We start from the raw sequence: 144,179 nt of genomic DNA on the forward strand, positions 1-144,179 counted from the left end.
CAGTGTCTAGTTCGTAGTTCTCCACTTTAGACAAACCCTCTCTACAGCTCTTGCCATTAGTGCTACATCAATTATGAAAGTCTAGCCAGAATCGTAGTTTAAGTCAAAGCGACAAACTATTTAAATAATAATTGTTTTACATATTTTTTTTTATAGAATAACTTTGCAAAGGAAAAACCTTTCATATACCGTACGTGACAGGATGTACAGAGTGGAAAATATCTAGATTTGATCAAGCTTCTATCTCATCAACTAACAAATAAAAATGTTTTGTGTGCGCCACCCAGACAACTAAATAATCTAGTATGATGTCAGAGTGATGTGTAAGGAATGCATTTATCAAGGCATCCTTTGTCTCCCAGCTAAAGTAGGTCACATCTTAAGAAGGGTTTTCCTGTTACCATATGAGTTATGGTTCTAATCTGTAGTCTAACTACTGTTCCAAATTAAACCTTCAATCAAATGGAGTCTTATACTTAATTTAGGTCCATCATATTGTAATACCAATACATTTACTTTTTAAAGCATAAATTCACAGTTAAAATTCAGATTGGCAATCTACTGCCAATTTAAAAGTATATAAGTTAGCACTAAATGTTTGTTTAAAATATTGACCTATGGTACAGGCAAAGTTTACGTTCAACACGTTTCAGAATTAGCTGGAAGCACTGGAACCCATTTCCATTTTTAGACAACATTTCCTCAGGCTGAGAAGGAGTGAAAATCTTGCTCTGTATGGTTCGTCTTCACAGATGTGCGAGGTTAACACTTCCTGGCATCTCTGTATGAACATGCCTGTGTGGAGGAGGCAGGGATGCCATGCTGCCAGGAATCACAATCATGTGTGTGGCTCAGCTCAATGCTTTAGGAATGCTTAAAAGGTTTACTGTTTTAATGCAGGACAATTTGCAGACACTCTCACGTGATCCACGTATGTGTGTGCCTGCTTGGTGATTTGTCTCCTTACCCATTTAAAATAGTAATATGATAAACAACCTCATCAATCATTTCTCAATTAAACCTTCTGGATCCGGAGGAGCAGAACTCAATCAATGAATTTTCTGTACAACTCAAGCAGAAATAATGATGCGTCTTTTAATAATATATTTTTGATTCATTAGGAATTGAACTCTGAAATGGAAGATTATTATTCTACCTGTCAAGACCACAGGCATATCATCACATGCCTAGAATTAATGAACAGCGGCACTATGCTGTTCATTAAAGCACACACATACTGTATACTGTATGCCTTTATCTCAACCCACAATACGTTCATGGCTACTAGCCAGTTAGGAAAAGAAGAAGAGAGAAGGTCTCATTCAAAAAATGGGTACTCAGTCAGGGTCTCAACTTACTGTTGAGAGTTAAAATAGTAGAAAACACAAGGTGCAATTTCGAAATTTGCTTGTGCATCAGCAGTCACTCAATTAGCCCATGTCAGCAAACTTTTTTTAGATTGGTAGATTAGTCTAGCGGCTAGCTATCTAAAATTGCAGTAAGCATGGTTGAATTACCGACCGGGGTGGGGCCCATTGATCATAAGTTATCATATAAAGAACTTCAAACATTTGCCTCCACCCTATGGCAAAATGTGTAGAATTGCAGGAAATTTGCTCTAAAACTGCTACTTTTTCTCTCCTCCCCATGGCAAAATGAGTAGAATTGCATGAAATGAGTTATAAAATTGCAAAATCTTCTCTCCGCCCCATAGCAAAATGTGTAGAATTGCATCAAACTTGCTTTAAAATGGCCACATTTTCTCTCCTCCCCATGGCAAAATGTGCAAAATTGCAAGGTGTATGGATGTGGGTATGCAGACCCATGAGCCACTGTGGCCCCTCATGATGAGTTCCGTTTTTTTGTGGCCCCCACCCCCATCAAAGTTGCCAATTCCTGATCTAAGACAAAACCACGACCCAGAATGGCGTTAGATCAGTGAAAGTACTCACGTGGTCCTCTGTAGCTCAATTGGTAGAGCATGGCGCTTGTAACGCCAGGGTAGTGGGTTCGATCCCCAGGACCACCCATACGTAAACATGTGTGCGCACATGACTGTAAGTCGCTTTGGATAAAAGCGTCTGCTAAATGGCATATTATTATTATTATTACGTGAAACTGCACATCATTCAACCACCACTACAGCTCATATTGGGAAAATGATGTAGAAGTTACAACCTGAATGCAATTTTCTTATTACTCACCATATTCGTTGCTTGATATGTTCTCGTTTTACAAGTAGCATGCAAGTCATTTTCACACCAGAATCAACCCACCCAATTCCCCAACCAATGCAAGCTACAATATAGGCAAGACCATCTGACATGCCCTTCCTTCCTAAGAGAGGTCATCGTCACCCCTGCCCACTGTGACTTAATGGGTGAGCCTTGTGTGCCATATGAGCTGTGGTTGTCCTGGTTTCATCACATGCAGTACTGGCAATAAGCTATCAGGTTCCAGGAGAGCAGGTGTTAAGTGTTCTGCCACCCAAACCCTGCTCTGCCTGGGAGACTGGTTGCCAGATCATTCCCCTCTTCTCTTATCTCATGTAGAGGGCCACAGGCGCCAGGACGACAGGGGGCACAGACCTGCCAACCTCGGGTGCTGTGGAGGTGAAAAAATCACTCATACCTGAGATATGACTTGTCAAGCTTCTGATGAAGCTAATTAAAACCGTTATGTAGAAAAGATTTGGATGATATGACAACCAGGTTATGTTTGGTCAACATTGGATAAACTGAGATTAGCTTGTTGTTATAAATGTGAAGCTGATTGTACGTATGAGACTCATTAAAGTTATTAATATCTTGACATTGGTATTCAGTGTGATTCATAGCTAACTCCCATATGTTTACATAAATTATTCATCTCAGGTTATATGAATAGATTTCTATGAAATATTATATTTTTCTCAGTTCCACCTTACAGGGAAGCGGGAGATCAAGTGAAAATAATATGTTCTGATTAGTTACAGAAACCCAAATGCAAAGTGTTGACTCCCTGGGCAGGGCAAGTCATACTACTGCAGCATACTGCAACCCAATAGCCTTGTGATTACAGTTCTGCTGGCATGTTTAGACATGGTGGCACCTCGACTACTCTGCAGTACTGGCAGGTTTACACAATCTAATGCCAGATCAATGACAGCTCAACTCACGACCTCTCATGGTAGTGGTAGGTGTGGTGCAAGTTCTGTACGATAGTGTTCAAACAGGACAATATCAACACAATAAAATCACACGAGTGCATTCAAAATTATGTGAGATTTGTGTAATTATAGGCTGTGTCTGTTTTTAGTGTTCATACTGTGCTGTAAACTTGAAAACTGACATTGTGGCATAACGTAGGGGAATAATGTTTTGTATGACATGTTGTTTCTGCAGAGAGAATAATGGGTTGTGTTAGCGAATGTGATGAAGCTGTCACAGTCTTGTACTTAGCAAGAAAATGGGCATCTAAATTTGGGTTGAGTGGTACTGAAGAAAAATATCAGTAAAGATAGCAAGGTCTGCTGGGAACAAACAAATTCAAAAAACAAGATTTGAAAAAAATGGAACACTCTCTAACAACACTTTATCTCTTGAATAATGTCTCCCCCTTCTCCCTCTCTCTCAATTTCCTCTCCCTATCCCTCAATCTCTTACTAATATTTTTGTTTGTCCCCATTTTTCCTCAGCTGGGACCACGTATATCTTTGGGAGAGGAGGGGCCCTCATCACGTACACCTGGGCCCCCAACGAGCGGCCGAGCACCAGAGCAGACCGGCTAGCTGTGGGCTTCAGTACTCAGCAGAAAGACGCCATCTTGGTCCGAGTGGAGAGCACCAATGGACTGGGAGACTACCTGCAGCTACACATAGTGAGAACAGGAGGGGGGGGCGGGGGGCTAAGAGCATGGTCTGTAGTACTGTGGGGATAGGGTTAAGGTAGAGGATGAGGGTCCCCTTTTTTATGAGTGTTTAGAAGAGGGATGGGTAACTGGCGACCCACGGGCGGCATCAATTTCCATAAACAGAATCATGTTTTTTTGTTTTTTTTATGTGGGAACTCAGTCGGGGTCTCAACTTACTGTTGAGATTTGGAATAGTAGAATGCACAGATGCAATTTCTAAATGTGGTTGTGCATCAACAGTTTTTCTCTTATTATGTCAGACAATCAATTAGCCCCTGTCAGAAAAAAGATTTTTTTTATTGGTATTTTATTCTAGCCAGCTATCTGAACTTGTAGTAATCATGGTCAAATTACCGACCGGGGGCCCCCATTGATTTTGTTATTCAGTCTCACTCAGATATCATATTAAAAACATTTCTCTCCACCCTATGGCAAAATGTGTAGAATTGCAGGAAATGTGTTATAAAATTGCAAAATCTTCTCTCCGCCCCATGGCAAAATGTGTAGAATTGCAGCAAACTTGCTTTAAAACTGCAACATTTTCTCTACGCCCCATGGCAAAATGTGTAGAATTGCAGAAAATTAACTCTAAAACTTCAATTTCTTCTCTCCACTGTCAAATTTCACTTAGTGCCCCCAAAAGGCTAGGGTCAACTCTGACTGTGTGGGGAATGGATGTGGGTACACAGACCCGCGAGCCACTGCGGCCCATCATGATGAGTTCAGATTTTTTGTGGCCCTCACCCCATCAAAGTTTCCCATCCATGGTTTAGAACCAAGGCTTGGAATGATCTGATATGATAGGAGCTGATATCCTGAGGCTGACCGTGTAGAAACAGAATCCTGAAAATGCTCTTGCTGGAGATTTGGAGGACTAATTAAGGTGCTTAGAAAGACTGCGTTAATTTAGAAATTATCTTTAATTTCCATAGAAAATGGTATATGGCAACTATTTCTCATGATATCTATGATTTGTGACAAAAAAGTATTTACCATGCATCTGGATTGACAGGGGAGAAACAACACCCTCAGGGGTGAGTGCTCAGTCCCCTCCTGTACTCCCTGTTCACCCATGACTGCATGGCCAGGCACGACTCCAACACCATCATTAAGTTTGCCGACGACACAACAGTGGTAGGCCTGATCACCGACAATGATGAGACAGCCTATAGGGATGAGGTCAGAGACCTGGCCATGTGGTGCCAGGATAACCTCTCCCCCAACGTGATCAAGACAAAGGAGATGATTGTGGACTACAGGAAAAAAAAAAAAGAGGACTGAGCACACCCCCATTCTCATCGACGGGGCTGTAATGGAACAGGTTGAGAGCTTCAAGTTCCTTGGTGTCCACATCACCAACAAACTATCATGGTCCAAACACACCAAGACAGTTGTGAAGAGGGCACGACAAAGCCTATTCCCCCTCAGGAGACTGAAAAGATTTGGCATGGATCCTCAGACCTTAAAAAGTTATACAGCTGCACCATCGAGAGCATCCTGACTGGTTGCATCACCGCCTGGTATGGCAACTGCTCGGCCTCCGACTACAGAGGGGAGTGCGTACGGCCTAGTACATCACTGGGGCCAAGCTTCCTGCCATCCAGGACCTCTATACCAGGCGGTGTCAGAGGAAGGCCCTAAAAATTGAGCTCCGTTCGAGACTATCCTACTAAAAATTGCCATAGACTCCAGCCACCCTAGTCATAGACTGTTCTCTCTGCTACCACACGGAAAGTGGTACCGGAGCGCCAAGTCTAGGTCCAAAAGGCTTCTTAACAGCTTCTACCCCCAAGCCATAAGACTCCTGAACAGCTAATCATGACAAAGCTGTCATCAAGGCAAAGAGAATCTCAAATATAAAATATATTTTGATTTGTTTAACACTTTTTTGGTTACTACATGATTCCATATGTGTTATTTCATAGTTTTGATGACTTCACTATTATTCTACAATGTAAATAATAGTAAAAAATAAAGAAAAACCCTTGAATGAGTAGGTGTGTCCAAACTTTTGACTGGTAGTGTACATATTACCCACTGGCTATAGGGTGAATGCACCAATTTGTAAGTCGCTCTGGATAAGAGCGACTGCTAAATGACGTAAATGTAAATGTAATATTACCTCAATTACCTCGACTAACCGGTGCCCCTGCACATTGACTCTGTACCGGTACCCCCTGTATATAGCGCCCTTTACTATTATTTTATTTTACTGTTGCTCTTTAATTATTTGTTATTTCTATTTTTTACTTATCTATTTTTTACTTAACACTTTTTTTCTTAAAACTGCATTGTTGGTTAAGGGCTTGTAAGTAAGCATTTCACTGTTGTATTCGGCGCATGTGGCAAATAACATTTGATTTGATTTGAACACCGGTGTTTGTAAGAGATTGTAACGGCAATACATCACGCTGGGAAATGCCTCATTGACCTCTGGCACATTACTTAGACTTCCAGACAAAAAGATGCAGTTAAACTATTTCATCTAAATGAATTATTAATTCCATTTGAACCATTGACTTTCACAGTGCATGTTTGCAATGTCACCCTAGCTGTTCAACACTAGGATACCAGATGCTTGGCCAAACAATAGCGTAGTGTGTGCTATGTTCCAAAGAAGCCTTTAAAGTCAGGTGTAATATGTCCCTGTTTGAGTCCAAGCCCAAACACAGCTGACCCAGATGATTGTTAAAGGGTAAGAGTAGCTTGTTCCCCCAGGGGGAGTGCATGTTTGTTTCCACAACACTGCTGTTTACAATTATACTGTTTAAGGAACACGAGAAGCTACCTGGTGAGCTGACAACAAGGGAATCTACGGTTGGTTTTAGAGTCAACGCCAGCATTGTCACTGTAGACTATAAACAGTATGTGTTAAGGAATCTGCATTAGATGAATGAAATTCAGACTATTTGAAACAGAATTTGTATAGATCCTTTTTTTGTTAATTGCTTATTGCCTGTATTGTTTATGTGTTACCTATAAAGAGCCAAAGATGGTAGACGATTGAGCTTGAGAGAGATCGTAAACTGCCTTATAGATTACATGCCCAGGTTATTCTACAAAACAGGTTAAAAAAAATCTTTATAACTTCATTCTGAGGAAGAGGGGAATCATGTCAAATAATGATTAGTGCTAGATCAAAGCTGTGTCTAATATAGTAGGATGGCATCTATTGCCTCCATAACAATTTAGCTTGGTTGTCCCTCATGGAGAGGGTTTCTGCAGTAACTAAATTACCATCAACAACATCTAATCCAATTGGTCATGAATGTGACAGCGTTCAGGAAGTGCAGAAGCAGCTAAGCTACTGGCTACAAGTTATCCCCCTCTCAGAGAGAGAGAGAGCACTGGATGATAGGATGATTGCAAGTACAGAATGTATGATATGCAGCATGTCTCGTCTTTCCTCCTGCACTCAACTTGCTGCAGTTTAGTCGCCACAGGCGGGTTTCCCCATTGTAAGCCATTAGTCACACAGCCACAAAGTCTAAGGTTGGATCCACAAGTGTCTGCAGGCAGAAACTGCTGACTGATGGAGGGCTGTGTGTGTGTTTGTGTGTGTGTGTGTGTGTGTGTGTGTGTGTGTGTGTGTGTGTGTGTGTGTGTGTGTGTGTGTGTGTGTGTGTGTGTGTGTGTGTGTGTGTGTGTGTGTGTGTGTGTGTGTGTGTGTGTGTGTGTGTGTGTGTGTGTGTGTGCCAGTGGTCTGAGTGGAGGCCTCGTCTGTAAGGAGTGTATTGATTATTCCTAGCGAAGGGTTGGGTGATTAATTTGCTGACATACAGTAGGCTGTGGTTAGTCACAGAGCAAAGAGTTGCCACCTGGTATCCCCTGGGCTGATGAACGAGCAGTTGGGCTCAGAGCCCTCTCTGTCAAGATGAATAAAAGGAGTTTGATGGCCATTTGGATGTGATTGGAACTTCATGCTGAAAAGCTGGCAAGTACCTGTTCAGTACCTGTCAAATATACTATGGCAAGCATCCCAAAAACATTGCATATAGGATATATTGTATTACGTAGACCTGATGTAGGCATAATACTATTGCATGGAAGAAAAAAACGGACTTTATGCTACTGAATATCCATCTAGTGTGTAATGGAGCTGTTTAGCCCTTAGGGAGCAGGGGAGTCGGGACAGAGATAAATGTTGGGATTATTGGACATAGTGACATGTTCAAACAATCCCTCTTTGCCAAGAGATTTGAGAAACAAATGTTAAGTGTCAAGCTAATGGAGGTTTTGATTTGATCATTTGAGGACAGACAAAGAAGCTTGGCTGATGAGAAAGTAAAGCGCTGGAACCCTTCCTAGAGTAAATTAGCTGAATCCAACCAACTGCTAGATTAATAATCACATGAAATTAGCCTCCCCCCAGCTGTGGCCCATTATGGTACTTAGTTAGCATGCAGTGCTAAAGGCTAGCAATTTGGATTGTTGGAAGGTTATGTCCATTCGCTGTTGTATACATAGAAATGACATGTTTTTTTGTTGATTATTTAGTTTAGCAGCATGTGTAAGGGTGTTGCTTAACTTAATTATCCAACAGGATCATTTGGTGCATGAGAGATGGAGAGCCCTGGAGTTGGGGCATCAAGTGTCATGCACACAAGTTGGTCCACCATGTTGCACTAACCTTGGCCAGCTGCCCACCTTCCCCACGTCCAGTGGTGTAAAGTAACCAAGTAAAAATACTTAAGTACTACTTAAGTAGTTTTTGGGGTATCTGTACTTTACTATTTATATTTTTGACAGCTTTTACTTTTACTCCACTACATTCTTAAAGAAAATATGTACTTTCTACTCCCATACATTTTCCCTGACACCCAAAAGTACTTGTTACATGTCTAATGCTCAGGCAGGACAGCAATATGGTCCAATTCACTCACCTATCAATATCACGCGTTGTCATCCCTACTGCCTCTGATCTGACAGACTCACTAAACAGAAATACTGGTTTTGTCAATTATGTCTGAGTGTAGGAGTATGCCCCTGGCTGTCCGTACATTTTGAAAACAAGAAAATCACGCCGTGTGGTTTGCTTGATGTAAGGAATTTGACTTTTAACTTTAACTCAAGTATGACAATTGACAATTTTTTCCACCACTGTACTTAAGTACATTTAAAACCAGTTACCTTTTTACTTTTACTCAAGTAGTATTTTACTGGGTGACTTTTGCTTGAGCCATTTTCTTTTAAGGTATCTTTACTTTTACTCGTATGACAACTGAGTACTTTATCCACCACTGCCCACGCCTTAATGAGCCTGGCCTCTCTACAGGTGCTTCCTTATGCACAGGCAGCTGCCAGCGCTCTCTGTACTCTCTCTCTCTCAAAGTCATCTGCCCTGTCCATGGGGCTTACTTGGCTACACTGGCTGAGTTGCGTTAGCACTGTCCATGGTGCTGAATGGACGAGTTCCTGTACGATTAGATGCGCAGGCGTTGCATTGCATCAACCAATGGTTTCGTGACACGTTATCAACTATGCAGTCGGGCATCAGATGTCTATATCATGTGGTTAGCTGATGTGTTAAATACCTATCCCGGCATTGTAAGATCTGGCAGGCATCTGCAATGTAGTCGGGCAGGAACTCAACCATAGACTGGCTGAGCCCTATGAGTGCTGTCCTTGGTGCTGAAAGTAACACTATTGTTGTTAAAGAATCTTAGCGGTGTGTGTCTTGGCTCTTTTTGAGTTGTCAGTTGTTGGGGCGGCAGGTAGCCTAGCGGTTAGAGCGTTGGGCCAGTAACCGAAAGGTCGCTGGTTCAAATACCTGAGCTCTCAAAGTGAAAAATCTGTCTGTGCCCTTGAGCAAGGCACTTAACCATAATTTGCTCCAAGAGCGCTGTACTACTATGGCTGACCCTGTAAAACAACACATTTCACTGCACCTATCCAGTGTATGTTAGAATAAAACATGGTCTTTTATTTTGTATGTGGTCAACACTATTTCCCTGATAAGAGGATTAGTAGAAATGGATACAACCCTCATGGCCCAGTGCGAGTTCCAACCATTCAATAACTTGTTAGTGAGGCAGATTGGTGAATGCAGGGTGCTGCTCCAACACTGAGCCTCCTGACTGCATCCGAATATGTGTGCTACTGTGTCTGTGACTGGTGAGCAGCTGCCAGAGCCAGTGTCCCTCCTCGGGGAAATCAGATTTTTAGCATTGTGTTGCCCTGGGACAGATGTGGCAGATGATTAAATGCAGAGGGAGGATCTATGACAAGGTGTAATAATTAACAACCACCCCTATTCCTGAAAGATGGGATTCCAGCCATTAGGGAGGCTTACTCTTTGAATCTGTTACAAGTTTTGGGATGTTTCAATTATTGATTCTCCAGTGATGCTACCTTTACTGAGTGCAGCTTGAATGTGTTATCCAGGTGTGACAGGGATTTTTGCCTGTTGCTATTCAATAGATTTGAGTTGCATGGATCTCCACCATTTAAATGTCTCAGCTTTCATTAACGTTTTCCTTGCTTAATTCAAATTTTTAAATCCCATTATATTATTTTCTAACCTCTAAAATTGGTCGAAACTAGACTGCTTGTGTTGCTAAAATGCACGTTACAGTAGAAGCTGTAAATGTCTCACTAAGACACACAACACCACCAAAATAGATCCATTACCTGAAGTTGAAATTGGCCTTTTAGCTTTTTCACACCTTGTCTGCTGCTCTCTCCTGATTCCTTTCTGGAGGGAGGTTAGTCTTGCCACCCATCACTTTCCATTTTAAACCGCACCACTGAATGGCTCTGTCTTTCTTTACACACTTCATAGGATGATGTGTTAGTTGTTTATGCTTTGTGGTGGTTTCTAGAAGAGATGGAGACCTGCACACTGTCAGATTTATTTTTATTTTTATTTTTTTATGTAGGCTTCAAAAAAAAAAGAGAGCTGATTTATTGGGACGTCATAATGCCCAAATCATGCATTGTGCAGAAAAGTGCATAAATATGGTATGTTTTTGTGTGTTTGTTAGCTGGCTTTAAAGTGCACCCTGCATGCCCTCGTGTCGTCAGAGCTCATGAAAATAAGATAGAATGTAGGTCTTCACACGTGGAAGGTGGAAATAGCAACCATGTGCAGATATTTCTTCTTTCATATATTGATATCACCGATCTCAGATATCTCAGTATTTTTATTTACATGGGCATCTATTTCCTGGTTCACAGTGCACAGATGCAGTCCCTTTAGAGTGGGTGACCGAGAGTGATGAGGAGAAAAGGGAAATACCGGACTGTATTGGTCTCTAGGAACGGAAACCCGGTTCCCTGCAGTCCCATCACAGCAGCCCTGATGTCACGTGTGGTTCTGAGGAGCAGGTTGTAACAGGACAGGGCCTTGGGGTGACCTGGCAGAGCCCTGGCAGAGAAGCACTATATGGGGTGGCATTCGACCGTCACATGGATCTTTGTCTCTCAGTGGGATCTCAGCAGGGACCTTGTAACCAAATCACGATTCATTCATTACTGTCCAACTCCTTTATTAATTGGGAAGAATAATAACGTTTGTGACTCACCGTCTCTTTTCATTCTTATGTTCCTACATTTGAAATTGTCTTTTTTACATTGGATAAAAGTACAGACTCAGAGCTTCAAAATGGCATATCATACACTCTAGTTACAGGAAACATGGGAAAGTAATGCTGCTTTAAAAGTTGATCAACGTGTAATGGGCTTTCAAATATTTTGCTGCTATTTTCAGACTTGCTCTACAATAATCCTTGGGAAACATATTTAGAAAAGGAATACTTTCACCAAATTGCCTAAATAGATTCTCAGAACATTATCTCACCAAGTTCCCCATTAGGCAAACCATTGACAGTATTAAATAGCCTGTTGTTGTAATAAACAGAGAACCTTTCACATTGAACAGCTACAATGCTGCTCTTTGTTTCCGCCCCTTTTAGCATTGTTCACACCCTCTAAAGCCTTAGACCCACCCATCTCTTAAAGGATTCACATTGAAACGTGACTGTGGCCATGTGCTAAAGCAGTGAGGCAGTTTTTAAAAAACAAACAAGATTTCAACATTAAAATACTTTATTAACTTCAAGTGCTAAAGGTAGTAGTAGCCTACAATTAGGAAAAACCTAAAACACACAAACGCATAAAGGCATAGGTATCTAGACCTACAGTGCCTTCGGAAAGTACTTTGTTGAAGCACCTTTGGCAGTGATTACAGCATCGAGTCTTCTTGGGTATGACGCTACAAGCTTGGCACACCTGTATTTGGGGAGTTTCTCCCATTCTTCTCTGCAGATCCTCTCAAGCTCTGTCAGGTTGGATTGGGTATGTTGCTGCACAGCTATTTTCAGGTCTCTCCAGAGATGTTAGATCGGGTTCAAGTCCGGGCTCTGGCTGGGCCACTCAAGGACATTCAGAGACTTGACCAGAAGCCGTTGTCCTGTTGGAAGGTGAACCTTCGCCCCAGTCTGAGGTCCTGAGCACTCTGGAGCAGGTTTTCATCAAGGATCTCTCTGTACTTTGCTCCGTTCATCTTTGCCTCGATCCTGACTAGTCTCCCAGTCCCTGCCGCTGAAAACATCCCCACAGCATGATGCTGCCACCACCATGCTTCACCGTAGGGATGGTGCCAGGTTTCCTCCAGACGTGATGATTGGCATTCAGGCCAAAGAGTTCAATCTTGGTTTCATCAGACCAGAGAATCTTGTTTCCCATGGCTGTCATGTGCCTTTTACTGAGGAGTGGATTCTGTCTGGCCGCTCTACCATAAAGGCCTGATTGGTGGAGTGCTGCAGAGATGGTTGTCCTTCTGGAAGTTTCTTCCATCTCCACAGAGGAACTCTTGAGCTCTGTTAAAGTGACCATCAGGTTCTTGGTCACCACCCTGACCAAGGCCCTTCTCCTCCGATTGCTCAGCGGCCAGCTCTAGGAAGAGTCTTGGTGGTTCCAAACTTCTTCCATTTAAGAATGATGGAGGCCACTGTGTTCTTGGGGACCTTCAATGCTGCAGACATTTTTTGGTAGCCTTCCCCAGATCCTCGACACAATCCTGTCTCGGAGCACTACGGACAATTCCTTCGACCTCATGGCTGGGTATTTGCTCTGACATGCACTGTCAACTGTGGGACCTTATATAGACTGGTATGTGCCATTCCAAGTCCACCTGTGGTAAATGATCAATGGAAGGATGATCATTGGAAACAGGATGCACCTGAGCTCAATTTCGAGTCTCATAGCAAAGGGGCTGAATATTTATGTAATTTGTATTTCTTTTTTTTTATATATACATTTTCTAAAATGTCTAAAAACCTGTTTTCACATTGTCATTATGGGGTATTGTGTGTAGATTGCTGAGGAATTCTTTGTATTTAATCCATTTTAGAATAAGACTGTAACGTAACAAAATGTGGAAAAAGTCAAGGTTGTCTGAATACTTTCCGAAGGCACTGCATATCATAAGATCCTTTGAGTAACTTTGGTTCAGGTCATGTTACGATATGAACAAAGGAATCTAGCCTGAGAGCATATTTCTGTCCTACCCTTTGGAGCAAGACGTGTAATGTCCATGGCCTTTTCATTGCAAAAGTCCTGATCTTCTCAAAAATATATGTTTGCTGGGATGCTTTCACATCAGGAAGGGCGTCAACAATACACAGCAGCTGAAACCTGGTTCCATCTGAGTGAAAGCTCCTTGGCCACAAAAACACCAGGCTCCATACAATTGAAGCTATATTTTTACATTTTACATTTTAGTCATTTAGCAGACGCTCTTATCCAGAGCGACTTACAGTTAGTGAATACATATTTTTTTATACTGGCCCCCCATGGGAATCGAACCCACAACCCTGGCGTTGCAAACGCCATGCTCTATCAACTGAGCTACATCCCTGCCGGCCATTCCCTCCCCTACCCTGGACGACGCTGGGCCAATTGTGCACCGCCCATGAGTCTCCCGGTCGCGGCCGGCTGCGACAGAGCCTGGATTCGAACCAGGATCTCTAGTGGCACAGTTAGCACTGAGATGCAGTGCCTTAGACCACTGCGCCACTCAGGAGGAAAGCAGACAAAAATAGACAAGACATAAAACCTTGCATACCAGCAATAACATTTATTGACCAGCAAGTCCAAGCAATAAGTAAACATACAAAGACAAAATATCTGACGTACTGCTTGTTCACCCTCGATCATCTCCTTGTACTTGTGGCGGAGAGCAGGTTTATGCTGAAAGACAAATTCCAGAAAAATACATTAAAACATGAATTAATTCATGTCCTATAGCTTGTTATTGCCTGTACACTAAAATGCCCTGTACACACTCAACCTGCTTCCAGCACAACAATGGCAATGCAGACACTACAAGATTGACGATAACTAGCTAGATTTAGCAAACATGAAGCTTTGTCAAAGTTTTTTTGAAATTGCGTTGTTTAGAACAGAGGTGGGCAAAGCTTTTGTCTCAAATCAAATTTCAAATGTTATTTGTCACATGCACCGAATACAACAGGTGTAGACCTTACAGTGAAACGCTTACTTACAAGCCCTTAACCAACAATGCAATTTTAAGAAGGAATACCAACAAAAAAATACCAACAAAAACATTAAATAAAAAAAAGAAAGAAAAGTAACAAATAATTAAAGAGCAGCAGTAAAATAACAATAGCGAGGCTATATACAGGGGATACCGGTACCGAGTCAATGTGCGGGGGCACCGGTTAGTCAAGGTAATTGAGGTAATATGTACAGTTGAAGTCAGAAGTTTACATACACTTAGGTTGGAGTCATTAAAACTCGTTTTTCAACCACTCCACAAATTACTTGTTAACAAACTATAGTTTTGGCAAGTCGGTTAGGACATCTACTTTGTCCATGACACAAGTAATTTTTCCAACAATTGTTTACAGACAGATTGATTCCAGTGGGTCAGAAGTTTACATACACTAAGTTGACTGTGCCTTTAAACAGCTTGGAAAATTCCAGAAAATGATGTCATGGCTTTAGAAGCTTCTGATAGGCTAATTGACATAATTTGAGTCAATTGGATGTGTACCTGTGGATATATTTTAAGGCCTACCTTCAATGTCAGTGCCTCTTTGCTTGACATCATGGGGATATCAAAAGAAATCAGCCAAGACCTGAGAAAAAAAATTGTACACTTCCACAAGTCTGGTTCATCCTTGGGAGCAATTTCCAAACGCCTGAAGGTACCACGTTCATCTTTACAAACACTAGTACGCAAGTATAAACACCATGGGACCACGCAGCCATCATACCGCTCAGGAAGGAGACGTGTTCTGTCTCCTAGAGATGAACGTACTTTGGTGCGAAAAGTGCAAATCAATCCCAGAACAACAGCAAAGGACCTTGTGAAGATGCTGGAGGAAACAGGTACAAAAATATCTATATCCACAGTAAAACGAGTCCTATTTAACATAACCTGAAAGGCCGCTCAGCAAGTAAGAAGCCACTGCTCCAAAACCGCCATAAAAAAGCCAGACTACGGTTTGCAACTGCACATGGGGACAAAGATCGTACTTTTTGGAGAAATGTCCTGTCTGATTAAACAAAAATAGAACTGTTTGGCCATATTGACCATCGTTATGTTTGGAGGAAAAAGGTGGAGCTTGCAAGCCGAAGAACACCATCCCAACCGTGAAGCACGGGGGTAGCAGCATCATGCTGTGGGGGTGCTTTGCTGCAGGAGGGACTGGTGCACTATCCAATTATGTGGATACATTGAAGCAACATCTCAAGACATCAGTCAGGATGTTAAAGCTTGGTCGCAAATGGGTCTTCCAAAAATGGACTATGACCCCAAGCATACTTCCAAAATTGTGGCAAAATGCCTTAAGGACAACAAAGTCAAGGTATTGGAGTGGCCATCGCAAAGCCCTGACCTCAATCCTATAGAACATTTGAGGGCAGAACTGAAAAAGCGTGTGCGAGCAAGGAGGCCTACAAACCTGACTGAGTTACACCAGCTCGGTCAGGAGGAATGGGCCAAAATTCACCCAACTTGTTGTGGGAAGCTTGTGGAAGGCTGCCCGAAACGTTTGACCCAAGTTCAACAATTTAAAAGGCAATGCTACCAAATACTAATTGAGTGTATGTAAACTTCTGACCCACTGGGGAATGTGATGAAAGTAATAAAAGCTTAAATAAATCATTCTCTCTACTATTATTCTGACATTTCACATTCTTAAAATAAAGTGGTGATCCTAACTGACCTAAAACAGGGAATTTTTACTAGGATTAAATGTCAGGAATTGTGAAAAACTGAGTTTAAATGTATTTGGCTAAGGTGTATGTAAACTTCCGACTTCAACTGTAGGTAGCGTTATTAAAGTGATTATGCATAGATAATAAACAGAGAGTAGCAGCCTGGTATAGAGGTCCTGGATGGCAGGAAGCTTGGCCCCAGTGATGTACTGGGCCGTACGCACTACCCTCTGTAGTGCCTTGCGGTCGGAGGCAGAGCAGTTGCCATACCAGGCAGTGATGCAACCAGTCAGGATGCTCTCGATGGTGCAGCTGTAGAACCTTTTCAGGACCCATGCCAAATCTTTTCAGTCTCCTTAGAGGGAATAGGTTTTGTCGTGTCCTCTTCACGACTGTCTTGGTGTGCTTGGACCATGTTAGTTTGTTGGTGATGTGGACACCAAGGAACTTGAAGCTCTCAACCTGCTCCACTACAGCCCCGCCGATGAGAATGGGGGCGTGCTCGGTCCTCTTCTTTTTCCTGTAGTCCACAATCATCTCCTTTGTCTTGATCACGTTGAGGGAGAGGTTGTTGGAACCACACGGCCAGGTCTCTGACCTCCTCCCTATAGGCTGTCTCGTCGTTGTCGGTGATCAGGCCTACCACTGTTGTATCATCAGCAAACTTAATGATGGTCTTGGAGTCGTGCCTGGCCATGCAGTCATGAGTGAACAGGAAGTACAGGAGGCGACAGAGCACGCACCCCAGAGGGGCCCCCATGTTGAGGATCAGTGTGGCGGATGTGTTGTTACCTACCCTTACCACCTGGGGTGGCCCGTCAGGAAATCCAGGATCCAGTTGCAGAGGGAGGTGTTTAGTCCCAGGGTCCTTAGCTTAGTGATGAGCTTTGAGGGCACTATGGTGTTGAACGCTGAGCTGTGGTCAATGAATAGCATTCTCACATAGATGTTCCTTTTGTCCAGGTGTGAAAGGGCAGTATGGAGCGCAATAGAGATTGCATCATCTGTGGATCTGTTGGGGCGGTATGCAAATTGGAGTGGGTCTAGGGTTTCTGGGATAATGATGTTGATGTGAGCCATGACCAGCCTTTCAAAGCACTTCATGGCTACAGACGTAAGTGTTACGGGTCGGTAGTCATTTAGGCAGGTTACCTTAGTGTTCTTGGGCACAGAACAAGGGCCACATTGAGTTTTTGAAACCAAGTGAAGGGCCACATACTATATGCATGACAAAACATGTGAAGCCTTTATTCATTTTCACATGACATGCAACCACTAGTGTACTGTAGGTGTACATATGCTTGCAGAACAATTCTACCCTTGTACCATCTCTACCCCACAAATATTTCACACATTTTTCACAGAATTGATATAATTTATAACATCACAGGCACAGTCAAACACACACACAGATCCTGCATCTCTACCCTTGTAAAGTACAATCAAACTTACAGTCACAATATGCAAACTTAAAAATATATATATATTATATGACTGGAGACATCCAAAATGTAACAGCAGATGTATAGAAAAATAAATAACGATTCTAAAATTTGAGTGAAACATATGGTAAGAGCATCCGTTTCATTTGGAATGGGCTGTTTTTGAAAGCATATTAAGGAACAATTCTCATCTCCATTGTGAGCCATATTTACATTATCCAATCACCTCAGGCCAAATTTGACTGATTAGTTATTACCTGTATCCAAGTGCATTGCTGGATAATTCTCACTGCATAACCATCACAATGAAAAAGCATAATCCTTCCCTACCCCAGTCAGTTATTCGAGTCTTAATGTGAACAATGGGTTTGGTCACCTCTCTTGGCAAGGGCATCAAAGTATGGTGTCATCTTTGATGTAGAGATTCTCAGAACAGCTGACAAGTGGTCATTTGTTAAATTTGACCTGTGATGGAATTTGTGGTAATTCATGACTGAGAACGTTTGTTCACACACATATGTGGACCCGAATAAAACAAGCATCCTTTGGGCGTTCTTTTTAATGTTTGGAAACTTTGTTTCACTCAGTGAGCCATAGAACTGGTCTGTTGTTGCTGTTTTGTACTTCTCCTTCAAAGAACTGTCACATTGGATGTCGATGAGCTTCAATTGTGTGGCTGGTGGTGCTTTCTCACTGTCGAAAGACAGGGGGCATGATACAAGCTCCAGCTCAGTCTCAATCTTGGTGAAGTCTGAGAAGCGGCAGGAAAACTCAGCATGCAGGTCGATCAAAGTGCTACTGTATGTCTCAGTGCAGCACTGCGATGTGGACGCGTATTTATTCGGGTCCACATATGTGCGGCCAGTGTTTGAAAATGAGCGAGAGACCGGCTGCTCATTTGTCTGGAGAACAACATAAGTTTGGCCTTGAATGCTTTCACGTTGGAATACAGTTCATGCACAAAAACACAATTTCCCTGCAGTTTCACATTTAGATCATTCAGATGCCCCAATATGTCCACACCGAAAGCAAAGTCACCCAGCCAGTCTGTATCTTTCAGCTCGGAGAAGTCGTCAGCTTTACCAACCGTATCAAGGATGGTTAAGCCCCATTGCCCGTATAAAGTTGATACGTTTTACAACCACTTTGACAACATTTTCCAGCTTTAACACACTTTTACACAGGGCTTCCTGATGAATAATACAGTGAAGAAATATCAATTCCTCAGAGTTAGGGCTTTCTTCTTTTACTTTGTCTTGTAATCTTTTTAGTAGGCCAATGTATTTACCGGTTAGATTTGGTGATCCATCTGCTGTGACGTTTTTCAGTTTGCTCCACGGTAGATTTATTTTTTCCAAGCAGGCAGACACCCTGTCATATAAATCAGAGCCCCTGGTTGTTCCCATCATTGATTCCATCGCAAGAAGTTCCTCTGTTATTTCAAAGTTCTCATTTATTCCTCTGACAAAAATTAAAAGTTTAGCGGTGTCTCTGATTTCAGCACTCTCATCCAGTGCTATAGAAAAAAGATCGAAGCCATCTGCTTTTTTCTTCAACTCTGAGATTAGCTCCTCACCTATCAGGACAAAGTATACCAGCAGTCTCCACCATACACTCTTTCACAAACTCCCCTTCAGCAAAAGGCTTGCTATGCTTTGCGATTTTATGTGCCACTACGTAGCTTGCCTTAGTGACGGAGTCTTGAGTAGGGCACCGTTTAGTAAACGTATTTTGTTGGGCTTTTAAGTTTGTGGCAAGTTTTGAGGCCTACCTTGCCTTTTCCTGAGAGGACAGATTATGTCCAATATTAGTAAAAAAAAGTATTTTGCTGTCCATTCTTCTTTAAACACAAGACATTCAGAGTCCACTTTTCTCATTTCCGCAGCACTCATTTTTCACGTCAAAAGTCGTCAAGCAATGAAGTGGCTATGATGACTGAGTGCATTCTGAATCTGACTGTAGGCTCAAATACAGAGCGTGCTACCAGGCTACAGCGCCATCTATTGGAGGTTGTTTGTATATCATGGAATGAGTAATTTTAGGCCAAAAATCGTAACTGAAATATAATAAAATTTAATAAATGTTTAAAAATTCTCGCAGGCCGGATTGAAGTGCCCGGGAGGCCCAGATTTTGCCCCCCTTTGGTTTAGAAGGAGTGCAAGGTCGAATTAAGTTTGTGCACACGCGGACTTCACAGAGGATGCGTTCCCTAATGGAAATATGCAAATACGTGCTACAACGTGCCAATAGGATCACGCTAGCTCGTGCTTGGCTTTGCCCACCTCCTTGCTTATTCTGCCCACTATGCTTCATTTGCTCCCACTGTAGACGACACAGATTAACTATAGCTTGCTAGCTATATAGCTAACAAAAGATAGCAATGAAAACGACTTTTTGATACAGTTGAGCTATGTACATGTAGCTATCTTGGCATTTTAACTGTAGATGCTTACCGATGTATGGATTAGGATGATTCATGGCAGACTGAAACACTTTTAGAATAATCCTTCCCACTCAGCTTCAACCAGTCCAGACTGCTTTAGCCACAGAAGACAGAGCTGTGTCAATATTAGCAGCTATATTCAGGACACCACTGGTATTGAAAGCTGTAGCTACACTTTGCATGTAGTCCATGATGAAAATATAGTAATACCAATGGATCTTTCAAATATCCGCACAGCAGAGAGCAGGATGTGCCATTTGACAGAGAAGCTTTGAGTGACAGAATGGACCCTCTTTCTCGTGAATGTCCCGCCCCCTCATTATCTCAACCAATCAAGGCTAGGCAAGATTCTGTATTTTCTCTGTGTATATACACCTTCGTGATTTCACATTTTATTTATATTTACAGATTGCAGATTCGTTTGTTATTAAGGCACATGAAAGTTCACATGTTCAAGAAGGCTTTTCTGCAAAAAAAAAAGCATTTTGATGAGAAAAAAAAACGTTTCACATTTTAGACATGCCTCCCCTTCAGGCTCGCATTATGACTACTCTACTTTATCCTTTGAAACTGGCCCAAATGTTACGATCAGGACATTGGCCATCTGTGCTGTGTGTGCCATGGAGCAGAAGACTAGCTGCAGGTAGAAACATGAAGCTGCACCCAGACAGAGTGGTTGGTCAGTGGGTCTTTGTGTTCCAGACGCTGGGAAAATCTCCCACAAGCGCCAATGTCCTTGTCACAACAGCAGGGTGGGAGGCTAACAATGGCCTCTCCTGCCAGAACCTGCCAGACCATGTTAACAATGTTTGGAAAAAAGAGACCCTGGAAGGCCTTTATTTACCAGAACAGAGAAAGATGCTGCCCTAAGTTAGCTGTCAAGCAGGTGTTGTAGAGCATGTTGACTGTGTTGTGCTATTGAGTCAGCAGAGCGAGAGAGCGAACAGGCCTGGATGTGATCAGGAAGGACAAATGGACTTGCTCAGCTCCTCTTCTCTGGCCCGGCCCTGGAGCCTCAGCCACTCAATAATTTATGGCTGTCCTGTCCGGAGATGGGGGCTGGCTGGGGCTGACTTAGGTCCAGAGAGCCCCATGGCCGCTATATGAATTCTACATGGCATGCCTCAAGGGCAATGAGAATTTAGCCTTGGGCGAGACTGCAAAATAGCACTGCTATGCACGGGGGAATGTCAAAGAGAAATAAGCAAAGGTGACTTTCAAGCTCCTCAATAAACAAAAAAGGCAATATTGCTGGGGATTAAAAAAATTCTGCTAATCTACCCAAATCCTATCTGATGTTTAACGTCTCTTTTTGGTGCATGTATACTGTACTATTCCAAGTTATCAGGGAATCATCACTGCTGTATATTCGTTATGTCTCAGCATAGTTGTTTCTATAATGTAGAATGAGTCCTTTGGAACGGAAGCTAGTTAATTGGTTTTCATTTATATTCATTTCCAATATGCAAGCAGACTTTCATTTAGGAATTTACCCAATTTTCAGGTGACGATTGCATTCCTTTGTGGAATAAGTGTACTGTAGCTCCATTTATATCTATCGCAATACATGTTTTCTGAAAACAGATGCTTCACAGTGGCACTTTTAACATAGTATAATGTATTTGGGCTTCTAATATGGTGTTTGTTGGCATTTGCATTTGGGTGGGAGGAGGGTTGATGTGAAGACTGAAATCTAAGATATTCATCTCTGTTCACTCATCTGAATGTGATTAGCTTCATGGACAATAAGTGAGGAGCAGTTGTGTCCTGAGCTTGCTGCAGCCCTAGCCCTGAGGCCATGGGAGACTCAAGTCACTGCAATATTCACAAAGACCACAATTTGAAGGGATCGCAGGCCTTTCTTTGCCTTGCGGCAGCCCGCCAATGTGCAGGGACTGGTAGGAAGACTCTCTACCTCCAGGTGGTTCCTCTGGCTCTTAGATGGATTTGTCAGATATTACAGTCCTACAGCACTGATGGTCCTGCTCTCTCTAATATTACTACTGCTGATAACAACAGCCAGCAGTTGTCTGGCTTCAACATGGAGTCTCAATCAGTGAGAATAAAGGACATGGAGGATTAAAAGGGGTTAGAGCTGACACTAGTTGTCCAGATTCTGGTTTATAAAGACCAGGAGAACCATCAGAGGGACAGAGAGAAGTCTGGAGTGGACCTGCTTTGCCTGGGACTGAACCACTGCCGGCAAGACAGGAGCAGACTGGATTGAAACCCTCACTTTTTCTAAGAACATGAAATGGTCCACTCTACACTATGCAACAAACAGAGAAACATGATGTTCATATTAAGATGTACTATGGTCCCTCCTACGCACACACAAACACACTAAAGTGGGCCTACGCTCTCATAGCTATGCTCTTAATGTACTCCACCCACACACCCCTGGCCTCGCTCAGCAACATTCAGTAGCGGAGTTGCGGTGTGGAGTGAGTGTCACTGTCACTGTTATTCTTAGCTATGTTTAATCTTCCCCAGTCACAGTGATAAATAACAGAGTGCCTTCATTTAAAATAGTTGCAAAGTTGCATCCATCCAGTCCCCCCTGCAATGTGAACTAAAGTGCGCTGGGAGCAGGCTGAACACACAGGTGTTGGCAACAGCATGGCACATTAGAAGAACATAACCCAGGTGGTGGCGAGGGGACAGTAGCTCACACTGAGCAGCTGGGCCAGTGACCGTGACCATGGCCTAAGAGTGGGAGACACCCTGAGCCTGCACTTTATTCACGGCTTACACGGGCATGCCTTTGACTGGTACAGGCAGCCGCTCATCGGGCAAGCTATTTTAAGGCGCCGCGGGGTGAACCGGAGGGCAGTAAATAGTGGAGAAGAACATGTCCTTTCCCTCACCTTTCCTAATAGCCAAGTGCTCTGCCTTTCCATGTACACACCCCAGCCCCCACCCTGCTCCCCAGCCCAGGTCCCTGCTGCACCAGGAGAAATGTCACCCTGTATTTCCATGAAATAACTGATGGGGTCAGTGAACATCACACTTGGTGATTGGAAAATGGGATCTTTCAGCATGAGAAATGTAGGGTGCACAGTAGGGGCTCGTCTTATCTGGAAACACTGGGCTCAGATACATTTCCCCTACTGCACTGTGGATTCAGGAAAAATCACAGGGCTTAATGTGAGGAATGCAGACTGAAGGAGTTTGCTCTTGACCCCAAACTGAACTGCTATCTCCAAGGAAATGGAGGAGTTAGCTACTGCACCAACTGTTGGTGGCAGGTAACCTAGTGGTTAAGAGTTTTGGGCGAGTAACCGAAAGGTCGCTGGTTCGAATCCCCAAGCCGACTAGGTGAAACATCTGTCGATGTGCCTTTGAGCAAGGCACTTAACCCTATTTGCTCCTGTAAGTCGCTCTGGATAAGACTGTCTGCTAAATGACTAAAATGTAAACGCAACATGCAACAATTTCAACAATTTTACTGTGTTACAGTTCATATAAGGAAATCAGTCAATTGAAATAAATAAATTAGTCCCTAATCTATGGATTTCACATGACTGGGAAGGGGTGCAGCCATGGGTGGGCCTGGGAGGGCATAGGCCCACCCACTGGGGAGCCAGGCCAAGCCAATTAGACTGAGTTTCTCCCCACAAAAGGGCTTTATTACAGACATAAATACTCCTCACTTTCATCAGCTGTCCGGTTGGCTGGTCTAAGATGATCCTACAGGTGAAGAAGCCGGATGTGGAGGTCCTGGGCTGGCGTGGTTACACGTGGTCAGCAGTTGTGAGGCCGGTTGGACACACTGCCACATTTACATTTACATCATTTAGCAGACGCTCTTATCCAGAGCGACTTACAGTTAGTGAGTGCATACATTTTCATACTGGCCCCCCATGGGAATCGAACCCACACCCCTGGCATTGCAAACGCCATGCTCTACCAACTGAGCTACAAATTCTCTAAAATGACATTGGAGGCAGCTTATTGTTGAGAAATGAACATTAAATTATCTGGCAACAGCTCTGGTGGACATTCCTGCAGTCAGCATGCCAATTGCACGCTCCCTTAAAACTTGAGACATCTGTGGCATTGTGTTGTGTGACAAAACTGCACGTTTCAGAGTGGCCTTTCATTGTCCCAAGTACAAGGTGCACCTGTGTAATGATCATGCTGTTTAATCAGCTTCTTGATATGCCACATCTGTCAGGTGGATGGATTATCTTGGCAAAGGAGAAATGCTCACTAACAGGGATGTAAACCAATTTGTGCACAAAATTTGAGACAATTAAGCTTTTTGTGCGTGTGGAACATTTCTGCCATATTTTATTTCAGTTCATGAAACACGGGACCAACACTTTACATATTTTTGTTCAGTATAATATTTAACTACGGGGAGAAGGCAGAGGAGGAGGACACACTGACTGGTTGTACTGTTTGGGTGGTAGCAGTCGTGGGGTCACTCCAAGGTTCTGTCAGTTCAGAACACTGATATGATGGATTGGTGCTACCTCTGTGCAAATCCCATATGTGTTAATAAAAAAGATAAGTAATCAAATAACTAGACAAGATCTTAACTAGATAACTGATAACAGATTACCATCATCACACTACAGTATATGGATGGACAGGATATTAGTATAATTTCCTGGTGGCTGTAATGCTCCTCTAGCTTTGTCCTAATTACTCCTGAGAAAGTGACTGAAGTGGTTAAGGTGACCCAGAGAGGTGAGAGGACCCATATTCTCTCATCATCGGTGACAACCTCTTGGCAGTTTGCCCTTTCAGATGTCTACACTGATGGATCAACTCCTTATCACGCCTCATGATTTTGGTTCTGCTCATCAAATGGCTGTGTGGGAATCAATTTCCAAGCTACCTGCTATGAACCTGGCAGATGCTTGTCGTCTTCATTAAGACACAATACCACTACCCAAATTACTGACAGTACCAAATGATGTGTGAAGTAAGCTTGGGTGTCACCCTACAAACTGGGATGGAATATTGTTGAAGCTGTCAGACCACTGATATGGTCTTCAGGGAAGTGAGTCTGCTCTCACACTGCCACATTAGCACTGTGACCTTGTAGTCCCATCACAGGGGCTGCAGACGTGCAAAGCCTGGTCGGCACAGAGGGCCCACACACACGGTAGTGTACGGCTCCCCAGCCCAGTTTCCTAGCAGAGGCAGACTGAGGAAGTGACTTTGACCTGTCATGGAGATTCCAGGTGTGAGAGAAGATGCAGTGAGAGGTGTGGGTAAGGTCAGGTCAGGTAGAAGAGAAGCAGCAGGGTCGTGTCAACAGTGAGCCACATCAGGGAGCCTGAGCTGGGATGCAGACCGCAGAGGGAAGCATGTGGTGAATGGAACAGATAGAGACGCACTAGTCTAACTTACTGCCCATGTCACAGAGGATAACTCTGGGCTGCTCAACCAAGGTTACTTCCACCCCTGCAGCTCTGTAACAACAAAAACAATGGCAATGTCTTATTCACCAGTGGTATAGCAGCTGCCACTACTGTCAAAGTATTGTGAATTTCTCGCTTGTATTTTCCCTTCAGACACCCCAAGTCAAACATCTCTTCTCTTTCTTCCATCTCCAGGAACAAGGAAAGATTGGTGTGATCTTCAACGTGGGGACAGATGACATCACCATTGACGAGCCGGCTGTCATAGTTAGCGATGGCAAGTACCATGTTGTGCGCTTCACACGCAGTGGTGGCAACGCCACCCTCCAGGTGGACAACCAGCCGGTCGAGCGGTACCCGCCAGGTAAGGCATGAGACAGGACACTTTGAAATGGAGGGGATGGGTGGGAGTGGGAGTGCCAGATAAGTAGACATTAAAAGAAAGAGGGAGGGAGGGAGGATGAGGAGGAGGGAGAGAGATATCCAGGCTGTATTTTGACAACACAGACATGGAAGAAGGTGCATGGTGATTCCAGCTCAAGCCATCAAACAAAATATCACATAAATTAAGGGACAGTTTTTGAATGCTCTTGGCAAGCAAGTCCAAATGGAATTGGAAATGTGCCTTCTGTCACAGAGTAAATTGATTTGTTTTCTTCAGCACGCCCCAGCTTTCGGTTTTGATATGTGCCATTTCACTATTATATGTATTCAGAGCACTTTATGGAGTCGCCACATGGCGGGCCCAGATAACTACTGCATAAACAATCTAATAACAATCTGAAATGGACACATTTCCCTCAAGCTGCCTTGCCGAGTACATCCAGCAGAGGATGGATTTGGATTCTTCACAGTAATTGTAGCAGCCAGCTTGGCCTCGGAGCCTCGGAGCAATGAAGGACCCCTCAGCCAAATCTCAGCTCTCATTTTATTTTCCCCCTGCCTGTAAAATTAGCTTTTATATGAGAGCACTGAGGATGTGTGTGTGTGTGGTGTGAAAGGGGGAGGAGGAAGAGGTGTGTAGCTCTCAGAACATTCTGGCGTCTGCTCCTCGTCGCTAAGTCTTCTATCTCTCCTCCATGCTAGCTAACAAATCAAATCCAAAATAATTTTTACATTGCATCCTTATGATTCATGTAGTATCTAATTATCTGTTTCTTCTCCACTCACACTGACCAAACAAACAATAAAGAATTATCCAAAATTGCTCATTTTATTTTCTAGATTGTAGTTGATAGTGGCGGTTCAGCTATTCTCTACCTACTTTAGTAAAGGTATTGTTCTCAATGACAGAGAACTCTCTCCCTCTCCACTTTCTTCATATTCAATACATAATCTGACTATAATAAGTATTGTCTAGTCACACAATCAGTTGTATGCCCCTATTTGGCACAGGCATTTTGTTGTACTGTATCTTTATGGTAAGTGTAGAGGACCAGGGTAGGATTAGCTGTACGTTACTATGCTACAGCAGTGGTTTGGTTCCAGTACAGTCAAGCTTTCTATCAAGTGGAGTGGTTATTTTAATTTTATAATGGCTGCATCATCCACTCTAGCACTCCACCAATGGGGCACTAACCCAGTCAGTAATTGGCCCAATCACAACATTACTGGAACAGTATGTGAAAGAAGGAGAGGAGTGGAAATGAGTGCTGTGAGCTAGATGAGAATTGTCACAGAGAAAGTTCAGATGCCATTGTGGTCCTTCTCTTGGTTCGTTAGTTCATTTTGAGTCTGATACAAGGCATGTCATCCACAGTCACACAGACAAGGGAGAAAATGAATTATCTCATTAAAGCAATGCCTAGCAGTAGATAGAGTCGTATCCTTAACCTTGGGAGCCTTTGATTTGTTCACAATAGAATGTCCTCAATAAATAAATAAAAATCTACTTCAGGTCTGTATAATTTACATCACTAAAGTAATCATTTATCACGCTTAATAGACTGTTTATACTGTACGTATACAGTATATCTGTTCAGAGTAAATAACAACAATTGATTGAAATGTCTGTGTATAACATTTTCATGATATCATTAATCACTTTCGTCAAGAATAACGAACCCTGCTAGGCTACTTCCCGTAGCAGTCATCATCACCATAGTAATGTCCTTCCATTGAGATGATAACAACCAGAAAATGTCTTCCTGGTATTTACTCATGCTGTGTTCATGCTTCTAAATTGATGTTATCTTTCAAATGCATGCATTGTTGATTCCTTGCTGTTTTCTACCAATTATAGTTAAATCTCTTCTTCTATTTTGTTTGCATTTAAGCCCTGATGCTTTGATTACACCATTCCCCCTAAATGAACCAGCTCAGTACTTTATAAATAGAACTAAACACCATTCTAACTAATGTACCATTTGTTACTGTCCCTTAACTAAATACCACTAAGTAAAGCACAAGTTTCTTTTAACCTGAAGCTGGGTTAAAATTGATAACTTGCTAAACGTGTTAGCCATGATGCCCTGTCTCTAACCTTGTGATCTTTCAACTTCCAGACTTTAACCTCTAATCTGTCTCTCCAAATTCTTTGAAGGGAACTTTGATAATGAGCGCCTGGCTATTGCTAGACAAAGAATCCCATACCGACTTGGTCGGGTAGTTGACGAGTGGCTACTCGACAAAGGTAAACCAAAAAATGAATAAATCCATTAAACAGTTACTAAATCCAGTTAAATCCCTGTAAGAGGTGCAGTGCCAAGAGACAAAGGATCAAATGCTGTTACCTATGTATGGTGTAGAGCTACATGTTGGGTGACTAGGATGGGAACATAGATATATACTCAAACAGCCATCTCAGCCATTTCGAGCAACGTACCTCGTCTCATTTAGTACCATTCTAAAAAATATACCAAATGGGTAACAGTACATCTACCAGGTATCCTTTGCAATCCCCAGACCATCTGGGGATGCTGCACCTCTTCAGAGATTTTAAAACCAATTAACTAAACATAACCCCTGACTAACCCTCCAACAACGTCCCTCCAATTGCTGTGTTTAATTAGATGCTGCTGATTTTCTTTACTTGTTGTTATCTGTTTATTCTTCTTGTGACATAAACATATTTAAAGTGATAACTAACCTGTTAAACAACTGGAATAATTTGCTGGTAATGGAACATAGAGCATTTCATCTAATGTTTGTGGTTCTTGCAACAAGGTGTTAGTATCTCACAATAAACCTTCCGTTTGAATTCACATCCTGGTCTCTCTAAATTCTCTAATCATGTATAGTCCACGCTGTTGTTTATTGGCCATGCTAAAAACACCACACTAATGTGACCCCACTAAACACCACTATACTAGGCAACCATGTTCAGGGACAAAGGGGGTCAGACCCTGACAGACTAGTAGATTACTGTCACTGCAACACTCAGCTACATAGTTAAGTAGAATATTCCTGAGATTGGCATATTACATTACCCTCTCTCAACATGCTGAACTCACTGGGTGATGTAACAGTAACAGTGCTTGTCAGTGCTGCTTCTGCTGCTGTCAGTGGTGGAGTTCGATAACCCCAGGGAGGGAGGGAGGGAGGGAGGGAGAAAACACTTCCCTTCCACCAGAGGAAGTCAGTCCACACAGTACAGTTGGTCCCAGAGGAGCAATGCTGATTGTTCCGCCAGCTTCTGACTGAGAGGATGAAGGGGAAATGCCCTGTCCCTAGTTGTCCATCAATTCAGAGAAACGACTTCCTGTGCTTAATGGAGGAAAGTAATGTGCTTACAATTTCCCATGACACTATTTTCTCCCATTACTCTATGTAAACACACTGATAGCGAAATGTAAGTAAAATGATACGCATTATTGTGCCATCATCCCCTCTCGCAAAGACTTAACCGATTTGAAAAGCAATTTTTTTGACCCTATGACCAAGATTGAGCCAATTCCCTAACTCTGATTTTAAACACTAACCAATTGAAAATACTTTACCAATACAACATTCAAACTAACCACATCTTACCCTCAGAAAATATTGGGCCAATATATATGTGACCAGTACGATGACTAAATATAAATATACGAACATTCCAGACAAGCTCTTAACATATACTTCCATCATTTAACTTGTTGTGCTAAGTTCCATATCTGTTGCCAAGGACCTTCTGGGTATCTAGCATGGTATAACTCATACTGTAATTTGATGTCTGCCTGTTTGTGTCTCTCTCTTTCTCTCTATGTCTATCTCTCTTCCTCCTCTTCCTTTACCTCACTACAGGACGACAGCTGACCATCTTCAACAGCCAGGCAGCGATAAAGATTGGGGGTCAGGATAAGGGCCGGCCGTTTCAGGGCCAGATCTCTGGCTTCTACTATAACGGCCTGCAGGTGCTGACACTGGCGGCAGAGAGTGACCCCAGTGTCCAGGCCGAGGGGAACCTGAGGCTGGTGGGAGACTCCATGTCTGTCTTGACCACTGAGACCATCTCCACCACCCCACTGGCGGCCTCCGACATGTCCACCACCATCATGGAGACCACCACCACCATGGCCACCACCACCACCCGCAGGCAACGCTCCCCCAGCATGAGGGAGAGCATCTCCCAGGTCAGAGGGAGGGCCGGGTGGGGGCATGTGGGGCAGGGTACTAGGGCCACGTTCAACGTTATTAGTGACCAATGGTGCAAGAGGTGATGTAATGATGACTGATAACTAAGACTAGCCATTTTATCAGTATGTTAACTGTCCCTCATTCAGTAATCCTGGTTTTAACATTGTACTATAAGGAGCTGTACGTATGGTATTGGACTGTGGGTGAGCTAGTGTTAGGGCTGAAGGCATTAGACAGACAGCATAAGTAACCGTTTAGATGGCAAGGTTTTGGGAAAGCACTCTGCCAGACAGACAGTGTGTCCATTATCAGGAGGTTGGCTGCATGAGACTGACACTCCATCTACATTATTGCTCGTTTAGCCACTCATCAGGCAGACAAATTAAAACAGCCCTTAAAGAGCACTTTCTCAGGAACAATCTCCCTCTCTCTCTCAATTCCTTTGCACATTTTCAACATAACCATGCTGCATGCCTCTGCCAATAAGAGGCAGTAATTACTCATTAAAACCAAGAGGTTTTCAATAAGGGAACACAGACAAAGCACTGGTCCTAGACACGTATTTGAACATAAGTTAGCTCTCTATTGAAAGTGTTTTTCTGGTTTATTAAGCTCTCATTCAAACCTAAAAGATTGTCTCTCTCGTTGGGGAAATTAATTCAGTTCCATTTGTGTTTGTACGATGCCTTTTCAATGTCATGGTCACAGTGCACACCAGCTAAAAAAACAGCAGTCATTGTGCTGTTTTTAAAACTCCCTCAGCGGCGTGATGCACTCTTTAATTTGTTTCAGCTACAAAGCAGGAAATCCCACAAAAGCTAGATTTACAGGGTTTTTAGCAGCTAGAGCTACATTTCTTTTTCTACACTGACTTGCATATGTATTAGGCTGCCTGTGGGCATATAGATCCACTCAAAAGGCCCCACCACATTCAGTGTAAGTTGTCAAGGGACCATCCTTTAATACGCCCCCCATTTCTTGGATTAAACCTTTTTTCTCAGCCTTCGACTTTGTTGATCAAGAGATGAAGGAAGGTCACACTCAATAACAATTTATGCCAGTCATGGCTAAACTGCCTATTTCCATATCCAGCGATCCGTTAGTAATTTGCATGAATGTTGATGAACCTCAATTCAACCCCACGTAGAACCTTGGACTGGCTTTAATCCAGTCTACTGAATATAAATAGCCCTAGGGAGACCAGCAGAGTGATAGGGGGGGTTACGGAGAGACCACCTCAGAGCTGCTCTTATTAGGCTCCCAGCAGAATGTGGCTAACTACCAAGCTTGCCCTTTCAACAAATGAAAACATAATTTATGCTCATGGGCTGTCTAAATATTTAAAACAACATTAGTCACTTGGAGATAAAGGTTATCGAAATATTAAACAGTACAAGTTTCAGTTATATTCAAAGTAATTTTTTGTCTAACACTCTGATTAGGAGAGACAAACACCTGTGTATTCACTTGGCAATCCTCTCTCTTCTGTTGTGATTATGATTTATCCTCCTCTACTTTCTAGGTTCCTCATAAGATAGCATGGCTCCTCCTTTGAACATGTGCTACTGAACAACACAAGCTCAATCATTCTCACAGTCAGCTAACTCCCTCCATTAGACAACAGTAGTGGGATATAAGATACTGTAATCACTTTTTCAGGCAGTGGTTTTCATTGAAAGTGTTTTGTGTATCTGAGCTGAACATTTGTCATGGTGTCATGTCATAAATTACGAAACAAACCAAATTAATAATACCTACAGTTCCACCATAAACAATAAACTTGCTTATGAAACTACAGGCGCTGTATACACAAACACAGGAAGGGAGGGAGTAATTGCTTTATGAATGCAGTCAGGCAGATCTAATATGCAGTAATACGGCATATTTTAATTAGAGAATCAAAACGCCACAACAATGCTGTTATTTGTTATGTGTGGATTAGAGAGCAAGACATAAGCGCCAGACAAGACAACTCTTTTATCGTCCTACGGTTTTCAAACGGCCAAGCAATTGTTCTGATCACATTTGCTAAAGCTTTATTGTGAAAAAACAAAGCTTTGATACCTTTTCATACACTAACCATGCCTCCAAATGTCTTAAAGCATATTTGATGGATGACAGTACTCTGTAATAGCCATGGCCCAGTAAGCATGTCAAGTTCCGAACACTGTAAATACATTGATACAGTATGGTGGGCCAAAGGCTCCTTCCTCCAGCTAAATAAGTTGATTAGGCTTGTCCATACGATAATGAAGGAGATAAATTGATGTCAATCATGGCCTAACTGCTTACTTCCAATGTCAAACTTCCCTGTCTATGTAAATCTAGGTCATTAGCATAGATTTACATAGACTAGATTTCTCAAGCCCTTGTTGAATTTCAATGATCTTTCTGAAGGTCATAATGGCAGACAGCTTTAGGGTTGGCTACACCTGCTTGTAGTAACTACATTTCTTTCTACATTTACTGACACTGCCTTTCTCTTGAAAATATTTCAGTATGTCTATTGTTTTGATATTTTATATAGATAAATAATACACTGTGACAGTTGAATACACGTTTGAATTGAAAACATTGCCTTAGAAACTGTGATGACAGTTTGATGGAATATTCTTTGAGAAGAGCTCAGGGCAGGCCAATGATTAATGTACTGTATGTGAGAGCTGTCAAATAGTGGTGTCTCATATCAAACATGTGCAGATATGATTTATCATGAGGTTTCTGTGCCTTGACATGTGAGGACAAACTGATGCATTCGCGTAATCTCTGGATCAAACTACAGTGAGCTCCAAAAGTATTGGGAGAGTGACAAATGTTTTGTTGTTTTGGCTCTGTATTCCAGCCCTTTGGATTTGAAATGATACAATGAGTATGAGGTTAAAGTGCATACTGTCAGCTTAAACGTTTTACTACTTGAATACACATATAAGTGCATTTGTCCCAATACTTTTGGTCCCATAAAATGGGGGGACTGTGTACAAAAAGAGTTGTAATTTCTAAACCGTTGACCCGATGTAAATGGAAATACCCTTATAAAAGCTGACAGTCTGCACTTTAATAATAATAATAATATGCCATTTAGCAGACGCTTTTATCCAAAGCGACTTACAGTCATGCGTGCATACATTTTTTTGTGTATGGGTGGTCCCAGGGATCGAACCCCCTACCTTGGCGTTACAAGCGCCGTGCTCTACCAGCTGAGCTACAGAGGACCACACTTTAACCTCATAGTCATTGAATCATTTCAAAACAGCAACAAAAAATGTCACTGTCCCAATACTTTTGGAGCTCACTGTATATGATATTTATATAGCTTCTGTATATGTGTATGGGTGGTCATCTGTAGCTCAGCTGGTAGAGCACGGCGCTTGTAACGCCAAGATAGTGGGTTCGATCCCCGGGACCACCCATACACAAAAATGTATGCATGCTTGACTGTAAGTCGCTTTGGATAAAAGTGTCTGCTAAATGGCATATTATTATTATTATGTCTGGGGTATTAATTTATGTATAGGTACAGGAGGTATTAGGAAAGAAAAAAGAGATGCTTCTGTTTGAGCACAATCATTGCATCATGAAACTAGCACTGTGAAATTGAATCCTGGCCCATTAGGAATTTGTTGTCTACTATTGATCTGGTGGAAACAGCAAGGAGTCCAATATTCCAGCCTTCGTTTTTCTGAATTATTCTCAAATAATGAAGTTTCACTTACAAGGCTTTTTGGGGGGAATAACTTTGTATTACTGTTTTATTAATGTTCGACATCGACAACTAAGACTTTTAAAGATTTAATAATGTATAGATTACAAAGCACCAACGTTGTGTCCTCTTCCTCTCAGTCTCAGAACTCAGATGACATCTTGGTGGCTTCTGCAGAGTGTCCCAGTGATGACGAGGACCTGGAGGAGTGTGAGCCTGGAACAGGTGAGTCTGTCTGTCAGCCCTGGCCTGAGGTTCAGTGTCATAGCAAGGCCCTAGGAGGGAGCAGGACCTCCTATGATCACCTACTGTCTTCCTACACTAGGGACTAATAGGTTCGTTTTAATGAGCTCATGGATAAAATCTTATGGGCCTTGATCTAGCCTTATCGCTACTTTCAAAGTTGTAATTTTGTCTGTCCTTAATGCTTGTCTTGTCATCAGCTACTACCTCTGCTTTGAACTCGCTGTTAGGGGAGATTTCATTACTGCCACTAGCTAGCAAGATCTTATATCCAGATTAGAAGATCTCATACTATCCTGTGCACTACCCTAAACAAAATAAAAAACAAATGGGGGAAACAGCTGGGATCTTCATGTAGGCCTGCAGTTGGTTGTCGGAGGCAGTGCTCATAATATCAAGTTCATAGAAGCCTCTGGCCTGGGTGTGTGTGGATGACTGATCTTAATATTCCTACAGCTATCACTGATCTGACCTTTTCAGAAAGGCTCCATATTTCACTACTGCCTGCCTGGCCCTGCCAGTGTGAGCTGTCAAAGTAAGGCTGAAAAGACACAAATGTCTGAAAGCCCATTATAGTGAAGGTCAGGAGTAGGGTTGGACAGATCTGTGGCACACCTGGCTCTGAGATAGGCAGAGGAACATTTCCTCTTCTACTTTCTAGTCTTTAGCTCACCAAATCATGCAATGCAGTAGGGCTTCATAGTAGAGTCACATTCATGACTAGGGTTACTCATGAAATGTATTACATGTACAACACAGGAGGCTGCTGAGGGGAGGACAGCTCATAATAATGGCTGTAAAGGAGCAAATGGAATGGCATCAAACACCTGGAAACCATGCGTTTGATGCATTTGATACCATTCCACTCATTCCGCTCCAGCCATTACCACGAGTCCGTCCTCCCCAATTAAGGTGCCACCAACCTCCTGTGATGTACGAAGGAGTCGTTTTCTCTTACTTGTCTGTGTGATAAAAGGCTTGTTTTCATGCAAATGTTTCAAGAGTTTCAGAAGCGACATTAGATCATGATAGATGATTGGCCTTACTTGTCGCCAATTTGTCCTGTAAGATGTCACAGTTTATCCAGATAAACGGTCATTGTCATGATCCTTCTCTCTCCACCTCTCCTCTTGCCCCTCCCTGACACTCCCTTTTATCAATAACACTGTCAGTAGAATTAGGTGAATGGCGCCCTTGGCTTGTTTTCATTGTCTTCTAACCTTGATATTTAGTCTGTTTATTGAGGTGGCTTGAGGATGGTTAGAAGACTTGTGGTTATGTTTCTATGAACATTAAAGATGTTCAACCTTAGTAAACTAACAAATCTTGTTACTGGCATGCACACAACCGCCTACAACTGCAAATTAAAATAATGAAGGATTTATATCAATGTTATGCAGCTGTTTTGAATTTGTTTTTCTCTTCATGCAAAAATCATGTGGCAATATGTTGATGTACGTAAGTGACCTTATCCCATGGTTTGCTGTCTTTTTTGATAAAGAGAAGTCCAGAAATGTGAACTTGTAAGCAAATCCATATTATTGATAATAATGTATAGTTAAATATCTTCCATATTAATTATCTTACCCCTACAGGGCGTAATATTAGGTTATTTGGAACATTCTAGCTACATAATGAGCACATTGTGTTTGTAATGTAATGAGCACAATTGTTCATTATTCGTGTCTGGGGTCTCCTAATGCTCCTCTAATGTGTGTTTCTCCTACCCTCTTTTTCTTTTCTAGGAGGTGAATTAGTGTTGCCTATAATAACAGTGGATTCCCTTGAGCCCCCATCCATCGCCACCCGTTACCCTGCTATCCCCCCTCCTCCCACCTCCCTGTCCCCACTTGAGACCACCAAAGAGTCCCTGATGCTGTCCAACCCTCACCCTCCCTGCCCCCCGGATCAGGAGGACTGCGGTGACCCTGTGGAGGTCTCGGCCTTCGGTTCTGGGGAGATGACGGAATCAGATGATGAGGACTTTTACAAAAACTCCCCTCTGGTCACTGACAGGACAGTCCTGCCTCCTCCTCCTCCCCCCGCCGTCGGTGAGGGCGGGGCACAGAAACCCCACAATCCCCGCCCCCCTCCTTCTACTCCCACCACCAACCCTGACCAGCTCCACATCCCCGCGGGCAAAATGAACACCCGTGACCAGGTGCTTCTGCCCCCTGCCCCTCCGTCATCCCGGTATACACCAGGACTAACTTACCCCCCCAATTTCCCCCATGTGCCCACAGCCGACCCTACAGCCCCCGGTGAGAAGGTCATGCACCCCGGCCTGGTGGATAGGATCGGAGAGTCCAGTAGCACCACAGGGATGGTGGTTGGTATTGTGGCAGCTGCAGCCCTCTGCATTCTCATCCTCCTCTACGCCATGTACAAGTACCGCAACCGTGACGAGGGCGCCTACCAGACGGACCAGGGACACAACTTCATCAGCAACCCAGTTGCCGAGGGCAACGGGGCCGTGGTCAAACTAGAGAAGACACCAAGCACAACAACGGCTGCAGTAGCGAAGACAGTAACCAAGGGCAAGAAGAACAAAGACAAAGAGTATTACGTCTAAGAGAGGGGATAGAGAAGGAGAGAACGAGAGAGATAGGCTAGAGCAGGGTTTCCCAACTCCTCGAGTACCCCGGACAACCACACCTGATTCAACTTGTCAACTAATCTTCAAGCCCTCAATCAGTTGAATCAGGTGAGTTTGTTCGGGGCAACAACAAAGATGTGTGCTGTTGGGGGTACTCGAGGACTGTTGGGATACACTGGGATAGAGGAAAATCATGGAAAGGAGGTTCTCCCAATGAACTTCACTTCCACATGATCCTCTAGATAAATATCCAAAATGTAGGGTGTAATTGTTACATTTGTGGCACAAAAAAATTACAAAAAATCCAACTTGCCATCAGTATTCCTGTTAAATTATGCTTTCAGAATTTTTATCGCATACCAAATATTGTATTGGTTAACATACCATTTCATACAGGATAAGAAGCATATCCATTTTGCTGTCTTTGTATATAGCACCACTATCTATCAACTGTATGGTTATGGTTCACAGTAAAAACTGAGCTTAGACCATTGTACTATAGAAACAGGTTTGCATGAATGTCAGTTCATCATGCTCTATCTCAAGTCCCTATGTCTTTGTAATGACATCAGCGGTATCAGTGTGTACTGAAAGGTCATTATGGTCGTTAAGGACAGAGCAACCCAGTAGAGCTTACTAGATTAAACTGAAGCCATACCCATACCTGGAGATTGGGTGACCCACCTTCTCTACAGACTAGCCTACCACATTTTGTGTTATCCCACATAAAACTACTTTCCACTCAGTCTATCTCTCTGGTTGTCCATGGTGCTATGTTAATGGTCCAATATCATTGAACCATGTTTCAAGCATGATGTATTTCTTTCCTTTTGGAAAATACAGTTTTTCAAAGGGAATACACCAATTTACGGCCGAATTTAGCCAACAAACCCTCTATCTGGATGGATGAGATGAGCTGGATTCTCTCATCTCTGTGTGAGGAGAGAGCAACAAATCTACAAATTCATTCCATCCAGGAACAAGTTCCTCAAACTTAACTTAGCAAAACGCTACTGTAGCAAAGACAGTGCTCTGTAAACATATTTGTATGTATAGATGTCTTGGGATTGAAAAAGCATTGCTTCTGTGTTTGTTGGAGTACACGGGGAACAGACTATACTTCATGTGAGAGATGTTCTGCCCCCACGGTTACCACTGTCAACACTCCAGCCAGTTCCCCTATGAGGAAAGTAGAGACAGTGAATATGAAAGGGAGCTGCAGGACACAGTCACATTTGAGTAACTTTTTCTGGAGGTTCCTGTGGGAGGGGGATCATGCCCAACCTTGTGTCAAGAGGCTGTTTTTCTCTTTCCTTCTTCAAAATTGGCACACAAAAAAACTGGAAAGGCACAACCAGTAGAAACATCTCTTTGAGAGATAAATACTGTGTTTCCTTTGAAAGCTAACCAAACATGTATTCTGGTTTTTCTACCCATGAATAAAATACTATTCTGTGAGATGAATTATTGAAGGTTTGTGAATTGTATAGCTATTTCTCAGATACTTCTGTGTTTCTCTTGTTACCATTCCTGCAGTTCAGTTTTTTATGTTGCCTTTTAATCCGATCCAGATGAAAGGGAGCATTTTGTCTATGATGAGACACCATTTTCTGACTAGAGACCCATTGTAAGTATTTTCTTTTTTTAATGTTGAATAACATTACATTTCCATTAAGGCCAGGTTAGTGATTGTATGTAAATGTATCAAGAGAAAACACAAAGGATGATGTGCACTCTTTTTTTGTTTCATTTCTTCATTTTATGTAAAATGAAAAACATTTTGTTGTTGCCATTCTGTCTGTTGTATTATGTTAACATTTTCCATTTCTGTGATTTCATCTTATTTTTTTATGAAGTGCCATTTAACATAAACTGCTCCGAGTATATTCCTGTCCTAACTCAATTATATTGTAAAGTGTTCCTGTGAAATGAATCTTAATATGTGTACAGTACATTGACAGAGGGGAAATACACTTGGTTATATACTTCGTATACTCCTGTGTTGTGTGGCTTTTTTATGAGTACAAATGCCTTATCAAATGAATGGGTTGCACTTTAACTACTACACACAGCCATTGGCGTCGATGTTTTTGGTCCAGCCCCAAATCTTTTTATGGTCCAAAATTGTTATTTTATTATTTGTTACATTTCAGTCTGATATGAGTTTGCATAACCACACATCACTTAGCGTGGAACCCCGTATTATCGGAAATATTCAACAGCCTTTAAGAAATATATTACCTTCAACATTGTTATCTTGTGATCAAGCCATCAATGTTATGTGATTATTGGTGTCGTAAAAATGTTAGCTAACGGGTTAGCAATTAGCATGTTTGACATTTCAGTGGAAATACTACTATTATCAGCTATTTGATAAGCGGTTTAGCAAAAAGATATGTCCCGTATTATCGGCATACAGTCCCCAGTTATTGGCCACCTTACTATTTTGTTCAATTACAAGATATATACGTTTAATTTTGTTCAAAAAAAGAGACACCAACCTCGTATCCAAAGTGTTTACTAAATAGTTGACTAGCCTTATTTATTTGCCTGTCAACTTTTCATTGCGTAGCCCGGTGCGCCCTCCTGTGGACTCTTAAAAAATGGTTATTCATTAACATATTCAGTGTTGTAACCAAATAGTGTCTTCTAATTTGTTTTACAGGTTAATCTTATGTTTTGAGAAAGTAGATAACAGTTTAATACTAAAATATAAATGAGTATAAATAATTTACATTAAATAAAACTAATTTCAGTCATGTGCATTGACATAAACAATGAAAACACTGTTGTAGTTTGTGTTGCAGAGATGCACTTGGAAAGTAAAGGAAGAAATACACAAGATGGGTTGAATAATTTTAGACATGCTTTTGTTTTTTTTTACAAATAAATAATTTCATATGAAAACAAACAAAACAAACAATTAAATCTCGACCCCCATCCCTATGTTGTCACAAAAATCACAATAGAAATCCAGCTCCACCGCTACCTCTGGATCCCACTGCACACACCTGCAGTGGAACCAGTGCTGGCAGAAGTCACAGCACACCCATGGCACCACGGACTCACTCCTGAGGGGAGCTTGCAGGCGGATCACGCTCCCCTCAGCGAGCACAGCAGGGGATGTCTTCTTTTATTTAAAAGAATCATCATCACCAAATTGATTAACATGGTTTTGCAAAATGTAGAAGTTCTTCAACAACAATAGTCATTTATACAACAGAGAGAGAAAAACAGATTATGAAGTACCTGAGAGTGGTGCCATGGGTGGCGTGACAGAAGTGGCCGGTGGAGCTTTTCGCTTCCTTTTCTGTGCTGCAGTTTGAGAAGAAATAGTGTTAGGCAGAGCATGTTTCATGAAAACCCTTTTCAACTTTTTTACATCAATACCTTTGGAGGAAGCTGCAGAAGTTTTGGCTGGTGCTATGGACTGTAGATATATAAAGAGAGAAAAAAATGTTTAAACATTACAGTTTTATAAAACAGATAAAACTGTCATTTTTTCGTAATTTAACATGTGTTTACCTGTGGAGGTGGCTGTATTCAAATTGCAGGGGGCACGGACACCAGACGAGGCTGCTATGGAGGTGTGACCAGGGGAGACGGAGGAGGCAGTTGGTCCAGAGGAGGCCGCGTTGGTGGTGACAGACAGGGGTGGTGGTGTGCATCGTGGTGGTGGTGGACGAAACCGCCGACAATGGCTTGGAGGAGCTGGTGTTTGTAATGGTGGGGTTGAGGGGCTGATGATGGTGTGGCCGGGACATGGGTGCAGTGTTGTGGAAGTGTTGTGGAAGTGCAAAGTATAACCCCTTCCATTAGTGCCGCCGCGAGCACCTCCGGGTCCATGTGGCTCTTGTGCCCATCGAAGAGGAGAAGGCGCTCCTTCACTGCATGCTTAATGAAGTGCTGAAACCACTAGCTGAACAGGTCCCCTTCAATGTAGCCACTGTTTGTAGCCACTGTTTGACCATCCATACAAGGCTTGGGGGCGGGGGGCTCCCAGTGGGTAGTGGCAACCGGAGAAACACTTGGGGTAGATGATAAACAGGGGGACTTCCTCCCCAGCTGCGTTGAAGCAGGCCAGCACTGTGATGTGCTCCTTGGTCCCTGGAGCCTGCTGGTACACGTGTTTTGCACCCCGGGGAGCCAGCACTTTGTGCCTGCTCTGGTCGCTACGAAACCCAGACTCGTCACAGTTATAGATTTGTCTGGGTTTCTCCCTCAACCCACTCTCCTCAAGTGCTTCTCATAAGAAGTGAAGAAGGTGTCCATCATCGGAGGTGTCCATCGTGCCACACTCAGCTCTCCCCCTGTCCAGGGTGTCCGGCCTCCTCATGCTCAGGTTCTTGTGCCTCCTCCTGAATATTTCCCACCACCTCTTCCCCAGTGGTGGGATTGTTTCCCCTGCGTGCCGAAACCTACAATAGAATAGAATATATAATTGTCCATCCAGGATGAAAATGTTTGTTTTGGCATCACCTTACACATCCACATTTACATCACACACATTGAGAACAGTCAGTCCAGCATTCTACATACATAAACACATAGAACACCAAATACCTGGGTATTTTGTCGGCGTATTTCATCAGCCTCTGTCTAGTGAAGGCGAGCCCATGGCTGGCGCAGTAGATACAGTACTGCACCAGAGAATTTTCAAGCAATGTGGGTGGTCCACTGCAACAACCATTGGTCACCCGGCCGCTCAGCCTGTCCGCCAGGGTCTGCCGAGATACACCATGCACCTTGGTAGATAAGAAAAGAAAACTTCACGTGATAATCTCCTAAAAACAAAAGATGCCGAACCTTGGCATCCTGGCGGATAGCCATCCCTGCCCCGCAGTCCTCCATGGCATGGAACATGTCCACCTCACTCCACTACTTCCTCTTGACTTTCTTCATGCTGTGGTGGTAAATACATTTCGCTAAATAACTTGGCATACTATACACATCTTAGAAAGATAGTTCAATCTGAATATGTATAAACATTTACATTTCAAAGCTAAGGCATTGAAAGGTGATGATGAAAGTTTTCACAATAACTGAAAGTGTACTCACGTTTTTTGTTTGATATCTGTAATGAAAATTAGTGTCCCAATTAGTTTAATATTGATGCGTACATTGTAACGTTTGACTAAATACTGCCTCTATGTAGCTGTTGTAAGATGAAACATAGCCAACAGTGATAGGGTGTCAAAAAGTGAATGGTTCGAAGTTCAAAATTAATTTGTGCAGATTGTGTAAAACGCTCCCGTCAGAGGACTCCAATTTTGATACCATAAAGCTTGACAACATTCAGCTGTTTTCGTGATATGAATTATCTAACGCTTACAATTTATTTCATTTTTGCTTACTTAGCAGTTCTAGAAACATTTAGCAACTAAGCTAGCAACATTAGAAAATCCGTTAGCTATATTTCAGAGGTAAAAAGTTGGATATTAAATTGTGTGGTCTGTCGCGCAGTCGAATTTTACAATATACAGCGTGTCCCACAAAATGTGTATGTATATAACTGTTTTTGAAAACTCTCAAAACCTAACTTAACTTACATAAATTGCAATGAAAATCGGTGGTCAGTTAGCTAGAAGGGTGTCTTTAGTCGCAAAATGTACCATTATTTTCCAGTCCATTTAAATGTTGAACTCGAGGTGATTTAGTCCTCCAACCGCTAGAGACTGTCCGCAGTTAGGGGGTGTTCTATGTTGGGGGAAAATTAGCTACCACCAACCCTGCACAAACCTGTGGCTAACTCTGCTGCTGCACTTCGACTTTCTAGCTGTTCTGCTCTTTCCACCTCATTCACTGCTGCCTCAACCTGCTCGCTTTTTTTTTGCCTCTTTCGGAAGAAGATATGAATATCAATATTTGCTCTGAGCTACGGTGCAGAGGATCTGACTGAGTAACAGGCGTTTTTCTGACTGAAGCACATATCTTCTGACAGTATCACAGCGCCCCCCTGTGGACTGAAGCTGAACTTTACTACATCATTAATTTAACCCTGTTTAAAATTAGCAATGTTGAGGTGGTAGAACTGACTAAATGTATATCATGTTTATATGACAAATAAACTAACTTGAACTTGTTGAAGCCAGAAGCTTTGTGGTTAGATTGAAGGTGAACAAAACATTGAAAATACATAGGCCCTTAAGCTATGTGTTCTCAAATGTTATATAATCTAAAAAGCTCACATTAGATGGTAGAACTGATTAAATTAAATGAATCATAGAGGTCTTATAACTTCTTCCATTCTACAGGTATTTTATATTCATATGGCCTAGGGGCTATGTACTGTAGCTTCTTATCTGTCATGTTTGGAGCGGTGTTGCGCTGTTATGTGGCACTTGAATTTTTCTTTACAGTTGAGTTGCCCTGGTCGTGTCAGTTTACAGTAACTTTAAAGAATAATTGCCCCTAAAAACCAACTTCTCATTTAGAAAAGAGACTATGTGGCATCGATATGAGTCAGAAATATTTATTCTACTGTCAAAATTGACTACAAAGTGTAAATATGATAATTTTGACTATAAAGTTAGTCTCGTACAGAACTCAGTTTTGTGAGACTTGTGGTCATAACTGCATCACAACGTAAATGAAGGTTGGGTTTGTTTCAATCCTGCCCACAGCTGGCAGCACACGAGTAATCATACATTCAGAGTGCAGCTGCACGCAACCCAATCGTAATGCATGTGTTAAATATGGGTTGACTTTGGATATCTCTATGGGGCTAGTTAGGGACCATTGGTAAATTACACAATGTACATGGGACAAAATGTTAAAATTCCAATAGCTTAAAACCTCAAACCAACTATAAACTGTAGAAATTAATATACAAATATTGAATGCATTTAATGAGAAAACTAAAAGGTGTGCAACATGAAAATATTGCCTCATTTACATTGTGTAATTTATTTATGGTCCATAACTAGCCCTGGAGATAGGCTATCCAAAGTCAAAGTCAGGTCGCACACACCAGCCGACTGAAGCTAATTGGCCAAATAATTTGGCAAACGTTTCCTAGTGGTGTAAAGTACTGAAGTAAAAATATTTGAAAGTACTACTTAAGTAGTTTTTTGGGGTATCTGTACTTTACTTTACTATTTATATTTTTGACTACTTTTACTTTTACTTCACTACATTCCTAAAGAAAATAATGTACTTTTTACTCCATACATTTTCCCTGACACCCAAAAAGTACTTGTTACATTTTAAATGCTTAGCAGGACAGAAAATGGTCCAATTCACACACTTATCAAGAGATCATCCCTGGTCATCCCTAATGCCTCTGATCTGGCGGACTCACTAAACACAAATGCTTTGTTTGTCAATTATGTCTGAGTGTTGCAGTGTGCCCCTGGCTATCCATACATTTAAAAAACAAGACAATTGTGCCGTCTGTGTCATGACTTCCGCCGAGGCTGCCTCTCCTCCTTGTTCGGGCAGGCTTCAGCATTCGTCGTCACCGGCCTTCTAGCCACTGCTGCTCCATATATCATCATTCCTTTTGTCTTGTCTTGTCAATTACACACACCTGGTTCTTATCCCCTCATTAGTCCGTGTATAAGTGTTCCCTCTGCCCCCTTGTCCTTGTGGGTGATTGTTTTATGTGAGTTGAGTGTAGCTCGGTGGAGCTACTTGTACCTTGTATTGCCGGGGTAGATTATTCCCCTGTGCCTGTATTTTGTTGGAGCTACCCATACCTTGTATTGCTGGGGTAGATTGTTTCCCTGTGCCTGTATTTTGTTGTCGATATCCAGCGCAACTGTGTACGATGGAATAAACTCTGTATTCGGTGATTGACCCTCCTGCGCCTGACTCCTTCTAATCACACTCATCACAGTCTGGTTTGCTTAATATAAGGAATTTTTTATTATTCATACTTTTGATACTTACAAATATTTTAGCAATTACATTTAGTTTTGATACTTAAGTATATTTAAAACCAAATACTTTTAGACTTTAACTCAAGTAGTATTTTACTGGATGACTTTCACTTTTACTTGAGTCATTTTCTATTAAGGTATCTTTATTTTTACTCAAGTATGACAATTGGGTAATTTTTCCACCACTGACTCTTCCCACCTGCGAACACACACGAGACACCCACATCAAACCACACCCTGAAACCAATTCACGTTTGAATTCAGTCATGGCCCCTAGCATTTCTTAATGAACCAAGTGCAGTCACCCTTTAAAACTAACGACATGTTGCACCTCTACCTTGCTACCTTTCAGATGATCCAAGAAGGAGGACAGATGAGAAAAGCAGGCCAGTGGAGCACTTGGAACAGCAGCAGCCAGGGGCAAATGGCAGGGAAGAGGATAATTTAGATGACTCAGACACAGGCCCAAAACAAGTTAAGCTACCCCAGTATCCCCTTGACTGTTTTGGATTGCAAAACTAAAGAGACAGTCCAGACAAGACACCGAGACAGCAACAGAATAGTATATAATGGAGAGAGACATGAGACAAGACACCGAGACAGCAACAGAATAGTATATAATGGAGAGAGACATGAGACAAGACACAGAGACAGCACCAGAAGAATAGATGATGGAGAGCGACACCAGACAAGACACAGAGGCTGCAACAGAAGAATAGATGATGGAGAGAGACACCAGACAAGATACAGAGACGGCAACAGAAGAATAGATGATGGAGAGAGACACCAGACAAGACACAGAGGCTGCAACAGAAGAATAAATGATGGAGAGAGACACCAGACAAGACACAGAGGCTGCAACAGAAGAATAGGATATGATGGAGAGAGACACCAGAATGCAGAGGAGGGGTGAGCCCACAAACTGTATAACTTAAAGCGGCGTGTGGTTGTGTGTGTGTGTGTGTTGTTTTAGTTTTACTATCCTTGTGGGGACCAAATGGGGACATTTCTCCAGTCCCCACAAGGAAAAAGGCTATTTTAGGGTTACAATTAGGGTTAGGGTTAAGGTTAGATTAAGGGTTAGGGTTAGGGAAAATAGGATTTTGAATGGGAATCAATTGTTTGGTCCCCACAGAAATATGTGTGTGTGTGTGTGTGTGTGTGAGAGAGAGAGAGAGAGAGAGAGAGAGAGAGAGAGAGAGAGAGAGAGAGAGAGAGAGAGAGAGAGAGAGAGAGAGAGAGAGAGAGAGAGTGTTGGTGTTTGGGTACTGTGGGATTCTATAATCAGTTTGGCTCATTGGACAGGTCAGAGTCTATGTTTGAAGTTGTTGAGTGGTTTTTGGCAATACACTGTAGATGTACTGTATGTGTTCCAGGGTCCCCTGTAGCTCAGTTGGTAGAGCATGGCGCTTGCAACGCCAGGGTTGTGGGTTCTTTTCCCACGGGGGGGGCAGTATGAAAAATGTATGCACTCACTAACTGTAAGTCTCCTGAGTGGCGCAGTGGTCTAAGGCACTGCATCGCAGTGCTAGCTGTGCCACTAGAGATCCTGGTTCGAATCCAGGCTCTGTCGTAGCCGGCCGTGACCGGGAGACCCATGGGGCGGCGCGCAATTGGCCCAGCGTCGTCCAGGGTAGGGGAGGGAATGGCCGGCAGGGATGTAGCTCAGTTGATAGAGCATGGCGTTTGCAACGCCAGGGTTGTGGGTTCGATTCCCCACAGGGGGTATGAAATAATAATAATGTAAGTCGCTCTGGATAAGAGCATCTGCTAAATGACTAAAATGTCAAATGTAAAGAGAGTAGAGAGTGTTCCAGAGTAGAGAGACCCACAGTAGCAACTGTAATTGAGTACTGGCAGTGTCTGCTGTGGGAAGGTGCAAGTTACCTGAAAAATATCTCTCAATGATCATCTCAAAGTCCCAAATTCATGCTGTTAAATAATAAAACAAATTGCAAGGGGGAAATGCCCCCGGACCCCCCTACTGGCTTTGGGCTAAGCCCCCAGTGTCTTCAAATCCTAGAAACACCCCTGCACACAGCCACCATAATTACATTTACATTTACATTTTCGTCATTTAGCAGACACTCTTATCCAGAGCGACTTACAAATTGGTGCATTCACCTTATGATAGCCAGTGGGACAACCACTTTACAATATATATATATATATATATATTTTTTTTTATTATTATTATTTTGTTTATTTTTTGGGGGGTGGGGTAAGGGGGGGTAGAAGGATTACATTTACATTTACATTTTAGTCATTTAGCAGACGCTCTTATCCAGAGCGACTTACAGGAGCAATTAGGGTTAAGTGCCTTGCTCAAGGGCACATTTACGTCATTTAGCAGACGCTCTTATCCAGAGCGACTACAAATTGGTGCATTCACCCTATAGCCAGTGGGATAACCACTTTACAATTATACTTTTTTTTTTTTTGGGGGGGGGGGGGGGGGGGGGGGGGGGTAGAAGGATTACTTTATCCTATCCCAGGTGTTCCTTAAAGAGGTGGGGTTTCAAATGTCTCCGGAAGGTGGTGAGTGACTCCACTGTCCTGGCGTCGTGAGGGAGCTTGTTCCACCATTGGGGTGCCAGAGCAGCGAACAGCTTTGACTGGGCTGAGCGGGAACTATGCTTCCGCAGAGGAAGGGGAGCCAGCAGGCCAGAGGTGGATGAACGCAATGCCCTCGCCTGGGTGTAGGGACTGATCAGAGCCTGAAGGTACGGAGGTGCCGTTCCCCTCACTGCTCCATAGGCAAGCACCATGGTCTTGTAACGGATGCGAGCTTCAACTGGAAGCCAGTGGAGTGTGCGGAGGAGGGGGGTGACGTGAGAGAACTTGGGAAGGTTGAACACCAGACGGGCTGCGGCATTCTGGATGAGTTGTAGGGGTTTAATGGCACAGGCAGGGAGCCCAGCCAACAGCGAGTTGCAGTAATCCAGACGGGAGATGACAAGTGCCTGGATTAGGACCTGTGCCGCTTCCTGTGTAAGGCAGGGTCGTACTCTCCGAATGTTGTAGAGCATGAACCTGCAGGATCGGGTCACCGCCTTGATGTTGGCGGAGAACGACAGGGTGTTGTCCAGGGTCACGCCAAGGCTCTTCGCACTCTGGGAGGAGGACACAACGGAGTTGTCAACCGTGATGGCGAGATCATGGAACGGGCAGTCCTTCCCCGGGAGGAATTACTTTATCCTATCCCAGGTATTCCTTAAAGAGGTGGGGTTTCAAGTGTCTCCGGAAGGTGGTGAGTGACTCCGCTGTCCTGGCGTCGTGAGGGAGCTTGTTCCACCATTGGGGTGCCAGAGCAACGAACAGTTTTGACTGGGCTGAGCGGGAAATGTGCTTCCGCAGAGGTAGGGGGGCCAGCAGGCCAGAGGTGGATGAACGCAATGCCCTCGTTTGGGTGTAGGGACTGATCAGAGCCTGAAGGTACGGAGGTGCCGTTCACCTCACAGCTCCGTAGGCAAGCACCATGGTCTTGTAGCAGATGCGAGCTTCAACTGGAAGCCAGTGGAGTGTGCGGAGGAGCGGGGTGACGTGAGAGAACTTAGGAAGGTTGAACACCAGACGGGCTGCGGCGTTCTGGATGAGTTGTAGGGGTTTAATGGCACAGGCAGGGAGCCCAGCCAACAGCGAGTTGCAGTAATCCAGACGGGAGATGACAAGTGCCTGGATTAGGACCTGTGCTGCTTCCTGTGTAAGGCAGGGTCGTACTCTGCGAATGTTGTAGAGCATGAACCTACAGGATCGGGTCACCGCCTTGATGTTAGCGGAGAACGACAGGGTGTTGTCCAGGGTCACGCCAAGGCTCTTTGCAATCTGGGAGGAGGACACAACGGAGTTGTCAACCGTGATGGCGAGATCATGGAACGGGCAGTCCTTCCCCGGGAGGAAGAGCAGCTCTGTCTTGCTGAGGTTCAGCTTGAGGTGGTGATCCGTCATCCACACTGATATGTCAGCCAGACATGCAGAGATGCGATTCGCCACCTGGTTATCAGAAGGGGGAAAGGAGAAGATTAATTGTGTGTCGTCTGCGTAGCAATGATAGGAGAGGCCATGTGAGGATGTGACAGAGCCAAGTGACTTGGTGTATAGCGAGAATAGGAGAGGGCCTAGAACTGAGCCCTGGGGGACACCAGTGGTGAGAGCACGTGGTGCGGAGACAGATTCTCGCCACGCCACCTGGTAGGAGCGACCTGTCAGGTAGGACGCAATCCAAGAGTGAGCTGCGCCGAAGATGCCCAACTCGGAGAGGGTGGAGAGGAGGATCTGATGGTTCACAGTAACAAAGGCAGCAGATAGGTCTAGAAGGACGAGAGCAGAGGAGAGAGAGTTAGCTTTAGCAGTGCGGAGAGCCTCCGTGACACAGAGAAGAGCAGTCTCAGTTGAATGACCAGTCTTGAAACCTGACTGGTTTGGATCAAGAAGGTCATTCTGAGAGAGATAGCAAGAGAGTTGGCTAAAGACAGCACGCTCAAGAGTTTTGGAGAGAAAAGAAAGAAGGGATACTGGTCTGTAGTTGTTGACATCGGAGGGATCGAGTGTAGGTTTTTTGAGAAGGGGTGCAACTCTCGCTCTCTTGAAGACGGAAAGGACATAGCCAGCGGTCAAGGATGAGTTGATGAGCGAGGTGAGGTAAGGGAGAAGGTCTCCGGAAATGGTCTGGAGAAGAGAGGAGGGGATAGGGTCAAGCGGGCTGGTTGTTGGGGAGGAGGATTCAGCAGGGAGGAGAAGGTGGCAAAGAGCTTCCTAGGGTTAGAGGCAGATGCTTGGAATTTAGAGTGGTAGAAATTGGCTTTAGCAGCAGAAACAGAGGAAGAAAATGTAGAGAGGAGGGAGTGAAAAGATGCCAGGTCCGCAGGAAGTCTAGTGTTCCTCCATTTCCGCTCGGCTGCCCGGAGCCCTGTTCTGTGAGCTCGCAATGAGTCGTCAAGCCACGGAGCAGGAGGGGAGGACCGAGTCGGCCGGGAGGATAGGGGACATAGAGAGTCAAAGGATGCAGAAAGGGAGGAGAGGAGGGTTGAGGAGGCAGAATCAGGAGATTGGAGGGAGAAGGATTGAGCAGAGGGAAGAGATGATAGGATGGAAGAGGAGAGAGTAGCGGGAGAGAGAGAGCGAAGGTTGCGACGGCGCATTACCATCTGAGTAGGGGCAGAGTGAGTTGTGTTGGAGGAGAGCGAGAGAGAAAAGGATACAAAGTAGTGGTCGGAGACTTGGAGGGGAGTTGCAGTGAGATTAGTAGAAGAACAGCATCTAGTAAAGATGAGGTCAAGCGTATTGCCTGCCTTGTGAGTAGGGGGGGACGGTGAGAGGGTGAGGTCAAAAGAGGAGAGGAATGGAAAGAAGGAGGCAGAGAGAAATGAGTCAAAGGTAGACGTAGGGAGGTTAAAGTCACCCAGAACTGTGAGGGGTGAGCCATCCTCAGGAAAGGAACTTATCAAGGTGTCAAGCTCATTGATGAACTCTCCAAGGGAACCTGGAGGGCGATAAATGATAAGGATGTTAAGCTTGAATGGGCTAGTGACTGTGACAGCATGGAATTCAAATGAGGAGATGAGTCGAGGGACTGGAGGGTAGCATAGGCTGAGATGAACTCTGCCTAATGACAGCATAAAACATGACTTGACATCTTCAGGGTTACCTTCAAATGTCATGTGCATTCATTTAGTGGTAGGTATGCAATCTAATTTGTCTAGCTAAACGGAACTGTCATATGACAATGTAACATCCAGTGTCAAGTAAGGTTGTGTTGAGTCATTTCATAAACTGGCGTCAGTTTATTTGGAACTTTTAGCAACTTTTGAAAAGTGACTCAAGCGCTACAATGCACGCATTTTCCCTCTACATGACACAAAAACGATTTTCTCTGTCAGACACTCAGTCACAACACACGTGCCTGGCTGCAAAAGTGCATTGTGAGTGATGTCACAACAGGCGCTCAGCTCGTGCACAGGCAGCAGCAGGCCAGCCAAGCAGCACAACAACCTGGAGAGAGATGCCTAGCACACACATCATTATTTGAGTTGTTTGTTCAATAAGATAGCATATATTTACATTTACATTTACATTTTAGTCATTTAGCAGACGCTCTTATCCAGAGCGACTTACAGTTAGTGAGTGCATACATTTATATATACCTTGTTATTAGCTTGTACCTATAATTGTTGATCAGTTAGGTAGCATGTTAACTAACTACCAATACACTGCTTAAAACTATAATTGTTCAGAATGTGTAGGTTTACTAGTTAATAAGAAAATAAATAAAATGTAATTGTTCAATAATGTGTAATGTGCAATTGTTCAATAATTCAATGTGTTGTGTTTAAAAATAAAAATATATTTTCATATAAAATGTGTTGTGTTTATATTACTTTTACAATTAAAAATGTGATAATAAACAAACAAATCTAAACTAACAAATGTCAAATCATATTTGTTGCCGAGATGGCCAGTCAATTTGAGTAACGTTATTGTGTATTATACGTAATGACGCAGTTTTACGTTTTACATAATGACGTCATCACGCAATGACATCACAACGTCATTTAGCAACTTTTAACAACAAATCGACCTGCCTCTAGCAACTTCCCCTGAAGATTAGTTGCCAGCACTTGGTTCATCGTCTCTGACTAGTCTCTCACTAGATGGCACATTTGCCAGTCTGCTCCAATCATTTGTCTACTCCTTCAATTGAGAAGGAGTCAGAATTGAAGACAATCCCAGTTATCCCTTTATCTGTCTCCACCAATCAGTTATGTTCTAATATAACCATTGATACCTCTTTTTTATTTATTTTTTCAATTGTGCAGACACGACAGACTACATTTCGGAGAACAACCAGATCACTTTACTGTCAATAATGGCATAAACAAATCAACATTGCACATGATATTCAAGCACAGGGTTCATTATACCACCTTCTTAGCCTTGTAGACCTATTTCAAAGTTTAGTTTATTAGGATCCCCATTAGCTACTGCACATGCAGCAGCTACTCTTCCTGGGGTCCACATAAAACGTACAAATACATGACAAAGTACAGAACAGTTATAGTCAAGAACAGCATAAGATATTACATTAAATTCAAAATAAAAAATAAAATAAGAGTTATATATTGGAAAGACACCAAGAGACAACAAAAAAACTATTTACACACTATTCATACTGTATATACACATGACTTATTCCACATTTTGTGTCACTGGCCTACACACAATACCTCATAATGTCAAAGGGGAATTATGTTTTTAGACATTTTACAAATGAATTAAAAATGAAAAGCTGACACGTCTTGAGTCAATAAGTACTCTGCTCCTTTGTTATGGCAAGCCTAAATAAGTTCAGCAGTAAAAATGTGCTTAACAAGGCACATAATAAGTTGTATGGACTCACTCTGTGTGTAATAATATGGTTTAACACGATTTTTTTATGACTACCTCATCTCTGTACCCCACACATACAATTATCTGTAAGGTCCCTCAATCGAGCAGTAAATAAAATAAAAAAAACAGATTCAACCACAAAGACCAGGGAAGTTTTCCAATGCCTCTCAAAGAAGGGCACCTATTGGTATATGGGTATTAAAAAAAAGCTGACATTGAATATCCATTTGAGCATGGTGAAGTTATTAATTACACTTTGGATGGTGTATCAATACACGCAGTCACTACAAAGATACAGGCGTCCTTCCTAACTCAGTTGCCGGAGAGTAAAGTAACCGCTCAGGGATTTCACCATAAGGCCAATGCTGACATTAAAAAAGTTACAGAGTTTAATGGGTGTGAAAGGAGAACTGAGGATGGATCAACAACATTGTAGTTACTCCACAATACTAACGTGCTGCGGGGACTTGCTTCCATTCATCCACAAGAGCATTAGTGAGGTCGGGCACTGATTTTGGGCGATTAGGCCTGGATCGCAGTCTGCGTTTCAATTCATCCCAAAGGTGTTCGATGGGGTTGAAGTCAGGACTCTGTGCAGGCCAGTCAAGTTCATCCACACCAATCTCGATAAACCATTTCTGTATGGACCTTGCTTTGTGTACAGGGGCATTGTCATGCTGAAACAGGAAAGGGCCTTCCCCAAACTGTTGCCACAAAGTTGGAAGCACAGAATCGTCTAGAATGTCATTGTCAGCCGTTGTTGCTCTTAGACGTTTCCACTTCACAATAACAGCACTTACAGTTGACCTTGGCAGCTCTAGCAGGGCAGAAATTTGACGAACTGACTTGTTGGAAAGGTGGCATCCTATGACGGTGCCCCATTGAAAGTCACTGAGCTCTTCAGGAAGGCCATTCTACTGCCAATGTTTGTCTATGGAGATTGCATGCATGTGTGCTCGATTTTTATACACATGTCAGCAACGGGTGTGGCTGAAATAGCCAAATCCACTAATATGAAGGGGTGTCCACATACTGTTGTGCATATATAGTGTAAATGACAGAGTGAAAAGAAGGAAGCCTGTACAGAATAAAAATATTCCAAACATGCATCCTGTTAGCAATGAGGCACTAAAGTAAAACTGCAAAAAATGTGGCAAAGAAATAAACTTTATGTCCTGAATACAAAGCACTATGTTTGGGGCTAATCCAACACATCACAGAGTACCACTCTTCATATTTTCAAGCATGGTGGTGCTGCATCATGTTATGAGTATGCTTGTCATCGGCAAAGACTAGGGAGTTATTTTTTTTATGTAAGGAAACGGAATAGAGCTAAGCACAGGCACTGCTTTCCTACAGAAACTGGGAGACAAATTCACCTTTCAGCAGGACAATAACCTAAAACACAAGGCCAAATATTCACTGGAGATGCTTACCAAGATGACATTGAATGTTCCTGAGTGGCCTAGTTACAGTTTTGACTTCCAGAGTTACTCTTAGGAGTTCAGCTTCTTCAACTTCAACAATGCTTTTGGTTTTAGATGTATTTCAGACCAGTTTATTGTTAATTATCCATTCTGACACTGACTGTAACTCCTTGCCAAGAGTCTCAGTGAGCTTACTGGCTGTAGGTGCTGATGTGTAGAGTGTGCAATTATTAGCATACATAGTCATTTTAGCTTTTTGTAAGACAGGTGGCAAATCATTTGTAAAAATAGAGAAATGTAACGGCCCAAGGCAAATGCCCTGAGGGATACCGCACTGTACATATCTGATGTTGGAGAAGCTTCCATCGAAGAACACTCTCTGGGTTCTATTGGATAAGTAACTCTCCAACCATGTGATGGCAGGTGATGTAAAGTCATAACAAGTGAGTTTTTTCAATAACGTCTAAGGCTGCACTGAAATCAAACAAAGTTAAAGTTATGGTCAAAGAACAGTAGTCTCAGAAATCCCAGACCTAGGGCTAGAGAGACGATGTTGGGACCAGCATTCTATTATGATTTTTTTTGGGGTTGTGAATATCACATCAAAATTATATTCCTCATGTGCTCAGTAATGTGAGAATAAAGTGACAATAACATTTCCCCCCTAAAGTTCCAGAACTTCCAGACCTATACAGATATTCAAGGGAAAAAATGTATAATAACCAAAAACTGTAATAAGAACTGTGTGGAAACTTTTTGGAAGAGCTTTTATAAAGATGCAGAATGGCATGATCATGTATCAGCATCTGGCAAACAATCTTCGGTTATCATGCGGTGCTGATTGTCATGGCAACCAGTTTCTTTGCAGTCTTTTTTTGATTTTGAGGCTTTGCTTTATGTTCACAAATTGTAAAAGTTGTTTGTGTAATGTCTTTGATAATGTACTAAATACATGAAAATAAAGGTAAGCGCTCTAGTTCTTGTGGAAGTATAGCTAGCTAGTTTACGTACATATTAGAAGAAGAATTACTAAATGCAACACGACCAAAATGACACTGTAGAATGCCATTCTCTTCCTGTGTGGGTGTTTGCTTCCGGTGTGAATGAGCGAATGATTGTAGCCGCTAGCGAGCTAACGAAAAGGAGCTTTTTAAAGCTAGCTAGCGAACACATGATAAGGGCAATGACGCAAATCGGTACAAACTGCCAGTTTCTCTTAAACAAAAAGTAGATGTCTACTGTGTCTTTCCAAAGAAGAAAGACCATCATCATCTGAAAACAATGATAGCCAACTGTGGTAAGCTAGCTTGTTAGCTAGCCAACTGTACTAGTTAAACCGCAGTGGTAAGGAAAAATCCGAGATTCTTTAGCTAGCTAACGTTACTGCTCACCACGGAAGAGAAGAGGCAACGCAGCTAAGGGAGTCGTTGATAAACAATTTAATATAGTTATCACGAGAGTTTACGAAGTTATTTTAGCTTGTTAGCTAGCCAAACACTCCGTCTCAATTCTGATAGCTAATTTAGCGTTGGCTGTTTTATTTGATGTGGCCTAACTAGCATGCTAATCGAGCGTTCATGTTTGCAAAGTGAAATAGCCCGTTTCTGTTCGAAACAGGGATCTTTCATGATGTGATTGCTGCCAAAGCTCTATGTCAGCCATTCTGTTTAATCCGAAACATTATAATGCATTTGTTTATAAGTATTATCTCGAAATTACGAGTTGGTGTCTTGTTTTGGAAGCACAACTAAGGTTAGCTAGCTAAGTAGCGATGGTTGGCATATAGCTAGCTGCTAACTAACTGTTTGGTTATAGCTAACGTTAGCTTGTATAAGTGTTTTCAGTTGACAATTCAGCTAGCTAGCTAGGTAGCTTGCTATGTTTGTTGGTGGAGTGCATTGGTTGGCATATAACGTCTGGAGGAAATTGTTGATAGCTAAAATAACATGTAGGCAACTGCTAGCTAGCATTACCTAGCCAGCTAACATAGATAACAGTAAATTACGTTAGATTGTGTATATCAATCAGTAGGTGACAGGATAGTGGGAGTATTGTTGGCCTTGAAGCTAACGTTGTAGCTACCGAGGGATTCATGAAAAATAGGATTCCTAGTTAGTTGACTTATGAACTAAGTTACCTAATGGATAATGGGTAGCTAGCTAGCTTTCTGCATTGACTGATTCAGATACTTTAGGGTAGTAGTATACATATATCTATGGAGTATCATTGCAGATGATTATTATGATCATCTCTCAGGATTCATAAAGCTTCCGATCTCATGAGGTTGAGGACTCCAAATACATATCTAAAGAATTGAGTCCAACCTAGTTACGGCTCCATCTCTGAGTAGGAGCATTATTATAATTGTCTGTGACATTAGACAGGTGCTTAGCGTCTTACTCTGAAGGATGTTATCAGGACCTACTCTTAATTTATTGAAGTGTGACTCAAAATGCTGGAAATGTGTGAAGAAACCAACCAAAGCAGTTGTGATTTTTCTTCCAGATGAATGTTGTTATTTAATCAATGGGTCACCACCAGTGTGCCAAAAAGTAATTCTCCAGATAAAGCAAGGATTACTTTTTTGCAAGAACTGCACAGCAAAGCAGCCCAGTCTGGGTCAAGAACATGCACGGTCTCCCTTGAGATACACTAAGGACTATACACCAGAAAGTGAAGAGGACTGTCTTCAACTGACTCATTAACTTTTCATCCTCAATGGAAGTGCCATTGTAGATACGTGAACGGGTGGCTAAAACTGGGTCGTTTGGAGCTTCAGCCTTAGAGGAAACCTTGGAACCCTGGGTTGGCTGCTCTGAGGGGGACGATGGGTTCCCAAGCTCTTCAGATACTGCGGCAGGGGGTGTGGGCTTCGCTCACAGGAGGCTGGTATGTGGACCCCCATCAGAGCACGTTCTCCAACTGCTTCCACCTGTACCTCTGGATCTTTCTCCTGGCCTTCCCTTTCCTGCTCTACATGGTGAGGATTCAAATTATTTCTGTAGATAAAGGGTGGAAGAATTCCTTTTCTCTAACTGAATTGACTGGATGTCACGTTAGTCATGCACTTTTTACATACTGCACTAAGAAATGTGTATCAGCCACTATTCAGGTCAAACTGGTTTTATCATAGGACAGGAGAACAGGATAATGTTGGTAATGTAGTCCCCTGTAGCTCAGTTGGTAGAGCATGGCGCTTGCAACACCAGGGTTGTGGGTTCGTTTCCCACGGGGGGCCAGTATGAAAATGTATGCACTCACTAACTAAGTCGCTCTGGATAAGAGCGTCTGCTAAATGACTAAAATGTAAATGTAATAAAGTGGAACAGAGCGTACCATTTCCCCTCCGTATTCAAAACAGTATTTTTTTCACACTTGATGTCCTATTCCTTCTCTTTACTTTAATGTTTAAGCTTTTGTGGTCAAACATGTTAGTATTTGCTCTAGTGAAGAGTGTTACCTGTAAACCAGGCCTGTTATGTCCTTTCAAGCTGTCATGTCTATCATCTTTGAAGAGTGGTCCTTCCTTGTCTGTAATATGATGCCCAACATGTCCATGTGCCTGCCTATCAAGGTGGACCATTTGTTGTTAGTTCTTTTACTGGTATTGAGAACAAGGCGTTGTTTCACTACCCTCATCATGGGCTAGCCTACTTTAATTCCCAGCTCTGGACTCAATCTTTCTTCTCCCCTCCCCTCTTTCGTCCTTCCGTCCAGTCTCTCCCCCCCAGCCTGGTTGTGGCAGGTGTGTACTGTGCTGTGGTGGCGGCTTTCTTCACAGCCATAAAGGCAGTGAACTTCCGCCTCCATGCCATGTTCGACCTGGGGGAGATAGTGGAGAAGAGGCAGGCCTCGCTCATAACCGACGCCCCACGGCTAGAAGAGGGGGATGATGGGTCAGGAGGCCACGATGGGAACCAGCATGGGTACTGGCCGAGATTTCCAAATCCTAATGGAATCCTTTTTTGTCAAATCATGTCAAAACAAGATGTCATTCTATGTACATCCGAGTGAAGAAGCTCATTTATGTTGATGCTTTGAGGGCTGTTATTTCACATGATTGTGGACAGATTTGAGTGTTATGTTTTCTCATGTTGGTATGTTCCCCTCTCAGGGACAGCAATGTTGGTGTGGAGATGACTGTGTTCAGAAAGGTCAACTCAACACCTCCAGTTCGCTGCAGCTCCCAGCACTCTCTGTTTGGACTCAACCAGGTGTCGGTGAGGACTGCCTTGCATTTACACCATATACAGTGCCCTCCACAATTATTGGCACCCCTGTTTAAGATGTGGTCGAGGACTTCCAAAAATTCTCCTTTTTTTTTAAACAACATAGAACCCAAATGCAAAAAAAGAGAAAAATCCAACCTTTTATTTAAGTACATTACTTTGGTAAAAAAAAAAAAAAATTACACATTTAGATTTTTTTTTTGTTGAAATCATGTGTCCCACAATTATTGGCACCCCTGATGTTAATACTTTGTACAACCCCCTTTTGCCAACAAGACAGCACTTAATCTCCTCCTATAACATTTCACAAGATTGGAGAACACAGAGAGAGGGATCTTTGACCATTCTTCTTTGCACAATCTTTCTAGATCATCCAGTGTCCTGGGTCCTCTCTTATGCACTCTCCTCTTTAGCTCGCCCCACAGGTTTTCGATTGGGTTGAGGTCTGGGGACTGAGATGGCCATGGGAGGACCTTGAGTTTGTGACTGCTGAACCATTTTTGTGTAGATTTTGCCACATGTTTTGGATCATTATCCTGCTGAAAGACCCAATGACGACCCATCTTCAGCTTTCTGGCAGAGGCCATCAGGTTGTTATTTAAAATGTCCTGGTAGTTCAAAGCGTTCATAATGCCATGCACCCTAACAAGGTTCCCAGGGCCTTTGGAAGAGAAACAGGCCCACAGCATCACAGATCCTCCACCATACTTCACGGTGGGCATGAGGTGCTTTTCGGCATACTCATCTTTTGTTTTACGCCAGACCCACTTAGAGTGTTTGTTGCCAAAAAGCTCAATCTTTGTCTCATCTGACCAAAGCACACGATCCCAGTTGAAGTCCCAGTGCCGCTTAGCAAACTCCAGACGTTTACGTTTGTGAGTGTTAGTGAGAAAAGGCTTTTTCCTTGCATGCCTCCCAAACAGCTTGTTGGCATGTAGAGAGAGTCTGATGGTTGTTTTGGAGACTTTGTGACCCCAAGATGCCACTCTTTGATGCAATTCTGTGACAGTGAGCTTAGGACTTTTTTTAACTTCTCTTACCATCCTCCTCACTGCGTTGTGGCAAGATAAACTTGGGACCTATTCCAGCCTTGTTTGTCACTGTTCCAGTGGTTTTAAACTTCTTAATGATTCCTCTGACTGTAGATACGGGCAAGTTAAGGCGAGTGGCTATTTTCTTGTAGCCATTGCCTGACTTATGAAGGTCGACACAAATCTGCCTTACTTGAATGGTGTGTTCTCTTGTCTTTGCCATGTTGACAAATTGGTAAGAGAATTAGGCCTCTGTGTCACGTCATATTTATACCCCAGGGAAACAGGAAGTCATGAATTACTAATTAAAAGTTCCTAGATACCCTGACCAACTTTAGCAACTACAGAAAAATATATTTTTTTAAAAATCAATTAAAATTTTCAGCGGAATTGTTAGGGGTGCCAATAATTGTGGGACACATGATTTCAAGTTTTTTTTTTCCTAAATGTGTGATTTTTTTTTTACCACCAAAGTAATGTACTTAAATAAAAGGTTGGATTTTTCTCTTTTTTTGCATTTGGGTTCAATGTTATTTAAAAAAGAAGGAGAATTTTTGGAAGTCCTCGACAACATCTTAAACAGGGGTGCCAATAATAGTGGAGGGCACTGTATATATATATATAGTTCCATGCAGCAATCTGCGCACTTCATGCACAGGAACATGAAATTATTGGGTTGTTTAATCCCATACAAATTATTTATATTCCTATGATATTCATTCTTAATCTAACAAATTATTGTTTTTTCCTCAGGAGTTTTTGCCTCAGCTTGATGACAGTGGAGGCTCCAAGGGTATAGTATTAATCTAACCGCAGTGTATGGGTTGGTAAAGCAGATCTGAGTAAGGGATGCTGTGTTTTTTATCCAACATGGGCAACAGTGTAATTTAGGAACTGCTTCTTCTCTTCTCAGATATCAAGGATCTGATGCGAGAGCAAGGCAGCAATAACTTGATTGTCACGTCAGCACACCGGGAGGTCCTCCGCCACAGCTCCCAGGACCCCATCCGTAAGCACAGCATTACACTGCAAATAGATCTAGAATCTTTTGTCCATGTGCCAAATAGTGATATGAAGTTTATTTATTCCAACACAAAACAATTTAGCTATGTTTGTCTTTGCTTTGGCATTTGTGTACTTAGTTTGGACTTTTACTTCTTACAGATGTTGCCAACGTTGCCAGCATGGTCCAGTCCTGCTTGGCTGCTGCTCTAGGGGGAGAGTTCCCTGGCCTAAGGGGAGTGGGAGCAGGGATGTCAGGGGGATTTGGTAGCTTACAACCTGGGGAGTGCATCTCCATCCCCCCCTCCCCCTCCAGTCAGGAAGACGGAGGAGAGAAGGGCCAGTTGGAAGAGATTGAGGGGATGCTGGAGCAGCTGTCCCAGCAGAGTCCTGACGAAGATGTGATCGTGATGGGGGCCTACTCCCCCCTGGGCCCCTCTGCTGATTCGGGGAGCCTGGGGGACGCTCCCATCAGCCCCCTCATAAAGAGCAGTCTGAGTGAGGAGCTAAGTGAGAACCTGTTGGGGCTGGGCCTTGACCCCGTGGCCTTCGCCCCAGGAACAGAGCACCCAGGCAGCCGCAGTGGGGTGGCCATGGCTGCCGGCTCCACAGACAGCTGCTTCAGCGGGGGCGGGGCGGCCACGGACCGCGAGACCCTCAGCACCGTCAGCAGCTACCGCAGTGAGAAGACTGACTCCACCCAGCTGGAAAGCCCTTCACTCAGCCTGCCACGGAACATAGACTCAGGGACCCCAACCTCTGCCCCAGCCCTGGGCACCAATACCCTAGAGCCAGCAGAGGAGCCAGTGCTGCAGGGGGGAAGTGATACTGACGACCTGTCGGACAGCGAACTGCTGCACTCCCCTGCCAAAGAGCGCTCTCTGGGCCAGGAGCTTGATAGGACACTAGTGGAAGGGGAGGACTTGCCCCCTGTCCCCTCAGATATTGCACAGCCCCCCTCCCTCCAGGACTCATCTCCCTCCAGTAGTGGGCACTCAGAGTCCTGTGATCTGGACAGGAGGGTTCCCCCCCTCCCCCCTCCGAGGCAGGCCAGCTCGGTGCCGTCAGGGCTGGCCCTGGGTCTAGTGTGTTCTGAGCCTGCTCTGCCCGTCTCTTCCACCCCCTTCCTGCACTCTGAGCAGCCCTCTCTGCAGGCCCAGCAGGTGGTGCGCCCCAAAGACTTGAAGCTGCTGCGGACCGGTGGGAGTAGTGTGGGCCACCGGCCTGGCCGCAGGAAAGCCCCTCGCAAGCGAGGTGGAGCGGGAAACAGCAGCTTTGACTGCGGCTCCTACAGGCGGCACCACAACCACGGGCAGCACAGAGACTACATCCCAGTGCGCAGCCGGCTGGGGGCTAAGGCCTACAGCGAGAGCCTGTTTGAGGACTCCAGTGATGAAGATGACGGCAGTGACATGAGCGCCGGCTCCAGTCTGGGCTCCCAGAGACGCTACAGCTCTGACGATGACGATGACGACTCGAGCTCCTCTACCTCCTGCTACTCCCCCGACCTCGCTAACGCTGGCATTACGAACCCACCCCCCTCCTCCACCCAGCTGCCCACCCCCAGGGAAGGAGAGTTGTCTGAGATGGCTGGTCCCTCGTACTCCCAGAGGGCTCAGAGGTCAGCTAGCACGGCTAGTGCTAAGACTCACGCCAGGGTGCTCAGTATGGACGGGGCCAGTGGGGGCCACACTAACACTGTGGCCCTGCCCTCCACCATGCTGACCTCCTCCACCCCTGCTCCACGACCCCTCACCGTCTCCAAGTCAGACCTGGAGGCCCGGACCAGCCACACAGATGGCTTCCCTGGAACTCACCACCACCGCCTGGACTCTCTGGGAGGCTCCTGGGCTGGCAACCAGACGGGCTGGAGGGCTGGGGAACTGGTGGAGGAGGGAGCTGTGGGGGGAGGTGAGACATATTATTCTCTCTAACTCTGGGCCTTTATTCATAAAGTGTGCTGAGATAGGATCAGGTCGCCCTGACCATTCATTATAATCTAAAAGGCAAAACTGATTCTAGATCAGCAACCCTACTGATAAACAGTCCAATTCAAGATAGAAAGCTCTGAAATGTGAAACTGTTTCATTGAAAGACTGATTGTTTGCTATATTTACTCCATTAATCAGGGTCAGGTATTTCTAGAACTCAACATCTGAAATGAACATCCTTGTACTCATGTGAATATCTGCTGCCCCCAGCTCTGGCCCCAGAGGAGGGGGGCAAGCGGGACTCGGTGAGCAGTGTGAAGAGGACCCAGGCCATCCGCAGGCGACACAACGCGGGGAGCAATCCCACACCACCCCCCTCTACCATGGGCTCCCCACCCAGGTTGGTCTAGTCAAACACTTCCACACCAACACTCTTGATATATGTCTTATGCCAATCACCTCTGTATGTACATGCTACGTAAAGCCCATCTCCTGTGTCTTCCTGTAGTCTCCAGGACCTCCAGCGTGCCCGTACCTCCTCACACTCTCGCACCCGGACCCTGCCCTCTGCCTTACAGTTTGCCACATCACTACTGCTGCCCCGCGGGGGGGTCCACGAAGCCTCTACCTTCGACGACACCACAGAGGGGGCTGTGCACTACTTCTATGACGAGGGCGGTGAGTGTGTGGGGATGCTAGGCTGGGGCTAGCTTTAGGGAAGGGAAGAGTTAGAATCTTCGTCGGGGGGAGGGGGGGGTGGGGGGGAGGCATTGGGCAGGTGGAAGGGGGGCCCTCTCCTTTTAATAAACCTAGCCTGAAGAGAGCGAGAAATAAGCCCCTTTGTTCGTGGGCTTTACTGAGGCATTCATGTATTTAAATGTGCAATGCAAATGATTCTGTCCTAGTTTACAGTGTAGTTGATGCTTTGTTTTTTTCAGGAGTGAAGAGATCGTACACGTTTGGACCTGCTGGAGGCGGTTATGAGGATCCAGTGGCGTAAGTGTCTCTCTCTGATGAGCGTTAGGCTTTTTGCTTGAAACTGATTTTGATATGTCTGAGCCCCTCCCTCTTCTTCTCCTCTCAGGGAGCGGGAAAGACAGTCCCAATCCTCCAGCTTCACCTCCACTGATGTCCAGGAGGGGGCCCCGGTGCTCACCATGCTCCAGCCCAGGCCTGTGGTTCTGCAGGGCATGCAGGTACGCAGGGTGCCCCTGGAGATGTCAGAGATGCCAGAGGTGAGAGAAACACCATTAGAATTTCTGTTTCAACAGCTTTGTTCTAAAGCTGTATCCGTACCCATTGGATGCAGTGATCACAATATAGTGGCTATATCCAGGAAAGCCAAAGTTCCAAAAGCTGGGCTTAAAATAGTGTATAAGAGATCATACAAAAGATTTTGCTGTGACTCTTATGTGGATGATGTTAAAAATATTTGTTGTTCTGATGTGATTAATAAGGAGCATCCAGACGCTGCACTTGATTCATTTATGATATTGTTTTTTCCAATTATTGATAAACATGCACCTGTTAAGAAACTGACTGTTAGAACTGTTAAGGCTCCATGGATTGATAAGGAATTGAAAAATTGTATGGCTAAAAGAAATGGGGCAAAAGGAGTGGCTAATAAGTCTGGCTGCACATCTGACTGGCTGACTTAATGCAAATTGAGAAAATATGTGACTAAACTGAACAAAAAGAAGAACACCAAGAGCGTTGTGCCAGTAACCGAAAGGTCGCTGGTTCTAATCCCCGAGCCGACTAGGTAAAAAATCTGTCGATGTGCCCTTGAGCAAGGCACTTAACCCTAATTGCTCCTGTGAGTCGCTCTGGATAAGAGCGTCTGCTAAATGACTAAAATGTAAATGTAAGAAGAAACTGTATTATGAAGCCAAGATCGATGATATTAAAACTTTTGAGTACTTTAAATTATGGACAGAAAGACAAATTCAACTCCATCTTTCATCGAATCAGATGGCTTATTTATAACAAAACCATTTGATGTTGCCAATTATTTTAATGTTTACTTCATTGGCAAAGTGGGCAAACTTAGGCAGAAAATGCCAACAACGAACAGTGAGCCATCGTAATCATGTATAAAAAATAAAAATAAATAATGAAAGAAAACATTGCAAGTTTGAATTTTGTAAAGTTAGTGTGGGAGAGGTGGAAGAATTATCGATCAATAATGACGAACTTCCTGGCATTGACAACTTAGATGGAAAACTACTGAGGATGGTAGCTGACTCTATAGCCACTCCTATCTGTCATATCATTAATCTGAGCATAGAGGAAAGTATTTTGTCCTCAGGCCTGGAGGGAAGCCAAAGTCATTCCGCTACCCAAGAGGGGTAAAGCGGCCTTTACTGGTTCTAACAGCAGACCTATCAGCTTGCTGCCAGCTCTTAGCAAACTGTTGGATAAAATGGTGTTTGACCAAATACAATGCTACTTCTCTGTAAACAAATTAACAACATACTTTCAGCATGCTTATAGAGAAAGGCACTCAACATGTACTGCACTGACACAAATGACTGATGATTGGTTGAAAGAAATTGATAATAAGAAGATTGTGGGAGCTGTACTGTTAGATTTCAGTGCAGCCTTTGATATTATTGACCATAACCTGTTGGTGTGAACTTATGTGTTATGGTCTACTCTTTTCTATTTTTACCAATGACCTGCCACTGGCATTAAACAAAGCATGTGTGTTCATGAATGCTGATGATTCAACCATATACTTATCAGCAACCACAGCTAATGAAGTCACAAACCCTTAACAAAGTGTTTTGGAATGGGTGGCCAGTAATAAACTGGTCCTGAACATCTTTAAAACTAAGAGCATTGTATTTGGTACAAATCGATCCCTAAGTTCTAGACCTCAGCTGAATCTGGTAATGAATGGTGTGGCTGTTGAACAAGTTGAGACTAAATTACTTAGTGTTACCTTAGATTGTAAACTGTCATGGTCAAAGCATATAGATTCAATGGTTGTAAAGATGGGGAGAGGTCTGTCCGTGATAAAGAGATGCTCTGCTTTTTTGACACCACACTCCACAAAGCAAGTCCTGCAGGCTCTAGTTTGTCCAGCCATGTGGTGAAGTGCTGCAAAGAAATATCTAGTTAAGCTGCAGCTGGCCCAGAACAGAGTGGCACGTCTTGCTCTTCATTGTAATCAGAGGGCTAATATGAATACTATGCATGCCAGTCTCTATTGGCTAAGAGTTGAGGAAAGACTGACTGCGTCACTTCTTGTTTTTAGAAGAAACATTCATGTTGGAAATTACAAATTGTTTGCAGTCAACTTCCACACAGCACGTACACCACTTTTTCACAGTACCAGGTCCAGAACAAATTTAATGAAACGTACAGTATTATACAGAGCCATGAGTGCATGGAACTCCCTTCCATCTTATATAGCTCAAGTGAACAGCAAACCTGTTTTCAAAAAAACAAATTGAGCAACACCTCACGGCACAACGCTTCTCCCGCATGTGATCTACTTGTTGTGTGTATGTACTGACATGTATGTGTAACTGATAGATGCGCGCACACACAATGTATGTAAATTGTAAAGTATTTTGTCTTTAATGTTTTTTTTTTTTATATGTTGGACCCCGGTAAGACTAGCTGTCGCTACTTGTTTCTAATGGGGATCCTAATAAATCAAATCAAATCAAAATCATGTATTTCAGACAAATTAACCCTCTGGACATTTCTTGTATATTCCTGTAAATGTGGCTTTAGTATTTTATCAAATATGCATGATATTTGACTCGAATCCCCCTCTCTGTCTCTAGTTTGACCTGGACCATGAGTCTCTCCATGAGTCCCAGGAGAACACGCTGATGATCGAGGAGAAGGCCAAGCCAAAACAGTACTACCGCTTCTGGGTGCTGCCAGGGAAGTGGCTGAGGGTACGTTACGACCGTCTGGCCCTGCTGGCACTACTGGACAGGTGAGACACAGCAGCTAGCTAGTTTATCTCCGTGGTAATATGATCCAATGTTTGTCATCTGTATTGAGGAGGAAGCCATGGTTCCATTAGAGGTCTGTCTATACTGTGGAGTGACAGTGTTAGGGTTACTGCTAGCTTTCTCAAAACTCTGGATTTCTGGATTTTGCAACCCTGGACAGTGTAAATGACCTCCTGTCCTCCATTGTGTCTGTCCTGTAGGAACCGTGGTGTAGGAGAGAATGTGTTTGCGGTGGTGCTGGCCAGCATGGTGGCCTTCCTGGGGTTCCTGCTGCTCCTGGAGGGCTTCTTCAGGGACATCTGGGTCTTCCAGTTCTGCCTGGTCATCGCCAGCTGTCAGTACTCACTACTAAAGGTACACAACACAAGTCATAAGGATTCATTACAGTTCTACTCAATTCCTATATTCCCATTTTATTAGTTTATACAGTAAAATAAAATCAACTGCCGACGCATTTGATGAAACCGTAATAGACCAGTGTTAACTTGAAGTAAACTAATGTGTTAAAACGTTTGAAATTACACTTTGTCTCTCCTTCCTCAGAGTGTTCAACCAGATGCAGCCTCCCCAATGCATGTAAGTGGATGATGTCATTCAAACATCTGCCTTGGTCATTATCAAGTTAGTAACCAATCCATTGTTGATTTTTGTTTTGATGGCACAACCTGATGACTGTCTGGTCTAACCCATCAGGGCCATAACTGGATCATTGTGTACAGTCGGCCCGTCTACTTCTGCCTGTGCTGTGGTCTCATCTGGGTGTTAGACCTGGCAGGGCGCTCAGGCCACCTGCAGCCCTTCTCACTCTACGGCGTCACCTTCTTCTCCGCTCACTTCCTGCTCTGTGCGAGGGACGTGCTCATAGGTCAGTCAGTGTTAGCCACTTTTAGCTGTGTGCTTTTATTTCTTTTGTAATCGTGTTGTGACCAACAGACTCATTCACGCCCTTTCTCCCTCTCTATCTCTTTCTTCCCCCTCAGTGTTTGCCTTGTGTTTCCCTGTCATTTTCCTGTTTGGCCTTCTACCTCAGGTCAATACCTTCCTCATGTGTCTGCTGGAGCAGGTTGACATGCACATTTTTGGGGGAACAGGTAAGACAGGGCCACACGGTGAGACATACACTGTAATTCACAAAGTAATTTCTCTGTTTTTTGTCGAGTGATGCATGTTGACCGTGTGTGTGGTGTTTCTCTCCACAGCCACCACCAGCCCCCTGTCGTCTCTTTACAGCCTGTTACGCAGTGTGCTGGTGGCCGCGTTGCTCTATGGATTCTGCCTCGGTGCTATCAATGCGCCCTGGGAACATCCCCATGTGCCAGTGCTGTTTTCAGTGTTCTGCGGCCTGCTCCTGGCCCTCTCCTACCACCTGAGCCGCCAAAGCAGTGACCCTGTCATCCTGTGGTCAGTATACCTCTTCTCTTTAGTGTTAAACGGCGTGCCGAAACGTCTGTATTTTTTTTTCTCGATACTACAACATGAAAAACAGTCCGGTATTACAATTATTGGGGGGGGGGGGGGTTGATCAGCTTTAATTTTACAGATATATATATATATATATATATATATATATATATATATATATATATATATATATATATATATATATATATACACACACACACACAGTGGGGAGAACAAGTATTTGATACACTGCCGATTTTGCAGGTTTTCCTACTTACAAAGCATGTAGAGGTCTGTAATTTTTATCATAGGTACACTTCAACTGTGAGAGACGGAATCTAAAACAAAAATCCAGAAGATCACATTGTATGGTTTTTAAGTAATTAATTCGCATTTTATTGCATGACATAAGTATTTGATACATCAGAAAAGCAGAACTTAATATTTGGTACAGAAACCTTTGTTTGCAATTACAGAGATCATACATTTCCTGTAGGTCTTGACCATGTTTGCACACACTGCAGCAGGGATTTTGGCCCACTCCTCCATACAGACCTTCTCCAGATCCTTCAGGTTTCGGGGCTGTCGCTGGGCAATACGGACTTTCAGCTCCCTCCAAAGATTTTCTATTGGGTTCAGGTCTGGAGACTGGATAGGCCACTCCAGGACCTTGAGATGCTTCTTACAGAGCCACTCCTTAGTTGCCCTGGCTGTGTGTTTCGGGTCGTTGTCATGCTGGAAGACCCAGCCACGACCCATCTTCAATGCTCTTACTGAGGGAAGGAGGTTGTTGGCCTAGATCTCGCGATACATGGCCCCATCCATCCTCCCCTCAATACGGTGCAGTCGTCCTGTCCCCTTTGCAGAAAAGTATCCCCAAAGAATGATGTTTCCACCTCCATGATTCACGATTGGGATGGTGTTCTTGGGGTTGTACTCATCCTTCTTCTTCCTCCAAACACGGCGAGTGGAGTTTGGACCAAAAAGCTCTATTTTTGTCTCATCAGACCACATGACCTTCTCCCATTCCTCCTCTGGATCATCCAGATGGTCATTGGCAAACTTCAGACGGGCCTGGACATGCGCTGGCTTGAGCAGGGGGACCTTGCGTGCGCTGCAGGATTTTAATCCATGACGGCGTAGTGTGTTACTAATGGTTTTCTTTGAGACTGTGGTCCCAGCTCTCTTCAGGTCATTGACCAGGTCCTGCCGTGTAGTTCTGGGCTGATCCCTCACCTTCCTCATGATCATTGATGCCCCACGAGGTGAGATATTGCATGGAGCCCCAGACCGAGGGTGATTGACCGTCATCTTGAACTTCTTCCATTTTCTAATAATTGCGCCAACAGTTGTTGCCTTCTCACCAAGCTGCTTGCCTATTGTCCTGTAGCCCATCCCAGCCTTGTGCAGGTCTACAATTTTATCCCTGATGTCCTTACACAGCTCTCTGGTCTTGGCCATTGTGGAGAGGTTGGAGTCTGTTTGATTGAGTGTGTGGACAGGTGTCTTTTATACAGGTAACGAGTTCAAACAGGTAAAGTTAATACAGGTAATGAGTGGAGAAGAGGAGGGCTTCTTAAAGAAAAACTAACAGGTCTGTGAGAGCCGGAATTCTTACTGGTTGGTAGGTGATCAAATACTTATGTCATGCAATAAAATGCAAATTAATTACTTAAAAATCATACAATGTGATTTTCTGGATTTTTGTTTTAGATTCCGTCTCTCACAGTTGAAGTGTACCTATGATAAAAATTACAGACATGTACATGCTTTGTAAGTAGGAAAACCTGCAAAATCGGCAGTGTATCAAATACTTGTTCTCCCCACTGTATATATATATATAATATGTTTTTTTTAAATATATATTATTTAAAATGTGTATATATATATATATATATATATATATATTATTTAAAATATAAATTTCACGGACAGTATATTTTACGTTAGTTATCTTTTTTTGTTGTTGGTCTCAGCCTTCAGCTACCCTCAACCCCTCCCATCTATCTCTGAAGACCATCCAGATTTGATTTCTAGCTGCCATATATTTTCTCACTGTGCTGTGATGGTCCACAAAAGTTCTGAACTTTTCTATGCTCATAGTTTCTACAGATTGTAAATTAAAGATAAACACCTCTACTAAGGGTATTATTCCAGTGCCTTCGGAAAGTATTCAGACCCTTTCCCTTTTTCCACATTTTGTTACGTTACAGCCTTATTCTAAAATGGATTAAATTATTTTTTCCCTCATCAATCTATACACACTACACCATAATAACAAAGCGAAAACAGGTTTTTTGAAATGTTTGAACATTAATTAAAAATAAATTCAGAGTGCTAGCTGTGCCAGCAGTGCTAGCTGTGCCACTAGATATCCTGGTTCGAATCCAGGCTCTGTCGTAGCCGGCCGCAACCGGGAGACCCATGGGGCGGCGCACAATTGGCCCAGCGTCGTCTAGGGTAGGGGAGGGAATGGCCGGCAGGGGATGTAGCTCAGTTTGTAGAGCATGGCGTTTGCAACGCCAGGGTTGTGGGTTCGATTCCCACGGGGGTATGAAAAAAAAAAAATGAAAAAAATTGATGTATGCACTAACTGTAAGTCGCTCTGTATAAGAGCGTCTGCTAAACGACTTAAATGTAAAAAACAGATTAAGATCCTTTGCTATGAGACTCGAAATTGAGCGCAGGTGCATCCTGTTTCCATTGATTATCCTTGCAATGTTTCTACAACTTGATTGGAGTCCACCTGTGGTAAATTCAATTGATTGGACATGATTTGGAAAGGCACACCAGTCTATATAAGGTCCCATAGTTGACAGTGCATGTCAGAGCAAAAACCAAGCCATGAGGTTGAAGGAATTTTCCGTAGAGACCCCGAGACAGGATTGTGTCGAGGCACAGATCTGGGGAAGGGTACCAAAACATTTCTGCAGCATTGAAGGTCCACAAGAACACAGTGGCCATCATTCATTCTTAAATGGAAGATGTTTGGGACCACCAAGACTTCCTAGAGCTGGCCGCCTGGCCAAACTGAGCAATCGGGGGATAAGGGCCTTGGTCAGGGAGGTGACCAATAACCTTATGGTCACTGACAGAGCGCCAGAATTCCTCTGTGGAGATGGGAGAACCTTCCAGAAGGACAACCATCTCTGCAGCACTCCACCAATCAGGCCTTTATGGTAGTGGCCCGACGGAAGCCACTCCTCAGTAAAAGGCACATGACAGCCCACTTGGAGTTTGCCTAATGCACTCTCAGACCATGAGAAACAAGACTCTCTGGTCTGATGAAACCAAGATTGAACTCTTTGGCCTGAATGCCAAGCGTTACGTCTGGAGGAAACCTGGCACCATCCCTACAGTGAAGCATGGTGGTGGCAGTGTCATGCTGTGGGGATGTTTTGCAGCGGCAGGGACTGGGAGACTAGTCAGGATCGAGGGAAAGATGAACAGAGGAAAGTACAGTGAGATCCTTGATGAAAACCTGCTCCAGAGCGCTCAGTACCTCAGACTGGGGCGAAGGTTCACCTTCCAACAGGACAACGACCCTAAGTACACAGCCAAGACAACGCTGGAGTGGCTTCGGGACAAGTCTCTGAATGTCCTTGAGTGGCCCAGCCAGAGCCCGGACTTAAACCCGATCGAACATCTCTGGAGAGACCTGAAAATAGCTGTGCAGAGAAGAATGGGAGAAACTCCCCAAATACAGGTGTGCCAAGCTTGTAGCGTCATACCCAAGAAGACTCAAGGCTGTAATCGCTGCCAAAGGTGCTTCAACAAAGTACGGAGTAAAGTGTCTGAATAATTATGTAAATGTGATATTTCCGTTTATTCTTTTAAAAATATACATTTGTAAAAATGTCTAAAAACCTGTTTTTGCTCTTTCATTATGGGGTATTGGGTGTAGATTGATGAGGAAAAAATTTAATACATTTTAGAAAAAGGCTGTAACATAACAAAATGTGGAAAAAGTCAAATGGTCTGAATACTTTACGAATGCACTGTATATTATTGATCGATTTGACTATTACTTTTCAAATCACACAGCAGTGCTATTTGCAGAGATAGTTCCAAGTAAATGTTGCAATTTTTCAGCCATTCCTGAACCTGAGACCCAAAACGAGCTACAGTGCATTTGGAAAGTATCCCGTTTTTTAGTATATTTGAGTTTAACCATAATATTTGTTCTAATATTTGTATTTTCTGGTGGATTAAACTGAAATTGCAACCACCTTTCTATTGCTTGTTTTAAAAATAGTGATATTTTGGGGATTATTTCATTTTCAAATAACCGAGAGTGAGAGGTTGTAATCTGAATTAAGGAGAAAGGCCATTCTTGAGCACGGGGTAAGCCATTCTTACTAAACTGTTAGAGAACCAGTTCGGATTTAAGTATAGTTTTTGTATGACTAAAGCCTTTAAAATATTATCATTTCTGCCCTCCGAATTCATAGTAATTATATAAATAGGCCTGTTTAATTTTGTCTGGCTTGCCTTTCCAAATAAAGTTTAATATTTTTTGCTCATATAATTAAATGTAAATAAGTCGCTAGGTGTAGGCAGGGCCATAAGTAAATAGGTAAACTGGGACATGACTAAAGAATCAGGGTGATTTTTCCACCAATAGACAGGTGTTGTCCTTTCCATGGTAGTAAAATCTTATCTAATTTGGCTAACCTTCTATTAAAATGTATTGCAGTGAGATCAATTATTTCTTTCGGGATATGAATACTGACGAGTATGTCCACTTCTCCGTCTGACCATTTTATTGGTAAACTACACAGTAATGTAGAAGCACAATTATCTCAATCCTCTGAGGCTGTGCAGGGATCCAAATAACGGATTTAAAAGAAAACATGAATCTTCAGCGTACAATGACAGCTTTGTTTTTAAACCCTAGCACCTTGATATTATTGTTGGATCTGATTTTAATAGCTAACATTTCGATGGCCATAATAAGTAGATATGCCAATAGTGGACAACCTTGTTTTACTCCTCTTGACAATTTAATACTTTCTGAGAAGTATCCATTATTTACTATTTTACACCTGGGATTACTATACTTAACTTTAACCCATTGTATAATAGATTCTCCAAAATGAAAATAGTCCAGGCATTTACAGTGGTGGAAAAAAGTATTTAGTCAGCCACCAATTGTGCAAGTTCTCCCACTTAAAAAGATGAGAGAGGCCTGTAATTTTCATCATAGGTACACGTCAACTATGACAGACAAAATGAAAAGAAAAAAATCCAGAAAATCACATTGTAGGATTTTTTATGAATTTATTTGCAAATTATGGTGGAAAATAAGTATTTGGTCAATAACAAAAGTTTCTCAATACTTTGTTATATACCCTTTGTTGGCAATGACACAGGTCAAACGTTTTCTGTAAGTCTTCACAAGGTTTTCACACACTTGCTGGTATTTTGGCCCATTCCTCCATGCAGATCTCCTCTAGAGCAGTGATGTTTTGGGGCTGTCGCTGGGCAACACGGACTTTCAACTCCCTCCAAAGATTTTCTATGGGGTTGAGATCTGGAGACTGGCTAGGCCACTCCAGGACCTTGAAATGCTTCTTACGAAGCCACTCCTTCGTTGCCCGGGCGGTGTGTTTGGGATCATTGTCATGCTGAAAGACCCAGCCACGTTTCATCTTCAATGCCTCACGATACATGGCCCCATTCATTCTTTCCTTTACACGGATCAGTCGTCCTGGTCCCTTTGCAGAAAAACAGCCCCAAAGCATGATGTTTCCACCCCCATGCTTCACAGTAGGTATGGTGTTCTTTGGATGCAACTCAGCATTCTTTGTCCTCCAAACACGACGAGTTGAGTTTTTACCAAAAAGTTCTATTTTGGTTTCATCTGACCATATGACATTCTCCCAATCCTCTTCTGGATCATCCAAATGCACTAGCAAACTTCAGACGGGCCTGGATATGTACTGGCTTAAGCAGGGGGACACGTCTGGCACTGCAGGATTTGAGTCCCTGGCGGCGTAGTGTGTTACTGATGGTAGGCTTTGTTACTTTGGTCCCAGCTCTCTGCAGGTCATTCACTAGGTCCCCCCGTGTGGTTCTGGGATTTTTGCTCACCGTTCTTGTGATCATTTTGACCCCACGGGGTGAGATCTTGCGTGGAGCCCCAGATCGAGGGAGATTATCAGTGGTCTTGTATGTCTTCCATTTCCTAATAATTGCTCACACAGTTGATTTCTTCAAACCAAGCTGCTTACCTATTGCAGATTCAGTCTTCCCAGCCTGGTGCAGGTCTACAATTTTGTTTCTGGTGTCCTTTGACAGCTCTTTGGTCTTGGCCATAGTGGAGTTTGGAGTGTGACTGTTTGAGGTTGTGGACAGGTGTCTTTTATACTGATAACAAGTTCAAACAGGTGCCATTAATACAGGTAACGAGTGGAGGACAGAGGAGCCCCTTAAAGAAGAAGTTACAGGTCTGTGAGAGCCAGAAATCTTGCTTGTTTGTTATTGACCAAATACTTATTTTCCACCATAATTTGCAAATAAATTCATAAAAAATCCTACAATGTGATTTTCTGGAAGAATAAAATCTCAATTTGTCTGTCATAGATGACGTGTACCTATGATGAAAATTACAGGCCTCTCTCATCTTTTTAAGTGGGAGAACTTGCACAATTGGTGGCTGACTAAATACTTTTTCCCCCCACTGTATATATAAATTCCAGTTGTACTTTATCAAAGGCTTTTTCAAAGTCAGCTATGAATACCAGGCCTGGTTTCCCAGACTTTTCATAGTGTTCTATTGTTTCCAATACTTGTCTTCTATTATCCCAATGTATCTTCAATGTAAAAAACCTGTCTGATTAGGATAAAGTAGGATGGGATAGGATAAAGTAATCCTTCAACCCCCCCCCCCCCCCCCCCCCCCTAAAAAAAAAAAAAAAAAAAGATATTGTAAAGTGGTTATCCCACTGGCTATAGGGTGAATGCACCTATTTGTAAGTCGCTCTGGATAAGAGCGTCTGCTAAATGACGTAAATGTAAATGAATAATATCCGACAATACCTCTAAGTCAATGCGCTATGCATTTTGTTTGGATTTTGGCATCACAACACTGAAGTGTAAGGGGTCTCCAGTTTTTTAGGTGGACTGGATCTTTATATTTACAATCTGGGTCCTGTTTAAGTAATAGTGAAATCAGACCTTCTTGCAGAGTATCTGATAGTCTACCATTTTTATAGGAGTGGTTAAAACATGTTAATAAAGGACCTTTGAGTATTTGATATACTGTACCTCAACTGGTATGCCATCCACCCCTGGAGTTTTCCCAGACTTGAAGGCTTTAATTGCATCTAGAAGTTCCTCTTCTGTAATTAGGCCTTCACATGAGTCTTTCTGTATAGCTATTAATTTTACACTATTAATAGAATAAATGTCCTTATAATTAACTTCAGTTAGTGGAGATGGAGGAGACTGAAATGAAAGCATATGCTTAAAGTACAGTGTAAATAGTGGAGTGGAAACATCTAGGAGCATCAACGGCTCAGCCGCGAAGTGGTAGGCCACACAAGCTCACAAAACAGGACCGCTGAAGCGCGTAGAAATCGTCCGTCCTCGGTTTTCAACACTCACTACCGAGTTCCAAACTGCCTCTGGAAGCAACGTCAGCACAAGAACTGTTCGTCGGGAGCTTCATGAAATGGGTTTCCATGGCCGAGCAGCTGCACACAAGCCTATGATCACCATGCGCAATGCCAAGCGTCGGCTGGAGTGGTGTAAAGCTCGCCGACATTGGACTCTGGAGCATTGGAAACGCGTTCTCTGGAGAGATTAATCACGCTTCATCATCTGGCAGTCCGGACGAATCTGGGTTTGGCGGATGCCAGGAGAACGCTACCTGCCCCAATGCATAGTCCCATCTGTGAAGTTTGGTGGAGGAGGAATAATGGTCTGGGGGCTGTTTTTCATGGTTCGGTCTATGCCCTTAGTTCCAGTGAAGGGAAATCTTCACGCTACAGCGTACAATGACATTCTAGACGATTCTGTGCTTCCAACTTTGTGGCAATAGTTTGGGGAAGGCCCTTTCCTGTTTCAGCATGACAATGCCCCCATGCACAAAGTGAGGTCCATACAGAAATGGTTTATCGAGATCAGTGTGGAAGAACTTGACTGGCCTGCACAGAGCCCTGACCTCAACCCCATCGAACACCTTTGGGATGAATTGGAACGCCAACTGCAAGCCAGGCCTAATAGCCCAACATCAGTGCCTGACCTCACCAATGCTGTTGTGGCTGAATGGAAGCAAGTCCCCGCAGCAATGTTCCAACATCTAGTGGAAAGCCTTCCCAGAAGAGTGGAGGCTGTTATAGCAAAAAACTCCATATTAATGCACATTATTTTGGAATGAGGTGTTTGACGAGCACATACGTTTTTGTAGTGTGCTTTGCTTCCTCTACTTTGCTTCCGTTTTTTTCAAAATATTGTTTGGTGAATCATGGATGACTCCGTAATTTGTAACAAGTTTATGTAAATTAATGTAATTTTTGATAACATTTCTATGTTGAAGATTAAAAAAATAATTTGGTGCATTTTTCTCCATATTCCATCCAGTTCGCTTTATTTGTATAATATGTACTGAATAAAAATATAAACGCAATATGTAAACAAGATTTTACTGCCGAGTGGCGCAGTGGTCTAAGGCACTGAATCGCAGTGCTAGCTGTGCCACTAGAGATCCTGGTTCGAGTCCAGGCTCTGTCGCAGCCGGCCGCGACCGGGAGACCCATGGGCGGCGCACAATTGGTCCAGCGTCGTCCAAGGTAGGGGAGGGTTTGGCCGGCAGGGATGTGGGTTCGTTTCCCACGGGGGGCCAGTATGAAAAACAAATACATGTATGCATTCACTAACTGTAAGTCGCTCTGGATAAGAGCGTCTGCTAAATGACAAAAATTTTTTAAAAAAATGTTCAGTTCATATGAGGAAATCAGTCAATTGAAATAAATTAATTAGGCCCTAATCTATGGATTTCACTTAACTGGGAATACAGATATGCATCTGTTGGTCACAGATACCTTTAAAAAATGGGCCTCACAATGGGCCTCAGGAACTTGTTACCGTATTTCTGTGCATTCAAATTGCCATCGATAAAATGCAATTGTGTTCTTTGTCCGTAGCTTACCCCCATACCATACCCCACGGCCACCATAGGGTACTCTGTTCACAACGTTGACGTCAGCAAACCGCTCGCCCACACGACGCAATACACGTGGTCTGCGGTTGTGAGGCCGGTTGGACGTACTGCCAAATTCTCTAAAATGATGTTGGAGGCAGCTTATGGTAGAGAAATGAACATTCAATTCTCTGGCAACAGCTCTGGTAGACATTCCTGCAGTCAGCATGCCAATTGCACGCTCCCTCAACTTGAGACATCTGTGGCATTGTGTTGTGTGACAAAGCTGCACATTTTAGTGGCCTTTTATTGTCCCCAGCACAAGAGGCACCTGTGTAATGATCATACTGTTTAATCACCTGTCAGGTGGATGGATTATCTTGGCAAAGGATAAATGCTCACTAACAGGGATGTAAACAAATTTGTGCACAACATTTGAGAGAAATAAGCTTTTTGTGTGTATAGAACATTTCTGAGGTCTTTTATTTCAGCTCATGAAACCAACACTTTACATGTTGCATTTATATTTTTGTTCAGTATATTACACTTGATCTTTCTTGAATAAGTTCCTCCATTTATTTTTGTTTTTCCTGTAACTTATTCTGTGCCTCTGTTAGTTTTTATTGCTATCTATCTGTACTGGTAGTTCCTCTATTTCCTTTTTTAAGATGAACTCTTTGGACCTAAATAGTTTTTGTTTTAAAGATGAGTATTGAATTGCATGGCCTCTAAAGGCACATTTAAAAGTGTCCCATACAATAAGGGGATCTGCTGTACCTATGTTATGTAGGAAAAAGTCAGTTATAAATTCTTCTGTCTTGGTTTAAAAGAAGTTGTCATCCAGTAGGCTTTCATTACATTTCCAATAACCTTGCCCTCGCAGAAATTCTACAAGATTAATGTGTATACCAATTATTTGATGGTCTGACCGAGTCCCCTATCAAGACTCTTTAATACAATATAAAAAACAGCCTGGTATTAAAATTTGTTACTTTCGGTTCTTCTATCAAATGGGTCTCACGTTTTGAAATCAACTAAATGTATTTAACTTTTTCGAAAATGTATTAATTTGCCCAAGTTGATTATAAGAGATGAACAGAATGCATCAGTGATTCGTTGTTTAATTTTAATTTTATTCATTTTGGATTTGAATGTCCTTCTTAAAAAAGTATCCAGAACTTACCATCTCACAGTCCTTCTCCCCATTTTCATTTCTGCTGTGGTATCATTTTGGTATCGCGTATCGTGAGACTACACCTATTATCGGTATCAAAGTCAAAATTCTGGTATCGCGACAACACTACATTTTACTGCTCTCTGTCTGGTCAATGAAAAGCTCATTAGTGTCTACATTGATTAATATGAATATGATAACAGCGATATACCTACTGGTACCTTGAAACACACTAATATTCCCAGATCCTAGCTATTGTCATAACATCAACTCTACCCTGTCACTCATATCATACATTTCACTGTATGTGTTTTTATCTCTAGGTCTCTGGTCCGCTCTAAGTTATTTCCCGAGCTGGAGAGTCGGACCCCTGAGGAGCCTCCTCTGGAGATCAAAGATCCTCTACCTGAGAAACTACGCAACTCTGTGGTAAGATCAAGGATGCGTCCCAAATAGCACGCAATTCACTATATAGTGCACTACATTTAAGTAGTGCACTATGTAGGGAAAAGGATGCCATTTGGGACGCAGACCGATACATTCCTCCATCATTGTCATATACACTGAGCGACAGACTGACCAGGTGAAAGCTATGATCCCTTATTGATGTCACCTGTTAAATCCACTTCAATCAGTGTAGATGAATGGGAGGAGACAGGTTAAAGAAGACATGGGCCAGTATCCCTGTGGAACGCTTTCAACACATTTTATAGTCCATGCCCCAACGAATTGAGGCTGTTCTGAGGGCAAAGGGGGTGCAATTCAATATTAGGAAGGTGTTCCTAATGGTTTGTCCACTCAGTGTATATAATATAAATGCCTGAATGCTGTTGCTGTTCTGAGGTTTTAAAACCTTCTTTGTCTCTCTCTCTCTCTGTGTGGCTTTTACAGAAAGAGATTTTCCACTCGGACCTGGTCATGTGTCCTCTCATTGCTGTCATCACGTTTGCCATCAGTGCCAGCACCGTGTTCATCGCTCTGCAGGTCAGTCAACTCACCTGGTCGACTGGAGATGGAAGATATGACGTTTCAATGTATAGAGGGAGTCCTTCTGATTTGCTGTGACACTCCCCAGTGAGTGTGTGTGTGATATTTGAAACCTCCTCTACCTCCTCTCCCCTCCAGCCTGCTCTTAGTTATATCCTGTACATGGTGGCCGGGGTGGTGGGCTTCCTCACACACTACCTGTTGCCTCAGCTCCGCAAGCAGCTGCCCTGGTTCTGCCTGGCCCACCCCGTGCTCCGCTCCCGAGAGTACAGCCAGTTCGAGGTCCGCGGTGAGTAGCAACCCCGTCACCCCCTAAACGCACACATTCTTAAGAATAGTGTCAAGGCCTAAGGTTTGTCATTGATTGTGTGCTGTGCCCTGTCCATCCCAGATGCCGCCCAGCTGATGTGGTTTGAGAAGCTGTATGCGTGGCTGCAGTGTGTGGAGAAGTATGTCATCTATCCGGCTGTAGTGCTCAACTCCCTCACTACAGAGGCCCAGCGCGTCAGCCTGAAACCCAAGGAGCTGGACATCTAGTAAGCAGCCCAGCCATCCCGTTTGACCCCTACCAACCTCACCACACATTCCCCTCCCTTTTTCATCCCATATATCCAGCCAATCAGAGTTGAGTGTATGTTTAGTGAGACTACGCTTTGTATTTGCGCCATTAATGTGTTTTGATGCCCCCTCCTCTCGGTCTCTCCCTTCCTCCAGCGGCCGGGCTCTCTTCATCTCTCTGGCGGGGATGAAGCTGCTGCGCTCGTCATTCTGCGCCCCGTCTCTGCAGTACGTCACGCTGTCCTTCACCGCCCTCTTCTTCCTCTTCGACTACCCCCACTTCTCAGAGACCTTCCTGATCGACTACTTCTTCATGTCCATCCTCTTCAGCAAGGTACAGAATACTCCTCCCTAGGATTTGGTTTTGCACAAATTCAACCAAATTAAAGCACCTGCACATACTTAACTGTATTTATACTGAACAAAAATATAAACGCAACATGTAACAATTTAAAAGATTTTACTGAGTTACAGTTCATATAAGGAAATCGGTCAATTGAAATAAATTCATTAGGCCCTAATCTATGGATTTCACATGACTGGGCAGGGGTGCAGCCAGGGGTGGGCCTGGGAGGGCATAGGCCCACCCACTTGGCAGTCAGGCCCAGCCAATCAGAATGAGTATTTCCCCACAAAAGGGCTTCATTACAGACAAAATACTCCTCAGCACCCCTCCACCCCCCTCAAACGATCCCACAGGTGAAGAAGTCGGATGTGGAGGTCCTGGGCTGGCGTGGTTACACGTGGTCTGCAGTTGTGAGGCCGGTTGGACGTACTGCCAAATACTCTAAAACGACGTTGGAGGCAGCTTATGCTAGTGAAATTAATATTCAATTATCTGCCAACAGCTCTGGTGGACATTCCTGCAGTCAGCATGCCTATTGCACCCTCCCTCAAAACTTGAGACATCTGTGGCATTGTGTTGTGTGACAAAACTGCACATTTTAAAGTGGCCTTTTATTGTCCCCAGCACAAGGTGCACATATGTAATGATCATGCTCTTTAATCCGCTTCTTGATATGCTATACCTGTCTGGTGGATGGATTATCTTGGCAAAGGAGAAATGCTCAATAACAGGGATATAAAAAAAAACATTTGAGAGAAATAAGCTTTTTATGCGTATGGAAAATGTATCAGATGTATTTTTATTCAGCTCATGAAACATGGGACCAACACTTTACATGTTGCGTTTATATTTTTGTTCAGTGTAGTTGTATACTCTGACCTTAAAGGGAAATGTCACCATTTTTATATGTCATATTCATGATCATCAGCACCACCCCAACATCGACATAAACAGTATGTGAAAATGGAGTGTTTCTATGTTTTTAGTAAAAAAAAGATAGAGGAAGAACAATGTTTCCAATGACATCATCAACCAATTAGTAGACAATTAGTAGGCAATACCTACTCACAATTGGTTAAAATCACATGATGCACACCGATGTCATTGGAAACACTTATCTTCCTCGATCTTTTTAAATGAAAAACATAACCGCGCCATTATCACATACAGCATGTTGATGTTGGGGTGGTGCTGGAGAGGATGAATATGAGGTTGAAATATTGTGAAATGTCCCTTTTTAAGTAATTTCTAGCTATGCAAGAACGTTACATTGAGAAATGACTGGATTCAGGTGTTTGATTGCTGACAGTAGATTGTATGGTTTCTCTTTACAGCTCTGGGACCTGCTCTACAAGCTGCGTTTTGTCCTCACCTACATCGCGCCCTGGCAGATCACCTGGGGCTCCGCCTTCCACGCCTTCGCCCAACCCTTCGCTGTGCCCCGTATCCTGGCACTGTGATCAGTAGAAAACTGTTGGATAGACTACATCCCTGTTAAACAAAGTTCTTTCTGCACTCCCAGTTGCTCATTTGCCAGTGAAATAAAGTGTGTAATAACACTGCATGCTGTGTGCATTGGATGTCCTGTATGTTAGTGTTGTCTGTTGGAGCTCCTTAACCTGTCTCTCAGACTCAGCCATGCTGTTTGTCCAGGCCGTGTTCTCTGCTCTCTTCTCCACCCCCCTCAACCCTGTCCTGGGCAGTGCTGTGTTCGTCACCTCCTACACCAGGCCTGTCAAGTTCTGGGAGAGAGACTACAAGTGAGTTCTTTCCTTTCCAGGAGTCCGAGAGATGTATTCACTAGGAACCAAACGGAAGCAAACGAAACAGGGAGGGACCTACCTAAATGTGTCCAAAATAAACTCTTGTTTTCGTTGCAAAAAGTTTTCTGTTTAGATTAAACTGTTACCGTTGCAAATGTTTTGGACTAATGATTGCACTCCATGACTCCAGCAATTGCTGTGCTTTTGTTGCAGTTCAGAGGTCAATGTTAAAACCAGATTATGGAGATTATTGCTAGGTGCAGTGAAAGCTAGCAGACTGCATTACCGTTTTACACCGTCACCACCTGTCTTATGAAAAGTACACTTTCCAGGAGTTTCTATAGCCTCTGTCGCCCAGTTAACATAATATCCGTCTTTCCAGCACCAAGCGGGTTGATCACTCCAACACGCGACTGGCCACCCAGCTGGACCGCAACCCAGGTCAGCTACCACAGTCTTCCTTCCCCTCATCTAACGCAAGTCATCATTCTTTAAAACGACTCTGCCCTCATGCCTGTGGTCTCCTCTCTTCCAGGTGCTGATGACAACAACCTGAACTCCATCTTCTATGAGCACCTGACACGCTCTCTGCAGCACAGCCTGTGTGGTGATCTGCTGTTGGGCCGCTGGGGAAACTACACCACGGGAGACTGCTTCATCCTGGCCTCCGACTACCTCAACGCCCTGGTGCACATCATCGAGATCGGCAACGGCCTGGTCACCTTCCAGCTGAGGGGGCTGGAGTTCAGGGGTGAGGAGGGAGAGAGGGAGGGGGTTTGGGGTAGAATGAACTTTTATGGAACTTAGTTCAATGTGGTAGTTGTCCCCCCCTCATCCCCCTCCCCCGGTGTCTCTCCCCCAGGTACGTACTGCCAGCAGCGGGAGGTGGAGGCCATCACTGAGGGGGTGGAGGAGGACGAGGGCTGCTGCTGCTGTGAGCCAGGCCACCTGCCCCACATGCTCTCCTTCAACGCAGCGTTCGGCCAGCGCTGGCTGGCCTGGGAGGTGGCTGCCACCAAGTACGTCCTGGAGGGCTACAGCATCAGCGACAACAACGCCGCCTCCATGCTGCAAGTGTTCGACCTGCGCAAGATCCTCATCACCTACTACGTCAAGGTGTATGATCCATACTGACCTTATAGTTAACTGTAAAATGAGATACAATAACATGTTATTTGAACAGTAGATGGCCTGGTCTGTAACAAGTGTTTCCTCTTCCATAGAGCATCATCTTCTACGTGAGTCGCTCTCCTAAACTGGAGGAGTGGCTGTCCAATGAGACGGTGCAGGAGGCGCTGCGGCCCTGCCTGGGACCCGCATACGTGGACAGTGACCCGACTTTCAACCTGAACATAGACGAGGACTACGACCACAGGGCCTCTGGCGTCACCCCCACTGCCTTCTGTATGGTCTACCTGGACTGGATCCAGTACTGCAACAGCAGACGGCAGACGGTCAGTGTTCCTTGTCATGTTATTGTTGTGTAGCTGTCAATTCACGTGTTTTTTTTTTAACCAGAACTTCCCATAGCTATGTCATTAGTGTTATCAGCAGACTAGCTTAATGAAATGCTTCGTGTGTTGTGTTGTAGCCGGTGGAGGACAGCGAGAGGGATTCTCCTCTGGTCACCCTGTGTTTTGGCCTCTGTATCCTGGGGAGACGGGCTCTGGGCACAGCCTCCCACAGCATGTCAGCCAGGTAAGACCCAGGGCCAAACTGTCTGTCTGCTCGCTAACTGAAGGGAGCATGTAATATGTCTCTATGATAGCGTATACCAAAGGTGACTATCTGTATGTTTGTGCCCTGCCTGTCAGCTTGGAGCCTTTCCTGTACGGCCTCCACGCCCTCTTCAAGGGGGACTTCCGCATCACCTCTCCCAGGGATGAGTGGGTGTTTGCGGACATGGACCTGCTGAACAGGGTGGTGGCCCCCGGGGTGCGCATGTCCCTCAAACTGCACCAGGTAAGACATATCATATGGGCATGACTCATTACAGACAGTATGGTGGTCAACAGATCTGAGTGTAATCAACTTAATGACATCGAGGTAATCACCCACACTAAGGGTGCGTTCGTAAATTCACTCTGGAGTGTCAGAGTGCGCACTGGGCTGTTCGTAATTTCAAAGCGTTGTCAGATTGTCCTTTCGTAAATTCAGAGCGTTTCCCTCTCGCAACGGCAGTCAAGCACCCAAGCTAACTGGCTAAAGTTGGCTAGCTTTCTAGCTACTTCCAGACACAACGGAGAGAACACCTCACTCTGACCATTTTACTCACCCTAGCAGAGGTGGTTATACTTTTTTCATGTTATCCCAAGGGTTAATGTCTGCAACTGTGTTAATGGCAACAATTGTATTCTGTTTGTTAGCCAGTGTTTACTGACACCAGGTATAACCAACCAATTGTTTGTAACTTGACCAATTTCACTCTCAAACCAGAGTACTCTGAACTCGGAGTAGAATGCCAGAGCAAATTTACGAGCGCACCCTAAGAATTGACCGATATTAGAGACCGTATGGTGGACAGATCTGAGACTAAGAAGCTTAATGATGACGTCGCTCACACTAAGCCTGTACCCTCTCCGACCCTACCCCCCAACAGGACCACTTCACGTCTCCAGACGAGTACGAGGACCCGGTGGTTCTGTACGACGCCATCACAGCCAACGAGGAGAAGATGTTGATCAGCCACGAGGGCGACCCGGTGTGGCGCAGCGCCATCCTGGCCAACATGCCCTCGCTGCTGGCCCTGCGCCACGTCATGGACGACGGCAGCGACGAGTACAAGATCATCATGCTCAACAAGAGGTTCCTCAGCTTCAGGGTGATCAAGGTGAACAGGGAGTGCGTGCGTGGCCTGTGGGCAGGCCAGCAGCAGGAGCTGGTGTTCCTGCGGAACCGGAACCCGGAGCGCGGCAGCATCCAGAACGCCAAGCAGGCCCTGAGGAACATGATCAACTCGTCATGTGACCAGCCCATCGGCTACCCCATCTACGTGTCGCCCCTCACCACCTCCTACGCAGGGGGGCACACCCAGCTCCGCTCCGTCTGGGGGGGGCCTGTCAGCCCCCATAACATCTACACCTGGCTCATCAGCAGCTGGGACAGGTACACTTGCAGTACTCAGCCTGCAGTAGCCATGCTAGGGCTGATACCTACACCACACACAACCAAAGTTCACATACTATCACACATATGCCATACTCTAATGTTCTCTCGCTCTCTCTCACACACTCACACTGACCGTGTGTGACGACTGTTTAACTCCCTCTGTGTGTCTCCTGCAGGTTACAGAAGGGCTGTGGAGCTGGCTGCAACAGTGGGGGGAACATCGAGGACTCCGACTGCGGCGGCGGCTCCACCTCCATCTCCAACAACCCAGCGACTCACACCACCCAGAGCACCCCGGCCTCCAGCCTGCCCCTTCCCCAGCCCCACTTCACCTCCATCCACCCCCCCATGGGTGAGCCCAGGACCCCACCACTCACTACGACCTCTAATGATGTCCAATGTTCAGCTGCAGCTGGCTATGATAACAATAGTCACTAGTGTCAGTATGCTGGTAACACAGCCATGGAGCAGTTTGTGTAATGATCTGTATCAAATGCCTCTCTTTGTCACCGTAGGAACTGACAACCCTGTGGGCCCCACCCCAACCTGGCCCCACCACCCTCAGCCTCTCCCCTTGGCCCTGCTCAGCCAATCAGAGGGCAGGATGGATGCTGGGCTGGTCACCTCCCTTCACCGGACCTCGTCCATCCAGGGCCTCCTGGGCCAGCACCTGTCCAGCTCCCAGCTGTCCTTCAGTAGCTCTGTGGCCATGCCTCCCCTGCCCGGCCCCGAGCGCTTCTGCCCAGGCTTCCTGGATGGGGGGCACAGAGGGTCCGGACGGACAGGACTGGGACATGGCATGGGACAGGGCAGCGGGCTGCCCTACGAGGGACTCTACGGGAAGTGGAGCCTGTCTGGCAGGAAGGGCTTCAACGGGCCAGCCGCAGCTGAGAGCGACAGTGGAGGGTCTCCGTGCATACGGACACAGGTGAGGATGGTAAAACAACCTAGTGTGTGTAGGAAGCTAGAGCATATTTACATTTACATTTTAGTCATTTAGCAGACGCTCTTATCCAGAGCGACTTACAGTTAGCACATACATTATTTTATCGAACCCACAACCCTGGCGTTGCAAACGCCATGCTCTACCAACTGAGCTACATCCCCTGCCGGCCATTCCCTCCCCTACCCTGGACAACGCTGGGCCAATTGTGCGTCGCCCCATGGGTCTCCCGGTCGCAGCCGGCTACGACAGAGCCTGGATTCGAACCAGGATCTCTGGTGGCACAGCTAGCACTGCGATGCAGTGCCTTAGACCACTGCGCCACTCGGGAGACTAGCATAGCGTGACTGTCTTTATGAACTAGGGCTGTCCCCGACTAAAAAGCTCATAGATTGGGCGAAATGTTTAAACATGTATTTTTCCATATATAGACACACCCGATGTGTTTTAATAAAATCAACTATATGTAGGATACTGAGCTTGTCTGATGCTTTAAGCACACTGTGATTCAATAATTAAGACACACAAATGACTCGAGGGAGCCAGAGATCAACCTTACCAGAAGAATTTTAAAAAACTGTTGCCGACCCTCTTCCTCCCGCTACTGCTGGCCTTCAGAGATTCTGCTGTTACGCTCCTGCTGTTACGCTCCTGCTGTTACGCTCCTGCTGTTACGCTCCTGCTGTTACGCTCCTGCTGTTACGCTCCTGCTGTTACGCTCCTGCTGTTACGCTCCTGCTGTTACGCTCCTGCTGTTACGCTCCTGCAGTTACGCTCTTGCTGTTACGCTCCTGCTGTTACGCTCCTGCTGTTACGCTCCTGCTGTTACGCTCCTGCAGTTACGCTCCTGCAGTTACGCTCCTGCTGTTACGCTCCTGCTGTTACGCTCCTGCAGTTACGCTCCTGCAGTTACGCTCCTGCTGTTAAACTCCTGCTGTTAAACTCCTGCTGTTACGCTCCTAATAGGTTACACCAGGGGTCGGCAACCTTTTCCATTTGGAGTTCCGATTTATCTTACCCTTTCTACCGATCTGCGTGCCAGTTGTGATTTTTATATGCACATTTTCGTGGAACAGTTTCATTTCATTTAGAATAAAGTCTTCGCATCTCAAAATCATGATCATGTGGTTAATCAGAATTCTAAAAGTAACTTCTATTGCCAACTATGTAAAAATAGCTGACATAAAACCAACTAATAACAACATTGCAGCCTGCAGGTAGAAAATATCCTGATAAATATCCTATAAATCACATTGGCTATGCATGGACTGAAGGAACTTGAAACATTGTATCAACTATTAACTTGGGTCTGGCCTGAAGCTGCTTCTAGCAAACTTGCAACATTGTATAAAATATTCTGGGCCCTCAGTTTCCCGCACCAGTGAGCTCCAGACAGACAGACACAGCTGTAGGCTATTTTGCGCAAGGGATAAGAAGTAATCAGGTAGGCCTATTTTATGACGTATCCACCGGATCAGAGCATGACATTTTTTTTCTCCTTTCATGCTGAGTGGTAATCGAAAGGGAGCTGGAAAGAATTTTCAAATAGGCTACATTGAGGAACTATTTTCATTCTCAGTGGATGTAAAAACAGACTTTCTTTACTTGCTGTTTGAGGCGAATAAAAAATGACTTTGAGAAGTTCCACAGTGGTGGTGAGTTAAGACAATCAGAAATAGTATTTGTATTTATTATGGATCCCCATTAGCTGCAGCAGCTACTCTTCCTGGGGTCCAGCAAAATGAAGGCAGTGAAACAATTTGAAAAACATTACAATACATTCATTACAGAATTCACAACACACTAAGTGTGCGCCCTCAGGCCTACAACACAAAATCCATGTGAACGTGTGTGTATAGTGCGTATGTTATCGTGTGTGGATGCATGTGTCTGTGCCTGGGTTTATCAGATCCCCACATGGGGACATTTCTAGGCCTACATTTGCTCGCAGGCCAGGTAGCCTAGGCCTACTTCTATGTATAATCAGGTGTGCGTCCTTACTCAACATTGACAGGAGCGCTACAAACGACAATTAATAAATGGACAACTCCTAAATGGAATGGAATAAACCAGAACCTCCTCACAAGTGTAGCCTAGGTTTTGCAGTCCGCAAACAACAGGTCCACTCCGACAATGAGAACGGTAAAAGACGAATAATAATATATTGAATGCATTAACAGAAATGACCGTAACCAAACAAACATTGTAGATTAGAAATGATGGGAATTAAAGGTAAATGTACTGCAGGTGATACTGGTGTTCCACCCCCGCGGCCTCCGCAATGGACTAGTCCACTGAGACAGGCGTGAATCAGACAGGTGTCTCGTGTCATAAAAAATATATATTTTAGACTGCTCGACTAAAGAAATCTCGGTCGACCAACAGCCTATCGACCAAACTAAATGGGGTCAGCCCTATTATGAACACATGAGAATAATGCAACTGCAGTACAGTCCCTCCTACTCAAGGATGTTATGGTTTTGAGATTAACTGGTGATTAACATGATGGTAGTTTGTTGCAGTGGAAACTCCATAGAGGTTTCATTAATTGAGGCTATTTACATTTGTCACTCTGTGTTCTAGTCTACTCCACCTGCAGCCCTGCCTGAGCCCAGCCCAACCCAGGACCCACTGGGCGTTACCCAGTCCACTGAGACCACGCCCCTCACTGCAGGGGATCCCCTCAGCCCCGCCCCCCGGGAGGAGACCACAGAGCTGCCTTTACTTGAGCATCTGGACTGAGTCTCCACTGGAGAAGCCCTGCAGCCAAAGCACACCCCTACCATGGCCGGTTCTAGAGAAGGCCTGACCGGCTCAGACTGGACTCATTCCAGCTTTCCGGAGTCATTCCAATGCTCTTCTCTCTCAAAGAGAACTGGACTCTGAGGTTCGCTACGTCTCTGATGGCAAATCACAACCTCTCAACATGTTCATTGTACATTTTTTCAAGCCTTTGCAATACTGGATGGATCTAAAGGTCTAAATACGTTAATCTGCTCCTCATTGAGCCACCATAAGGATGCATGTAAAAACAAAATGTTTGCACCGACCCCGTTCCCAAACCCCCCCCCCCCCCGTTCACCATGTCCCCTCCTAGGAACTTGAAACAGGAGCTCTTGCCTGATACGCCCTCAGAGTTTCTGTGGACTTTTGGCCATAACAATGGTAACTCTAGCAGGCCAAAAAGCCAGTGCAATTGTAAGGGATGTTGTTTAGTTAGTTTTTTATTCTATATAGAGGAAGGGAAAACCCCTCGTTTCTCCTCTCCTTCACCTGAGATGCAACAGCATAACGAATCCAAAAAGGGAATGCCAATATCCTATGCTGCTGTATGTTAAGGTGAAGCCAGAGTTACTACCATAACAAGCCTTGCTCTTTATCTCCAACCTGCTGCTTCACTGTAGAACGAGTTCACTGTGGGGAAATCCACTGTGAAACTGCATGGGTCACATCATATGACCAGTCAATATCAACACCCCACTTCCCCAGCATACCACCCACATTCCAACAGCCCTCCCTGTAAAAACTCCCTCATGCTCATTCAGATATTTCTTACGGAGGCTATTGAGAGCATCAACAATCTCAAGCGTTCTGTCAAGGAGCTTGTTTCAGGGATAAGACTCCCGCCTTTCCCAACATGTGGTGCTTTTTCCCAGCAGAGTTTACAGTCCAGTCAGGCCTGGACACAAGTTCTGAATTTGGGGAGGTCTAAGGAGATGGGAGGGAGGGTGACTCTGGACAGAGCTGATGCCTATGGAACAGCACAGAGGGAAGAGGAGAGGAGATTGTTCTGACCACAGGATTCTAAACTGGGATTGTTCTTTCTAAAGCCTTTTAGATTTTAGTTTCCTATTTTTGGGGTTAGTGGAATGTCTTTTTACTTTACTTGAAGAATCACAACCTCCTCAGTGGCTATAGGCTAGCCCACTGAGTTGCCCTAGTGACCGACCACTCTCTCCCTGACCTGATCCAATCAGCTGTGGACTCTAGACAGTGGGAGGGACTCAGACAGCTCTGTGTGTGGAATAGCCACCAGCAGAGGCCCTTCTGCTTTCCTTGGCTCCAGCTACAGTGCCAGATCCTCTTACTAGTCAACTACTGCTACTGCACCTCCTACTACTACTATACCTACAACTAATGTTTGTGCTACACTTACCTCCAGCGTTTTAGTTGGAAACAAACAAAGTTGAATAAATACTAAAAACAACGATGGCATATTTATTTGATTATTGATCATGTCTGGAAGACTGTTAAAAGGGTTTGTCTATTTGACATGCTGGTGTGATAGAAACATGGAGATTGAAATAGGCTCTTGTTAATCGTAACCTTTGCCCCACATGTTTGGCATCATCCTTGTACACTTTCACCAAGGGTTCTCCTCTTTTTTGGTGTGTAATATAACTGGAAGTATTCCTGAGAAGTCACTTTAAGATGTTTGCTTTGCCACTCCTGCATTGGCCATACCCTGCTTTAAGGGGCGAATGAGCACTGACGTACTTCTGAGTAGAGACCTAACCAGAGCACATATCAGACAAGCTGGCTGTCTCACACTGTTCTGTTCTGCCCCGAGGGTTACAGGGTCTTACAGCACTACAGTAATCAAGGTGGTTGTCCCTTGGCCAGTTGTTGCATGTCTTTATATCACTGGTAGAGCTATCTGGAATAACCTTGTGCCATAGTGTAAATCCGGTCCTAGAAAACTGCCTTGTATGCTCATTTTTGCCCCTAACCGTCTGAGTTCTCACTTTAGTTAGCAGACTGAACTGTCTACTAAACTTTCTCTGGGAATCTGTTCTTACAGGGTGAATAAGAACTAATAGGTGGAAAACGGTATTCTCAGGGTCTCATTGGGAACCAATAGGAATGATCTGCTATTTGCTCATCTTACTGTGTCTAAAAGGGAAGAGACACAGAAGGGTGGAGCTCTCAAGCGCTAGGTTAGACTGTACCTAGATCAATTAGACTGGGTAATTATGCAGTAGCAAAGTAATTTAGTCTGGATCTTGGAAGTCTGGGCCTCATGGTTGAACTCATGGGTCACTGCTCAAAGTGCCAGTCAATGTGATGCCCCCACTACAGAAACAGCAGTGGTTTGAAGTGGCTTACTGCAGCTTCATTCTCCTTTCATTCTGCTTGTGCTACAGCTCTCTTCATTTTCTATAACCACCCTTTGGTTTCATCATCTAGAAAAACATTTTGAGGACTTGGAACAAGCACTGGCTAATGTAAATCTAGTCTTTTTGTTAGTCAGATCATTGACTCGAACTCCATGAGTGTTGTTGAGGAGGCGCCGACCAGATGTTAAAACCCAGTATGTAGCTAATTGATCAGCCCTTGTTAAGGTGTGTTCTCCCTAGGCTCAGGAAAAGCAGAGCCATTGTAATCAGGCCCTTTTTCTTTCTGTTTATCTCTTCCCCTCATTCTCAGTGTAATATCCAACAACAGGGAGTACTTTTCTGACTAGGAGAAAGGAAAGCACAAGTTATTGGACAGAACTGGGTGTCTATAATAAAAGGGATTCCTTAATCTCTGCCATTGATGTACAGCATGTTTTGTATATAAATATATATATTAAAAAATATATATAAATCTATTTTATTATTATTGGATTTCTGGTTCTTTTTTCATGGAAGACACTATGTTGAGTTTTAGGGGAGGTTCTCTCTTGTGTTTACCCCTCAGAAGAGAGATCTGGCTCCTGAGGGGAAGGGCACTCTTCACATTGAATCATGCAGTTTTGGAAGAATCGATTAATACTTATTTTGCACAAATGTTGTATAATAGTACACCATCCCATATGTTTTTTATCGTTATTATTTGAGTCATTTGGGGGGATGTTTTATTTAAAAACTGTATGCCGATATATTCAAAGTTCTGTACAGTTTTCTGTGACCCCCCCCCCTATTTAAATTAAAGCTTTTTGTGTCATAATTTGCAAATGTAATGCTGTGAGTGCTTTCATTGACCTTTCCCCTGTCTTCTTTTTTCTACCAGCCTTTGTCAGGCAATGTTATCATAATTGGAATATTCATTCAGGACTTAGCAGAAAACCTGTCTTGAACAGAAACCCAAGCACATTCCAGTCAAACATTTATTCCCAAAAAAAGTTACAGTTTTCATCAGATATTCTATGCGGGAAATATTTCAATAGCTTCTGTGCGACTGCTTGACGCAAAAAAATATAGTGAAGTGGGAGCCAATGTCTACAGTGAGGTAACTCTCTTCATTCCCCAGTGGAATGCTTGCTCATTCTTATCACATTTTCTGAAACAAATGTTCAATTCAATGAGTTGTACAATGTCAATGAGTTGTATCTTTTTTTGTAGAATGCATCCGGGTGTTTGTCTTCCTTGGATTGAGGGATCAAACAAAGGAGCGTTTGATCAGAGAGGGAGTGTATCTTATCTCATTATAACACTCCTCTTCCTTCCCCTCCGTCCACTTCCTGTCCTGGCCAGAGCGATGGAGCCAAAGCACCAGCACCAGCAGGGCCAGCAGCACCAGGGCCATGAACAGGGTCAGCAACACCCCCTGGAGGATCCCTGGGGAGCTGTCTGGAGCTGCAGAGGGAGAGGGAGAGATACTCCGATTCTAAACACACAGCACTTCCAACACAGTTACAGTAGCTCTGACCTGTTTCATCAACATTTCAAAACCCTTCTGAATTAGTATGATATGATTGACAAGTATCTGGGGGGGGGTTAGAGTGAGGGACAACTGAAGAGCATGTGGACCAGGGAGGGACTCACGGCTGTAGATAGACAGGTTGACGTAACAGTTCTGGGTGCCCAGGAGGTTGGTGACGGAGCAGCGGTACAGCCCAGAGTTCTGGGACGAGATGTTGATTATCTGGACAGAGCCTGATAGGTCCCCTGTCATAGAGAACAACAGAGGTTACAGGATACAAACATCAGTTTGTATTTACAACAGTACTGTTTTTAGTCCTGAAATAGAATTAAACACATCACAATAGTGATTGCTGTGCTGTAGCTGAAATTACCATTCGATTAATCTCGTCCACCAGTCGGCTCTCTATGCGGTAGCAATTGAGCCTGGGAACGAGGTTACCATTAGACAAGCTCCACTGCACCTGCAGCATGTTGTCTCTGGGGCTCTAGGCATGGGTTAGTTAGAGAACCATGGCCGCTCTTACCATCCATGTTGATGGGTAGTGAGATTTCCTCTGGTTCCAATTTATCCCACCGCATCTCGGGAGTGGGCACCCCCTCAGCCACCATGCAGGACAGGGCAACGCTCCCCCCCATATCAGTGACCCCATCCCACAGACACAGGGGCAGCGAGGGGGGTGCTGAAAGAACAACATATATATTGGTTACAGATTGTCAAAGTAACTCAGAACTGAATGCACAGTAGGCTGACTCAATGTTAAACATATAAGATAGAGAATGAGTTACTGTTTTCGTTGAGAATTACATTCAGGGAGTAATACGAGATGGTTATAGTGATTAGTATGTGAACCACCTACCCAGGACGTTGAGGGCCAGTTCCCCTATACCAGGGTCTCCAGTCTCTGGGGGGTTGCTCACCATGCAGCGGTATGTGCCAGCATCGGATATGCGTGTCTTGTTGAGGATGATGTCAGCACTCCAGGGGAGGCCTGGGAAACCCACCCTGCCTGTCAGGGAGGGGTTCTCGATCACCTGGCCGTGGTCAAACACTATCACCTAAGGGACGGGACAGACAAATCAGCACACTGAGACCTTTCTGACATGTCAAACAGAAAGTTTCAACACTCACTGTATCTACTAATGGGGATTCAAAAATACCTGTGTGGGAAAGTCTGGGTCAGAGAAGGGTGCCAGGGTCCAGATGATGTTGAGTCTGGACAGGGGACTCATGGTGAAGAAGGAGCAGGGCAGGGTCACCGAGTCCCCCTGAACCACCTCCAGATTGGTGTCTCTCATGGTCACCCTCACTGCACCTGCACAGGGGATGGAGGACAGGAGGTCGGTGAGACAAGCTTAGGGCAACACAGGCACATTCCACTATTCATATTCCTCTCACATATATGAGATATCCTATGGTGAATACAAGGTAATACAGCAGCATGAACGGCAATCATTAGTACTTATTGGGTTTGGTGGTGTAGCAAATAAATACAAACAAACTAATGACCCACAAATAACATTCCTTGTGTTTCTATCAAAAATGCTTCAAAGGCACAATGGCTTGTCCCATGCATGCTCCTGACCTCGGGTCTAGCAAACGGTCCCGGCCCGGGCCTCCCTCCCTCCCCTTTTCTCATTACTGTAATAATGCATCCTCCCCCACTACACATATACAAAGGGCATCCCGGGGCCCTTTGTATATGTGTGGGAAACTAACATGGACACTGGGCACTAATTACAGCTGACAGCTCCGACCAAGCAGCCAAACACAGCTAATCACTGAGAGGCAGGGGTAGAACAATACAGCTGTATTCTCTATGCAGTGAAAAACCACTATTTATATTTGATATATATATATATATTTAGATTTTTCTAACAAACTCAGCCATATCAAATACCTCCCATCATCAGAAGCAGGGTATATCTTCTATTTCAGGTGGGTTTTTTTTTTTATAACCAGGAGTTAGTGCATGTTAATTAGATACCATTACGTTTTCCAAATGAATGAGGTGAAATGATTTATGAACACTGTAATTTATACACCTTTGATTTACCACATATGTATGGGCTTATATCGTTTAGATATAATGAATGCAATAAATGGTTACATAGCCATAAAACATTTAGGCTACTTTAGGAAACCAAATCCTGTTACACTTCTAAAAAACACAATTACTATAATGTTATACTAATAAAACATTTGAAATCCATAGATTGTTTCAAATTATAATGGATCATCTCCGCAGCAAAATAATATACTGCTGAGATGATAGCATACACTGCAATGTTTTTGGCAGACAGCCTACTGGTAAGCAAAAAAATCCCACTTTAATCAGGTTTATATCTATATTTTGCAGTTCCCTTGATCAACCCATGGCTCAACTCACCATACTCCAGAAGGGTAGACACCAGACACATAGCCCAGAGCAGCCACCCTCCAGCGCAGCCCATATCTAAGAAGAAATATTGCCTACTCTCTGTCCATCATATAACAGCGGTGTCAGTAGCCTACCCTTCTGCTAGGTTCAAATGCGGAGTCATTGACTGGGTAAACATAATGAATCTATTGAGCGAACCTTCTCTCCACCCTCATCTCGCTCGCTCTCACACACAAAAACATACTTACAACCACAATTCCTTTGGCTACTATTTCCAGTCGAGAGAAATAGCACAGTAACATATGCCATTTACCAGACACTTTCATCGAAAGCAACTTAGTCATGATGTAGAAGACCAAATACATTTAGAGTGTCTTCAGAAAGTATTCACACCCATTGACTTTTTCCACATTTTGTTGTGTTACAGCCTGAATTTAAAATGTATTAAAATGCGATTTATTTTGTCACTGGCCTACACACAATACCCCATAATGTGAAAGAGGAATTCAATTTTTCGAAATTGTTACAAATTAATTTAAAATTAAAAGCTGAAATGTCTTGACTCTAAGTATTCCGCCCCTTTATGGCAAGCTTAAATTATTTCTGGAGTAAAATGTTGCTTAAAAAGTCACATAATAGTTACATAAAAACAATAGTAGTGTTTAGCATTTTTGTTAATGACTAGCTCATCTCTGTACCCCACACATACAATTATCTGTAAGGTCCCTCAGTCGAGTAGTGAATTTCAAACACAGATTCAACCACAAAGACCAGGGAGGTTTTCCAATGCCTCTCAAAGAAGGGCACCAATTGGTAGATGGGTAAAAATACAAAAAAGCAGACATTGAATATCCCTTTGAGCATGGTGAAGTTATTAATTACACTTTGGAGGGTGTATCAATACACCCAGTCACTACAAAGATACAGGCGTCCTTCCTAACTCAGTTGCCGGAGAGGAAGGAAACTGCTCAGGGATTTCACCATGAGGCCAATGGTGACTTTAAAACAGTTACGGAGTTTAATGGCTGTGATGGGCGAAAACTGAGGATGGATCAACAACATTGTAGTTACTCCACAACACTAACCTAATTGACAGAGTGAAAAGAAGGAAGCCTGTACATAATGCAAATATTCCAAAATATTTATTAACTTTTATTTAATCAGGGGAGCCCAATTGAGACCAGGGTCTTATTTTCAATGGTGCCCTGATGACATAATATAAAAGATGAAACTACAAGATACAATAACAAGATACAATAACAAGTACATCACAAACATCACAGGCATCATAAAAAAGTATTAAAGTCCATTTAAAACAATTGCACACCTTGGTGAACTCATTTATCATCAGGGTTTTAAACTGCCCTAGTGGCAGCAGGGAATCCAAATGTAATGAATTTTGTAAGTGATTCCAAAAATGTTGAGCATTAAAACTAAAAGCGGATTTACCTATTTCAGTGGAAACCCGAGGAATCTCAAGACTTAACCAACCCTGTGAATGGGTTTGGTATCTCATGTTTTTATACTTTAACAACAAAGTTAGGTAAGTCGGAAGCTTGTATAATAGAGCTTTGTAAACAAAAAGGGAGTAATGAAGTGATCTACGGGACTTTAATGAGGACCAGCCAACCTTTTGATACAGGATGCAGTGATGTGTATTATCCTGTTTGCAACAAGGCACTAAAGTAATACAAAGTGTTATGTTTGTGGTAAATCCAATACAACACATTATTGAGTACCACTCTCCATAGTTTCAAGCATTATGGTGGCTGCATCATGTTATGGGTATGCTTGTAAAGGACTGGGGAGTTTTTCAGGATAAAAAATAAACAGAATGGAGCTAAGCACAGGCAAAATATTAGAGGAAAATCTGGTTCAGTCTGCTTTCCACCAGAAACTGGGAGATGAATTCAACTTTCAGCAGGACAATAACCTAAAACACATGGCCAAATCTACACTGGACTTGCTTACCAAGAAGAGAGTGAATGTTCCTGATTGGCCAAGTTACATTTTTGACTTAAATCTGCATGAAAATCTATGGCAAGACTTGAAAATGGTTGGTATCAATGATCAACCACCAATTTGACAGAGCTCGAAGAATAATGGGCAAATATTGTACAATCCAGGTGTGCACAGCTCTTCGAGACTTAGACAGAAAGACTTACAGCTGTAAATGCTGCCAAAGGTGATTATAATATGCATTGACTCAGAGGTGTGAATACTTATGTAGATTCTATATTTCTATATTTAATTTTCAAGACATTTTTATTTACATTCTAAAAACATGCTTTCACTTTGTCATTATGGGGTATTGTTTGTAGATTGGTGAGATTTTTAAAAACATTTAATCAATTTTGAATTCAGGCTGTAACACAACAAAATGTAGAATAAGTCAAGGGGTGTGAATACTTTCTGACAGCACTGTAACATAAGCAGACAAACAGATAAGAGGGGCAGAGGACATTAATTGAAATTTGATACAAATTGGAAAAAGTCCAATGCTTTCACCATTGACTGTATATGGAGGCTTTCACAGATATTTTGCGATTGTGCTGTAGAATGCTCTTGTAGAATGGTACAAATTATGTGATAGCTAAAAATCACTTAAATTGTTTGTCCCTTGTGACATAACGAGTTATTAATAACAGGTGGTGTTCTGTTTCTCAGAATACTTGTTCCAAACGGGAAAATGGAGTCATAAGAAGTGGCCTCTGTTCTGTGAATATAATTTTGTAAAAATAATGTGGGGCGCACATCGAAATTCGGTCATCTTAAATGGTTGTATTACTTCGCCAATTAACCAGAAGTGGAATCAATGCGCAGGGCCTCAAAATGTAAAGCCTAACAAACCACATTTTGTGACTTTGAAGACGCACAGCTTTGTTGATTGGAGCTGTTTGAAGGTAGATCGCTTGGGCAGTTGGAGCGCAGAGCGCACCACCAACTCCATGTCGTCTTTTTTTAACTAATTGGCATAAATGGCAGATCCACATTAATGTAATAATAACCACCCCAATGATGTACAGTAGTATAAAACGTGATCTTTTGTCTGATACAATGACTTAGAGAGATAGAGGGACAAATAGAGAAAATGTTGGGGGCAACTGGATTAATGATAAATCAACTTTCATGCATGGAAAACTAAGGGATGGACTCAATCCGTATCGCGGGAGATCTGTAATTTCTGATTGAGCCGACATATGCAGCGTTTACCGTGACTGCAGTCTCTCTGCGACTGCGGGACCATTGCCTTTAATTGTCAATTGCGCCAAAAAACCGGATCTTCAGTGCTACGGATTGAATAGAGCCCTTACTTTCTTCTAAGATTTCAGGGCTTTTATGTTGTTGTTTTTTCAGCCAGTCTACATACCTTTGAAGTGCATTACAGTTGAAGTTGTCACCACACCCTTGAATACTAAATGGTGAGAGGGTCCCATGATGACCATGATTACATTTATGAATCACAATTTATGTGTCTTCTGCAACTTATTTAGGTGAACTGCACTTGTGTAAACTGTAGGCTATTAGGTGTGACTCAGCCAACAACACTGAAATGTATTTCATTCCCATCCTCTCTAGTGAGGAAGGAGTAAGGAGAGACAATGAAAAGGGGCACAAAGAGTCAGCAACCTCAGTGCCATGTCAGAATGAGAAAGAGGACATGGATGAAGGGTTTACAGGGGCACTGCTGCCTGAGAGAGGTGCTCCTTCATGGATGTGGGAGGGCTTCTCCGTAGACGACTATAACCCAAAACCCCAACGTCCCCAACCAAAGGTCATCACACCCAAACTGAAGGAAGATAAGAGATGCCTACCCAAAGTGACTGTGCCGCAGCCTTTCAAGATGACCCTGCGTGAGGAGACAGAGGGGCAGAAGCAGAGGCAGCTTAGGAAGGCCTGGGAGGAGACTGCCAGCAAGCCAACAGCCACGCTGCCTCGATTCAAAGCTAACCCTGTTCCCAAGACCAACCAGTTGCCCTTGTACGACAAGATCGTAGAGGAGTGTGAGAGGCAGAGAAAGGTTCTCTATGAGAAACGGAGAGATCTCATGCTGGCCATGCGACAGCCCTTTAACTTGGGGTCAAAGGTTGCACATGGTTCTGCCAAGAGGACGGCTGTAGCTGAGGGTGATGAAGAGGGAACAGCAGCCAAGGAGGGAGACAAGGGACCAAAGGCTGAGAGTTCAGTTCCTGTCCCCTCCTATAAGGACATACTGGAAAGATGTGCCCAGCTGGCTACTCGTCGCCCTCCTCCAATGAAAGTGGAGAAGAAGCTCACTTTCCAACCCATCATCAACCGGACTATACCCGACTTTGGGAGGTTGCACCACAGGTTTGAGGACCATCTCAGGAGCGTCAGACAGGGAATGCATTCCACTGTGCCACAGCCTTTTAGTTTCCAGGTGAACGCTGGAGGTGATCAGACTGTCAGTACGTCTAAGGAAACTCAGAAGAATGTCAAGAAGGCCCCATGCCCAGTGGTAAAGTGGGACCTAGCTAGAATTAAGGCCAGCTCACAAAGACTTACCAAGTCTGCACTGCTACGAGAGGAGGCTGTGAAGTATGTGCAGAGTATACTGAATTTCAGTTCTTAACTTGATGCAAATGTTGTTTTTAACTGTGGTAGGTTTCTATTTTTAACTGTGTTAGGTTTCTATTTAGACTAAAGAATACATCTTCTGCTATTTACAGGAAGAGACTGGTAACGAGAGAGAAGAGACTGAGAGCAGAGCAGCAGAAGTCAGAAGCCAGAGCAGAGCAGCAGAAGTCAGAAGCCAGGTGTAGTCTTCAGAAAGAGGTGGCCAAATGGCTCAATGCCCAGAAACAGCACAGTACTGCCAGGGCACAGCGGCAACAGCAGAACTACAGGTTTAACTCTTAGACCTTAGGGGGGGCTCACAGAATAATATTATACTGAACAATACTCAGCCCTCCCTTTGTGTAACAGGAAGGAGATGAGGGTGCGTAGTGCTGAGTATCAATCTGAGCTGGCAGACATGATGGAGAGAGTCAACGGCAGACCACTGCTGCTCCAACGACACTGGCAGGTCAGAGTTCAGCATAGAGTTGCAACTCGGCTGATATCCCTCCTTTACCAGTACACACTATTCAGCCACAGTGAAGTACATCTAAGGTCGGGTGCCTATAACCATAGCCGCAGGAAGTAGCCCCCCTGAAAAATCATAATACAAAAAATATTTTAAAAATATATATTTATTTTGGATTAAATCTTTTTCACAAAAGTAGTGCACTATGCCTTTACTAGTCCTGTATTAGCTTTCCGATATAGCCGTCTGTAGTGCAGGCAAACGTCCCCCCAAACTACTTCCCGCGGCTATGCCTACAACTCCACACATTGTTAGTGCCTGATCTCAGGAAGTGGAAATAACATCATAGGGTAATTGTGTTGTGTCCTGTCCCAGGCCCGGAGAGAGGCAGACAAGGGTTTCTCCCTGATCCTGGAGCGGGCTGGGCTGGACGAGGCTCTGCTGTGGAGCAAGGCTATGCTCCAGGAACAGGGCCAGCGTTTACAGCTAGTGGCCACAGAGTAAGCCTCAGAGGGCACTGATACTGATCTCTATGAGGAGCTTGCAGATTCCTCTGAGGGATGAACCCTGACAAAGACGTGTTTTTACTAGTGTATTAAATGACAAGTGTTCGATCACATTCAAATTGTATGTTGCATCTCTCTACCATCCTATATCAGTGCATGCTTTAAGAAGTCACACTGTTGATATTCATTTCACTGTCCTCTCCTCTGTAAGGACAATAATGTAATGGGTTCTAGGACAAGAGCTATTGGAGTTTGATAATAGCTACCATAATTGTACCCCCCAACTGCTTGCATTAGCTAACAGACATGGTAGAGAGATAAAGGTAGAACATAATTTATTTTTTTAGGGGGTAGATAAGCTTTAATATTTCAGATAGATTGTAACTTCCATCAATGTAATTGTCTGCATCACTTCAAATCCCCCATATGGTTTTTTTCTCGCAAATATATATATATATATATATATATATATATATACATATACAGGGGTGCACATAACTGGTACGCAGGTACGCAAGTGCGACAAAAATCAGGAAAGCGTAATGCCACTTGTGTTACTACGCGCCTTTGCGTACTTGACCGATCTTCTCATCTAACCTTACACATGACATGTTGCTTGTCAACTACTGTCAGGGATGTCCAAAAAGCAACAGACATTAAGCAGCTTCTTTGGCGTTTCGCCACCTACAAAGAAACGCCAACTGGAGCCAGAGCCGAAGAAAATATTTTTTCTTGTGCAGTGGCTTGAAGCTAACGATGAGCGCACTGAAATGTGGTGCAAGATTTGCCGCTCAAATCCACATCTAGCAGACAAAACAGGTGCATTTTATAAAGGCTCAAAGAATTTCAACCATCCTTTATTTGACAAACATGAAAAGAGCAAGGAGCACACGAATGTGGCGCAAGCCATTGCTAAGCTAGCAGAGAAGAAATGTCCAGTCGCCCACTTGCCAGATGGCGAGACAAGCTGAATGAAGAACAGCGGCAAGCTCTGTTTAATATTTATCTCCTCGCCTTCCATAAAGCTAAACACGCACGTCCCATGTCTTCCTATTCTGAGGATGTTCCTTTACTGAAGCGGCTAGGAGTAAATGTCGGAGGTGCATATCATTCAGGTGAAGGGGGCACACGGATCATGCAGAGCATCGCTCACACCATCATCGGGGAGTTGGGTTCTATTTTTCTCATAATTGGATCTGTATGTGATGAATAGCTTAGAAGGAATGCATTAATGAGGAGCATAGGTTTGAACTGTACTGATATAAATTGTTTCACATAACAGGCTGTGATTCATGTGAGGAACGTTAGGGGCTAGGATGAGATAAGACTTGTATTTCTCACAGATACGAACACTCTCTCTTTGTTGTCTGTGAAACCGTCCTTGAACGTGGGTACATGGAGTACAGTGGAATGGTGTCTTTTGGGTGCTGACTCCACAGGTTGTTATGATAAACTTGTGCCTGGCAACAGTGTGCAACAAATGAAGCGCCGAGGAGTTGGGACCAACCCCTGCGCCAACGGATTGGCTGAGTAAAGTTTAAACCACACTCAGTCCTTTACTCTGATTGGCCAACAGAAGAGGTGGGAACTCTCTGTCAGAGTATTTGAGAAATAACCTGTAAACAATGTTTTAGTTCTCTGTCTGCCCTGCGTGGTTTTTCAGTGAGCCCGTATACGAACCTTCATACTTATCATACATACATTTAGCATATAATAAATTTAGCTTGGATTGAAGATCTCTTGATTCTTATTCCAATACCAGATTTGAATTACGCAATTTCTAACAATTGGTGACCTCCGACTGTGATCTGGTGGCGGAACTTCGCTGGAATTCACCCAGCCTATTGGACATCACTGTCATCGAACTGTGTGTTTCACAAAGTGCCCGGGCTTCTAAAAACACTGGTAAGCAGACACCCATTGTTAAATAACTAAGGTTCTGCATATTGGCTTTATCCAAATTAATTTTGTGAAACACCTGTTTGATGTAAGTGAACCCTATTGTACTATAAATAACGATTACAGTATACTACATCCATTTCATAAAAGGCTATGCAAATGTTTGATAATTGTGATGGTTAAACCCATGGGAGTGCAAACTATGACTAGAGGTTCATAGGTGGCACTTTAAAGCGAATAAACAGTGTGACCTATGGTTAGAGGGTGTGACTCCCATAGGATGTATTTTAAATAAACAGTGTGACCTATGGTTAGAGGGTGTGACTCCCATAGGATGTATTTTAAATAAACAGCGTGACCTATGGTTAGAGGGTGTGACTCCCATAGGATGTATTTTAAATAAATGGTGTGACCTATGGTTAGAGGGTGTGACTCCCATAGGATGTATTTTAAATAAACAGTGACCTATGGTTAGAGGGTGTGACTCCCATAGGATGTATTTTAAATAAATGGTGTGACCTATGGTTAGAGGGTGTGACTCCCATAGGAGGTGTTTTAAATAAGTAGTGAACTATGGTTAGAGGGGTCTGACTCCCATAGAAGATATTCTACACAAGTGGTGTGACAGTACGGTTTATGACTTAAAAATCATAGGAAGCATGATAAAAGGTTAGACAGTGTGAGTGTGGTCGTATGAATGAGAGTATTAATAATAAACCAGTATACATTGATAAAAAACTAATTGGGAATCAAAGACGTCTGTGGCTGTCCAAACTGTATAATTTGGAGATAACTGTTGGGTTTGTGGTTGCTTAAACCATATAACCCGTTAATAACAATTAGGAACATAAAGCTAAAGTGATGAATGACTAGTGTGACTGAACTGAAACGTTTGAGCTGATATGATTGAACTGTGGCGTTTGATGTTTGACCCTGCAAAATACTGGTTAAACAATTAGACTGAAATAATTCGGTTTATCGTTGAAATATAAATATGCACCAACTTTAACTAATTAGGTGGGAATGATTTGATTTAAATAAATAGACTAAAGTACTTTAAATAACGGCAGAATATTGGGAACACTAAAACGAAAAACATCTCTTCAAAAGAGCCTTCTCCCACCGAACACTGGAGAGAGAGTTGCGAGGGGAGGGGCTGGAGAGAGCGAAAGTGTTGCTTTTGGAGCCAGGAGAGACTGGGAGTTGGCTGGGAACACCACGGGGTGATTATTTGAGAGGTGCATGTGGGTTTCTGACAAGGGATGAGATGGGTGAGAAAGTAGAGAATATTTACATTTGCATTTTTGGTGATTTGGCAGACGCTCTTGTCCAGAGCGACTTGCAGGAGCGATTGGGGTTGAGTGCCTTGTTCGAGGGCACATCGGCAGATTTTTTTGCCTGGTCGGCTCGGGGATTGGAACCGGCGACCTCTCGGTTGTTGGCGCGGCGCTATTGATCACTAAGCTGCCTGCCGCCCCATATGAGTTTAAGGTTGTGGCGTTGTTTGATCATGTGATAAGGTTTAATGGCTAATCGGACCATGACTAATGTGGTTATGGAAGTAATGTATAGGTAGGGGAGAGCCAATAGGGGGCTCCATTGAACTATTATGGTTTATTTGGCATTTCGGTGGCATGAGGCGAAGTCAACGGCTGGTGTGGGTGGTGACCGGATGCTACTGAGTATTTCGTTTGGTAATGTTGAATGGACTATTTGTAGCGTGTTTTGGGGTTAAATAGAAAAACTAACTTATTCAATAGTGAATGGGTGAAGGGAGAGAGAGTTTTTTGCTGAGGTGAAAGCTACTGCGATTTTCATTTGGTGACGTCACTTGCTCTATGAACTGGGAGTAGTTACTTTGAGAGAATCGCAGATGGGGGAATAGCGCCAGCCTGTGGTGGGTTATGGATTTGTTACATAAACTTATATTTGAAACTAAAGTGATGGAATAGGCTACAATTATAACATTATCAGAAAAAAGACACAATTTAATGTGAAATAGTTATTACAATTATTATTGATAGTTATTACAGTTATTATAATTGATCCAGTAATGATATAAGGATAGTAGAGGAAGGCAGGGGATTTAATCTCATTTAGGGAAGTTATATTAGGAAGAAAATACCATTAACTGAGGGAACATTTGATGTAACCGTGATTGTATTGGCTAAAAACTCAAATATGACATTTACAGGGGGGACAGGAACAATAGAAGGGGAGACAGATTTTCCTAGGGGGTTGAACAAATAATTGATAATGGATCATTTGAGATGAGATCACATGTACCAGAGTTAGGGTAATCAATTAAATAATCATTGTATACTCGAGGAATTTTGAGTGGTTTTATAGATTAGTTATGAGGAATTAGATTGATACAAACAATTATTGATGGGTTAAGACTGGGGATATCTGTATCATGTTTTGTGTGTACTACCATCTTTAGATTATAACCAGGAGAAAGAGATTAGCTCATCTCAGTTAGGCAGTATTTAGGTCATAAGAGGGAGCTACCAAATTAAGTTGAGCCTAACTATATTATTTTTCAAATTGGGTTTTTCAAACAAAAAACAACACACCTAGTATGATGTTTATAAAGCCTTGTTGTTTCAATTATGGGGGGGTTTCAGCAGGTCAAGGGTGATAGGTCTTAGAGGAGCACACACACAGTGAATTTTATGGAGTTTTTTAGGTTTTGGCTGAGTTTGGGGTATATATGATTTCTTATGAGAATGAATGTCATGAGGACTTAATGAACACTTGGGATAAGTAACATTTATGAAATATTTAGAATAATGGGATTAAACAGTTTGTTAAATGATTTCAATGGCCTCTGAACTCTGTTTTAACATTCTGGTGTTAATTAATCATCCACACTAGTAAATTCTAAAGGCATGAGAGGAGGACTTTAAGATAGTTTATTTTACTAAATTGAGGGTAATTTATAGTACTGTGAAAATTGTGAAGAAGATTATAATTTGGTAATAATATATTTGATTTGAACCATAAAATAACAGAAGAGAGAGTGGAGGAATGGCAATTGGATAATGAATTACCAATATTAACTAAAGTGATTGTTTAGGTAGGTGGTAATATTGACACATGGCCAAATCATGTGTCAAAAAGGGGGATGGTTGGATTAAATAATAAATATATACGAAGGAGAGGACAAAATAAAAAAAATAAAAAAGGATTAGAAATTGAGAGCTGAACATGTATGTGTGATGATAGTTTATTAACCACACCTGTATGTCAGAGGTTTTGTGCCCCACAGGTGAATTAAAGGAGAAGGTGACCCACTCTATCTAACCAGGAGACTGAAGCAGGCCTGGCGGGAAGGGCCCTACCAAGTACTGCCTTTGCCAGCAGAATAGCTGAGAGATCCATCTGGGTGCATGTCACTCACTGCAAAAAAGGTAAACCCAGCTACACCTGACGAACAAACACAGAGTTAGGAGAAAGAACCGATCACCACTAGGGCTCGGGGGTTGGCTCCTAAACGAAGATTCCCTTACCCTGTCTGATCATCCCTGTGTGAGTTCGATAGAAGGTAAAGCAATGGGTTGGCCTCTGGCGTCTGACATGTTCTCAGGGCGAGGGTGGGGATTCACAGGTCTCCCGACGGTAGGTAGCTGTCTGATTGTGGGGGCCATATTCCTAACACACACGGACCCTCCTGTTTCAGCCAGAAGTGGTAGTTAACCTAACACAAGTTGAAAAGGCATAGGAGACAGCTAGACGTAGGGAAAGGGGAAATACTAGGGACTTTAGGGGAGGACATCACCATATATATGTCACCATATACATCCTGGGACTATGTAGTTGCTCATACCGAGCGGGGGGGGGGGGGATATGTAAATCTCCATACACAGTTTAGGGACAGGTGTAGTATTGTGAAAGTAGGGAATTACCAGAAATGGCAGTGCGACCCATAGAAGGGTAGGTACTGTCTGAAAGTCTGAAGTACGCAAAAACAGGTTTATCCTCCATGCAAGCCACCTGGGAATGTGGTGAAAGAGTCTTATGGTAACTTGCACTATCTGTTTCCCCCGATAACAAAGTCATCCCGACCTGGGTTGCCTCCGTTTGAAGTCACAGGGGATTCTTATTGTTTTTCTAGGACTAATAAGAAAGGATACAGGGTAGGGCATCTTAGCTCCTGCTCCCACACAGAGAATATCACAACTAAAAGAGACCATGACTAATCTCTCCTCTTTGTTGCAGCCAGAGGATTTTAGGAACCAAAACCAGGCCCGTGCTGACATCTGATGGTTGTGTGGTGATAACTGATTGTGAACTCACCTACATACGCAAACAATCAAACGTGTCAGAGACTGGTGAGTTGTCACGTAGAAAGTAGGACCTCCTCCCGGGATCCTTTGATGAAAGGATATATATATTGATGGGATAGGAGTACCTCGAGGGGTTCCAGAACAATTCAAAGCTAGGAATCAGATCGCAGCTGGGTTTGAATCAAGTATTTTCTGGTGGTCAACAATTAATAAAAATGTAGATTGGATAAATTATATTTAATATAACCAGCAAAAGATTTATAAACCACACTCGTGATGCAATAAAGGGATTAGCTGAGCAGACAGCGGCAACTAGCTTAATGACATGGCAGAATAGAATAGCTTTAGATATGCTTTTGGCTGAGCGGGACGGGGTTTGTGTTCTGTTTGGATATATGTGCTGTATTTTCATCCTCAAACAACATAGCACCGGACGGGTCAGTGACAAAAGAGCTTCAGGGACTCACCACGCTGGCGAACGAACTGGTTGAGAACTCTGGTATTGATAGCTCCATAAACGGTTGGTTTGATAACATATTTGGTAAATGGAAAACTATTGTTGTGACTATTCTGGGTGAAGTTATAGCTTCTATGGGTATACTTGTTCTTTGTGGATGTTGTCTTATTCCCTGTGTCTGAGGGTTGGTGAGAAAAGGAGATGGAGAAGGTGGTTTCCCAACAGATGGTGAGATTCGGCCCAATCCCGGACTCCGACCTAAGGAATGAAGGATATGACCTACCAGACTTGGAGGAGTGACACCCTAGAGGGTGTCTAAAGGGGGCCAAAATTTACTTCCCTGTTGGTGTTTTATGTTTTAATAATCTTATGTTTTGTGTTCTATTAATCCTGTGTTTTATGCTTTATTAATCAAGTTAACCATTGGGTATGTTTGTCTTTCCTTATGTGAAGGTTTGAAGTGCCTGGGTGACTTGTAGCCAACCGTTTGCAAGTTGGGTGTAGATGGAAGGACTGAAGGCCTTATATTATCAAATTGTCTATTAATAAAAGTGTGATTATTTTTGTTTGTATTGTATTTTAATGAGTGACACCCTAGAGGGTGTCAAAAGGGGGATTGTTGGGTTCTATTTTTCTCATAATTGGATCTGTATGTGATGAATAGCTTAGAAGGAATGCATTAATGAGGAGCATAGGTTTGAACTGTACTGATATAAATTGTTTCACATAACAGGCTGTGATTCATGTGAGGAACGTTAGGGGCTAAGATGAGATAAGACTTGTATTTCTCACAGATACGAACACTCTCTCTTTGTTGTCTGTGAAACCGTCCTTGAACGTGGGTACATGGAGTACAGTGGAATGGTGTCTTTTGGGTGCTGACTCCACAGGTTGTTATGATAAACTTGTGCCTGGCAACAGTGTGCAACAAATGAAGCGCCGAGGAGTTGGGACCAACCCCTGCGCCAACGGATTGGCTGAGTAAAGTTTAAACCACACTCAGTCCTTTACTCTGATTGGCCAACAGAAGAGGTGGGAACTCTCTGTCAGAGTATTTGAGAAATAACCTGTAAACAATGTTTTAGTTCTCTGTCTGCCCTGCGTGGTTTTTCAGTGAGCCCGTATACGAACCTTCATACTTATCATACATACATTTTGCATATAATAAATTTAGCTTGGATTGAAGATCTCTTGATTCTTATTCCAATACCAGATTTGAATTACGCAATTTCTAACATTGCAGTCTGCCGAATTTTGGGGGCTGCTTTTTGATGGATCTGAGGACATCACAAAAACTGAGCAGGAAATCATTTACATTGTGTCTGTGTCCAGCAACGGAGAGTTTACTTCGGACTTTATCGGACTGATTGAATTGGGTGCTGACCGAACCGCGCAGGCCATAACAGACGGACTTGTGAGACTTTTCCAGGACACAGGCTTGGATGACTGGACAACAAAGTTGGTCGCTGTGTGCACAGACGGGACTACTGTCAATCTACAACGCGTTGTCCCAAAACTCTGGCAACTTGCTGCGGTTGGAGACTCCCTTGTGCACATTCTGTGCACCGCACACACACTGGAGAATTGCGCGAAATCAGCTGATCGCAATGTTCCTTACTGTGAGACATTTAATCGCTCTGTGGTCAAGCTGCTGCAGTTTTATTTACAAAAAAGTGGAGCAAAAAAAACTGCTGCACTGAATAAGCTATGTGAAGAAAATGGGATCTCCTTTGTGAAACTGGGTAAGTTTCATAATATCAGATGGTCTGCATGGAGGCATGGAACACTGTTAAAAATATCAAGACTATTGCCAGCCATTAAAATGCAACTGGTTACGAGTGATAACAGTGACTTGCAGCATATCTGCACAGAGCGTTTTCAGTCAAACATGCTTGACATTTGCAACATTTTGAAGACCACATCCATTAGGTTTCAGAAGGAAAAGCTGACCATTGAACTCATGGTGGCCATTGGACAGTTCACACTTCTGCTTGATGGTGAAAGCCACAGGGCACACACTGTTTCCAATGCTGATGCTGATGCTGACAGAGACAAGACACACTTACTCAGGGGGTTAATTGAAGAGTTTGAAATCAGATATGACTCCCTCAAGTCATGTGATCATTTCTTACTATTTGATCCTTCAACATGGCCTCAGTAAATGCAAGACCTCCACAGTTTTGGAAACACAACAGTTTGCAGCATTCTCAAGAAATATGAGGCCACCTTGCAACTTGACAAAGATACCACTGTGACAGAATGGATGCGCTTAAAGCAGGCAGGAAAACGCTTTGGAGCCTCTTCTGTGTATGACTTGGTCCAAATAGTAAATACAAGTAACCCAGATGCTTACTCCAAAATCAACAAGGTGGTTAAGCTGTCTCTTACACTGCCTTTAAGCAGTGCAGCTTGGGAGAGGGGATTCTCACATCTCAACATAATAAAAACCAAGTACAGATCTCGTCTGTCACATGCTCGTCTCTCAGCCCTGATGCACATTCACCTGTCAAAGCAGACCACAGAGACATTTGACCCAAAGCCTGCTGTTGACCTGTGGATGGAGACAGCTAATCGGAGGCTCAACCAAAGACAGGGAGGTGCATCTGCAGCATCTTCATCATCTACCATGCAGGAAGCTGAAGAAGAGGACAGTGGTGGCGGCACTGAGGAGGACAGTGAGGAAGACTGCACTTATTAAGACCACGCTACATATGGGGTGAGTACCAGATACCATCTGCTGGTACTCACCTGAGTAACTCACTGAAAAAGTTTTGTGCACCCCTGTCTACATGCCATATTTTTCTAACTGTGCTCTTTCACGAAAGCTCTCAACCTATAACCTATATACTTATTATGGACACAGTATGCTTTACATTAGTTATCTTGTTATTAGTTGTTGTTATTAGTCCCATCCTTCAGCTCCATTCAACACCTCCCATCTAGCTCTTAACACCATCCATAATGGATTACTATTTGCCATATATTTTTACATTTTAGTCATTTTAGCAGATGCTCTTATCCAGAGCGACTTCCAGTTAGTGAATGCATACATTTTTGTTTTTTGTTTCATACTGGCCCCCTGTGGGAATCGAACCCACAACCCTGGCGTTGCAAACGCCATGCTCTACCAACTGAGCTATATCCCTGCCGGCAATTCCCTCCCCTACCCTGGGAGGCGATATTTTTCAACTGTACTGTGATGTTTTACAAAAGTTCTGAACCTTTCTATTCTCATTGTTTCTACAGATCGTAAATTGAAAATAAACATTTTTGCTAAAAGTATTATTATATTATTGATCGATTGACTATCACCCAGTAGTGCTATCTGCTATATCCAGGTAAATATTGCAATCTTTTAGCCATCCCTGGACCTGTGTCCAAAAACAAGCTACAAATGGACAGTACCAAAACAAATGATCTAATGATTCTGTCTCGTCGCAGCAAAATCTGCAGAGCTGGGTAGAACATTATTTGTCTTTCTGGAAAAGTTTTTCATTTATTTTTCAAACCATCACAATGTCAGGGAGACAGTGACCAAAAATGTCTCCATAAAGCTCAATTATTGTGTATAAAATGCAGTCAAATGAAGATAGTAAATAGTAGTAAAAAATTGTTACAAATCATAATAATCCAGTATAAAAACAATATAAAAACTGTAATAAAAATACAATGATAAAATCCTCAATCAGAACAATGCACTTCATTTTAAATATACATATACGTTTGCTTTGGTATTAATGAATATGTGTATAATCTATTTCTATTCAATACATTCTTAGAAAAAATAGTTCCAAAGGGTTATTCGGCTGTCCCCATAGGAGAATCCTTTTTGGCTCCAGGTAGAACCCTTTTCTTTCCACAGAGGGTTCTGCCTGGAATCAAAAAGGCTTCTTCAAAGGGTTCTCCTATGGGGACAGCAGAATAACCCTTTTGGGTTCAATACTTTTTTTTTTTTTTTATAAGAGTGTAACCATTGTGAGTTTTTGACCGTTGTGACAGTCAGACTTAGTCTGGTTGGAGTGGTGATTGGAGGGTGTGTATGTGAAGAAGGTAGTGTCCTCTAGAGAAGGTTCCTCAGCAGGAAGGAGAGGGCTGCCCCTAGAGACAGACCCAGAGCCAGGAAGAAGGTCATCAAGGCCCCTGCTGTCTCACAGTCTTTAAACCTCACCAACCTGGGAAAGAGAACAGAGATCAGGACAGCTCAGATACTGGGGAACATGATGCAAACTGCACAGATTGTTATTCAATTTAATTAAACAAAAAATGGTTAATGGAACAATTTGACAAAACCGTTGAACAGATTCCAGTAGATATACATTCTGTGACTCACTGAGGTGCGTAGGACATGCAGAGACAGATGAAGTATCCATTGGACACGGCGAATAATGTCATGATGACGACGAAGGCAACGTCGTGGGAGAACAGAACGGGTAGGTACTGCCGGTTGTCAGTTTTGCACAGCATGATGAGGGGGATGAAGATCACACGGGACACCACGAGCACAGGGAACATACGGCTTTTCTTTGAGGGCTGTGGACAGATAAAGACAGAAAGACACTATTAGGCAGAGAAACATACTCTGAGGCATTGGAGCAGCTATTTATTACTGGTAGTAAAGCAGACGGACAGAGGGCAGAAATGTCAGACTCACCCACTGAACCATAGAGGTGACACTGCGGCCAATCAGGTCCATGACGTTAAAGACGATGAAGCAGCAGACACAGAGAAAGTATCGGTCTGAAAGATACAGATGTAATGCAGATGTCCAACCACAACTGGACATTATATTACTAGGCAATTATGTATTATTATCCCAAATGTTTGCTCACCCCACTCCTTGTTTCCATACACACTCTTCACATTTACTGTAACAGCAGGGAAAACTGACAGTGTGACAGCCAGCACACATGTCACACAGAGGGCCATCACCCAAATCTGTACAACAGTAACAAAGTGTTAGAGAAATGTTTGAGAAAAAAAAATGGATTTGAATTGAGATTTGAATGACAGTGGGATTCAGAACAAGGCACCTTTTTGAAGACTGCCAGGACAGATGATCTGTTGTGACTGTCAGTCTGCTTCATCATGAACAGGGCTTCTTTGGTCCCACTGGCCTCTAAATCACCACTGGTTATTATGGGTTTATTGTTGTAGCCATTCATGTGACCATTGGCCAAAGCTTCTTTTTCTTTGAGAAGAATATAACAAACAATGATAAAGACAGTGACAACTGGTTCAAGCATTATATTGTTTTTAAAACATACTGTAACCATACAAGTATATACAAGTATTAAGGAAAATCACTGCCCACAAATGAATGAACTATTAGTAATAATAGCTTCTCTATATGGTATATTGTATATGGTATTTGTTATTAGTTAAGGATGGAATATAGTGTTCCGTAAACCTACCTGCACTTTCGAGAGGCTCGTTTGTAGTCGCCGGTTGGTCATGGTGACTTTTACTTTTCTCCAAGTAAAACTGGGCAAACCCCTAGAACCCAACACAAAATGGAATGAATGTCCTAAGCAATAGTACTTGAACTGACTATTACGCTCTTGTCATGATTGGTGTAGCCACTCACCAGGTGTGGCAGTAGTAAGTAGCTGAGCAAAGTGAGCAGAGTTGCCACACAAGGGGTTATGAAGTACCCAAGAGCAGCACTGGCCTTGTCTGCTTTACCTACACAGAGAAACTCAGCATTAAATAGAATTAAAAGACAATTCCATGTAAATCAGAGTCAAATCTATCCTGGCAGGCAGAGCTGAGATGTTTCCCACCAAACAGGATGTTGTGACCAGTTATTCAGTTGAGTGAAGCTGTCACACATGTTTACTACAGTTTGAGCCTGCTCTTCCAGTTATATAGTAAACATGTGTTTTGTGGGGTGTGTCTTAAGCCTGTTCGGTGTTGATCCCTGTCAGCATCAAACAACTGTGTCCATGCCCCTATAAGCTGGGCTCTGGGCCCATCCTTACTGTTTGCAAACACAGTACCAGACTTGCAAACACAAGTAAGGCATTTTGAATAACATTGTAAGCAAATGCCTTTAGCAAAGACCTGTTTTAGTGAGCCGGTTACTATATTAAGGACATCATGCTGATTGAGTGTGCTTGGGTGTGTCATTGTGTTCATTGTTAGTGAGGTGATATGTTGTGTGTAGGGAAGTGTAGTACTCACTGAGGATAGAGAGCAGACTGGCCAGGGCAGCGAAGATCCCTGCCAGTCCCTGACCACTCATAAACAATGTGCTGTACCTCGGGGGGAGCAGACCCACCAGCCCAAACAGACTGCCCTGGAGCACTGCTCCAAAAGCTAGAGAGAGGGAGAAAGAGGGGATGTGTGAGTATTTCCACATCAAATCTAATTGGAACACATTTTCATCAGACAAATAGTCAAAACAATGATACTACTTATGATGATTCATTATATAATATGGGATCCATAGAGACATGAAGGCAGGTGGGAACCAACTCACAGTTGATGAACCAGATAGTTGCCATGGTAATAGAGAAGAAGCTGTCGGGATGCATGGGCACCTTGACCATAATGGCCGTGAGGAGGAAGAGGAAGAGGATGGAGACCAGACTGACAGCAATCCGGACCTTCTCTTTGACACTACCGCCACACAGGGAAAAGAAGGTTGGGTTAGACCACTATGCTAAACTATACCTTCCATTCAAAAGGAGAGGTGTTGAATCAACAGTAATATACATAGAACACTGTAGTATGTTGCTCACCACTGATACAGGAAAGAGTTGGCCAGGGTGAAGAGGAGAAGGGGCAGCTGGGCTAGAAGGGTCATAAAGCTGGCAAATTTGTAGTCTTTAGTAACTGGGGTCGTTCCATTAGTAACTGGGGTCGTTCCATTAGTAACTAGGGTCGTTCTGTAACTTGATGTGGTCCCTTTGAGTCGGTCGTCGAAATACTTCAGCAGAAAACAATGGGAGAACAGAGGTGACATTAGCTGAAGCCCCCTACTCTTATCACACAGCAAACTAATATTAGACAGTATGTTTACCTGAAAGTGTAATATTCAATCAGTTAAAATGTTGTTTGTGGTACCTCAGTGGCAGTGTGTGTGTATGTGTGTGTGTGTGTGTGTGTGTGTGCGTGTGTGTGTGTGCGTGTCTGGTTGCGATGAGGTAGAGGAGCTGTGTGGTACCTCAGTGGCAGTGTGTGTGTGTGTGTGTGTGTGTGTGGTTGTGATGAGGTAGAGGAGCTGTGTGGTACCTCAGTGGCAGTGTGTGTGTGTGTGTGTGTGTGTGTGGTTGTGATGAGGTAGAGGAGCTGTGTGGTACCTCAGTGTGTGTGTGTGTGTGTGTGTGTGTGTGTGTGTGTGTGCGTGTGCGTGTGTGTCTGGTTGTGATGAGGTATAGGAGCTGTGTGGTACCTCAGTGGCAGTGTGTGTATATGTGTGTGTGTGTGTGTGTGTGTGTGTCTGGTTGTGATGAGGTAGAAGAGCTGTGTGGTACCTCAGTGGCAGTGTGTGTGTGTGTGTGTGTGTGTGTGTGTGTGTGTGGTTGTGATGAGGTAGAAGAGCTGTGTGGTACCTCAGTGGCAGTGTGTGTGTGTGTGTGTGTGTGTGTGTGCGTGTGTGTCTGGTTGTGATGAGGTAGAAGAGCTGTGTGGTACCTCAGTGGCAGTGTGTGTGTGTGTGTGTGTGTGTGTGTGTGTGTGTGTGTGTGTGTGTGTGCGTGTGTGTCTGGTTGTGATGAGGTAGAAGAGCTGTGTGGTACCTCAGTGGCAGTGTGTGTGTGTGTGTGTGTGTGTGTGTGCGTGTGTGTGTGTGTGTGTGTCTGGTTGTGATGAGGTAGAAGAGCTGTGTGGTACCTCAGTGGCAGTGTGTGTGTGTGTGTGTGTGTGTGTGTGTGTGTGTGTGTGTGTGTGCGTGTGTGTCTGGTTGTGATGAGGTAGAAGTGCTGTGTGGTACCTCAGTGGCAGTGTGTGTGTGTGTGTGTGTGGGTGTGTGTGTGTGTGTCTGGTTGTGATGAGGTAGAGGAGCTGTGTGGTACCTCAGTTGCAGTGATGAAGAAGTTCCATGGCAGCAGTGTTCCCATTCCCAGGATGAACATGATGACGGCCACAGCACAGCCTCTGTTAGGAGAGAGAGGACATCACTCACATCCCACATAGCAACCACTCCTACATCAGCTGGTAGCACTGCATTTTAAGGTAGGTTACTATTTCCACTGGTATTTATCTTCTATTTCATCTGAATTTATGTGGTAAGAATGGGTACTTTCTAGTTTACTTACACAATTGGTAAGTACCTGGTACTAAATTGTGCCTAATGATGCTTAATGTATCCCACAGAAACAAGTAATTTCTAGTTTTTGTACTGAGTAATTACCGATATATCATGTCATTTCTTATCTGATTCCCATCGACCAGTGCTCAGATGAACGAGATGGTTACTAAATGAGGAAGCATGTGAAAGCTGCTCCCTACAGGTTTTTATCTCAGATGATTCAAACTCACCGGTCCACAGGGGCATTCTTCTGGGTAGTCATCCTGATACTCTTGACTCTGTTCACAAACATTGGACAGAGGATAGCTTCAGAACGTGTCACTCCTTTAAATACTGGAGTGTAGAAAATAACCACAGCAAATCCCCCTGACTCTATTCTAATCATATTTCAATTCCATGAAAGTTCGATATCAGTCATCTTTGACAATAAATAACGTAATATTTTTGCTCTTGGTGATTTCAGCATGTTCTAAAGTCAAAACTTAAAAGGACACTTGAAACCCTACCTCTTTAAGGAATACCTGGAATAGTATAAAGTAATCCTTTTTCAACCCACCCCCCATAAAAAAATGTTTTTAAGGTGGTTGTCCCACTGGCTATCATAAATTGAACGCACCAATTTGTAAGTCGCTCTGGATAAGAGCGTCTGCTAAATGATGTAAATGAGTTAACCATATCCAGTCCTCTCCCACCATCATTTCTACAACGTAATTTCCTTGTTTTCTGCCATGTTCAGAAGCTGGTTGGTTGCTCAGTATAGACAAGGCTACCTACCGAATTAACAAGACTGTAAAAAATAAGAAGAAAAAAAGCCTACCACATGGCTTCTAAAACTGAAACTAAGTATTCAATGACACACTTTGAGATTATATGAATATTCTTATACAGGATGTTAGACCAATACAACATCTCAATATCAACTATTTTATTACTGACATGAAGAATAATATTTTCCATTATTACTTCGGCTAATACTGGTAAATTATCCTATTGGCATTAACTTCAGGTCACAGCCTATATAGCCTTAATATAAAGCTCTAAATTAGATCTAAGAAATTAGATCCTTCCCGTTGGACTATAAAATCCTGGGGTAGCCCAAACCTGTCGACTCACACTCACCTGCCTTATGCTTCAAATAGAAAATGTAGTTGATTCATCGAATTATATTGAATTAAATCCTTTGTGTCGGGACCACGTGTGGCTCTATTCCTAGAACACCACGTTGAGGATATGACATGTACAACGATGGTAGCAAGTAGCTACGCTTGATACGTAGGCTGCGCATGTCGATTACTGGCACTCTTATGTACAGACCCATTGAAAGGATGTTTGGCTTGTCTGCATTGTTATTGCGGGCTATTCATTTGATTTATTCTAACAGTTAAAACATGTAACAAATTCAGCAATACAGCATCTTCTTCAAAACTCAAGCAACATGGCAGTCGTACTTGAGTGAAGACATAAACTAGACGGTCATAGAAGAAGTGCCCTGAAGCGGCACGATTAAATTAGACAAATGAAGCACAGTTATTCTTAATTTCTGACTCACATTTCGTGAAACCTTTTAACCCTCCCGTTGTCCTAGGGTCAAAATGACCCGCCACTGTGTTGAACCAACTTTATTTAATTTTTATATTTTTGGGATCATTTGTGAGAAGGAGGCAGTGAGACTTTAAAGAAAGTCTCACTGCCTCCTTCTCACAAATGATCCAAAAAATATAAAAATTAAATAAAGTTGGTTCAACACAGTGGCGGGTCATTTTGACCCTAGGACAACGGGCGGGTTAAAACATTTCTCAGCGAATAAAAATGTTGCCTATAGTTGCGCACCTCAGCCAGGGCTATTTGAGCTGTTCTTACATGGTCCTATTTGTAAGTCGCTCTGGATAAGAGCGTCTGCTAAATGACGTAAATGTTATATCACCATGTAAAAACACAGCCAAATGAAGAAAAAAAATGCCTACAAAATAATAAAAGCAACGTATGTTGAACATTAAACTCACCAGTTAGAGTCGAATTGTTTAGTAGCTGGTATCGTCTATGCCAAAAGCGATGCTCACAAAACGCGCTCAATGAAGTGAAAGTTATTCAAAATTTAGCGCGAATCAGAAGGATTCGCGCACAATTTTTATTACCAGGCAGCAAGAGAGCGCCTATTGGCTGTTGGTTTGTTCAGGGGTGGAAAAAGTACCCAATTGTCATACTTGAGTAAAAGTAAAGATACCTTAATAGAAAATAACTCAAGTAGCAAGCCATGCGTGAAACATGGCTATTAGCGGATGCCTTGTCTGGCAGCGAAACAGTTAATTCAGCCTCATTTACTGTCTTTAAAAAAAGCATAGCTGACATGGCTGACTTGCTTAAACAAATGTGTTTTCTACTGACGGTTGAGATTAACAAACTATGGCATAAGGGGACGACGAGCGGATGGATAAGAGGCAATCCGTAATTAATGAGCGAGCTAGGACGGAAGTAGTCAATATAACTACTTGTTCAGCACTTTTGAAATGTAGAGCGACAGAATTCAGAACATGGGTCGTTCTTACAGTATTCTCCCTGTACACCAAGTCAGAACCATAGGATAAATAAAGGAGGCATAACGAAAGCTCTTACAATATTCAATGATTACATTTCTCTAAAACATGCTATAGGCTACATGTGCATCACCAAGTCAGAACAGTAGGCTAAATTATGAGGGGGAAAGAGACCAAATTATTAGGGTGAGGCACATGTACGGAGCCAGATACCTGAACGTACACAAGCAAATCCATATGTAAAATGTATGCACTCACTAACTGTAAGTCGCTCTGGATAAGAGCATCTGCTAAATTACTAAAATGTAAAATGTAATTGTTAGGATCGTAAGAAAAGCCATGCGTGAATGTGACCAGTACTGAGTATATGAAGAGGCAGGACGCAGACGCAGGAATTAACAAGGTCAACGTTTACTTAAACAATGGCAAAGAGAAATAACAAAGCTAGAGTACACGACACGAAGCTAAACAATCACATACAACATCATAATGAACAGTCCAGGGCAAAATAGGGGTGGTGATGAGATGATGAGGTGCAGGTGTGCTGGAGGTGATTAAGGTGCGTTGGTTTTCCATTCTGGTGTTGCCGAGGTGATGCGCCCAGACCGGTGGCTCAGTAGACCGGCGAATCAGAGCGCGGGAGGGGAGCAACGGGAGGAGACGTGACAGTGAAACATGAACGTAAACGTGAAATGTCATCTGTGAACATACAAACACCATGTTACGATTACGGACTAACATTTTAGGGTTGAACAAATCTTGTGTTGCAATTCTGATGTACAATAATACCTTTCAGAGTTTTGGCAGTTTTATCTCACCAACAAAAAAAAAGGACACCAAATGACCTGTGAGGAGTGCTATGAGAACAAGCATAACACAGTGTAAAAAACGGAAGTCAGGGAAACCGGAAAGAGGTATCCTGCACGTTTTCATATTAAAAGTCTCCATTCTCTATTAGTCAGTTGAGTTTACTTCACATTTAGGTAGCTAATGGAATGAATTTGTTTGCCAGCGCAAGTCTAGATAGCACTAGCTGTATTATGCCTACAACCGTGAAGTTTCAGTCCGCTAGGTGTAAAAATAGATCTGTAAACGTACAAAACCCTATGTTACGATTATGAATGAACATTTGCACATTCAATTCTTACTTTACGTCTCCCTTCACTTGGTTACAGGTCTGTTTTATGCGTACAAACTTTTGTCAGTAATGTGGCGTCTGCAAATGACATGAACCGAACGTAGCTAGTCGAAGTTAGCTAGTCAATCAACTCTAGCCCAGACGTTTGAGTTGCTTTGCAGCTTCTGGTTTCATTTCCAAAATAAAAGTCTAAAACAAGTCTGGAGCTTATTTAATAACAACGTTATATAATATGCCATTTGCAGACTTAGTCATGCGTGCATAATTTTTTTGCGTATGGGTGGTCCCGGGGATCAAACCCACTACCTTGGCGTTACAAGCGCCATGCTCTACCAGCTGAGCTACAGAGGACCAGTAGATGACATATTATAGGCTTGGGCATTCAACAAATGACTTGTGTGAGAACGATAAAGCCACAGAAGAGCCTTGTATAGAATAACTGCCTGAGCTGCAAAATAGAAAGTAAATATGATTTAGGACTATTCCGCTATCTAAATATGCCATGCTGTTGTGTGTTATTTAATGGCCATATAATTGCATAATTTATTTTTAAAGCCACGTGGTTCTATTGTGGCGATCATGTAACCTAATGAATCATACTTTTTCCAGTATTTGTGAGCACAGACTGTAGGCCTTATATTAGGCATTTTGACTGTTGTATTAGTGAATTCCACTCGGTATGTAGTCTTGTGATAGCCATTTGCGTTGCACAACCCCATCACGCAGAGGCTATATCCATATCAATAAATGACACAAAACTAAATATTGATTAAGTCTTGGCTATAACCTGTCCTGAGCTAAATAGCCAAGGGGTCCCAAATGGTCAAGACTATCTATAGCCTATTCTTATTTCCAGATCTGTTTTCCCCATCAGCCACTGCACCTGCTTCTTCAACTATTTTGAATGTTCACAGATGAAATTTCACTTTACGTTTCATGTTTCAGGCATTGCTTTTCTTACGATCCTAACAATTTACGTATGGATTTTCTTACGATCCTAACGATACGTACATTCAACCTTTTGGCAGGAATCTCGCTCCATACACATGGGCTACTAACAGCTTACTACACAACATACACTTAGTATTAGTCCTGTGTAGCTCAGTTGGTAGAGCATGGCGTTTGCAACGCCAGGGTTGTGGGTTCGTTTCCCACGGGGGACCAGTATGAAAAAAAAATTATGCACTCACTAACTGTAAGTCGCTCTGGAAAAGAGTGGCGCAGTGGTCTAAGGCAGCCGGCCGCGACCAGGATACCCATGGGTGGCACACTATTGGTCCAGCGTTGTCCAAGGTAGGGGAGGGTTTGGCTGGCAGGGATGTGGGTTTGTTTCCCACAGGAGGCCAGTAAGAAAAATAAAAAATACACAAAAAAAAACATGTATGCATTCACTAACTGTAAGTTGCTCTGGATAAGAGTGTCTGCTAAATGACTAAAAATAAAAAAAAGAGTGTCTACATAATTTTCCTTCCTCATGATGCCATCTATTTTGTGAAGTGCACCAGTCCCTCCTGCAGCAAAGCACCCCCACAGCATGATGCTGCCACCCCTGTGCTTCACGGTTGGGATGGTGTTCTTCGGCTTGTAAGCCACCCCCTTTTTCCTCCAAACATAACGATGGTCTTATGGCCAAACAGTTCTATTTTTGTTTCATCTGACCAGAGTACATTTCTCCAAAAAGTATGATCTTCGTCCCCATGTGCAGTTGCAAACCGTAGTCTGGCTTTTTTAATGCGGTTTTGGGGCAGTGGCTTCTTCCTTGCTGAGCGGCCTTTCAGGTTATGTCGATATAGGACTCGTTTTACTGTGGATATAGATACTTTTGTACCTGTTTCCTCCAACATCTTCACATTGTCCTTTGCTGTTGTTCTGGGATTGATTTGCACTTTTCGCACCAAAGTACGTTCATCTCTAGGAGACAGAACGCGTCTCCTTCCTGAGTGGTATGACGGCTGCATGGTCCCATGGTGTTTATACTTGCGTACTATTGTTTGTACAGGTGAACGTGGTACCTTCAGGCGTTTGGAAATTGCTCCCAAGGATGAACCAGACTTGTGGAGGTCTACAATTTATTTTCTGAGGTCTTGACTGATTTCTTTTGATTTTCCCATGATGTCAAGCAAAGAGGCACTGAGTTTGAAGGTAGGCCTTGAGATACATCCACAGGTACACCTCCAATTGACTCAAATGATGTAAATTAGCCTATCAGAAGCTTCTAAAGCCATGACATAATTTTCTGGAATTGTCCAAACTGTTTAAAGGCACAGTCAATTGTGATTCAGTGAATTATAAGTGAAATAATCTGTCTGTAAACAATTGTTGGAAAAATTACTTGTGTCATGCACAAAGTAGATATCCTAGCCAGTTTGTTAACAAGAAATGTGTGGAGTGGTTGAAAAACAAGTTTTAATGTCTCCAACCTAAGTGTATGTAAACTTCCGACTTCAACTGTATATGAATCAGGTCATGAACATATGGACTTTGAAATTAACAAAGGAGAGGTTAAACAGAGGCTAAGTCTGGCATAAGCTTATTCCCACACTTTACAATAACTCTGTTGCAGTGGTCTTAGGTAGTCGTATAGGCTATTCCCTCCATCGCAAAACACTGCTGCCCAGTTGAAGAGCTTGTGATCTCCATGTAGCACCACAGCACCATGCGCCTTCGGAAAAGCGCCACTCAGCCTCAGAAGATTCCCTTCTGGAGGCATGCAGTCATAGTCATTATACCCTAATGTAGGCCTATTTGCCTACTAGCCAAGTAAAGTGCAGAGCATGCATGATGCGTGCAACTCGTCATTCCAACATATTTGAACATTTAGTATGTCATCCATTCAGTAATTTGTCTGAGTTGCAATAGGAACTAAATAAAAGACAATAGAACAGTCTTATCCATTTGTTTATTGAAATGTATTCAAAATTATCTAAATTCTCCAAAGTTTTTTAGCCTATCACTTTAATAATTCTATGTTTAATTTAGGCCTATCCAAATAAAATATAGGCTTTCAACTTGTAGGCATTGCAATTTAGGCTACTGGTGTCTTGCGGAATAATTTTAGAACTCTATTTGTGTTTTATAACTGTTTTTATTATAGGCCTCCCTTTAAAAAGAAACCCCAGCTCACAGGTCTCTAAATAAATGTTTAACAAAATAGTTAGAAGCAGGTGCGGTGGCTGATAGGGAAAACAGATCTGGCAATAAGAATAGGCTATAGATAGTCTTGACCATTTGGGACCCCTTGGCTATTTCGCTCAGGACAGGTTATAGCCAAGACATTTATAGATATGGATATAGCCTCTGCATGATGGGGTTGTGCAACGCAAATGGCTATAACAAGCCTACATACCGAGTGGAATTCACTAATACAACAGTCAAAATGCCTAATATAAGGCCTACAGTCTGTGCTCACAAATACTGGAAAAAGTATGATTCATTAGGTTACATGATCGCCACAATAGAACCATGTTGCTATAAAAAATAAATGTTGCAATTATATGGCCATTAAATAACACACAACAGCATGGCATATTTAGATAGTGTAATAGGCCTAAATCATATTTACTTTCTATTTTGCAGCTCAGGCAGTTATTCTAGACAAGGCTCTTCTGTGTCTTTATCATTCTCACACAGTAATTTGCTGAAGGCTCAAACCTATACTACGTCATCTACTGGTATAACGTTGTTATTGAATGCAGTTCTAAAACAAGCTCTAGGCTTTTATTTTGGAAATGAAACCAGAAGCTGCAAAGCAACTCTTGATTGACTAGCTAACTTTGACTAGCTATGTTCGGTTCATGTCCTTTGCAGATGCCACATTACTGACAAAAGTTTGTACATATAAAAAAGATCTGTAGCTGAGTAAAGTGAGACATAAAGTAAGAATTGAGCGTGTAAATGTTAATTCATAGTCGTAACATAGGGTTTATACGTTTACAGATCTAATTTAACGTTTTTGTTTCATGCATGGCTTTTCTTATGATCCTAACGATATGTAAATTCAACCTTTTGGCAGCTATCTCGCTCCATACATGTTTTACGAAACACACTGGCAGACACCAGAGAACCAACGGACTACGTCAGGGCTGTGGCTGCATTAAATGCATACTTCCTGCCACATGTGAACAGAGCTTTCGCGAGACAGACATTTGATCAACTGACACAGAAAACTGGTTAGAGAGTTCAGCAATTTGTTACACGTCTTAGACAAGCAGCTAAAGACAGTGACTTTGCTGGAGATAAGGACAATCAGATTAGAGATGCCATACTGAACAAGTGTAATACGGAATATGTGCGCCGAAACCTATTGGAGGACGGCCCTGGGCTAACTTTAGTGCGGTCACGAGCTAGCCGCACAATGTGAAAGCATTGAAGGGAAAATGTCCGCTATGCATGTGAGTACAGATGCTTAGGGTAAAGAGAACATGCATCGAGTTTTCAAAAAGGAGTGGAAATATCACAAAAAGGGGCAGAGACAGAATGCAGAAGGAAAAGACAAATCAGATAAGGTGTGCTATTGTTGTGGACATGCAGATCATTTTGCAAAGGACCGTGCTTGTCCAGCACGTGGGCAGACCTGCAAGAAATGTAATGGAAAGGACCATTTTGCAAAAATGTGCAAGACCAAAGGTTACTCGAAACAGACTGTGCAAATGTTGACTCAGAGGAACAAAACCGCATTTGTGGTAAATGTGAACTCTAACTCAGACAGGATCACGCAGGAGGTGTAGGGGTCAATGTATTAATGTTCATTGATTCTGGGGCCACCAGTAACATAGTAGATGAGAGCACATGGGAGATGTTGAAAGCCAAGGAAATCAGGTGCATCTCTGACTGATAAAAAGCTATATGCATACTTATGAAATCAAATCAAATCAAATTTTATTGGTCACATGCGCCGAATACAACAGGTGCAGACATTACAGTGAAATGCTTACTTACAGCCCTTAACCAACAGTGCATTTATTTTTAACAAAAAAAGTACAAATAAAACAACAACAAAAAAAATGTTGAGAAAAAAAAGAGCAGAAGTAAAATAAAATAACAGTAGGGAGGCTATATATACAGGGGGGTACCGTTGCAGAGTCAATGTGCGGGGGCACCGGCTAGTTGAGGTAGTTGAGGTAATATGTACATGTGGGTAGAGTTAAAGTGACTATGCATAAATAATTAACAGAGTAGCAGCAGCGTAAAAAGGATGGGGTGGTGGGGCAGTGCAAATAGTCTGGGTAGCCATGATTAGCTGTTCAGGAGTCTTATGGCTTGGGGGTAGAAGCTGTTGAGAAGTCTTTTGGACCTAGACTTGGCACTCCGGTACCGCTTGCCGTGCGGTAGCAGAGAGAACAGTCTATGACTAGGGTGGCTGGAGTCTTTGACAATTTTGAGGGCCTTCCTCTGACACCGCCTGGTATAGAGGTCCTGGATGGCAGGAAGCTTGGCCCCAGTGATGTACTGGGCCGTACGCACTACCCTCTGTAGTGCCTTGCGGTCGGAGGCCAAGCAGTTGCCATACCAGGCGGTGATGCAACCAGTCAGGATGCTCTCGATGGTGCAGCTGTAGAATTTTTTGAGGATCTGAGGACCCATGCCAAATCTTTTCAGTCTCCTGAGGGGGAATAGGCTTTGTCGTGCCCTCTTCACGACTGTCTTGGTGTGTTTGGACCATGATAGTTCGTTGGTGATGTATCACGTGAGCCATTACTAGTAAAAGGGGTTTTCACATGCCAAATAAAGTTAGGCAAGCGCAGCACACAGGCTGAGTTCACTGTGATATGTGGACACGGAGAGCCGTTGCTAGGGAAAGAGACTGACATTAAATTGGGTGTGCTACAAGTGGGTGTCACATAGCAGCAGTGACTGATGTAAAAACGCAGATAAAACTGCAATACCCCAAGTTGTTTGAAAGGGTGGGTAAGCTAAACACAAAGCAGATCAACCTACATGTTGATAAAAATGTGACACCAGTAGCACAAGTCCTTAGGCATGAGACAGAAATAAGTTTCGCCATCAGCTGGAAGACTGTGTCCCTTTTTGGTCAGTGTCAGTGGAGGAAAGGGAGAGCGGAGGGATGTTGAGAGGCGGACCCTCAGTCTGTTGCTCTCTCCCTCCGCTGAGACTGACCATCAGATGCAGGCACCATCAGCCCAGTAAAATAAAAAGCAAATTATTTACATGTAGCTATGCTCACTCAGCTGTGCCTCACATGTAATACAGCAACAGATCTATTACCAGTGTGATCATATAGCCTTCCTCAAATTTTTAAATATAATTTAAGAAAATGGCCTGAACAACAATGCATTGGCAGGGCAATTCAAGCAAAGCCAATATGTGGTGATAATGTATTGGGCCTATAGTTTACGGCACAAACCTCATTGCTACAGTACTGTTTTTAATTGGTTAATGTTGCACAGGCTTACGTTTTTTAATTCATGTTAAAAACAAATCTGAGTGGTAGATATCGGCTTGCACTCAGAAAGTGATCTTGACTCAGAAAAGGTTTGTTTTCATTTTATTGCTGTTCTAGAGTTTTCCCTGTTAACGCTATCAACATTTCCCTTTACTGTGGCAATTGTGATCAAATCAATGCAATATTAGTCACTCTCAATGCAACATACCGAAACAAAATGAACTATGCAAGATATTTTGTTGTAGGCAGAATGCATCTGAGTAGGATTCTATTGCATTGACACACACTACTCAGTAATCTACACAGACTGCTGCAGCATAAACACTGCCATATATGGATCTGTGACATTTACTTTGAACTGGACTGTGTTTACAGCATGAGCGGTTCTGAGTAGATGTGCCCTTGCTTTGAGATCAAAGTGAGAGCTGCATGTAGCCACATGTGCACATTTTGTTCATATCCTTTGCTAGTTAGTGAATTATTAGCCCAGTAATAGATCATTTGTAGTCAGCAATAAGGTAGTGATTGCTTCAAACAAAATCACAAAACGTGTACATTTCTAGACATCTTTGAAAAGTGAGTCAGGTAAAGAGCTTTTTTGTGTGTCTTAAAGGGGCATTGTTGTGTTTTGAGACAGGCTTGAATAAGCTAAGTAGCCAATAGGCAGAGGGTAACATAATTTGTCTGATTCTCTGTAATAATGGTATGGGAATAATAATGATAAACAGGTTAATGTCAAGCCCTGCATGTTTTTTTTTCTCAAAAGTCTCATGGAATGTAGGCCTACATTGAAGACCACACATTGGCTGCTACTGTAAGCTGAATGATAGAACATTGTAAAATGTTATGGTGCATTATCTCCATTGTTTTTGATGGTAGGCCACTCTGGTAGGCCTACATTATGATTAAATAGCTACAGTAGTCTACTCGGCCGCTGTTAAAACTAACTTAAAGCAGGTACAGCCTCAGTGTTCACAGTAAATGCGTGCTGGAAGTTGCACAGAAATCTCACAACGTTCAAGTTTGCGCTCAGCAGACCTGAAATTTGCTCAGTGACTAAAAAAATTAAAGGGAACATTGGTCCTTGGCCTATGTTGTTGTATAGGTGGAGTTAGGGACCAATTTGCATATATTCCTCTAAGGACACATGTGGAACTACAGTGAGGTGAAAAAAGTATTTGATCCCCTGCTGATTTTGTACGTTTGCCCACTGACAAAGAAATGATCAGTCTATAATTTTAATGGTAGGTTTATTTGAACAGTGAGAGACAGAATAACAACAAACAAAATCCAGAAAAACGCATGTCAAAAATGTTATAAATTGATTTGCATTTTAATGAGGGAAATAAGTATTTGACCCCCTCTCAATCAGAAAGATTTCTGGCTCCCAGGTGTCTTTTATACAGGTAACGAGCTGAGATTAGGAGCACACTCTTAAAGGGAGTGCTCCTAATCTCAGTTTGTTACCTGTATAAAAGACACCTGTCCACAGAAGCAATCAGTCAATCAGATTCCAAACTCTCCACCATGGCCAAGACCAAAGAGCTCTCCAAGGATGTCAGGGACAAGATTGTAGACCTACACAAGGCTGGAATGGGCTACAAGACCATCGCCAAGCAGCTTGGTGAGAAGGTGACAACAGTTGGTGCGATTATTCACAAATGGAAGAAACACAAAAGAACTGTCAGTCTGCCTCGGCCCGGGGCTCCATGCAAGATCTCACCTCGTGGAGTTGCAATGATCATGAGAACGGTGAGGAATCAGCCCAGAACTACACAGGAGGATCTTGTCAATGATCTCAAGGCAGCTGGGACCATAGTCACCAAGAAAACAATTGGTAACACACTACGCCGTGAAGGACTGAAATACTGCAGCGCCCGCAAGGTCCCCCTGCTCAAGAAAGCACATATACAGGCCCGTCTGAAGTTTGCCAATGAACATCTGAATAATTCAGAGGAGAACTGGGTGAAAGTGTTGTGGTCAGATGAGACCAAAATGGAGCTCTTTGGCATCAACTCAACTCGCCGTGTTTGGAGGAGGAGGAATGCTGCCTATGACCCCAAGAACACCATCCCCACCGTCAAACATGGAGGTGGAAACATTATTCTTTGGGGGTGTTTTTCTGCTAAGGGGACAGGACAACTTCACCGCATCAAAGGGATGATGGACGGGGCCATGTACCATCAAATCATGGGTGAGAACCTCCTTCCCTCAGCCAGGGCATTGAAAATGGGTCAAATGACCCAAAACACACGGCCAAGGCAACAAAGGAGTGGCTCAAGAAGAAGCACATTAAGGTCCTGGAGTGGCCTAGCCAGTCTCCAGACCATAATCCCATAGAAAATCTGTGGAGGGAGCTGAAGGTTCGAGTTGCCAAACGTCAGCCTCAAAACCTTAATGACTTGGAGAAGATCTGCAAAGAGAAGTGGGACAAAATCCCTCCTGAGATGTGTGTAAACCTGGTGGCCAACTAAAAGAAACGTCTGACCTCTGTGATTGCCAACAAGGGTTTTGCCACCAAGTACTAAGTCATGTTTTGCAGAGGGGTCAAATACTTATTTCCCTCATTAAAATGCAAATCAATTTATAACATTTTTGACATGCATTTTTCTGGACTGTTTTGTTGTTATTCTGTTCAAATAAACCTACCATCAAAATTATAGACTGATCTAGTCTTTGTCCGTGGGCAAACGTACAAAATCAGCAAGGGATCAAATACTTAATTCCCTCACTGTATATACAGTGGGGAGAACAAGTATTTGATACACTGCCGATTTTGCAGGTTTTCCTACTTACAAAGCATGTAGAGGTCTGTAATTTTTATCATAGGTACACTTCAACTGTGAGAGACAGAATCTAAAACAAAAATCCAGAAAATCACATTGTATGATTGTTAAGTAAATAATTTGCATTTTATTGCATAACATAAGTATTTGATCACCTACCAACCAGTAAGAATTCCGGCTCTCACAGACCTGTTAGTTTTTCTTTAAGAAGCCCTCCTGTTTTCCACTCATTACCTGTATTAACTGCACCTGTTTGAACTCATTACCTGTATAAAAGACACCTGTCCAAACACTCAATCAAACAGACTCCAACCTCTCCACAATGGCCAACACCAGAGAGCTGTGTAAGGACATCAGGGATAAAATTGTAGACCTGCACAAGGCTGGGATGGGCTACAGGACAATAGGCAAGCAGCTTGGTGAGAAGGCAACAACTGTTGGTGCAATTATTAGAAAATGGAAGAAGTTCAAGATGACGGTCAATCACCCTCGGTCTGGGGCCCCATGCAAGATCTCACCTCGTGGGCCATCAATGATCATGAGGAAGGTGAGGGATCAGCCCAGAACTACACGGCAGGACCTGGTCAATTACCTGAAGAGAGCTGGGACCACAGTCTCAAAGAAAACCATTAGTAACACACTACGCCGTCATGGATTAAAATCCTGCAGCGCACGCAAGGTCCCCCTGCTCAAGCCAGCGCATGTCCAGGCCCGTCTGAAGTTTGCCAATGACCATCTGGATGATCCAGAGGAGGAATGGGAGAAGGTCATGTGGTCTGATGAGACAAAAATATAGCTTTTTGGTCTAATCTCCACTCGCCGTGTTTGGAGGAAGAAGAAGGATGAGTACAACCCCAAGAACACCATCCCAACCGTGAAGCATGGAGGTGGAAACATCATTCTTTGGGGATGCTTTTCTGCAAAGGGGACAGGACAACTGCACCGTATTAAGGGGAGGATGGATGGGGCCATGTATCGTGAGATCTTGGCCAACAACCTCCTTCCCTCAGTAAGAGCATTGAAGATGGGTCGTGGCTGGGTCTTCCAGCATGACAACGACCCGAAACACACAGCCAGGGCAACTAAGGAGTGGCTCCGTAAGAAGCATCTCAAGGTCCTGGAGTGGCCTAGCCAGTCTCCAGACCTGAACCCAATAGAACATCTTTGGAGGGAGCTGAAAGTCCGTATTGCCCAGCGACAGCCCCGAAACCTGAAGGATCTGGAGAAAGTCTGTATGGAGGAGTGGGCCAAAATCCCTGCTGCAGTGTGTGCAAACCTGGTCAAGACCTACAGGAAACGTATGATCTCTGTAATTGCAAACAAAGGTTTCTGTACCAAATATTAAGCTCTGCTTTTCTGATGTATCAAATACTTATGTCATGCAATAAAATGCAAATTAATTACTTAAAAATCATACAATGTGATCTTCTGGATTTTTGTTTTAGATTCCGTCTCTCACAGTTGAAGTGTACCTATGATAAAAATTACAGACCTCTACATGCTTTGTAAGTAGGAAAACCTGCAAAATCGGCAGTGTATCAAATACTTGTTCTCCCCACTGTATATATATATATATATATATATATATATATATATATATATATATATATATATATAAGAGCGTTGGGCCATTAACCGAAAGGTCACTGGTTTGAATCCCAGAGCCAACCTTTGAAAAATCTGTCTGTGCCCTTGAGCAAGGCACTTAACTCTAATTTCTCATGTAATAAGAGCGTCTGCTAAATGACTAAAATGTCACACAAAAATAATTCATAGGCTATGTGTTAGTTATAGAGACCTATTTTGGGATGGTTTGTAGGTGTGTGGAGTTATAGTAGGCGAGTATAGTAGGCTAGAGTGAGCACTATAAGCCATATGTGTTTTTAAGCTCGTTCTTTTTTTGTGATCTATTGTTTTTAGTAAGGTACACAAAACAAGTACACCAAGAAACAAGCAAATTCAAACTGTTTCCAGGCTGGAGTCACAATAATGATATTGCCGAGAACTTTTATAATTCCATGAACCCTCTTTCACCAATCAGGATACTGGGATAGGCTACATACTTTACTTGTATTTGGAAGAGAAAATACCATAGTATTCAATTCTCTCCACTTCAGCGTGAAAAATGTGCAGGTGTCCAAAACGTCTGAAATGTCTAAATATTTGACCTTTCATTTTATGACCTCTGTATTAATGGTTAAATCCTCATACAGCTGTATGTTGGCGCCTCCTGGAGGCCGTTCTTTTGCCTCGAGGGGTAAACATTTTAACTCAAAAGAGCTGTGGAGATGTTTTAAGATTGCTTGCGTTCTGTTCTAATGTATTTGCCATCTGCTTGTAGGTGTTGGAGGGGGGTGGTGTTTTGGACAGTCCACAGATGAAGCTGAGCCCTGAGGGCCCATCTCCAGGTGGTTCATCGCCCCTTGATTCATCATCTCCCCAGCCTGGTTCATCACCTCATCACAAAAACATTTGTCACTGTCCCAATACCTTTGGAGCTCACTGTAGGCTACCTATATGAATGTAACTGCAGTTTACTGTGGAACAGTGGAATTATTGATCCGATAGACACATACTGGTAGGCCTATTGGTGGGGATTGGGGTCTTACCCTCAGAAATATAAGTGCTTTGCGTCTGAGAAGAAAAAAAGCACTCCATAAATGCAAATCATTAGTCAATCATTACTCATTGGATGAGTTTTGGGAAATGATGACCTATGTGTACTCTGACTTGTTTACAATAGCCTTGTCTGTCAATTTACTGGACATTACTTCTTGTTTGCCTTAAAGGGGAACGCCAAAGACAAGTTACTTTTACTTATCTATGTTGTTTTGACGTAGCAGGATGACTTATAGCCTATGATAATGTAAGATGATATACACTGAACACAAATATAAACACAACATGTAAAGTGTTGGTTTCATGAGCTGAAATCAAATATCCCAGAAATGTTCCATACACACAAAAAGCTTATTTCTCTCAAATGTTGTGCACAAATTTGTTTACATCCCTGTTAGTGAGCATGTCTCCTTTGCCAAGATAATCCATCCACCTGACAGGTGTGGCATATCAAAAAGCTGATTAAACAGCATGATTATTACACAGGTGCACCTTGTGCTGGGGACAATAAAATGCCACTCTAAAATGTGCAGTTTTGTCACACAACACAATGCCACAGATGTCTCAAGTTTTGAGGGTGTGTGCAATTGGCATGGGGACTGCAGGAATGTCCACCAGAACTGTTGCCAGATAATTTAATGTTAATTTCTCTAACATGGCCTTACAACCGCAGACCATGTTGGCGTCATGTGGGCGAGTGGTTTGCTAATGTCAACGTTGTGAACAGAGTGCCCCATGGTGGCGGTGGGGTTATGGTATGGGTAGGCATAAGCTACGGTCAACGAACACAATTGCATTTTATCGATGGCAATTTTAATGCACAGAAATACAGAGATGAGATCCTGAGGCCCGTTTCTTTTCATTTCCAGTTGTGAAATCCATAGATTAGGGCCTAATTTATTTATTTCAATTGACTGATTTCCTCAGATGAACTGTAACTCTTTGAAATTGTTGCATGTTGCGTTTATATGTTTGTTCAGTGTAATAGTGACCTTGAGCTGTCCTGACATAGAATAGGGGTGTGCTATGTGCAGATGTAAACTCTGTGTGAAATCATCCAGCCAAAGCCCTTGTAATATCTGTGGAGGAGTTAAGGCAGTTCCCTTCGCTGTTGCAAAACTGTAAACCACAGTAACCTCCAATAGTCTGGTCAATCTTTCCAACTTAATAACTATGATTGTCCTCTAGTCACAGTTGCAGTTGTGTCATACTGTGTCAGAAGTTTGAGAGAGAGAGAATACTTGATCAACCGTATCTCAGACTGAATTTAGAGATGATTAACATCATGAAATGGTTACAGGAATTACCCACATACAGATCCAGAGAAAAGGCTACCTTTACTTACTTGAATGCCCACTGTTAATATAATACAATGAATAGATCATTCTATTAGTTAGTCACAGGCTCAATATAAAAATGTTTGTGAGTGTGTGTTTGATTTTATTTTATTTGACTTGAGGTTAACCAGTGACAGAGTGCTTTTTTTTGTGTCATGCTTTCACCCTTATCCTTCCTACCATCTGTGTATAAATATACACTCTTTTGCAGATTGTTTTACTTTTGGACCTGTGATTCACCATGGGTTTTTCTGTTTGCTGGAGTATGTGGGCAGCGCTGCTTTTATGTCCTCTCTATATGGGTAAGTGTCTTGACATGGCTTTTACATTCAAACTGCTGTTGTCTTTAGTTACCTTTTAGAAACCTTTGTCGCGCATTTTTCCAAATTGTCCTGTATTCTGGATGATATAACACGGGCTGGAAAAATGAAATACATATACTCGAAATAAATATAGACAAGAAGGATTTTTTAACCACGTGCTATATTTGATCGAATTTACCGTCAATACTTTTTAACTGGGTATTATTCAAAGTGGGATTTTACATTTGGGGTGATCATATTACAATTATTGAATATCATAATGATCAACGTCAATGATTATTGTGGTAGTAGAATCCATATGGGTACAGACACACGCACACACACATCTTCAGCTTTGACTCCATCCATTAGGCTTCTGTATACTATGAAGAATTTTGATTTGATAAAACTCTGATGTTTTCTGATATTGTAGCCAGATTCCCAACCTGGCCCAGTCATGCCTATGTGTAAAATAAATGGCCATTTTCCTGCACGGACCTCACAGGTGTCAGTGTTCTGTGTGAAGTCTTCTGTGACGAGGAGAATATGAGTATGGAAGGGGGTCATTACACTCTAACCAAGAAGCTTGTGTATGGCAGTATGCTGATATATCACTGTCCAGAAGGGTACTATCCGAATCCAGCTTCAACTCGTTTGTGCCAGAAAAGTGGAACGTGGTCACCACCTCCACATATAAGGCGTCCTCAAAAGTGCAAGAGTAAGTGACAATTCCTTGGCCTGACATTTTTTATAAAAACAGTATTTTAAATAAGATAAATGCTACTTAAACAGTGCTTTCTCCATTTTTTGATTTATTTAGTGATTGAATGCCCAAACCCCTTGGTTTTGGAAAGTGGTACTGTCTCTCCTCTACAAATGCAATATTTTGTCAACAATAAGACAACATATGAGTGTTATTCTGGATACACATTATGTGGCTCATCCTCCCGTGTGTGCCAACCCAATGGGAAGTGGAGTGGGGGAACACCCATTTGCAGACATGACTGTGAGTAGCAAACTATCATCTTAGGACCCTCTTTTGGTCGTAATAACACATTATAAATGAATCTCAGTCTCACAGCCTATGCAATAACTCTCCATACATCTCATACCTTTCTACCTCTCTCACACCCTCCCTCTCCATTTCTCGCTGACATTCTACATTTACATTTACATTACATTTTCGTCATTTAGCAGACGCTCTTATCCAGAGCGACTTACAAATTCTCCCACATTCTCTTCCAGCAGGAGGTGAAAATCGTTGTGCTGACCCTGGGATTCCAGCAGGTGCTAGGAGGTCTGGTTCCAGTTTTGGCATAGATGACAAAGTGACATACCGCTGTGACGAGGGCTTAAATTTGGTGGGGTCAAAGGAGCGTGTATGTCAAGAGAGTGGCCAATGGACTGGGACTGAGCCTAAATGTTACTGTAAGGCCCCAGAAAGACACCCAAAGCGAGCAACATAACACACAGTCACCAATATTCCATTGATCAAAGATACCTGAAGATTGTCATGTACAGTCCAATTTCATAGACTGCGAGAAAGAAAGATTTAACCCTGTGGTTGTCTGGTTCTTTTCTTCTTGTTGCAGACAAACACACGTATGACACTGCACTGGAGGTCACAGAGGCATTCGGCAGTGCTATCAGAGAGAGCCTTCAGTTGGCAGCGCCTATCGGTAGGTCTCTCCATAACAACCAATATGTCATGTTTATCAAGTCTTTATTCTATTGTCAAGATCACCCTAACTGTGTAACATATTTGCCAAACCTTTCACATGTTTTCCTTGTGGCACCATTCCTCACAAACATTATCTTCCACCTGTGATTGTGAGAGTAAGATATCCTGCTGGTGTCTTTCAGATTACACAGATCAGGAAGGAAAGAAGATCACAGTAGATAAAGCTGGAAAGCTTAACATATACATTGCTATGGACATCTCTGACAGCATTGAGGAGGATCAGTTTAACAAAGCAAGAAATGCTGTCAAGAAACTTATCACAAAGGTATGTCACAGGTACTCACAAGGTGCACTATATATATAAAAGTATGTGGACACCCATTCAAATGAGTGGATTCGGCTATTTCAGCCACCCGTTGCTGTCAGGTGTATAAAATTGAGCACACAGCCATGCAATCTCCATAGACAAACATTGGCAGTAGAATGGCAGTACTGAAGAGCTCAGTGACTTTCAACGTGCCACCGTCACAGGATGCCACCTTTCCAACAAGTCAGTTCGTCAAATTTCTGCCATGCTAGAGCTGCCCCGGTCAACTGTAAGTGCTGTTATTGTGAAGTGGAAATGTCTAGGAGCAACAACAGCTCAGCTGCGAAGTGGTAGGCCACACAAGCTCACAGAACCAGATCGTCGAGTGCTGAAGCGCGTAGCGTGTAAAAATTGTCTGTCCTCGGTTGCAACACTCACTACGAGTTCCAAACTGCCTCTGGAAGCAACGTTAGCACAATAACTGTTCGTCGGGAGCTTCATGAAATGGGTTTCCATGGCTGAGCAGCCGAACACAAGAACAAGATCACCATACGCAATGCCAAGCGTCGGCTGGAGTGGTGTAAAGCTTGCCGCCATTGGACTCTGGAGCAGTGGAAACGCGTTCTCTGGAGAGATGAATCACGCTTCACCATCTGGCAGTCCGACGGACAAATCTGGGTTTGGCGGATGCCAGGAGAACGCTACCTGCCCCAATGCATAGTGCCAACTGTAATGTTTGGTGGAGGAGGAATAATGGTTTGGGGCTGTTTTTCATAGTTATGGGCTAGGCCCCTTTGTTCCAGTGAAGGGAAATCTTAAAGCGACAGCATACAAGGACATTCTAGATGACTCTGTGCTTCCAACTTTGTGGCAACAGTTTGGGGAAGGTCCTTTCCTGTATCAGCATGACAATGCCCCTGTGCACAAAGCGAGGTCCATACAGAAATAGTTTGTTGAGATTGATGTGGTAGAACTTGACTGGCCTGCACAGAGCCCTGACCTCAACCCCATCAAACACCTTTGGGATGAATTGGAATGACGACTGCGAGCCAGGTCTAATCGCCCAACATCAGTGCCCGACCTCACTAATGCTCTTATGGCGGAATGGAATCAAGTCCCCGCGGCAACGTTCCAACATAGTGGACAGCCTTCCCAGAAGAGTGGAGGCTGTTATTGCAGCAATGGGGGGACCAACTCCATATTAATGCCCATGATTTTAGAATTAGATGTTCAGTGAGTAGGTGTCCACATACCTTTGGTCATGTAGTGTATGTTATGTGATTGCTGAGTAATTTACATCATAGCAGGGGATCCCTTAAAGAGATTCTCTGGTACTTTTGTATACTTTTTTGCCAGTTGTTCTGAAAGTAGTGCTCAGAAGCCAAAAGTGGTCCCCGAAAATTGCGTACAACATCACATGTGCAGATATGTGCACCACGTCATTGCTCTTGATGTGGAAATGTAGTCCTTATACTAATCAAAGAATCAAAGTATTTCAGAGTTTTTGTAGAATTAAGATAGACTTTATTACATATAAACAAAGCCGAGTTGATTTGCAAAGCATCTCCCGTCTACCTCTCAGCTCTCCGTTTATATAGTCATATTCACATACATCTTAGCTTAAAGCCCCTCCCTCTTGGGTTCCCCCACCACCATCCTCTGTTTCCCCCTCTCTACCACTCCACCCACTTCCTTAGTCTATGATAGCAGCTAAATTTGACTTTTATTCAGTTTAGAATCAATAGTAGTACAATCAATGAAGCCCTTGTCATGCAAAAATAATCATGTTCAGTTTAAACTCTGTTCAACCCCGGCTCACCCTGGCTTGACCTGAAGATTGATTGTTGGATATGACAGGTCCACACTCAATCTCTCAAACATACCCAAACCCAACTCCTCTCTCCCCTCCCGTCATGCTGTAATTACTCATGATTAGTCTGAACTCTGTTCAACTCTGGCTCCACTCTAAGGACTTTGTTTGTGGAGAGAGGCAAAAGGCAACAGTCTGGTTTCAGTCTCTGATAAATTAGGACAGCCATGGATTAGGTAAGAGCGAGGAATTCGACCCGAGGTCAGATCCCCATTTCACACACACACAAACCCAGTGAAAGGAAGTAATTAAGTTCTTGCCCAGCAACTGTGATTAACTTTGTTTATCCAATAGTTTACTGAAAAATCTTCATCACTACTCTCTCTTTCTCACTCTGCTGTGTGTGCATGATGTGCCTCTTGCTAGCTGTCACTTACAGTGCATTCGGAAAGTATTCAGACCCCTTTACTTTTTACACATTTTGTTACGTTTTCTCATCAATCTACACACAATACCCCATAATGACAAAACAAAAACAGATTTTTAGAAATGTATTTATTATAAATGTATTTTTTTTATTTTTATGGAAATATCACATTTACATAAGTATTCAGACCATTTACTCAGTACTTTGTTGAAGCACCTTTGGCAGTGATTACAGCCTTGAGTCTTCTTGGGTATGACCCTACAAGCTTGGCACACCTGTATTTGGGGAGTTTCTCCCATTCTTCTCTGCAGATCCTCTCAGGCTCCCCCAATTGCTCAGTTTGGCCAGGCGGCCAGCTCTAGAAAGAGTCTTGGTGGTTCCAAACTTCTTCCATTTAAGAATGATGGAGGCCACTGTGTTCTTGGGGATCTTCAATGCTGCAGACATTTTTGGTACCCTTCCCCAGATCTGTGCCTCGACACAATACTGTCTCGGAGCTCTACGGACAATTCCCTCAACCTTTTTGCTCTGACATTCACTCTCAACTGTGGGACCTTATATAGACAGGTGTGTGCCTTTCCAAATCATGTCCAATCAATTGAATTTACCACAGGTGGACTCCAATCAAGTTGTAGAAACATCTGAAGGATGATCAATGGAAACAGGATGCACCTGAGCTCAATTTCGAGTCTCATAGCAAAGGGTCTGAATACTTTTTTTTTTTTTTGCAAACATTTCTAAAAACCGGTTTTCACTTTGTCATTATGGGGTATTGTGTGTAGATTGATGAGGAAAAAATTGTATTTAATCCATTTAATGTATTTAATAGCGTAACAAAATGTGGAAAAAGTCAAGGGCTCCGAATACTTTCCGAATGCACTGTATATGGCGAGGGGCTGAAGCTCATTGGTTGAACTCGAATTGGGATTGCCCACATTGTCACGTTCGCTTACAGACGGGACGGACCAAAGCACAGCGTGATATGCATACATGTTTATTTATACTGAATAAACACCACGACAAAACAACAAATGAAACGAAACGTGAAGTCCAAGGTAGACAAACAACATAACTCACACGGAACAAGATCCCACAACCCACTAGTGCCAATAGACTACCTAAGTATGGTCCCCAATCAGAGACAACGAGCGACAGCTGCCTCTGATTGGGAACCACACCGGCCAACATAGATCTAGACTTGCTAGATCTAAACATAGAACATACCACACAGAAAATACACACCCTGACTCAACAAATACGAGTCCCCAGAGTCAGGGCGTGACAGTACCCCCCCCCCCCCCCCCCCAAAGGTGCGGACTCCGACCGCACAACATTAACATAACAGGGTAGGGGCCGGGTGGGCATTCCGCCTCGGAGGCGGATCCGGCTCAGGGCGTGACGACCACTTACTCTCCGCCTCCCTGTTGCGCCCCTGGTCTGGTCTGGACCTCGGCGCGCTGCTTCCCCTCTCCTTCCTCCCACGAAGTACCAAGCCCTGTCTGGACCCTGGTGTGGGAGACCCCGAACCTGGAGAGGGGCTGACGTTTGGGTCTGGACTGGAGCCGCTGACCGGAGCTGGACCGGGCACCGGTGGAGCGGACTGCTCTGGCTCCGGAGTGGAGCAGCTGACCGGAGCTGGATCAGGCACCGGTGGAGCGGACTGCTCTGGCTCCGGAGTGGAGCCGCTGACCGGAGCTGGACTGGACCCCAGTGAAGCGGATTGCTCTGGCTCCAGAGTGGAGCAGCTGACCGGAGCTGAACTGGGCACCGGTGGAGCGGACTGCTCTGGCTCCGGAGTGGAGCAGCTGACCGGTGCCGGACCAGGCACCGGTGGAACAGGCACATGCCGGACTGGACACACGCACCACTGGCTTGGTGCGAGGGGCAGGAACAGGCCGGGCCGGGCTGGCGACGCGCACCACTGGCTTGGTGCGAGGGGCAGGAACAGGCCGGGCCGGGCTGGCGAAGCGCACCACTGGCTTGGTGCGAGGGGCAGGAACAGGCCGGGCCAGGCTGGCGACGCGCACCACTGCCTTGGTGCGAGGGACAGGACCAGGCCGGACCGGGCTGGTGACGCGCACTACTGGCTTGGTGCGAGGGCCAGGAACAAGCCGGGCCGGGCTGGCGACGCGCACCACTGGCTTGGTGCGAGGGGCAGGAACAGGCCGGGCCGGGCTGGCGACGCGCACCACTGTCTTGGTGCGAGGGGCAGGAACAGGCCGGACCGGGCTGGCGACGCGCACCACTGGCTTGGTGCGAGGGGCAGGAACAGGCCGGGCCGGGCTGGCGACGCGCACCACTGGCTTGGTGCGAGGGGGAGGAACAGGCCGGACCGTACTGGGAACACGCACCACTGGCTTAGTGCGGGAAGCAGGAACAGGACGGGCCGGACTGGTGACGCGCACCACTGGCTTGGTGCGAGGGGCAGGAACGGGTCGGGCCGTACTGGGAACACGCACCACTGGCTTAGTGCGGGAAGCAGGAACGGGCCGGACCGGACTGGCGACACGCACCACTTGCCTGGTGCGAGGAGCGGGACTGGGTTCCTTTATTAACCCCCGCTCCTTCTGCTGCCTAACCAGCTCCTCTCGCTGTGCCTCTACACTTTCCTTCTCCCTTATAGCCTCCTGTAGCGCCTCCCTCTGACCGAATAACTCCTGCTCCCTCTGAACCAATAGCCCCCGTAACATGGTGGCCTCCTCTCTTAACCTGCAGATCCGCCCTTTAACGGCCTCCTGCTGCCTCGTCGTCCACACCGTGTGCCCCCCCCAAAAATTTTCTTGGGGTTGCCTCTCGGGTCTCCGTCGTCGGCACTGTTGGCGCCGTTTCTCCTCTCCTACCTGGGCATCCTCCTTCATCGCCTTTCGGTAACGGACGGCCTCCTCCTCCGTAATTCTCCCCCAACCGAGGAGGACATCTACTAATGTAACCTCCTGTTGAATTCCCGGCGTTTGCTCCTGAACACGCTGCTTGGTCCTCGTTTGGTGGGATCTTCTGTCACGTTCGCTTACAGACGGACGGACCAAGGCGCAGCGTGATATGCATACATGTTTATTTATACTGAATATACACCACGACAAAACAACAAATGAAACGAAACGTGAAGTCCAAGGTAGACAAACAACATACCTCACACAGAACAAGATCCCACAACCCACTAGTGCCAATAGACTACCTAAGTATGGTCCCCAATCAGAGACAACGAGCGACAGCTGCCTCTGATTGGGAACCACACCGGCCAACATAGATCTAGACTTACTAGATCTAAACATAGAACATACTACACAGAAAATACACACCCTGACTCAACAAATACGAGTCCCCAGAGTCAGGGCGTGACACACGTGAGGGAAAATGTAGGAAAAATGGCACAGCACAGCTTCTAGAAAAACAGTTGCTTTCAAACTAGGTATTTTGTGGCTAATTGAGGTAAAACAGTAATTCTGCTCATAGATTATGCATTTATGAACTATACATCCAGCCCAAAGCGGGAGTTTAAAAAAAATACTCAGTATTTGCAAAAATTCCAGAGCATGTCTTCTTAACCCTTAATGTAAGCACATCACACAAAAATTACTGACACTATGCTTTCAGTTATTGTTCACCACAGTTTTCAATTCACATTATTTGACACACATCTAAATGTCAATTTGTCTTGTACCTTGTCCTTTCACAGGTCAGCTCCTTTGCAGTCAGCCCAAATTATGAAATCATTTTCTTTGCTTCTGATGTATTAGAAGTTGTCAACATAATAGATTTTTCTGGAGAAAAAAGAAAAACACTTGAACAAGTCTTGGATGACTTGGACAACTTTAATTATGGAGGTGAGCAAAGATTGACTTTACATGTATTTACATCATCATTGCTTAAACTATACACTTATCCAGTTATCCATAAACTTCACAAATAGTGTGTGTGTGTGTGTGTGTGTGTATGTGTGTGTTTGTGTGTGTGTGTGTGTGTGCACTTTTTCACAGATAGAGAAAATGTTGGGACCAATCTCAACCTTGCCTTTAAAACCATCCTGGAACGCATGGCTATCCAAAAACAACGAAATGAAACTTTATTCAAGGAGGTCCACCATGTCCTCATCTTTTTCACAGATGGTACTGCAGTACTATTATTCATGTATATTTGTTTGGAAAGTATTTGATTTTCATTATTGATTGCAGCTTCTTTTTTTAAAAAGCTTCTGTTCAGCTTTGGTCAGCTCAGTAATAATCTCTTGACTGTCTTTACTTGCAGGTGCTTACAACATGGGGGGTAGGCCCGAAGACACAGTGGCCAAAATCAGGGAAACAGTCTACATGAATACAAAGGAAGAACGGGATCAATATCTTGGTGAGGTCAAATATATTTGTGTTGTCTTGACATTCAACAACAACCTGACATTCTAGTCTCAACTATTCATACCTATTCATTGCCTGTATAGGTGTCTTTCTAACTATAGACTGAGCTAGGCCTATAACATGCACACAGTATTTGGCTCGGGAATAATGATCAAACATTTATGAACAATGATTTGTGGCACTGTACAGTATTGAAATGAATTCGAGCCAGCTATCATCTCAAGTATATGAATGTTCTTTTTTTTTGACCAACTTATTATTTTTTTTGCTTGAATTGTCCTGCCAATGCTTTGTTGTTTTAAATTATATTTCAAAATTTGAGGTAGGCTATATGATCACACTGGTAATAGATCCGTTGTTGTATTACTTGTGAGGCATAGCTGAGTGAGCATACATTTAAATAATTTGCTTTTTATTTTACTGGGCTGATGGTGCCTGCATCTGATGGTCAGTCTCAGCGGAGGGAGAGAGCAACAGACTGAGGGTCCGCCTCTCAACATCCCTCTGCTCTCCCTTTCCTCCACTCGAGTCGCATTATCGCATTATTTCTGCCTCATGCACAAATTCATCTTACTCCTATGAACAGAGAAAGAAAAATGTTCCTCAATATTAAGAAATACCAAAGCCGCTAATAATAACAACAACAACGCAAGCTTATAGATACACTTTCCTACTCATTCATTACTGCTGCACTGCTTGTTGTAGCGCCGAGTGGAAATAGGAAGAACGCGCATTTTATGGCTTATAAAAGTGTTGAATACAAAGTGACAGTGCTGAGTAAGAACTTAAACATGAACTCACTAATAAAAACAGCAGCTCTTTGCTGTATTCGTTGACAGTCTCTCTTTGGTCATGGTTTTAAATATTTTGAAATCTCACAGTATCAACTTCTTCTTCTTCTTCTGTAGGTTTTATGGCAGACTACAACCCAAAAAGGTGTATTGCCGCAACCAACTGGACGGGTTGACAAACCAAATCCATATGTGATAGGGAAGCTAACTTAATCCACTTAAATAAAAAGAGTACATTGACAAAAAAAAACTCCCACTTCTTACATTTTTAGCAGACACTCTTATCCAGAGCAACTTACAGTTAGTGAGTGCATACATTTTCCATACTGGCCCCCCGTGGGAATCAAATCCACAACCCTGGTGTTGCAAGCACCATGCTCTACCAACTGAGCTACAGAAGACCCTTCTTTCAAATCTCCATATCTCCCTTCTCAGGTTCTAGGGCCTGAGAGGGTGGTACGGCTTGTGACAATATTCCATGTAACTCCTCCGCCGAGAACTGTTTCAGCCCCAGGAACCGCTCCGCCGCATCCACAATGATATCTATCTTCCTGGACCTTCTCTCCACCTTGGCAGTGCCATTATTCACCAAAGCTATAAAGGCCACAAAGTCCACCTTCTTAACCTTTAAAATGTCAGGGTCCTGCTGGTGAAGGCCTATCCACCACCATGGACTCTTCAGGAGCACCATTCAAACCCTCAACCCTTTTAACAGTTGCTGCATATGAAATGCTCTGGACAGCCCTGACTTTGGCCACCTCATTCTCTTTCACCCTTGTCGGGCAATCGAAAGATGTAGCTTCATGGTTCCCACCACAATTGCAACATTTCACATTTTCCTCACTTTTAAAACACATAATATGATCTTTTCCACAATTTGGACATCTCGGCTTCCCTCTTCTGCAAATACTTGAAACATGACCAAAAGCTTTACAATGATAACACTGCATTGATCTTGGGATAAATGCTCTGACTCTGTAGTTTAAAACTGCACTTGAGTAGGGAGAGACTCCATATCAAAAAACAAAAGAACATATAGACTGTTCACTTTTTTACCATTCACCACACGATTCATCCAACGTGCATCAATCACTCCAGGAATATTTTCTCTTCAAAATCGACTTCCCACGAGACGCCAGATATAACCCCCTTGAGGGCTGCCCTGTTCCGAAGAGACACACACGACACTTCAAACTTATCAAATCGGGTGAGATGCAACGCGCGTTCCTTTTGATCCGCAGAATAACAAAAAATCAAAACAAGCCCGCCTCTAGTGATCCTCACAGCCTTCACTTTACCCAGCCCACCTCCACCAGTTTGGATATCTCAAATGGTTTCTTCAATACTGGTACTCTGCTCAGCTACTCCTCATTAACAAACCGTTTTCCATTATTTTGGACAATACTCCAATTTTCCTTGATTCTACCGCCATTGGATTCAGAATCCACTTCATCGTCCGCTTCCGCCATCTTTCCTACCAACATTCCTTGTCCCAGAATAGCCTAGAATGCACCGTGCGGCCCATTGACCATTTCTTCCAGAGAGCTCACAGTATCAACTTTGCTGAAGCTTTCTTTTCTGCCTGCTACATTACTGCAGACACCATAATCTGAGCCATCCGATTGGCCAGCTGTAGGCCTGTAGTGCATTTGATTTGCTCTCTGGGCCCACTGGGAAGGCAGATTTTGTGCCTTCAGGCACATTAAATAGTTCAAAATGGCAACAGTTCGCCTACCCAAAAAGCAAGTTCTGCAGGCTCTAGTTTAGTCTAATCTTGATTATTGTCCAGCCAAGTGGTCCAGTGCTGCAAGGAAAGACCTAGTTAAGCTGCAGTTGGCCCAAAACAGAGCGGCACGTCTTGCTTTTCATTGTAATCAGAGGGCTGATATAAATACTATGCATGCCAGTCTCTCTTGGCTAAGAGTTGAGGAGAGACTGACTGCATCACTTCTTCTTTTTATAATAATAATATGCCATTTAGCAGACACTTTTATCCAAAGCAACTTACAGTCATGCGTGCATACATAAAAAAAAAAAATTTGGTGTGTGTGGGTGGTCCCGGGGATTGAACCCACTACCTTGGTGTTACAAGCACCGTGCTCTACCAGCTGAGCTACAGAAACATGAATGTGTTGAAAATCCCAAATTGTTTGCATAGTCAACTTACACACAGCTCTGACACACACACTTACCCCACCAGACATGCCACCAGGGGTCTTTTCACAGTCCCCAAATCCAAAACAAATTCAAGAAAGCGTACAGTATTATATAGAGCCATTATTGCATGGAACTCTGTTCCATCTCATATTGCTCAAATAAACAGCAAACCTGGTTTCAAAAAACAGATAAAGCAACGGCACAACGCCTCTCCCCTATTTGACCTAGATAGTTTGTGTGTATGTATTGATATGTAGGCTACGTGTGCCTTTAAAAATAATGTATGTAGTTCTGTCCTTGAGCTGTTCTTGTCTATTAATGTTCTGTATTATGTCATGTTTCATGTTTTGTGTGGACCCCAGGAAGAGTAGCTGCTGCTTTTCAACAGCTAATGGGGATCCTAATAAAATACCAAATACCAAATACCCAGCACGCAGTGCAGCTGAATCGGGTGCACCTACCACCAACAGCCAGAGAAAAATATATATAGGAACACAAGGCTTTATCGTTGGGTTTTTTACAAAAATGTTAGGCGATCGACCAGGAATGCCTTGGAGATTGACCAGTCGACCGCGACGACCGGTTGGTGACCACTCCTCTAGAAAGTTGAGTGAAGTTCAATCTCGTGCTTCTCTCTGTGGGCTGCTATTTCTTCTGCGTGCATGGCAGTCTCAGGGCTACTGTGCGCCCACGCAGGCGTGCAGCTTAGAGGGAACATTGGTCAAGCTTTTAAATTTGAACCAAGTTATATTTTAGGGCGTTTGGATGAAATTATTGAATAACATTTTTGCAACACTCGTGCATGAAACGCGAGCGGTTTGGTCAGCATGTCCGTTAATTCATAGTGATTTTGCAAAAGAAAGCCACACGAAAGCCACGCGTTTCAATATGCCGCCAGAACCGGAACACCTAGGTCTACTACCTAAGTATGTGAATGTTCTTGATTAATCTAATGCCTAATGTTTTGGGCACTTCCTCTTGTTTTTTAGATATCTATGTTTTTGGTGTTGGAAGTGAAATCTTTGATGAAGATATCCAGCCACTTGTGACAAAAAGGGATAATGAGGACCACTACTTTAAACTAAAGGATGGTGCAAAATTGGAAGAAACCTTTGATAAAATAATTGGTGAGTCCTTCTAATTTGACCAACAAATATGGCAGAGTGTGTCTCTGCATGGACTTTGTTCCCTCAGAGAGTACTATATTTCAGTGTCTTTGTATCAGTGTGTTGAGCCACCTCTCTCCTCTATGTAGATGAAAGCAAGGTTGTGGGTCTATGCGGGCTCCATAGAAACTACGATCATGACACCGCAGATACCATACGTGTAAGATATCCCTGGATGGCAAGGATTGGCATCACGGT

At 43.4% G+C, this 144,179-nt stretch overlaps 5 protein-coding genes across 6 annotated transcripts in view; 3 read left to right on the forward strand and 2 right to left on the reverse strand.

Annotated features, from left to right (window-relative positions):
* LOC311142907 (neurexin-2-like) overlaps window positions 1–38,419 on the forward strand; it is a gene marked incomplete at its 5' end in the record, with an annotated part of 198,989 nt that extends 160,570 nt beyond the window's left edge. Inside the window, 6 exons of the mRNA XM_084178625.1 lie at window positions 3,677–3,858; window positions 25,533–25,701; window positions 27,880–27,969; window positions 29,562–29,890; window positions 33,735–33,819; window positions 35,583–38,419. Coding sequence (XP_084034751.1) covers window positions 3,677–3,858; window positions 25,533–25,701; window positions 27,880–27,969; window positions 29,562–29,890; window positions 33,735–33,819; window positions 35,583–36,409 — 1,682 coding nt within the window. The 3' untranslated portion in view covers window positions 36,410–38,419. The remainder of the gene's footprint in view (window positions 1–3,676; window positions 3,859–25,532; window positions 25,702–27,879; window positions 27,970–29,561; window positions 29,891–33,734; window positions 33,820–35,582) is intronic.
* Window positions 38,420–54,254: 15,835 nt separating this feature from the next.
* LOC311142389 (pecanex-like protein 3) lies at window positions 54,255–87,536 on the forward strand. The gene is made up of 34 exons (XM_084178038.1): window positions 54,255–54,470; window positions 55,632–56,106; window positions 56,844–57,052; window positions 57,241–57,346; window positions 59,140–59,179; window positions 59,300–59,395; window positions 59,551–61,299; window positions 61,590–61,719; window positions 61,828–61,997; window positions 62,258–62,315; window positions 62,404–62,554; window positions 65,117–65,274; window positions 65,494–65,647; window positions 65,837–65,869; window positions 65,987–66,158; window positions 66,274–66,384; window positions 66,493–66,694; window positions 77,337–77,442; window positions 77,905–77,997; window positions 78,139–78,289; window positions 78,392–78,536; window positions 78,715–78,892; window positions 80,239–80,347; window positions 80,535–80,664; window positions 81,050–81,108; window positions 81,203–81,418; window positions 81,530–81,783; window positions 81,891–82,121; window positions 82,259–82,365; window positions 82,482–82,629; window positions 83,267–83,772; window positions 83,952–84,127; window positions 84,291–84,703; window positions 87,302–87,536. The coding sequence occupies exons 2-34, from the start codon at window positions 55,954–55,956 to the stop codon at window positions 87,458–87,460; spliced, it is 6,873 nt and encodes a 2,290-aa protein (XP_084034164.1). The 5' UTR covers window positions 54,255–54,470; window positions 55,632–55,953; the 3' UTR covers window positions 87,461–87,536.
* A 3,545-nt stretch (window positions 87,537–91,081) lies between these two features.
* LOC311142041 (immunoglobulin superfamily member 11) lies at window positions 91,082–93,798 on the reverse strand (the record flags this gene model as incomplete). The annotated part of the gene is made up of 6 exons (XM_084177590.1): window positions 91,082–91,278; window positions 91,468–91,590; window positions 91,872–92,027; window positions 92,205–92,403; window positions 92,506–92,660; window positions 93,735–93,798. 6 exons carry the CDS (start codon window positions 93,796–93,798, stop codon window positions 91,082–91,084), a joined length of 894 nt encoding a protein of 297 aa, XP_084033716.1.
* Window positions 93,799–109,402: 15,604 nt separating this feature from the next.
* On the reverse strand, window positions 109,403–116,276 carry LOC311142338 (equilibrative nucleoside transporter 2-like). Of its 2 annotated transcripts, none has more exons than XM_084177967.1 (13): window positions 116,178–116,276; window positions 114,405–114,452; window positions 113,939–114,020; window positions 112,664–112,851; window positions 112,402–112,541; window positions 112,104–112,238; window positions 111,508–111,605; window positions 111,335–111,416; window positions 110,954–111,111; window positions 110,753–110,858; window positions 110,575–110,660; window positions 110,254–110,453; window positions 109,403–110,095 (listed from the first exon to the last, which is right to left on the reverse strand). In XM_084177967.1, exons 2-13 carry the CDS (start codon window positions 114,434–114,436, stop codon window positions 109,984–109,986), a joined length of 1,419 nt encoding a protein of 472 aa, XP_084034093.1. In that variant the 5' UTR covers window positions 114,437–114,452; window positions 116,178–116,276; the 3' UTR covers window positions 109,403–109,983. The 2 variants fall into 2 exon arrangements, with proteins under 2 accessions (XP_084034093.1, XP_084034092.1); XM_084177966.1 differs by lacking the exon at window positions 116,178–116,276 and adding an exon at window positions 115,294–115,415.
* Window positions 116,277–131,043: 14,767 nt separating this feature from the next.
* LOC311142760 (complement factor B-like) overlaps window positions 131,044–144,179 on the forward strand; it is an 18,104-nt gene continuing 4,968 nt past the window's right edge. Inside the window, exons 1-11 of the mRNA XM_084178432.1 lie at window positions 131,044–131,293; window positions 131,799–132,011; window positions 132,114–132,299; window positions 132,539–132,721; window positions 132,886–132,972; window positions 133,157–133,299; window positions 139,195–139,342; window positions 139,496–139,624; window positions 139,764–139,859; window positions 143,805–143,942; window positions 144,071–144,177. Of these exons, the coding sequence (XP_084034558.1) occupies window positions 131,233–131,293; window positions 131,799–132,011; window positions 132,114–132,299; window positions 132,539–132,721; window positions 132,886–132,972; window positions 133,157–133,299; window positions 139,195–139,342; window positions 139,496–139,624; window positions 139,764–139,859; window positions 143,805–143,942; window positions 144,071–144,177 (1,491 nt within the window). The 5' untranslated portion in view covers window positions 131,044–131,232. The remainder of the gene's footprint in view (window positions 131,294–131,798; window positions 132,012–132,113; window positions 132,300–132,538; window positions 132,722–132,885; window positions 132,973–133,156; window positions 133,300–139,194; window positions 139,343–139,495; window positions 139,625–139,763; window positions 139,860–143,804; window positions 143,943–144,070; window positions 144,178–144,179) is intronic.

The sequence above is a fragment of the Coregonus lavaretus genome (assembly GCF_964263955.1).
Source record: "Coregonus lavaretus genome assembly, chromosome: 15".
In the NCBI taxonomy this organism is placed as follows: Eukaryota; Metazoa; Chordata; class Actinopteri; order Salmoniformes; family Salmonidae; genus Coregonus; species Coregonus lavaretus.

What these genes read in the sequence shown, in the direction of transcription:
- LOC311142389 (XM_084178038.1), top strand. Translation starts at nt 55,954, where the DNA reads ATGGGTTCCCAAGCTCTTCAGATACTGCGGCAGGGGGTGTGGGCTTCG. An exon ending in CCAGCTGGACCGCAACCCAG is followed by an intron (nt 81,109 to 81,202) that starts GTCAGCTACCAC and finishes CCTCTCTTCCAG; the next exon opens with GTGCTGATGACAACAACCTG. An exon ending in CTCATCAGCAGCTGGGACAG is followed by an intron (nt 83,773 to 83,951) that starts GTACACTTGCAG and finishes TGTCTCCTGCAG; the next exon opens with GTTACAGAAGGGCTGTGGAG.
- LOC311142338 (XM_084177967.1), bottom strand. Translation starts at nt 114,436, where the DNA reads ATGACTACCCAGAAGAATGCCCCTGTGGACCG. An exon ending in CAGTCTGCTCTCTATCCTCA is followed by an intron (nt 111,606 to 112,103) that starts GTGAGTACTACA and finishes TTCTCTGTGTAG; the next exon opens with GTAAAGCAGACAAGGCCAGT. An exon ending in TCCTGGCAGTCTTCAAAAAG is followed by an intron (nt 110,859 to 110,953) that starts GTGCCTTGTTCT and finishes ACTGTTGTACAG; the next exon opens with ATTTGGGTGATGGCCCTCTG.